The sequence below is a fragment of the Hemitrygon akajei genome, chromosome 4, assembly GCF_048418815.1.
Source record: "Hemitrygon akajei chromosome 4, sHemAka1.3, whole genome shotgun sequence".
In the NCBI taxonomy this organism is placed as follows: Eukaryota; Metazoa; Chordata; class Chondrichthyes; order Myliobatiformes; family Dasyatidae; genus Hemitrygon; species Hemitrygon akajei.
The window spans coordinates 202,705,626-202,849,804 of record NC_133127.1 but is presented as its reverse complement, the minus strand read 5'-3'; the positions used below and the strand labels follow the sequence as shown (position 1 = coordinate 202,849,804).

Here is a 144,179-nt window from a genome sequence, read left to right as displayed (position 1 = left end):
AAATGTGTTTTAGAGATATCATATTTATCCATTTAACTATGAAAAAGACATTACACAGTCTTGTAAAGACAAATCTAAAAAAGTTTTTATTCCCTTAATTTTCCATATTGAAAAAGCCTTATCTAAAGTTGATGGTTTAAAAAAGAAATCAGAATAAATATTACTCGAAAGTAGAAAACCATTTAATTCAAAAAATCTACAAAACTGAAACCAAATTTTTAAAGTATGTTTAACAATAGCGTTTAGAGCTTGTCTACCTATTCTGGAGAGCGAAAACAGAAGGGGAGCTCCTAATAAAGAAGCTAACGAATACCCCATTACTGAATTTTCCTCCAACTGTAACCATGAAGGGTGATCTTGGTCGTCTATATCATAAATCCAAAAAGTAATATAATGAATATTAATTGTCCATGAATAAAATCTAAAGTTTGGTAAAGCCAGTCCTCCATCCTTTTTTTGATTTTTGCAATAAAAGTTTATTCACTCTAGAGCTTTTATTATTCCAAACGTAAGACAAAGTCAGAGAATCTATTTTATCAAAAAATGTTTTTTAGAACAAAAGAGGGAACTGCTTGAAATATATATAAAAATTTGGGTAGAATAACTATTTTTATAGCATTTATTCGACCTATCAATGACATCGACATAGGTGACCATTTAGAAAGCACCTGTTGAGTATATACAACTAAAGGGGAGAAATTATACCGATATAGATCTTTAAAATTTTTAGTAATTTTGATACCAAGGTAAGTAAAATGGTTTTTGGCAATATTAAAATGTATTTGATCACAATAATCAGAATGGGAGAAAGGGAATGGTGAATAAACTGAATAAGAATTTTGCCAGCGAGGGTGAGAAGTGAGTGTAATCACTGTTGCCAATGAGAAGCTGAAATGTCGAAGGTAGATAAGTCATCTAGATCAGTTGGACTACACCCCAGTGATCCGAACGAGGTATCTGAACAGATTGAGGAGGCTTCAGTAATGATCTTTCAAGAATCAGATTCTGGAACGGCTCTGAAGGACTGGAATATTGTCACTTTACTCTTCAGAAGGGAAAGAGGTAAAGGAAAGGAAATTATCGGTCAGTTAGCGTTCTTCAGTGGTTGACGGAACGTTAGAGTCCATCATTAAGGATGAGCTTTCAGGGTAGCTGCTGGCACACAGTAAAATAGGCCGAAGTCAGCATGGTTTACTGAAGGGGAAATCTTACCCTGGCAAATCTGTTGGAAATTTTTCAGAAAGCGGCAGAATCAACAAAAGAGATGTTGTTCACTTGGATTTTAATGAGGCCTTTGACAAGATGCCACTCATGAGGATACTAAAGAATATAAGAGCTAGACTACTACAGGAAGATTCCAAGATTGAGTTATAGAAAAGTATAGCAGAATATCATATCGCCTCCAATCGACCTGCAGAGGGACCATTGCCCTTCATACCCCTGCAATGCATGTACCTGTGCAAGCATATCTTAAACATTGAAGTCAATCTCACAAGCAGCAGTTACATTGGCAGCCCAATTCACACTCTCCTGACCCTCAGAGGAAGATGTTTCCGCTCACATTCCCCTTCAACGTCTCACCTTTCACCCTTAACACATGACCTTTGTTTGTCCCAACCAACCACAGTGAAAACAGCCTGCTTGTATTTACCCTATTTTTTCCCCCAATAATTTTTATACTTCTATAAAATATCCCGTCAATCTTTAATGTTCCAGGGAATAAATTCTGAATGTATTCAATCTTTCCTTCAATCCTCCAGACCCAGCAAGATCCTTCTAAACTTTCTCCATACTCTCTCAATGTCATTTACATATTTCCTGTCAAAAGGTGACCAAAATTGCTCTCAATACTCCAAATTAGGCCTCACCAATGTCTTATACAACTTCAACATAACATCTCATTTCCAGTAGTCAATACTTCAATTTCTGAAGGACAATGTGCAAAAGCTCTCTTTACAGTCCTATCTACGTGTGAATTATGGAACTGTATTCCCAGAGCATTTTCTTCTACAGCTCTCCTCAGTGCTCTACCATTCACTGTGTAAGACGTAACCTGCTTGGTCCTACTGTCTTGCAACACCTTGTACTTGTCTGTCTTAAATTCCATCTGCCATTTTTCAGCCCATTTTTCCAGCTGGCCCAGATCCCACTGCAAGCCAGGATAGTCTTCCTCGCTGCCCATTACACCCCCAATCTTGGTGTCACCTGCAAATTATCATCCAGATCATTGATACAGATGACAGACAATCCTGATCCCTGTGACACTCCACTAGTCACAGAACCCCAGTCAGAGAAGCAACCATCTATGAACACGCTCTGGCTTATCCCACAAAGGCAATGTCTAATCCTGTTTACTAACTCATCTTGAATGCCGAGCAACTGAATCTTCTAGACCAATATCCCTTGCAAGTCCCTATCATGGGCCTTGCTAAGGTCCATGCAGATAACATCCACTGCCTTGCCTTCATCAACCTTCCTGATAACTTCCTCAAAAAACTCTAAAAATATTAGTCAGACAACCTACCACACACAAGGCTGTGTGGACTATCCCGAATCAGTTCCTGACTAGTCACATCCCTCCCTCTCTGTTGTGTCTAAAACAACAGAACCCCAAAACCACATCAATATTTGTTCTGGCGCTCTGGTTCCCACCACCCTGCAACTCCAGTTTAAATCACCTATGAAACATGAGCAGACCTTCCCACTAGGATATTAGTGCCCTTCCAGTTCACTTGCTAACCGGTTTCTCTCTACAGGTCGCACGTTCCCTGGAAGAGAGCTCAACGATTCAAAAAATCTAATGCCAGCCCTCCTACACCATCTCCTTGACCATGTGTTAAACTGTATGATCTTCCTGTGTCTGGCCGCACTAGCATGTGGAAAAGGTGTCAATCCTGAGATCATAAACCTGGGTATCCACGGATCTGATAGAAGTAGATGAGGAGCTTGTGGTGGCATTAGTCATGATCTTCAAGAATCATGAGATTCTGGAATATTTTTGTAGGAATGGAAAATTCAAAGGTCACTCCACTTTGATGAAAGCAGGGAGGCAAAAGGCAGGAAATTATAAGCCAGTTAACCTGACTTTAGTGGTTGGTAATATGCTGTAATCCATTATTAAGGATGAGGTTTCACAGTAGTTGAAGACACTTGGAGTACTGTCAGCTGTTTCAGGCCCCTTATTGAAGAAAATAAATGATCTGTTGATAGTGGAAATGGTCCAGAGCACATTGACAAGAATGATCGCAGGAATGACTCACTTTGAAGAACATTTTACAGATCATGTTCTCAGTATTATTGCTTGCACAGTTTGTATTTTGCACTTAGGTTTTTTGTCAGTCTTTATGGGAAGTTTTTCATAAATTCTGTTGCATTTCTGCATCTTCCTGTAAATGCCTGCAAGAAAATGAATCTTAATGTGAAATACAGTGCCTTGAAATAGTATACAGTGTCCACAAATACAGTATTTTCAAATGTGTGTAAACTGTGTCTGGTGTTCCCATTGTGGCCTTTTATATATTGGTGAGACCTGACGCAGACTGGGAGACCGTTTTGCTGAACACCTACGCTTGGTCCGCCAGAGAAAGTAGTATCTCCCAGTGGCCACACATTTTAATTCCACGTCCCATTCCCATTCTGATATGTCTATCCATGGCCTCATGTAATGTCAAAATGAATCCAAACTCAGGTTGGAGGAACAACACCTTATATACCTCATCAACACACCTAATTTGTCCAGATTGAATAGAGTGTTGGGAAATGTAAAAGAAACAATAGGGCAGTCTATAACAGACGGGGAGAAGATTCAAACAGCAGAGATGCAGAGGGACGTAGGATTCCTCATGCAAGACTCCCAGAATGTTAATTTACAGTTTGAGTCTGTGGTAAAGAAGGCTCATGCAATGTGGGCATTTCATTCAAGAGAATACAATAGACGATCAAGAAGATAATGCTGAGGCTTAATAAGCCCAGATGCGCTGAACAACTTCTATGCTCGATTTAAGACGGAAAATGATGTGGTGGTGAGGAAAACTAGCCCTTCTCTAAATGACCAGGTGCTGTGTCTTACCATGCTGATGTGAGGAAAACTCTATGCAGGGTCAACCCACAGAAGTCTGCTGGACCAGACAATATTACTGGCAGAGTGCTCAGAGGATGTGCAGACCAGCTAGCAGATGTTCTCACTGACCTCATCAACATCTCTCTGAGCAGCGGCATCATTCCAACGTGCTTCAAGGCCACCACCATCGTCCCTGTGCTAAAGAAGTCTTCAGTGTCATGCCTCAATGACTACCGTCCCATTGCACTCACATCCATCATCATGAAGTGTTTCGAGAAGGTCGTTTTGAGGCACATCAAGACCCTGTTAGAACAAATGTAAATAAAATTACTTATAAACCTTTAGAAATCAATGAAACTTCTAAAATTTTTTTATTCTGAACTGTATCAATCAGTATCACAAAATGATATTGTTGAGATAGAAATGTTTTTATCACAAATAACTCTCCCAAAATTGAATTTGGAAGAACAGAAGGGATTAGATGTGCCTTTTACATTAAAATAGGTTGAAGAAGCTCTAGGATAACTTCAGAGTAATAAATCTCCAGGAGAAGATGGTTTTCTGCCCGAATTTTACAAAAAGTTTAAAGATTTATTAATTCCTCCTTTTATGGAGCTAATATACAAAGCAGAAAGAACGCATAAACTTCCAGAATCTTTTTTGACAGCTATTTTAATAGTATTGCCAAAAAAAGATAGAGATCCTTTAAAGCCAACATCATATAGACCTATTTCTTTGTTGAACATGGACTATAAAATAATAGCAGGGATTTTATCTAATAGATTATCTAAATACTTACCAAAATTAATACATATGGACCAAACAGGATTTATTAAAAATAGACAATCGGCAGATAATGTAACTTGGTTACTTAGCATGAATCATCTGGCACAAAAGTGGGAAGAAATGAGTGTGGCAGTTGCTTTGGATGCAGAAAAAGCATTTGATAGATTGGAATGGGATTTTTTATTTAAGGTATTGGAAAAATATGGATTCGGAGTATCTTTTATAAAATGGATTAAAGCCTTAAATACTAATCCCAAAGCTAAAGTGGTGACAAATGGCCAAATTTCAGCATCATTTCAGTTAACAAGGTCAACTAGACAAGGTTGTCCATTATCACCTGCTTTATTTGTGTTGGCAATAGAATCATTAGCTGAATTAATTAGAACTGACTCAGATATTTTGGGTTTCAGAGTTAATCAGGAAGAATATAAGATTAACTTATTTGCTGATGATGTTCTGCTTTATCTAACTAACCCATTGCATTTGTTGTGTAAATTATCGTCTCGATTGGAAGAATATGGGAAAATATCAGGGTACAAAATAAATATGGATAAAAGTGAAATTCTACCCCTTACTAAAGGAGATTATAGTCAATGTCGATTAATAACTCGATTTAGATGGCCGATAAATGGTATAAAGTATTTAGGTATAAGATTTGACAATGATATAAAGAATTTATATAAATTAAATTATTTGCCATAATTGAAAAAAATTCAAGAGGATCTTGATAAATGAATGATGTTACCAATAAACATTAGTAGGAAGAGACAATGGTGTAAAAATGAATATATTCCCTAGATTACAATATTTATTCCAAACACTACCAATACAATTACCGCAGAAGTTTTTTCAAGAGTTAAGTAAATGTGTGAGGAAGTTTCTTTGGAAAGGTAAGATATCAAGAATATCGTTGGAAAAATTGACATGGACGTTTGACCTAGGAGGGTTACAATTACCAAATTTTAAGAATTATTACAAAGCAAATCAACTTAGATTTATTGCATCTCTTTTTAATGAAGATAAACTGGCATGGATTAGAATAGAATTAGATAAAATAGGAGAAAATATACCAGAAGATTTTTTATATAAATGGAAATGTAAATGGATACGGGAAAAGAAAGAATCTCCTATACTAAAACATTTGATTGATTTATGGAATAAGATAAATGTTGATGATGAGATAAAGAAATCTTTATTAGCAAAGAGACCTTTAATTCAAAATAAACTTATTCCTTTTACAATGGATAATCAACTTTTATATAACTGGTTTCAAAAAGGGATTCGATATATAGGAGACTGTTTTGAAGGAGATATATTAATGTCATTTGACCAATTAAAGAATAAATACAAAATATCAAATAACACTCTTTTTTGTTATTTCCAATTAAGGGCTTATTTAAGAGATAAACTGGGTCAAACAATGTTATTGCCGAAACCTAATGAAATAGAAACTTTAATTCATAAAGGAAAAATTTAAAAAATGTATAATTTGATTCAAAAACAGGCAATTAAACAAGGAATTCATAAGTCAAGACAAAAATGGGGAACTGATTTGTATATTAAAATTGATGAAACAAGTCGGTGAAGATTATGTCTTGACAGTATGACAAATACAACAAATGTTCGACTAAGATTAGTGCAATATAACTTTTTACATCAATTATGTATTACACCACAAAAATTAAACAGAGTAAACCCAAATTTATCTGATCAATGTTTTCGATGTAATCAAGAAATTGGTACTTTTTTTACACTCTACTTGGTCTTGTTTTAAAATTCAACCTTGTTGGACAAATTTAAGAGTTTTACTGGAACAAATTATTGGAACACAGCTTCCACATGACCCAATATTATTCTTACTTGGTGATATTGAAGGGATAAAACCGAAACCCAAATTGAACAAAGATCAGGAAGAATTCATAAAAATTGCATTGGCAGTAGCCAAAAAGGCTATTGCAGTTACTTGGAAATTGGATTTATACTTAAGTATAGATTGTTGGAAGAATGAAATTTTCAGCTGCATTCCACTTGAAAAAATTACTTCTAATTTAAGAAATAAATATATTTCTGAAAATTTGGCGCCCTTATTTACAAAAGATAGGATTAAATATATAGGTGTTCTGAAGATAAAATTGTTGGTCATCTGGGGAAAGAAACAAATATATATTTTCAAGCTATTTTGAACTCCATGGAGCATGTGGGGATCTTCCGATATCCAGGCACTCTTTCTTTCTTTCTATTTTCTTTTTTTCCTTTCTTTTTTTTTTCTCTTTTTCTTATATATAGGGATATGTTAGAGGGGGAGGGTTGATTTTTTTTTCTTTGTATTCTGTAACCTATTTGAAAATTCAATAAAAAAAATTTAAAAAGAAACCTGTGTGGATGAGTGTGTGCCTACGAAGACTTACCGTACATTCCCAAACCAAAAGCCATGGATTAACCAGGAGGTATGTCGTCTGCTGAAGGCTAGATCTATGGCATTGAAGTCTGGCAACCCAGGCCTGTACCAGAAAACCAGGTATGATTTGCGGAGGGCTATTTCAAGGGTGAAGAGACAATTTCGAACGTGGTTGGAGGCGATATCAGATGCACAGACTTATATCAGATATAACTCTGGTAGGTTTTCCAAGACATTACTGCTTACAAAGGAAAACCCAGTATTATGAATGGCAGCGACGTTTCACTCCCAGATCAACTCAACGCCTTCTATGCAAGTGTGACAAGTTTTAGGATAAGACACCAAAGATCTGTTGAGTTCAAAATTTGTTTAAAAACCGTGAAAACACATGTTAAAAAGGGCTAAAATACTACAAGGTATTTAATTCATTTCATTGTTTCTTTCATTCTTTATTGTGTAAATTAAGCCCTAATAGTGTTATCAGTGATCTGCAGAGTAGGCTTGATCTGCTAGCCTGAGGTCGATTGCTTGTGTCTCCACCCACATTCCCAGGGGACATCGCGGTACTTTCTGCACTGGAGTAAATTCTCGGTGAGGAAACTCGTCACGTCGTTGTCATGATTATTTCTCCCCGTTGTTCAGGTATGTTGTCGGTAATTTATGCTGTTAAAGGGGTCATGATGACTTTCTAATCTGTGTAAAGTGCCCAGAGAGTGTTTATGTGACGTTTGAGCAAGTAAGAGTAATGTTTTGCCGAGTATATTAAAGCGCGTGTGTGAGCGGAGCGGCCGCCATTCTGTGTGCGGATACCACGTGTTTTGCTGCTTTGTGAGTTTACATGTACACCTATGTAAATGCATTTTGCACAGTTGTTTGTGTATTATTTGTTTAGTAACTTCAAGTTGTGAGAGTTTACTGAGCTAGTGCTACATATTATTCACCAGTAACAGTAGAGAAAATGTGAATTATGTCTCAGGGAAATACTGTGTATTGCTGTAATTTACAGAGGGTATGTATTCAGTTGTGACCAATTTGTTGTGAAGGTATGTTTTTTTTTGTAATTTGTGTATATTTTTGATGACTTGAGTAAATTCTCAATGAGGAAACCACCTCACGTCTTTGTCGTGATTATTTCTCCCCGTTTTTGAGAGGCGTAACATAATGGAGGCACCGCCGAGATGGCGCTTCAGATGTCCGGTGTCCATAACCTGGTGGCCGAATGCTGCAGCAGCTAAATTCTCCCCACAATACAACTCAGACATGCTGTAACGAGGAAAGGCGCTGCTGTGTCAAGGAGAGCTGGAAGCTGGTGGTGGAGTACACGTCATCTGAGGTCAGTCAGAGAAGATCAGGGATGTTAAAGGCCTTCCAGTTCAGAGCCAACTCCTGCACAGTAAGTTTCTCCTGTCCTGTCAACATGTTGGCCTTAGAAGAGCTACAGGAAGCGGTAGTAGGAGGGTTACATACCCTGACTAGAGACAATTTACTCAAAGTTTGTGATTTTGTTGACATATCAGGTGAGTGAAGAACAGCTGGTGAAGGAAAGTCCCGCATATCACTAGTGACTCGTGTAATGAAATTTCTTGAAAGAGAAGAAGTGGCAGAGTTTGACGATGATGGCAGGTCGGAATTGTTGCGGCTGAGAGAGTAAATTGCAGACTTGACCGAGGGTACAGATAATGGAGCAGCACCAGCCGGGGAAAGTGTGGAAAAGGCAGGGCCACGGAGAGAAGTAGAGGGACAAAGAACTGTGAAGCGACATAAAGAAGGGGAAATTGAGCAGCTCACCCCTGTTAATGCTACTGTTCATGAGACTCAGTACCAGTCTCGAACTACCGTGACCCCACAAGTCAGCAGGCGGCCCTCAGTCAGTGCTCAGCCGCAGCAGCCAAGCCCATGCCGGCACAAAGAGGTCAAAATCTCTGGCCAAATAGGTGAACCAGGCCAAAAGGATAAACTGATATTCTCCAGCTTTGCTCAGCAGATTGAGAATGGACTGAACAGAGGTTATCCTGAAATAGAAATAGTAGATGCTGTAGTTAGAGCTCTTTCTCCAGGCTCACAGTTATGCAGCTATTTGGAAGGAAGACCCAACCTGACTCTCCCCACACTCCGACGCATCCTGCGCTCCCACTTCCAAAAAAAGAGCGCCACAGAGCTTTACAAGCAGCTAGCTTCTGAAGCACAGAACAGCAAATAAACCCCTCAGAGTTTTCTCATGCAGGTTCTAGATTTGAGGCAGAAAGTGCTGTTTGCTTCCCAAGAGTCAGAATCAGGGCTTAGGTATGATCCAGCTTTAGTCCAGTGCATGTGTTTACACACATTACTTACTGGTCTCCAGAATGACAGTATCAGGATAGACATGCAGCCTCTCCTCCTTGATACTGAGACCTCAGATGAGCTTTTGTTAGAGGGGTTAAACATTGCCTGTGCTAATGAGATGAAAGAAGAAACAAAAAGAAATCTAACCCCTCACAGTCAGCAACAAGTGTAAGCGTAGTGCAGTCAGAGGGTAGGCCACCTGCTACGTGCCGGGTGAAGGAAGACAAGACACAGGTTTCCCCTGAACTGTTAACAGAGATACAAGAGCTTAAGACAGCTGTAGCTTCTTTAAAAGGTCTCAGTGCAGAGATAGCTCAGATTAAAGAGACTCTACAACAGACGAGTTTTCAGCAACAGCCCTATGCCCCAGATGTAGTCAGGTCAGACAGAGACCCTCAGCCACCTGCTTCACCACAGCAGTTTTACAACAGCTACAGTCAGCCGCAAGCACATGTTCCAATACAGCCTCAGTATGGACCTAATCAGTACACTAGCCGCTCTGTCCACGCTCCACGGAGATGTTTTGTCTGCCAGCAGACAGGAGCAAATGGATGCTGCCCGCACTGCTACCGATATGGAAGTAGAGAACATTTTCAAGCCAGCTGCAAAATTAGAGGAATCAGACCGTCGAGCGAGGCTCCGTTAAACAGGGTATGGTTACCACCACGGGACGGGTGTTAACTGTGACTAGCAAAGAGTCCCAGAAGCGTGCAAATTGTGGCAGTATGGACTCACCTGGCAAACGGAAACAAGAGTCATCCTGTGAGGAGAGGAATGTTAACACCCACCCTCCCCCTTAGCTCAGGTCAGCCACCCCCACAAAGTCACCTCGCTAGTTGGCAGACAGTGTATTATCGAGTGTTACCTGGATGACCACCAACTGCAAGCTTTATGGGACACAGGCTCTCAGGTGTCGATAATCGATGAAAGATGGAAAGAGGAATACTTGCCAACCACAAGGCTGAGAGATGTCTCGGAGGTCCTTGACTCATGTGATGATTTGACATTGACTGCTGCAAACAGAACTGAAATGCCGTACTTGGGAGGGATTGAAACGACTTTCCGGCTGGCCTCTGAACCTGACCAAGCAGGAGAACTGATCATTCCAGTGCTTGTAATGAAAGGCTGGCACCTGTCTCATCCCATCATTGGCTTCAATATTATTGAGCACGTCCTGACTAAGAACGAAAAGACTAAACAGTACAGCACGATGAGGAAAGCTTTCCCAGTTCTCAAAGGAAACAAGGTGAGAGCTTTTATCCAGGCTGTTAGTGCAGAGCTAGAAAATGAGTATGCAGTGAAAATGAAGAAAGGAGGTTGCAGTTTCAAAAGACAGTAGTATTCAAGTTAACTGTCGTGTAGCTGCACAGGCTTTTAAAGAGGACGTGACCATGTTCTTTCAGCCAGACCTGAACCCGCAGTGGCCAGATGGTCTTGAGTTTTATGACACACCGGTCAGAGTCAGGAAGGGGTACTCCCAGTCATCACAATTGATGTTTCTAACCCAACTGGTCATGATGTTGTTCTGCCGGGGTGTACTTTAATTGGCACAGTACAAACAATTATGACAGTTCTGCCCGCCCCGATTTCTGAGGAAGTTGCAACACCAGCCACAGTGAGCCACACCAGCATGAAACCCACAGGCTGTGCCAGTGAACAGTGGGACCCACCTGTAGATCTGAGTCACCTCAGTGAGGATCAGAGAGCGGTAGTGAGACAGATGGTTAGAGAAGAACGTCATTCCTTCTCAAGGTCGGACAATGATATTGGCTGCATTGAAGACTTGCATATGACTATTTCGCTCAAAGACACCGAACCAGTCAAACGCACATATATATCAGTGCCAGGCCCCCTGTACCAGGAAATGAAGGGTTACCTCCATGATCTGATAGCACAGGGCTGGGTCAGGAAGTCAAACTCCTCATACTCCTCACCGGCTGTGTGCGTTAGAAAAAAATATGGCACCCTCCGGTTGTGCATAAATTACAGAGACCTGAACAGGAAGACCCATCCCGACCGTCAGCCTAACCCTCATGCCCAAGACATCATGGACAGACTAGGTGGTAACTCCTGGTTTTCCCTCCTCGATCAAAGAAAAGTTACCACCAGGGATTCATGTCAGAAGAGAGCCGACCGCTGACAGCTTTTGTTACCCCGTGGGGGATTTATGAGTGGATTCGCATCCCATTCGGCCTTCCAACATTGTATGGAGGAATGTTGGGAAGGGCTTCGGGATGACATCTGCATTCCTTATCTGGACAATACACTGGTTTTCAGTAAGACCTTCGACGACCATGAGAATAACGTACGAACGGTGCCACAACGCCTCAGAGAGTACGGCATCAAACTCAAGCGAAGTAAGTGTGACCTGTTCAAGCGTGAGGTCCGCTATTTGGGCAGAAGGGTTTCTGCAAAGGGCAGTAGAGTTGATTCAGCCGACTTCGAAGCTGTTGGAGCACTAAAAGACATCAGACCTCAGACTGTGGGCCAACTCAGAAAAATGCTTGGTTTGCTCACCTACTACCGGCAGTCCATCAAAGACTTTCCACGGAAAGCCAGCTGTCTGTATGAGCTCCTGAAAACAGATCCGGCTGAAGTTCCTGACAACAGAAAACCACAAACAAGGGTAAAGAAAGTGAGCCATGTTGTACCCTCAAACAAGCTGATCATGTGGACGGACCAGCACCAACAGGTACTTGAACAGCTGATTGACTGTCTGCTCCATCCACCAGTGTTAGGCTTCCCTGATTTCACTCAGCCGTTCATTGTACACACGGATGCATCACACCAAGGCTTGGGAGCGGTACTGTATCAGAAACAAGACGGCAAGCTTAGAGTTATTGCTTATGGCTCTGGCACATTGACGCAGCTGGAAGGAACTATCACCTCCATGCAGGCAAGCTAGAATTCCTGGCTTTAAAATGGGCGATCACTGACAAGTTCCGCGATTATCTGTACTATGCCCCAACCTTCACTGTATATAGTGATAACAACCCGCTCACCTACGTCCTGTCGACTGCAAAACTGAACGCGACCACTTCCAGGTGGGTTGCAGAGTTGGTTGATTTCCACTTTACCATCAAGTACAGACCGGGAAAAGAGAACAGCGATGCCGATGCTTTGTGGAGAATGCCGCTGGATGTAGAGTGACTGATGAGAGAATGTTCAGAGGACCTGCCGCCTAACACCATCGCAGCCGCCATACAAGCTGTTGAGGTACAGAAAGAGTCCCCTGCAACTTGGTCACTCAGCTGTATCCATGTCAACCTCAGCTGAAGATGAGCCAGCCACTGCTTCAATCAGCCCCATACCAAAAGAACAGTTAAGAGTAGCACAAACATCAGACCCCGTTATCTGTCCTGTGTTAGAGAGTAAACTGTCAGGTTCCAAGCCACCAGTCAGGGAGCTGAGAGCATTCAGTCCAAGGACAAAATGCTTGTTCAGAGACTGGGACAAATTGACAATAGACGATGATGGCATTCTACACACAACCACCACTGCCCGCAAGCAATTAGTCTTGCCAGAAAGCTACAAAGGGAAGGTGTTGGAAGAACTGCATAATCACATCGGACACCAAGGCGTTGATCGCACTGTATCTTTAGTGCGTGACTGCTTCTTCTGGCCATATATGCAATCAGACGTAGAGCACTATGTGACCAAAGCCTGCACTTGTCTAAAACAGAAATTAAAGCCAGGAATTCTAGCTGAGTGACCCAAGTCGACAGGACGTAGGTGAGCGGGTTGTTATCACTATATACAGTGAAGGTTGGGGCATAGTACAGATAATCGCGGAACTTGTCAGTGATCGCCCATTTTAAAGCCAGGAATTCTAGCTTGCCTGCATGGAGGTGATAGTTCCTTCCAGTTGCGTCAATGTGCCAGAGCCATAAGCAATAACTCTAAGCTTGCCATCTTGTTTCTGATACAGTACCGCTCCCAAGCCTTGGTGTGATGCATCCGTGTGTACAATGAACAGCTGAGTGAAATCAGGGAAGCATAACACTGGTGGATGGAGCAGACAGTCAATCAGCTGTTCAAGTACCTGTTGGTGCTGGTCCGTCCACATGATCGGCATGTTTGAGGGTACAACATGGCTCACTTTCTTTACCCTTGTTTGTGGTTTTCTGTTGTCAGGAACTTCAGCCGGATCTGTTTTCAGGAGCTCATACAGACAGCTGGCTTTCCGTGGAAAGTCTTTGATGGACTGCCGGTAGTAGGTGAGCAAACCAAGCATTTTTCTGAGTTGGCCCACAGTCTGAGGTCTGATGTCTTTTAGTGCTCTAACAGCTTCGAAGTCGGCTGAATCAACTCTACTGCCCTTTGCAGAAACCCTTCTGCCCAAATAGCGGACCTCACGCTTGAACAGGTCACACTTACTTCGCTTGAGTTTGATGCCGTACTCTCTGAGGCGTTGTGGCACCGTTCGTACGTTATTCTCATGGTCGTCGAAGGTCTTACTGAAAACCAGTGTATTGTCCAGATAAGGAATGCAGATGTCATCCCGAAGCCCTTCCCAACATTCCTCCATACAATGTTGGAAGGCCGAATGGGATGTGAATCCACTCATAAGTCCCCCACGGGGTAACAAAAGCTGTCACCGGTCGGCTCTCTTCTGACATGAATCCCTGGTGGTAACTTTTCTTTGATCGAGGAGGGAAAACCAGGAGTTACCACCTAGTCTGTCCATGATGTCTTGGGTATGAGGGATAGGCTGACGGTCGGGATGGGTCTTCCTGTTCAGGTCTCTGTAATTTATGCACAACCGGAGGGTGCCATCTTTTTTTCTAACGCACACAGCCGGTGAGGAGTATGAGGAGTTTGACTTCCTGACCCAGCCCTGTGCTATCAGATCGTGGCGGTAACCCTTCATTTCCTGGTACAGGGGGCCTGGCACTGATAAATATGTGCGTTTGACTGGTTCGGTGTCTTTGAGCGAAATAGTCATATGCAAGTCTTCAATGCAGCCAATATCATTGTCCGACTTTGAGAAGGAATGACGCTCTTCTCTAAGCATCTGTCTCACTACCGCTCTCTGATCCTCACTGAGGTGACTCAGATCTACAGGTGGGTCCCACTGTTCACTGGCACGGCCTGTGGGTTTCATGCTGGTGTGGCTCACTGTGGCTGGTGTTGCAACTTCCTCAGAAATTGGGGCGGGCAGAACTGTCATAATTGTTTGTACTGTGCCAATTAAAGTACACCCCGGCAGAACAACGTCATGGCCAGTTGGGTTAGAAACATCAATTGTGATGACTGGGAGTACCCCTTCCTGACTCTGACCGGTGTGTCATAAAACTCAAGACCATCTGGCCACTGCGGGTTCAGGTCTGGCTGAAAGAACATGGTCACGTCCTCTTTAAAAGCCTGTGCAGCTACACGACAGTTAACTTGAATACTACTGTCTTTTGAAACTGCAACCTCCTTTCTTCATTTTCACTGCATACTCATTTTCTAGCTCTGCACTAACAGCCTGGATAAAAGCTCTCACCTTGTTTCCTTTGAGAACTGGGAAAGCTTTCCTCACCGTGCTGTACTGTTTAGTCTTTTCGTTCTTAGTCAGGACGTGCTCAATAATATTGAAGCCAATGATGGGATGAGACAGGTGCCAGCCTTTCATTACAAGCACTGGAATGATCAGTTCTCCTGCTTGGTCAGGTTCAGAGGCCAGCCGGAAAGTCGTTTCAATCCCTCCCAAGTACGGCATTTCAGTTCCGTTTGCAGCAGTCAATGTCAAATCATCACATGAGTCAAGGACCTCCGAGACATCTCTCAGCCTTGTGGTTGGCAAGTATTCCTCTTTCCATCTTTCATCGATTATTGACACCTGAGAGCCTGTGTCCCATAAAGCTTGCAGTTGGTGGTCATCCAGGTAACACTCGACAATACACTGTCTGTCAACTAGCGAGGTGACTTTGTGGGGGTGGCCGACCTGAGCTAAGGGGGAGGGTGGGTGTTAACATTCCTCTCCTCACAGGATGACTCTTGTTTCCGTTTGCCAGGTGAGTCCATACTGCCACAATTTGCACGCTTCTGGGACTCTTTGCTAGTCACGGTTAACACCCGTCCCGTGGTGGTAACCATACCCTGTTTAACGGAGCCTCGCTCGACGGTCTGATTCCTCTAATTGTGCAGCTGGCTTGAAAATGTTCTCCACTTCCATATCGGTAGCAGTGCGGGCAGCGTCCATTTGCTCCTGTCTGCTGGCAGACAAAGCATCTCCGTGGAGCGTGGACAGAGCAGCTAGTGTACTGATTAGGTCCATACTGGACCGTATTGGAACATGTGCTTGTGGCTGACTGTAGCTGTTGTAATACTGCTGTGGTGAAGCAGGTGGCTGAGGGTCTCTATATCTGGCCTGACTACAGCTGGGGCACAGGGCTGTTGCTGAAAACTCGTCTGTTGTAGAGTCTCTTTAATCTGAGCTATCTCTGCACTGATGAAGGCGTGGGCCAGTTCAAAGAGGCAGGGTTGCGTGAAACTGAATCTCAAGTGACGAGATCAAAAAGCACAAGAGGGCTAATTCGCCCACTGCCCGAATAATTCCAACCTGACCCTAACCCTAACCCTCACCCTCTAACCCTAACGCTAACCCTCTAACCCTAACACTAACCCCCTAACCCTAACCCTCTAACCCTCTAACCCTAACCCTAACTCAAACCCTAACCCAAACACTAACCCTAACCCTAACCCTCTAACCCTAACCCTAACCCTCTAACCCTAACCCTAACCCTGACCCTGACCCTAATCCTAACCCGGACCCGGACCCTGACCCTGACCCTGACCCTGACCCTGACCCTGACCCTGACCCTAACCCTAACCCTAAACCCTAACATATACATTCACCAGTTCAAAATTTAAACTTAATCCGAAAGTCCAGAAGGGGTACACACCCCACAAAGGCTAGGTACTTCCCGATTAACCTTGGCTTCGGCCCTACAAACTCTAAGTATACCCTGATTAATACTTGTTAAATCCCCATAAACTGGATGTCCTATGTTAAGAGGGGTAAGTTTCAATAAAGGCAAGTGTTGGACCTGGTTAATGAAGGCTTGGGCCAGTTCAAAGTGGCAGGGTCGCGTGAAGTTGAATCTCAAGTGGCGAGATCAAAAAGCACGAGGGGGCTTTTTTGCCCACTGCCCGCATAATCTTAACCTAACCCTAACCCAAACCCTAAACCTAACCCTAACCCTAACCCTAACCCTAACCCTACACACAGGGAGCCACCATCCGAAACACACCTTCAGAGGCATTGTCAAGGGACAGCTGACCCGGTTTCACCGCATTTGCACTAGGCCGGAGGACTTCCACCAGGCCACAACCATCCTCTTCTCTGCACTTAGACACAGGGGCTACAGCAAAAGGAGACTTAGGCACATCAAATCTGACTTTCTGAAAAGTATCACAAATCCCCGACCACAGAACATCACAACACGGAAACTACCCTTGATAATGGGATACAGTGGGATGGCAGTGAATATTCACAGGATGTTCAAAACACGCTTTGAGGAACTGAAAACGGAAGTGGGGACACTGGGACAATACACCATTGTCTCAGCCTTCAAAAGGGGTAGGAATCTGAAAGACATACTAGTCAGTACCAAAGTACGAGCAGCGCCAAACTGTGAGGCGTGAAACTGCAGGGCATGCACATACCTGAGAATTTCAAGAAGCATACACAACAGAGCCACAGGAAAGTGGGCTGAGGTAGAGCAGAGGATAACTTGTGAACAAAAGAATGTAGTATATGCAATCCTGTGCACAGAATGCCATATTATATACATCGGGGAGACGGGCAACAGCTTGAGAACCAGACTCACGGGACACCTCAGTAACATCAGAAGGGGAAACCAAAACAGACCAGTTAGCAGGCACTTCCAGGAGCATGGGACGTACCCCTTAAAAATATTAGGCCTGGAAACTAACATAAACTGGTCAAACGCCCAAAGAAAACTAGCAGAGAGGAGATGGATTGAAACACTGCATACTTATTCTCCGTATGGCCTAAATGAGGCCTAAAAAGCTAGGCTGCCCTGAAACTAACATCTTCACAACCCGTAAACACGGATGCTCTTCCCGCCAGGGGGCTAAACTCACCCCACACCACCAGTTATATACCCTTAGAAATAGCATTACCCTCAGAATTACATGCCTTTCATTGTCTGGTCCATGGGAAATACACAAGCCAAGTCTGATCAGCTTTGGTGGGGCCACTTCGGGGAGGGTGTATTATGTTTAAAGGCCCGAAACACCTGATGATCCGAGGGTGCATTACTGACGATGTATCCCAGTGCACACCCGATTCGTTGAACCAAGTGGGGTCGGACCGCGATAATGAAAGGTATGGACCAGATTAACCTGACTTTCCTATATAAGCCTAGCCGCCATACCAGCTCATACTCAAAACTCTGCAGCCTAACCTCTCCCAGCCGAACATATACATCCACCAGCCCTACACTCAAACCTAACCCTAAAGTCCAAAAGGGGCACACACCCCCACATACCCTAAGCACTTCCTGATTAGCCCTGGCTTCAGCCCCACAAACCCTAAGCACACCCCGATTAACCCTTGCTAAACCCCCACAAACCGGATATCCTATGTCAAGAGGGGCAAGATTCAACAAAGGCAAGTGTTGGACCTAGTTAATGAAGGCGTGGGCCAGTTCAAAGAGGCAGGGTCACGTGAAACTGAATCTCAAGTGACGAGATCAAAAAGCACAAGAGGGCTGATTCGCCCACTGCCCGCATAATCTCAACCTAACCTTATGGTGACACGCTCTTCATTTTCCCCGTCCTCGAAGTGCCAATAAGAAAGCCCAGGTACACACAAGGCGACAGTGAGGCAGTAAATTAAACACAAGATGGGACGACAGACAAGAGAGTGCTAAACTCAGGTGCAGCTCTGCTGAATGCCCAGTAAACACTGTCAATTTAACCCATGCAATCCCAGGTATACAGATACCAACACTCCCACATGCTGGTGTCCTGCTGCAATGACAGATCAGATATGGACAATATCCCCACCTGGTGGTGCCCTGTTGTAATGACAGTTCAGTTGTGGACAACACTCCCACCTGGTGGTGCATGGTTGCAATGACAATTCGGCTTTCTACAGCACTCCGAGCTGTGCTCTGCCACAATTACTGGTCCACTCTGGATAACCTTCCCACCCAGTAGTGTCCTGCCACAATGACAGGTCAGATGTGGACAACACTCCCACCTGGTGGTGTCCTGTTGTAATGACAGTTTGGCCGTGGATAATACTCCCACTTGATGGTGTCCTGCCGTAACGACAGATCAGATGTGGACAACACTCCCACCTGGTGTTTTTCTGCCACAATGACAGGTCTGTCATGGGCAACCTTCCAACTGGTGGTGTCCTGCAGTAATGACAAATCTGTTATGGTCAACACTCCCACCTAGTGGTGTCCTGTCACAGGGACAGGTCCGCTGTGGAATACATTCCCACATGCTGGTGTCCTGCTGCAATGACAGATCAGATGTGGAGAATACCCCCACCTGGTGGTGCCCTGCAGTAACGACAGGTTAGATGTGGACAACACTACTCACGTCCTGCTGTAATGACAAACCTGCTATGGACATCACTCCCACCTAGTGGTGTCCTGCTATAACAACAGATCCCCTGTGGACAACACTTACAACGGTGGTGTCTTGCCTTAATGACAGGTCCAGTGTGGACATGACTCTCACCTGGTGGTGTCCGTAGCAATGACAGTTCCGCTGTCAACAACAGTCCGACCTGGTGGTGGATAACACTCCCACCCTGTAGTGTCCTGCCACAATGACAGGTCAGCTATGGACAACATTAAACATGGTGGTGCCCTGTCGCAATGACAGTTCGGTTGAGGACAACACTCCCACCTGGTGGAGCATGGTCGCAATGGCATTTCGGCTTTCTACAACACTCCGAGCTCGTGGTGTTCTGCCACAATTACCTGTCCTCTGTGGATTACCTTCCCACCAGGTGGTGTCCTGCTATAACAACAGATCCCCTGTGGACAACACTTACAACGGTGGTGTCTTGCCTTAATGACAGGTCCAGTGTGGACATGACTCTCACCTGGTGGTGTCCGTAGCAATGACAGTTCCGCTGTCAACAACAATCTGACATGGTGGTGGATAACACTCCCACCCTGTAGTGTCCTGCCACAATGACAGGTCAGCTATGGACAACATTAAACATGGTGGTGCCCTGTCTCAATGACAGTTTGGTTGTGGACAACACTCCCACCTGGTGGTGCATGGTCACAATGACAATTCGGCTTTCGAGCTGGTGGGCCACAGTGCCTGCATACTCTCAAGCTAACCCTAATGCAAGGAAGATCCCAATAAAGGCAAGTCATGGACTGAGAGGATGACAACGTGGGCCAAAAACAAAGTGGCAGGGTGAAGCTGCATCTCCAGCTTGAGATCCACAAACACTAGGGGGTTATTTTGCTCACTGCCCGCATACTCGCATCCTAACCCTAACCCTCAAACCTAATCCTGAAGTTCAAAAGGGGCATACACCCCCACAAACCCTAGGCACATCCCGATTAACCCTGACCAGTACCATGCCACTCCATAAACACTGCCTGAATACTCTCAACCTAACCTTCTAACCCTAACCATACCCAGCCCTACACCTAAGCCTAACACTTCAACCCTTCTGCAAACCCCCATAAACCCGGGCCCTCTCCCCACCAGGGAGCCAGATTCATCCCACATCACCAGTACCACGCCACCCCATAAAAATCCCCACCCCTACACTTCACCCTAATCTTAACTTTCAATGGACTGCGCACCCCAACTAAACCAGACAGCACCCCAAATAACTCAAGCCAGACCACACAAAGGATTTACATAACACCGACCACTACTGTCCCTTCTTGCACCTCACCCCACCACCAGCCCGGGGGCTCTTTTCCACATCACCAAAACCACACCACCCCATAAACATCCCCAACCCTACCCTTCACCTAACTTCCAACGGACCGCGCACCCCAAATAACCTGAACCACACCCCACAAAAGGACTTGCATAACAGTCCTTTGCCCTACCCCTAAACCTAACATAGCCAACCCTCCCATACACCCCCATAAACCTAAGCCTTCATCTCATCAAGGTGCCAAATTCACCCAATATCATCAGCAGTTCGGCTCCCATTTCAGCCCTCCTCACACTGCAAGTTCCCACATAAACTTCCCCACCCCGCAATGCCATTTGCCATCCCACCCCACCTCCCTTTGCCATGAATCCTCAATCCCCAGTACCTAACTCTACCCCAAGGCCAGTCCCTCCCCACAACACCCCTCAATTAACTACTAAACAAATCCCAGATCACAGCACCCAGTCCCTTTAAAAACCCTGAACCCCAAAACAATATCCATAAGCAATAACTCTACCATTTTAACTTAAACTTCAGAATAGAGGTTAACGAGGAGGAAGATCACAATAAAGACAAGTCGGGGATCGAGATGACGACAACGTGGGCCAAAAGCAAAGTGGTAGGGTGAAGTGATACTGCATCTGCAGTACGAGATTCACAGACACCAGAGGATTATTTTGCCCACTGCCCACATACTTACATCCTAACCAGAAGTGGCACGCCTCTCATCATCCTGGTCCTCAAAAGCCAAAGTAAATCCAAGAAGCTAGGAGACCTAGCACAGACTACTGCGGTTAGGCCCAACCCCAACATAAATTAACCACAAGCTTCTGCCACATTATACCCACAGAGTAGTGAACTAACAGGTTAACACTAATGTCACAATAAAACAATGTAGACCTAAAAGGAGAAGTAGGATGAAATCTAACCTTAACTCTAACTAGCTATTAAACAAAGAGAAATTAAAAATTAAGGGTTAGAAGAAATGAGAGGGCCAGGAAATGAAAAGGAGAAGCGAGATTACTGGACAATTTACCTTTAAGAGTTTTAACAAACAAGGCAGGCTGGTATCCTTAGCAACAGCCAGAGGCTGCAGCTGAAATGGACAAAACAGGTCTAATAAGACAATGCGGAGGTAGGTGGGGGGGGGGCAGAGGGAACATTTTAAGCAAAGACCACCTCAGTCCTCGCAGAATTCCCTTGATAAAGCCACAGTAAGGTGAAACTGGAGACTCTCCCAGTCGGGAAATATGCTTTATTAAAGGCAATTTGCCAGAGTCGAAATCACTGAACCCAAGACACAGAATAAGCGGTAAGAACATTAATTAAGTGGACTTCATTGGTAGTTTGCTGATCATTGTCTTACTTTAATGATGTGGAGGAGTAATTGGAGAGAGAGGAGGGGTCCACCACGAGGCTGACCAAACGACCCTGGTTACTCCCGGAACCCCGGTGTCTCCAGGGATTCCTTTTCCACCACGGTTAGGTTAATATATAAAATAATCCAGACTCTGCACCACCTGAGACACCGAAGGGGATCACCAGCCATGTGCACAGACTGACCAAATTTACTCACCCAAGAAACGCTTCGTAAAATTGCTGCGAATGCGGATGCTTGGGCTTGTTATGCCCGCAACCCCCTCCTTTGTGAGAATCGCAAGGGCACTAGTGGGTTGGGTCAGTGGACCCAGGAGATGGGAGAGAGACGTGCCGAATGCCTCGTTCCCCGGCGATGCAAAATAACGGCGACATTGGCCATTGTCTCTTGGAGACACATTTGTGGATTGGGGACTGTGCTACGTGCAAGCCCTCGGGCAAAGTGGGCTGGTTGAGAGAGAGATTGCATCACCCCCAACCTGATTGACATCTACTACCCTGCGAGTCAAGATAAAAGAGGGGCTGTAGAGACGGCCCCTCAGACGCACCAGAAGAAACGCTAGCGATCCCGTAATAGCGGGAAGCCATTTGAAGGAAGCCACGTGCGTTCGGTTCCCTTGCCTGGGAACCGGTGGCTGGTACCACGGACAACGATTTTTGAACTAATAACGGGGAACCAACTCCCCCGATGTCAGAAACGAGCCACGCTCCCGAATAATGGCTTCAAGACAAATTCAAGGAAACAAAGTTTATTAACAATTCTGCAGAGCTGGGCCCCCTCAGAGAAGGGAACCCTGAACCTTACAGGGCAGCAGGTTTTATCCTTCTTCCTTACCACCCCTCCTCCCTGACTCGGGAGGTACACAGTGTTTTCCCATTCCATATTTGGAGTTGTTTTTTTACACGTTTCTGTAAAACAATAGTCCATATCTCAGGACTTCAATGATTCCACAAACAGTTAATTTTGTCAAGGCTTCTGCATTCATAATTAGATCACACTTGTTTACAGACTTTAACCCAGACATAATTAAATCACATTTGTCCCTAAACATAATTAAATCACAGTTGTCCCTAGACATAATTAAATCACATTTGTCCTTTGACTTTAACCGGGACCTGTCAGAAACGCACATCTTAATTTTGAATCTTACAATACCACCCTTTTTCTTTTTAAGATGTGCGCTTCAGCTAGCATTTCTCTCACTCCCAGGGGGCCCACTTTCTTCTTTAATAGCATAAGTTTTAGCTCGTTTGTCCCATGATGGGGTATCGCTACTGCCTGGAGCTGGAATATACTGCGCCTGATCAGTGTTCGTATACAAGGAATCAAACACGGCAAAGGTAAGAGAATCATTAGACCCCCGCCTGCTACTAGGAGAGTGGTGCGCCACCAACTACCTCCCAGTAGCCCGTCTAGCCAACTCATGTTCCCCAGCGATCTCCAGGTTTGTACTGGCACGTGGGCCAGTTTCCGAATTTTGTCGGATATTTTTAACACGGCCTTTCCACTGTCGTCTATCTTAAGATAGATAGATAGATAGATAGATAGATAGATAGATAGATACTTTATTCATCCCCATGGGGAAATTCAACATTTTTTTCCAATGTCCCATACACTTGTAGCAAAAAAAAACTCATTACATACAATACTTAACTCAGTAATAATATGATATGCATCTAAATCACTAACTCAAAAAGTTAAAAAAAGTTCTTAAGTCCTGGCAGTTGAATTGTAAAGCCTAATGGCATTGGGGAGTATTGACCTCTTCATCCTGTCTGAGGAGCATTGCATCGACAGTAACCTGTCACTGAAACTGCTTCTCTGTCTCTGGATGGTGCTATGTAGAGGATGTTCAGGGTTTTCCATAATTGACCGTAGCCTACTCAGCGCCCTTCGCTCAGCTACCGATGTTAAACTCTCCAGTACTTTGCCCACGACAGAGCCCGCCCTCCTTACCAGCTTATTAAGACGTGAGGCGTCCTTCTTCTTAATGCTTCCTCCCCAACACGCCACCACAAAGAAGAGGGCGCTCTCAACAACTGACCTATAGAACATCTTCAGCATCTCACTGCAGACATTGAATGACGCCAACCTTCTAAGGAAGTACAGTCGACTCTGTGCCTTCCTGCACAAGGCATCTGTGTTGGCAACAGTTTGTAAGATTGAACTTCCCACATACCCCGCCTTCAGAGGCCAATAGGTAATCCACAGCCAGCCTGTTCTGGTATATTGCTGTTCGCATCTGACTCTGCTGTTTTGCCAACAGCTCCAATGCCAGTGCCGTTTGATTGGTTATCACTCCCACCACCGCCTGCAGTCTAATAATTCGGTTTAACATGTAGACAGGAGTGCGATACCCCCACGACCCATCCTGGGCCCAGGTCGCTGGCCCATAGTATTCAATGATGCGAGCCGGTGGCCACTCATCACCCCACTCGCCCACCTTTATCTCCCGTGTTTCTCTCCTTAATGAATCAAACAGCTTAATTCCCAGCTTCCGGTCACCCTCCTGATGCGGGAGGAAGAACTCCGGTCTTTCCTGGGACAGCTGAGACTTCTCATGGTCCCCCCCTGTCCCATGTATCCTTTATTATAGACTTGGTAATAAGGTTTACTATTCTCCCAACATGTTTCTCTCTTGCTTAGATCATAGCATCGATCATTCACATGCGAGTGGGACACAAATGATCCTGGGAACACCCTCTGCCCCACTCGTACCACGGTTCTGCACTTGTCACATTTCCCTTCAATTTCCCCGACATATAGAATCAAATATATTACAGTCAATAATGTTACAGTCCACATAGAGTTCATTTTTGCTGCCTTTTTAGCCTCACCACCATCGGTTCTTCACCGGGAACACAGGTCCACTCAGTGCGGCTTTCGGGCTTCACCGGTCCTTTTACCCTGGATGCGTGTGTCCACCCTTTTTCTTTTGTCCGTACAGCCACCTCTGTTGTTAGCAGGACCTGGAAAGGGCCTTCCCACTGTGGCTGTAACTTCTCCGGCTTCCAGGTCCTTACCAGAACCCAATCTCCAGGCACGATCTGATGTAAAGCAAAATCGAGCAGTGGAGTCTGGGCCAAGAGACCCTTTTTCCGCAGTTCTGCAAAGGAACGGGACAGTGCCAGTAAATAGTCCCTTACAAAGATATCACCCCCTTGTAGCGTGGGGTACCCTTCCACCTTATTCCAATACGGGAGTCCGAACAACATCTCATATGGGGATATTCCTATGTCCTTGCGGGGCGCTGTTCGTATTCTTAAAAGGGCAATAGGGAGACACTTAGTCCATGGTAGTTTGGTTTCTAACATCAACTTGGTCAGTTGTGCCTTTAGGGTGCTGTTCATTCGTTCTACTCTTCCCGAACTCTGGGGATGCCACGGGGTATGGTACTTCCATTCGATATCAAGTGCATCGCAAATTAACTGGTGCGTATCTCCTTCTTGGTACGTGGTAGTGACATTCCCGTTATTCCAGCTATCCTTTCTGGGGTAATGCATCGCTGTCCTTTACTGACCCAGTGTCCCAGATACCTTACTTCCTTTTCTACAAATTGTAACTTTTTCTTTGAGACCCGTAGCCCCTGCTTCCCCAGGAAGTTCAGTAGTCTGATGGTGTCTTCCTGCACCCCTTCCTGTGTTGGCCCAGATAGTAATAGATCGTCCACATACTGTAGCAGTTGGCTCTCTGGAGCACATTGGAATTCTGCTAGTACTTGCTCCAAGACCTGCCCAAATAGGTTAGGTGATTCGGTGAACCCCTGTGGCAGGACCGTCCACCGGAGTTGTCTTTTCCGCCCCGTCGTAGGATTTTCCCATTCGAACGTAAACATGTCACGACTGCTCTCTTCTAGCGGGCAACTCCAGAAGGCATCTTTTAGATCTATTACACTGAACCATTCATGGTCAGGGGAGATCTTACTCATCAGTGTGTAAGGGTTGGGCACTACCGGGTATCGGGTTTGGACTACTGCATTTAGGCCCCGCAGGTCTTGTACCATCAGATAAGTCCCATCTGGCTTTCGCACCGGGAGTATTGGGGTATTATACGGTGACATACATTCCTCCAGTAGTCCGTCAGCGATCAGTCCTTCAATCACCGGCTGCAGCCCTTTTCTTCCCTCCATCGCGATGGGATACTGCTTCCTCCTCACTGGGCGACCATCCGGTAGCAAGGTGATCTGTAAAGGGCTGATGTTCAATCCTCCCCTGTTTCCCTCTCTATACCATACCTCGGGCTCTATTTTCTGATCGTCCTCTTCTTTTAATGCGAATAATTTTACTATTATTTCTCCATTGCTTGGCACGGTTCCAATACCCAATTGAACTTGCAGATCCCTTCCTAATAGGTTAAACCCCGCCGAGGGTAGCAGGAGAAGGTCTTGCCTTGTTGCCCTATCTTCATATCCGACTTCCACGTTGTCCACAATGGGCACTTGTATTGTCTTTCCTCCGATACCGGATACCCCCATTACTTTTGTTCCTGTCCAGGCGCCGGGGGGTATCTGGATTACGCTAGATCTTTCGGCACCCGAATCTACCATAAAAGTTGTATCTGACCCTTGGGGACCTAATTTCAGATTTACCAGGGGTTCCTGTCGATAGTTTCTTTTCCCCAAGGGTAGGAACCCCCGACCCCCCTAGTCTTCGTCTTCCATCATGGCGTACGAGCGCACTTCCCGTCGGTATCTGGGGCACTCGCGCCTGAAGTGTCCTTCTTCGTTGCAGTGAAAACATCTTAAAGCCTTCCTTAGCCCTCCTCCTTGCTCCGGGCTACTACCTCGATCCAACCATGGTCCCCGTCTCTCTCTCTACTATCTGCGGTTACTTGTCGCACTGTCTGGACCATTATCCTTGCCGTCTTCTGCTTCTCTTCATCCCTTCTTACAAACACTTTCTGTGCCTCCCTAAGTAGTTCACTTAACCATATAAACCATATAACAATCACAGCACGGAAACAGGCCATTCCGGCCCTCCTAGTCCGTGCCGAACTCTTAATCTCACCTAGTCCCACCTACCCGCACTCAGCCCATAACCCTCCACTCCTTTCCTATCCATATACCTATCCAATTTTACCTTAAATGACACAACTGAACTGGCCTCTACTACTTCTACAGGAAGCTCATTCCACACAGCTATCACTCTCTGAGTAAAGAAATACCCCCTCGTGTTTCCCTTAAACTTTTGCCCCCTAACTCTCAAATCATGTCCTCTCGTTTGAATCTCCCCTACTCTCAATGGAAACAGCCTATTCACGTCAACTCTATCTATCCCTCTCAACATTTTAAATACCTCGATCAAATCCCCCCTCAACCTTCTACGCTCCAATGAATAGAGACCTAACTTGTTCAACCTTTCTCTGTAACTTAAGTGCTGAAACCCTGGTAACATCCTAGTAAATCGTCTCTGCACTCTCTCTAATTTATTGATATCTTTCCTATAATTCGGTGACCAGAACTGTACACAATATTCCAAATTTGGCCTTACCAATGCCTTGTACAATTTTAACATTACATCCCAACTTCTGTACTCAATGCTCTGATTTATAAAGGCCAGCGTTCCAAAAGCCTTCTTCACCACCCTATCTACATGAGACTCCACCTTCAGGGAACTATGCACTGTTATTCCTAGATCTCTCTGTTCCACTGCATTCCTCAATGCCCTACCATTTACCCTGTATGTTCTATTTGGATTATTCCTGCCAAAATGTAGAACCTCACACTTCTCAGCATTAAACTCCATCTGCCAACGTTCAGCCCATTGTTCTAACCGGCATAAATCTCCCTGCAAGCTTTGAAAACCCACCTCATTATCCACAACACCTCCTACCTTAGTATCATCAGCATACTTACTAATCCAATTTACCACCCCATCATCCAGATCATTTATGTATATTACAAACAACATTGGGCCCAAAACAGATCCCTGAGGCACCCCGCTAGTCACCGGCCTCCATCCCGATAAACAATTATCCACCACTACTCTCTGGCATCTCCCATCTAGCCACTGTTGAATCCATTTTATTACTCCAGCATTAATACCTAACGACTGAACCTTCTTAACTAACCTTCCATGTGGAACTTTGTCAAAGGCCTTGCTGAAGTCCATATAGACTACATCCACTGCCTTACCCTCGTCAACATTCCTCGTAACTACTTCAAAAAATTCAATAAGGTTTGTCAAACATGACCTTCCACGCACAAATCCATGCTGGCTACTCCTAATCAGATCCTGTCTATCCAGATAATTATAAATACTATCTCTAAGAATACTTTCCATTAATTTACCCACCACTGATGTCAAACTGACAGGTCTATAATTGCCAGGCTTACTTCTAGAACCCTTTTTAAACAATGGAACCACATGAGCAATACGCCAATCCTCCGGCACAATCCCTGTTTCTAATGACATCTGAAAGATCTCCGTCAGAGCTCCTGCTATCTCTACACAAACTTCCCTCAAGGTCCTGGGGAATATCCGGTCAGGACCCGGAGATTTATCCACTTTTAAATTTCTTAAAAGCGCCAGTACTTCCACCTCTTTAATTGTCATAGGTTCCATAACTTCCTTACTTGTTTCCCACACCTTACACCATTCGATATCCTTCTCCTTAGTGAATACCGAAGAGAAGAAATCGTTCAAAATCTCTCCCATCTCCCTCGGCTCCACACATAGCTGACCACCCTGATTCTCTAAGGGACCAATTTTATCCCTCACTATCCTCTTGCTTTTAATATAACTGTAGAAGCCTTTCGGATTTACTTCCACCTTATTTGCCAAACCAAACTCGTAACTTCTTTTAGCTTTTCTAATCTCTTTCTTAAGTTTCCTTTTACATTCTTTATATTCCTCGAGCAATTCCTTTACTCCATGCTGCCTATATCTATTGTAGACATCCCTCTTTTTTCGAACCAAGTTTCTAATATCCCTTGAAAACCATGGCGCTTTCAAACCTTTAACCTTTCCTTTCAACCGAACAGGAACATAAAGATTCTGTACCCTCATAATTTCACCCTTAAATGACCTCCATTTCTCTATTACATCCTTCCCATAAAACAACTTGACCCATTCCACTCTCTCTAAATCCCTGCGCATCTCCTCAAAGTTAGCCTTTCTCCAATCAAAAATCTCAACTCTAGGTCCAGTCCTGTCCTTCTCCATAATTATATTGAAGCTAATGCTATTGTGATCACTGGACCCGAAGTGCTCCCCAACACATACATCTGTCAGCTGACCTATCGCATTCCCTAACAGGAGATCCAACACTGCCCCATCTCTAGTCGGTACTTCTATGTATTGTTGCAAAAAGCTATCCTGCACACATTTCACAAACTCTAAACCATCCAGCCCTTTTACAGAATGAGCTTCCCAATCTATGTGTGGAAAATTAAAATCTCCCACAATCACCACCTTGTGTTTACTACAAATATCTGCTATCTCCTTACACATTTGCTCTTCCAACTCACGCTCCCCATTAGGTGGCCTATAATACACTCCTATCAGTGTTACTACACCTTTCCCATTCCTCAATTCCACCCAAATAGCCTCCCTAGAGGAGCTCTGTAATCTATCCTTCCAAAGCACCGCCATAAGATTTTCTCGGGTTAACTTAACTTAAGTTAACTTAAACTTAAGGGTTTAGTATTCCAATCTTCTAGTTTTTCCAGTTTTTTTTCTGGCCATGCTTTCGATACAAATTCAACACGAATCAGCTGTTGGCCAACCTCCGTCTCAGGGTCTTCGATTTGCGGAGCGGTAGGGGGCACATATGGGGCGGCAGGTGGTCGAGCACCTCCCATGTATTCTTTTTCTGTCCCCCTTCATTTATCGTGTTCAATTTATAACTATTTGTCATTGGTAACCAGCATTGGGCATAATCACTTTCTTCGGGTTTAACGTTAGGTTTTGAATTCACGTACAGATTAAGGGCTTGTTGTACCCAATCCTCGCTAGACCCGAACTTAGGCCATCACACAGCCGACCCTTGGATCGGCTGGCGGGACCAGAATTCACAGTACTGTATCATTTTTTTCTTTGACTTCCCTTTTCGCCTCCTATAATCCCAATTTTCTAACATCCGTCCCAACGGACTATCAGGGGGTACCCCGGGGTATTTTTCATCATTGGCGCCTGGATTTCCTTTACCCTTTTCTCTCTTAGACCCCTTATTCCCCATCTCGAGGACTTGCTCGGTTCCAATCCACCCGCAGGCACCCCGTAATTCCACAATTCTCGTGCACTACGTCTCTGCAGGAATTTAATTTGAATGTGACCCACCTAGCTCGGTAACTCCTGTCCAATTCTGGAACCTGTATTCCCGCGATCGCCCAGGAATTCACCTGCAGGCACCCCGCAGTTCCACAATTCTCGTGTACTACGTCTCTACAGGAAGAATCACCTGCAGGAACCCCGCAGTTCCACAATTCTCGTGTACTACGTCTCTACAGGAGAAATCACCTGCAGGAACCCCGCAGTTCCACAATTCTCGTGTACTACGTCTCTACAGGAGAAATCACCTGCAGGAATCCCGCAGTTCCACGATTCTTGTGTACTACGTCTCTACAGGAATTCAATTTCTTACCTGGGTCCTGTGCACAGAAATTACTCGATCGCTCACTGTCTCAACTGCCTCGACAACCCTTCTTTGTTTCCTTGAGTCCGCCGGATATCACTCGCTCAAGCCGCGCGGGGCGACGAGAAAGGAATCAAGGACTGCCGAACTCGGCAGGGTGCACCTTCTCCAATGTCCTTCCTTGCCCCCCTCACGGCTAGAGTGTGGATCCCGGACGAGCGCCCCAAGTTGTCAGAAATGAGCCACGCTCCCGAATAATGGCTTCAAGACAAATTCAAGGAAACAAAGTTTATTAACAATTCTGCAGAGCTGGGCCCCCTCAGAGAAGGGAACCCTGAACCTTACAGGGCAGCAGGTTTTATCCTTCTTCCTTACCACCCCTCCTCCCTGACTCGGGAGGTACATAGTGTTTTCCCATTCCATATTTGGAGTTGTTTTTTTACACGTTTCTGTAAAACAATAGTCCATATCTCAGGACTTCAATGATTCCACAAACAGTTAATTTTGTCAAGGCTTCTGCATTCATAATTAGATCACACTTGTTTACAGACTTTAACCCAGACATAATTAAATCACATTTGTCCCTAAACATAATTAAATCACAGTTGTCCCTAGACATAATTAAATCACATTTGTCCTTTGACTTTAACCGGGACCTGTCAGAAACGCACATCTTAATTTTGAATCTTACACCCGACTCAACGGATCGGCCTCATAAACGAAACGGGCAAGTTTAAGACTGTCTCTCTGTACAACCCAAAACAGCTGCATCTTTAATGACAATTGACTTTTATTTCTTCATCGGACAATACAGTAACCCCTAGACAAACGATAGTTATTTCTTATTGATGATTATGATTATATTCGCGCTTTTAGATTGAGTATTGACGACATATTATCTGAATGTTTGTATTAATCTTATTTTTGTGCCCCTTTATAAATAAAGACTTTTAAAAATAGTACCATCAGACTTCAACGGACCTCTCTATCTTTGCTGGTAAGTGACCCAGTTACGGGGTACTTAACAAGCTAAAGAAACAAGACAAATTTTAATTGGGCATTACCAAAGTAGCCTGCAAGAATTGGAACTAAAATTTATTGAATCGAATCTGACTGGATTGCTTACAAGCAGTCCCCAAAGTCATAATCTGGAACAAACGAATTTAAAGGACAAATTTCAAATCAAATTAGAGGTGGTCCAGAAACATATTTTCGATCAGGTCTTCGAACCTGTGCCAGAACGGCAGACCGCTGCGGACCGGACCGAACCCACGAGGGACCCCACGCTTCCCCACGGACCACAGAAACCACATCGCAGGGGGAAGAGGGGAACAGACTCTCGACCTCCAGAGACGGCTTCTGGGTCAGCTGTGACCGGACTGGTGTCATACCCGAGCCCCGGAGAAAGACCGCCCACGCTGCACCTCGTCCGTCGGCACTGAGTAAAACAAGTCTTTGTCCAGTGATCGCGCTGCGGGACATTTTGAAACCAATGAGCCCAGAGAACTACACGTGAGGTGGAAGTTCCGGCACTGTCCACCAGAGGGCGCTGGAGCTGGTTAACCCTCTCGACGCCGGTGTGGCCACAGAGACAGAGAAGACGCCAGGTGTACCCCTCCCCACCTACGAACCCTTCTGATAAGACACATTCCAACCTGGGAGCGCGGGAGCCCCAGCCCGCCACCCCCACGACTTCCCTGACCCAGGACTTCGGGGAACCAGCAGCTTCAGCACCCCACCTCACACCAGTGGGGATGGGCAGACAGACAGTGGGAGCCAGTACACAAGGACCGAACAAGCCTTCCACTCCCGGGAACCACACAGCCCGAGAGGCGCAGGACAGGGGACAGAAAAGAGGACAGGTAACCCCCATTTGCAATTGGCAGGAGGGTCAAATAACTAGGCATCCTAACTCTAAATAGAAAAATGTAACTTGGGAACTAAAGCCCCTTAAACCTATACTAATTATTGGGGACTCTAACATTTCTAGGATTAAAAGATGCCCTGATAAGGATTGTTTTCCTTTCAGTTAGTCCTGACGAAGGGTCTCGGCCCGAAACGTCGACAGTGCTTCTCCTTATAGATGCTGCCTGGCCTGCTGTGTTCCACCAGCATTTTGTATGTGTTGTTTGAATTTCCAGCATCTGCAGATTTCCTCATGTTTGCCCTGATAAGGATGTTCAATTGAACAGCTTTCTGGGAGCCATGCCACGGCTATCCTGGAAAAGTCAGAACCACAGCTAGAAACCAAGGTGGTTATGCTTTCCTTTGGAATAAACAACAGGTCACATAAACCAACAGCAGCAATTAAGCAGCTTCGGCAACTACTAAAAATAGCCAGTATTAAATTTCCCCATGTCAGTGTCTGGGTGCCAGAACTAAACTTTAGCCACAGGTTCACAGAGGCAGAACAAGCAACCCTAGGCCAACTAAACGAGGTTATTAGAAATAAGAAACATATCCCTGCAATCCCGGCGAGGCAGTTTAAGGTAGACACAGACCAGATCCATTGGACAGAGAACACAGCCCTGAGCACAGTCAAGAAGTGGGTGCCGTCTTTAAACTAGAGTGGAGGCAAAGCCGAGAGAGGCAGGGTCCACGACTGGGAGAGACCATCATGAACCTCTCCCGTACATTCATCCCTATGGAAACCCAGCAAATGGTTCTGAACAGGGGCCTCACTTTTGTACCGACTGCAAAACTCCATTAGGAGCAGATTGAGAGGGACATGGATAAGTTCTATAGGAGATTGGTACTCGTCGACTTTTTCGGTGAGTCAGAACATAGAAAGACCTCTTTCACCCGTCCCTTGGACTGGATGCCCACGAGGAGGTACAGGTCAAAAGTGGTTCTAGAATTTGAGAGGACACTGGATGAGATAATAGAGAGGGAGACAGAAGCTCAATCTAACTAGAAAGGAGAGAGCAGCCCTGAAAGAGCTGTGGGAAAACATGGATATTGTTTTCAAACCAGTGGATAAAGGGAGCAGCATAGTTATCATGGACAAACAGCAATACCTATTTGAGGCACACAGACAATTAAACAACACGGATCACTACACTAAAGGAACCCATATACTGGGAAACACACACAGAAATTAGGAACATTTTGTGAGAACTGGAAAGGACTAGATACCACGAGAAGCAGGTGGAGTACCTGACAGGGATACAACCATGAGGAAGAAAGTTCTATATCCCCCCCAAAATACACAAGAACCCAGACTCATGGACTGTTCCGGGAGAAATACCGCCCAGCAGGTCCATCGTGTCAGACTGCTGGTGAGTCATACAGGATAGCAGAATACACTGATACCTTCCTTAACCCACTATTGCCGAGACACTCCAGCTACATCAAGGACACATATCACTTTGCCCAGATAGTCAATTCCATATCAGTGTCCCCTGAGGCCATACTCTTCACCATGGACATTGAAAGCCTGTACACCAATATCGAAACGGACAGGGGTATAGAGGCAGTGAGGGATATCCTATGGAAGAACCCTCAGCTAGGGAGACCAGATGAGGCCTTGCTAGAACTCCTTCACCTCAGCCTGACTAAAAATGACTTTGAATTCAATGATGAATTCTACTTACAAGTCACAGGCACAGCAATGGGAAGGAAGTTTGCTTCAGCCTATGCTTATATATACATGGCAAAGTGGGAGGAAACAGTTTATCCGAAATGCCCCAAAAAACCCATGTGTCTCTACAGATACCTGGATGACATCTGGGGAGTGTGGACACACTCAGAGGTAGAATTAGAGGAATTTATTCAAATCCTACACACTCATCATCCATCCATTAAGGCTAAGGCCACAACAAATGGAAAGAAAATTGACGTCCTGGACACTATGGTATTTAAACTAGCACCAGAAAATGGCAATCAGAAACTAGCCACCAAAATATTCTTTAAAACCACAGACACACAGGGAGCCACCATCCCAAACACACCTTCAGAGGCATTGTCAAAGGACAGCAGACCCGGTTTCACCACATTTGCACCAGGGTGGAGGACTTCCACCAGGCCACTACTATCCTCTTCACTGCACTTAGACACTAACCCTAACCTTTTCTCTCCCAGCCCCTCATATACATCCCCCAGCCCTACACTCAAACCTAATCCTATTGTCGAAGGGGGCACACAGCCCCACTTAACCGCAAGTCAACCTTATTAACCCTGGCCACACCCCCACAAACCTGCTGAGTTGTGCAAGGAGGAGGAAGATCCAATAAAGGCAAGTTTTGGACCTGTTTAATGAAAGCATGGGCCAGATCAAAGTGATAGGGTTGCGTGACACTATGTCTTGAGTAACGAAATCAAGAAGCACAAGAGGGATGATTCTCCTACTGCCCACATACTCTCAAACTAACCTCACTGTGTTATGCCGTTGGCCCCCTCCTTTGTGAAAATCGCAAGAACTCTAGTTAAGGGGGGGTCAACTGACCCAAGAGAGAGACGTGCGAAAGACCACGTTCTTCCAAGACGCAGAATAAAAGTGACTTTGACTATTGTCTCATGGAGACCACCTGAAAAGCCCTCGGGCAAAGTGGGCTGGTTGAGAGAGAGATCGCATTACCTGCAACTTGATCGACACCTGCGATCTCGTGAAGAAGTATAAAGGCGGGTCTGAGGGGAGGACCCTCAGATGCACCAAGGAAACACACGAAGGAGAAACGCTAGAAATCCTGCGACAGCGTTTTAATAGCTACAGCCGGTGGTGGGGTTCGTGTGCGTCCTTCCCTTGCCTGGGATTGGCGACTTCACCACGGAAGACGGCCTAGCTACAGGGGAAGCCACAGATGAGAGTCCATTCCCCCAACGAGACTTCCGACTACCTCCTACAGGTTGGAAAACCTGTCGGGTAAATGCTTCATGTTCTCTGTCTTTCTAACTAAACGTGCACCAACGCGACACTTCCGCCGACAACTAAGTGAAACTGCCGTGATCTGAAAGACTTTTAGCTATCCAGTGAACGATATAAAATCTACATTACCCCTAGACGACGATCGAGCTTGTGTTTTGAATGATTATTATTACACCGGTGTTTTAGATTGAGTTTTGATGATCTGAATGTTTTGTATTAACCATACGTTTGTGCCCTTGTTGAATAAAACGGTTGAAAATAGTAGCATCCGACTCAGCTGATCCATCTATCTTTGCTGGTAAGTTACCTGGTTACGGGGTTTTCGTAACAACTGTGACACACGTTCTTCATTCTCCCAGTCCATGAAATGCCAATAAAAAAGCTGAGATGCCAACAAGGTTGTAGAAACCCAGTAAGTTAAATCCAAGCTGTGTCCAAAGAATACAAGTCACCACTAAACTCAGTAACAGGGTGGAGTAACACTGAATCTCCAGTAAACCCTGTTAATTTAACCCATGTATTCCCAATCCCAGGCATACAAACGCAAATAAAGATCATGGGCATTTAAAGTAGGGAAGTTGAAATTTCCTTTGAGACCCATGCAATCCTAGGCTTACAGGGGCAACATAAAGACCAGTGTAAAATTAATGTAGGGAGATTGATCCTTCCTTTGAAATAAAGTCTCATAACCAGGCCTCAGAACATTCTACTCTTGAAATGGTCAAATTAAAGCCAAGTAACGAGGTCTAAAATACCATAACACTCAGAATTACATGCCTTGATTATTTGGGTCTATGGGAGAAACACAAGCTGGGACTGATCAACCCTGGCTGAGTTGCCTAGGTGAGAGTGTCTAATGATATAAGGCCCAAAATACCTGATACCACTGGGTTGCATTACTGCTGGTGTGTCCCATTTCACAACCTGTGAATTAAGCAAAGTGGTGTTGGACCAATTTAATGAGAGGCATGGGCAGATTAGGTGGCTCCATTCCCTATTCACTCCAATACCCTATCTGCAACAGCCCCACATACAGATTAAAGAGACTCTATTTCCCAATCCGCCACAGCTCCACTTAGCTCATCACACTAAACTCCACAAACTTATCTCTCCTAGCCCCACATATACATTCCCCAGCCCTTAGCTCCTCTGGTTGGGAGATCCAGAACATGATCGCACAATTTCTTCTTGAGAAATGGCCCCATTTGGGAGGAAAATTTGAAATCAATTTTCTTCAGGAAGAGCACACTGTAAATTTGTCTCTCTGATCTCCCACACACCACATCACTCCCCTTTCTCTCAGTGCCCCTCCTTATAAGGATAGAGATTAAACAAAATATTCACAATTAACAATCTATAGATTTTTGTCATATACAGGCATTCTTAAACGAGATTTAGAATATGGGAACAGGTTGCAAGATTCTGAGATCTATGCATTAATGTGGGCAATTCTGGTGTAACAGGAGGAGGTCATTTAACTGAAATCTGAGTTTAAAGATGATTAAAGGTCTTGAAAGGGAAGATGTACTGGAACTACGCATTTCCTTTGGTGCAGGAATCCAGAACCAATGGGTGTAACAGAATTAGGGAGCAAGTAAGCTATTCTTCTTCCTAATTTCTGTGGTATTATCAACCTGTCAGATTGTGGAATGCTTGTCTTTTAATACTGGAAATGTTACATTTGGGAAATTCCTCTATAAAGACATTTCTTTCAAACCAAGAATAGGATGATGGTATTGCTTTGGAAATGGTCTTAAGGAGAGATAAGTAGAATGCTTATAGGGAATCTGAATAGGAAATTTTTCAAAGAGTTTTAAGCATTAAATTGGGACTTTCAACTAACCATATTCATTGGAAACATGTAAAAAACACAAAATGCTGGCAGAACTCAGCAGGCCAGACAGCATCTATGGGAGGAGGTAATAACGACGTTTCGGGCCGAAACCCACCAGGAGTGAAGTAACATGGGATGGTCGAGGGGGGATAAGAAGTCTCAGCTTTCCACAGGGATCGCTCCCTATGCGACTCCCTTGTCCATTCATCCCCCCCATCCCTCCCCACGGACCTCCCTCTGGGCACTCATCCCTGCAAACGGAAGAAGTGCTACACCTGCCCCCACACTTCTTCCCTCACCACCATCCCAGGCCCCAGACAGTCCTTTCAGGTGAGGCACCACTTCACCCGCGAGTCAACTGGGGTGATATACTGTATCCGGTGCTCCCGATGTGGCCATTTATACATTGGGGAGACCCGCCGCAGACTGGGAGACCATTTCGCCGAACACCGGCGCTCGGTCCTCCAGCAGTGGCGGGATCTCCCTGTGGCCACACACTTCAATTCCACAGACCACTCCCACTCCAACATGTCTGTCCGTGGCCTCCTCTACCGTCAAGATGAGGCCACACGCAGGTCGATGGAGCAATACCTTATCTCCCACCTAGGTAGCCTCCTTCCTGCCGGCATGAACATCCAACTCACTGACCTCCGTTGATACCCCTGCCCCCCACCCTTACCCCCCATCCCTATCTATTATTTTAGTCTGGTTCTCTTTCTCTCTCTTTTTCCCCCCTCACTATAATCTCTCCCCCCAGCCCTACCTTTCTTTCTCTTTTATTTCCCATAATTCTCCACCTTCCCCTAGCCCATTTCCCTCCAGCCTATCACTTCCCAGCTCTCTACTTTATCCCTCCCTCCACTTCTTATCCCCCCTCGACCATCCCATGTTACTTCACTCCTGATGAAGGGTTTCGGCCCGAAATGTCGTTATTACCTCCTCCCATAGATGCTGTTTGGCCTGCTGAGTTCTGCCAGCATTTTGTTTTTTATTTATTTCCAGCATCTGCAGATTCACTTGTGTTCATTGGAAACATGTCTTTTCTGGATGGGGGTCACTATTTTGCCATTACACTAACCCAATATCAACCACATTTGACCATAAAATCATCATCCTAATTATTGAGATACAATGTAAAATGAAATGGTCCCAACACTAGCCCCTGTGAAACACCATCAATCACTGGCTGTCAGTCAGAAAGGGCTCCCGTCATTCTCACTCTTTGCTTCCTGCCAATCAGCCAATACTCTACATTTGCAAGTAGTTTTCCTGTAATACCATGGGCTGTTATCTTGCTAAGCAGCCTCATGTGTGGCACCTTGTCAAAGGTTTTCTGAAAATCCAAGTACACAATATCTCCTTTGTCTACCCTGCTTGCTATTTTCTCAAAGAATGCCAATATTTTCCCTTAAAGAAACCATGCTGACTCCAGTCTATTTTACCTTGTGCTCCAAGTACCCTGAAACCTCATCTTTAACAATCGACTCCAACATCTTCCCTACTACTGAGGTCAGGCTAACTAACCTATAATTTCTTCTGCCTGCATTCGTCTAGAAGAATGTAGTGACAATTGCAATTTTCCAGTCCTCTTGAACCATGCCAAATTCTATTGATTCTTGAAAGATCATTACTAATGCCCACAATCTCTTCAGCTACCTCTTTTAGACTCTTGGGGTGTAGTCTGTCTGGTCTTGGTGACGTTTCTATGTTCAGACCTTTCCAAGGACTTTCTCCCTATTAATAGCAACAATACTCAATTCTGCTTCCTGACGCCCTTTGGCATACTGCTAGCGTCTTTCACAGTGAAGACTGCTGCAAGATACTTATTCAGTTCATCTGCTATTTCCTTGTTGTGGTAACTTCTACTTTACAAAAGGACCACTTGACAATTTTTTGGCCAAAAGAATATCTTTATCTGGGACGACAAATGATATTTACAATAGAGGTTTTCAGGGACCTCGTGCAGCATGGGTAGTGGAACAATATACAATGCACACCGGAAATAAAACCCCACTGACCCCGGAACCAGCCTCTTGTTATCAACAGCTTCCCGATTATTAACTTACTTTTAATAATACTCACATTACAACACTTCTCCCCCTTTAAAATCCAACATTCCCCAAATATAAAAGAACTGGGAAATAAAAACAGTGGTATCACTAGCAACAAGTTACCAATACAAAACACCTTAAAAACATGGCAAATTCAACATTCAATCTAACAACCGAAAAAAACTATCCAATCAAAGATTCAGTCTGTCAGGAGGTTTGCAAGAGTGCTGCGATCTACACACTACCCCCGGTAACCCAGCAGGCACCGATGGTGAGGATGTTTTGGGCGGATCTGGTGTTGGGGATATGAGAGGGGTCTGTGTGTCCGCGTGAGAATGTCCATCCACTTCAGGGGACTCTGCCCCCTCTGCCAGTGTGTGTGTGTGTCTCTCTCTCTCTCTCTCTCTAGCAAAGTCACTGGTGGACATGCTTCCACAGTAGTCTGTCTCACCATTGGAAACTCCATGGAACTGTCTACCTCTGAGCCTGTATCATGATGCAAATGCACATGGTCCTGATGTCTACTGAAAACATGCCCATCAGTCAATTTAACAATATAGGAAACTGGACCACTCTGCTTAAGAATAACCCCAGGTAGTCACTGCTGATTATTGCTACTGCTGAAGTTTCTCACATAGACATTGTCATCCGGTTTTAACTGTCTCTCTTGCGCATGTTGATCATGTCCCTCCTTCTGTTTTTCCTGCTTTCTCTCCACTTTTGCCTTCATGTCTGGGCGTAACAGGTCCAATCTTGACTTGGGCCTACGCCCCATCAGCATCTCTGCTGGAGTGCGTGCCGTCATAGTCTGTGGCATGAGGCGGTATTTAAACAGGAAACTTGAAAGCCGGGTTCTAAGAGAATCCCCTGTAAACCGCTTCAGGCCTTCCATATAACCATATAACAATTACAGCATGGAAACAGGACATCTTGGCCCTTCTAGTTCGTGCTGAATGCTTACTCTGACCTAGTCCCACTGGGCCGCACTCAGCCCATAACCCTCCATCCCTTTCCTGTCCATATACCTATCCAATTTTACTTTAAATGACAACACCAAATCTGCCTCTACCACTTCTACTGTAAGCTCGTTCTACACAGCTACCATTCTCTGAGTAAAGAAATTTCCCCTCGTGTTACCCTTAAACTTTTGCCCCCAACTCTAAACTCATGTCCTCTTGTTTGAATCTCTCCTACTCTCAATGGAAAAAGCCTATCCACATCAACTCTATCTATCCCCCTCATAATTTTAAATACCTTTATCAAGTTCCCTCTCAACCTTCTACGCTCCAAAGAATAAAGACCTAACTTGTTCAACTTTTCCCTGTGACTTAGGTGCTGAAACCTAGGTAACATTCTAGTAAATCTTCTCTGTACTCTCTCTATTTTGTTGATAGCTTTCCTATAATTCGGTGACCAGAACTGTACGCAATACTCCAAATTCAGCCTTACCAATGCCTTGTACAATTTTAACATTACATCCCAACTCCTATACTCAATGCTCTGATTTATAAAGGCCAGCATACCAAAAGCTTTCTTCACCACCCTATCCACATGAGATTTCACCTTCAGGGAACTATGCACCATTATTCCTAGATCACTCTGTTCTACTGCATTCTTCAATGCTCTACCATTTACCATGTATGTCCTATTTGGATTATTCCTACCAAAATGTAGCACCTCACACTTATCAGCATTAAACTCCATCTGCCATCGTTCAGCCCACTCTTCTAACTGGCTTAAATCTCTCTGCAAGCTTTGAAAACCTACTTCATTATCCACAATACCACCCTAGTATCATCTGCATACTTACTAATCCAATTTACCACCCCATCATCCAGATCATTAATGTAAATGACAAACAACAATGGACCCAGTACAGATCCCTGAAGCACACCACTAGTCACTGGCCTCCAACCTGACAAACAGTTATCCACCACGACTCTCTGGCACCTCCCATCCTGTCACTGTTGAATCCATTTTACTACTTCAATATTAATACCTAATGATACCTTCTTTCACTGTCTGAACAGCCCACTCAGCCAAACCATTTGAGGCTGGGTAGAAAGGGGCCATCCGAATGTGATGAATGCCATTCTGCTGCATGAACTCACTGAACAGCTCACTGGTGAACGTTGGGCCATTATCAGTGACCAGAGTGTCAGGCAACCCGTGGACTGCAAACACTTGCCTGAGTTTGTCTATGGTTGAGGGGGCTGAGATGTTGCTCATGATGTGAGCTTCTATCCATTTGGAGTGCGCATCTACTATTACAAGAAACATCTGCCCCATAAAGGGGCCAGCAAAATCCAAATGTAGCCTAGACTAGAGGTAGTCTGGCCACTCCCATGGGTGCAAAGGAGCTGTGGTGGCATGTTCTGATTGGTCTGACATTGCGTGCATGATTTTACCTTGTTCTTCAGATCCTGATCCATTCTTGGCCACCAGACGTAGGATCTTGCAAGGCTTTTCATTCGAGACACCCCTGGATGAGTCTCATGAATTTCCTCTACAACTTGTGAATGGCCAGGGGGAGGCACAATGACTCTTGCCTCCCTAGAAAATGCAGCCATCCTGCAGACTGAGTTCTGTCTTGCGTTTGGTATAAGGCTTCAGTTCCCTTCCTTTCAAGACTCTGGGCCAACCTTGTAAAAGAAAAGTCTTGACTTGAGACAGGACTGGGTCCCTCTCTGTCCATTGCCTGATCTGGATCACCTTTACAGGTGTCTCTGACAGCCTCTCCAATGAAAACACAGTCTCTGGAGGCACATACGTAGTAACAGGCATCTCAGGTAAAGGTAGTCGACAGCGCATCGGCATTTGTATTATCCCCACCTGCTCTGTGCGCTACAGTCGGCCCTCCTTATCAGCGAGGGATTGGTTCCTGGACCCCTCGCGGATACCAAAAAATGCGATGTTCAAGTCCCTTATTTAACCTGGCTCAGTGTGGTGGATATTAGGACCCGGTGGTTGAGCTCTGAATCCTCAGTGTTTCTGTTCACAAAAATAATCACGATCACGATTGAAAATAAAGTGGAAATAATAAAGCGATTGGAAAGAGGTGAAGCACCATCGGTCATTGGAAAAGCATTAGGCTACAGTTGGTCAACGATCGGAACAATTTTAAAGGATAAAGTGAGCAAGGCCCTTCCCCGAGGAAAGCCTCAATTATTACTAAGCAATGCAGTGGTTTAATTATTGGGTTTTGGGTTTTTAATCCTCCACATCAACCAGGCACGGAAGGAGAGCGTGCTCGGAAGTGGTCTGTCACTGGATCGAACTCAGCAACTTCCTGAGCCCGGTGCTGAAACATACGTTCTTAAGTGTTTTATATGCATAGAAAGGTAAAATATATACTATATACTAAGACAAATGTTTGACTGATGACAAATAATACTGGATGTACCTGTTCTGACTTACATAGTAAGAGGACTTATGATTTTTTTGATCCCGATCCATGGTAACCTGCGCACATCCTTCTGTATACTTTAAATCATCTCTAGATTACTTATGATACCTAATAAAATGTAAATGCTATGTAAACTAGTTGTTATGCTGCATTGTTTAGGGAATAATGACAAGAAAAAAGTCTGTACATGCTAGAACAACAAGTGCTGGAAGAGCACTTCTGGGTTTTCTCGATTCGCGGTTGGTTGAATTCGCGCATGCGGAACTTGTGGATAAGGAGGGCCGACTGTATAGTATACTGATAGGCTAACAATGTGAGAGCCCAACGCTGTATCCTGGCTGAGGCTAGCGGTGGGATGCATCTGGTCTCACTAACAAGGCTCATCAGTGGTTTATGGTCTGTATAATTGTGAATGCACGTCCATAGAGGTACTGATGAAAATGTTTGACCACAAAAACAATGGCCAGACCTTCTTTGTCTAACTGTGAATATCCCTTCTCAGCAGCCGTCAGGGTACGTGAAGAAAAACCAATAGGCTTCTCTGACCAGTACTCCATTACGTGTGAGAGAACTGCCCCGAATCCATAGGGCGAAGCGTCACATAAAAGGGTGATCTCCTTGTTTAGGTCATAGTGCACAATCAGCTTTGCTGAGTATAGGAGTTCTTTCACTTCCTTGAAAGCTTCCTTCTGCTCTTCACCCCACTGCCACTTAGTGTCATTGTGAAGCAGCTTATACAGTGGGGCCAAAACCTTTGAGAGGTCAGGAAGAAATTTGCCATAATAATTCACCATGCCCAAAAATGATCCAAGTTCAGTGACGCTCTTGGGGCTTAGGGTTTCCTTGATAGCTCTCACTTGGTCCTTCACTGGGCAAAGCCCCTCAGCTTGTGGTGAACTAGATATACCTGTCTGGACTGCTCCTGTGGCTCCTCCCACAGACCCCTGTATAAAGGCGACTGTGGCCTGTTGCTCTGCCTCATTCCCCAGGATGTAGTGTTGTTCATTCTTCCAGTCAATAAAAGCCGATACCTCGTTTCCTACGTCTCAGCGTGAGTTATTGATGGTGCTTCACAGCTGTAATCTTGTGTCCTAGGTAGGTAACACTCGGAGCCAGGAACACACATTTTCCACATTTCAATCGCAGCCCTGCATCTGAAAGCCTCTTCAGCACCTGTTCTGTTAACCCTAAGTTATCCGCGGCTCCTGTGATCAAAATATCATCAAGATACACTGCTACGTGCCAAAACCCCCTGCAGCAAAGAGTCCATTGTCCTTTGGAAAATGGTGGGGCTAGATGCCACTGCAAACACCAGGCGATGGTATTTGAATAATCCCTTGATACTCCTTTGAATCCTCGTCGAGCAGCTGCTGTTGGTAGGCGTGGCTTGTGTCCAGCTTTGTGAACAGCTTACCCCCTGATAGGGTTGCAAACAGGTCATTCACCTGTGGCAATGGGTACTCCTCCAGCTTAGAAACCCGATTCACCGTAAGCATGCAGTCCCCACATATCCTCACCGTTTTATCTGCCTTCAAAACTGGAACAATAGGAGCCGCCCACCTTGAAAACTGGATGGGCTCAATAATGCCCAGCCCCTGTAAATGTTCCAGCTCCTCCTCAATTTTGCCTTTCATGGCATAGGGCACTGACCTGGGCTTAAAAAAAAGTAGTGTAGCCTCGGGGTCGACATAGAGTTTCACGGTCACGCCCTTCAGTGTGCCCAGCTTGTTCCTGAAAACATCACTATACCACTGCAGAATGTCCTCCGTCATGTGTGCATACTTAATTTCATGCTAGTTGAGCCAGATTTTGCGAAGCCAATTGCGGCCCAAAAGACTGGGCCCACTGCCCTTAGCTATTACCAGCCTGGCTTCAGCCTTCTGACCCCTAGCTGAAATATCCACATATAACACCCCTAAATGAGGTACGGGCTGCCCTGTATAGGTCCGAGTTTGAGCTTTGATGGTCTGATGGGAGGCAGGTTGGATCCCCAACTCCTCCTGTAGGTCTCCTCACTAATGACCGATGCAGTAGCCCCTGAATCAATCTCAAACTTAATGTCCTTTCTCCTGTCAGTAACTGTGGCATAATATTGTTTCAGGTGGTTCCTCATCCGTTTCCACCCCAAACATGTTGTAGGCACACACTGCCTCCTCGTCTGCTTTTTCTAGGTGGTGTGTGGCTGCCCGAGTCTGTTGAGCTTTCTCCTGCCCAGGCTTAACCTTACCCTTTAAACTCCTGCACTTTTTAGTTCAGGAGGGTTCAGAGAAGATTCACTAGAATGATTCCAGGAATGAGAGGGTTAACATATGAGGAACGTTTGACCACTCTTGGACTGTACTCCTTGGAGTTTAGAAGAATGAGGGGGGGGACCTCATAGAAACATTTCAAATGTTGAAAGGCATGGACAGAGTGGATGTGGCAAAGTTGTTTCCCCATGGTGGGGGAGTCTAGTATGAGGGGGCATGACTTAAGGATTGAAGGGTGCCCATTCAGAACAAAGATGAGAAGAATTTTTTTTAGCCAGAGGGTGGTGAATCTGTGGAATTTGTTGCCACGGGCGGCAGTGGAGGTCAAGTCATTGGGTGTATTTAAGGCAGAGATTGATAGGTATCTGAGTAGCCAGGGCATCAAAGGTTATGGTGAGAAGGTGGGGGAGGGGGACTAAATGGGAGAATGGATCAGCTCATGATAAAATGGCGGAGCAGACTCGATGGGCTGAATGGCCGACTTCTGCTCCTTTGTCTTATGGTCTTTTTAGCCAAATGTCCCTTTTTGCTACAAGTATGGCAGACAGTATCTTTGAATTTGTAAACATTTGCATAGTGCGTCCCTCCACACCGAAAACATTCCATCAGCTTTGCCTGTTTACCAGTCTTCCCCCCCCCTGACTTAGTGCACTGCCGCCGACTGCGACCTGCCCCATGTCCTTTTTGGCTATCCTTAACATTATTAGCAGCCATCTCCATGCCTTGGGCAATCTCTAAGGCTTTCTTGAAAGTCAACGGTGGGGTTTTCCCCAACAAGTGGAGTTGTACGGCGTTATTATTAATGCCGCATATTAATCTATCACGCAGCAAATCATCCAACACGGCTCCGAAATCACAATGCTCCGACAGCTACCAAAGCTCGGCCACAAAATTAGCCACAGACTGACCTGACTGTTAAACTTGAACCATTGGACTATCACCGAAGGTTTCGGATTGTGGTGGTTCCCCACGAGCTTAACCAGTTCGTTATATGTAATTTCTCCTGGTTTCCACGGCGTGACTAAGTTCCTTATCAGCTTGTAAGTCTTTGCCCCCCACACACTCAGGAGATTAGAGCGCTTCTTAACCTCCTCAGTAATTACATTAGCATAGAAAAAGTGTCCCAACCTTTCTTCATACTCCAGCCAGTCCTTGGTTCACTCCAGAAATTCATCGAAAGTCTTGAACGCAAGGCTCCTCGTTCGTGCACAGCTCATGTTCGAAACATGCCAACACCGTCCACAAAACCATTTCACCTGGTCGCCAAAAATATATGGTATCTTCTAATTACAAAAGGGTCACTTGACAATATTATGGCCAAAAGAACATCTTTATCTGGGACGACAAATGATATTTACAATACAGAAGCTTTCAGATACCTTGAGCAGTATGGGTGGTGGAACTATATACAATGCACACCGGAAATAAAACCCTGCTGACCCCAGAACCAGCCTTTTGTTACCAACAGCTTCCCCATTAGTATTAACTTACTTTTAATAATACTCACATTACAACACTTATCCCCCATTACTACCTCTCCAGTATGAAGTACCACTTAAGCGCCTTTTAAATGTAGGGCTCTCAGTACCAGTAATTGTGATGTTAACTGTTCAGGCTAACAAAATGGCTTCTCTGTATTGTTATAATGAAATGGCTTCTCTGTAATGTTATTTAATGTTGTAATGGGTTTCTGTGTCCGGAATGTTTGGGTTATGACTGCAGATAAGGGGGAAACTAACCAATGGAGAATTGTTATGCTATCTTGTATGTGTAAGCTGAGTGGGAATTCATGGTCTTTTTTGGGAGGCGAGCGAGGAGGACGGATGTGTGAGAAGTGGACAGTGGTTTCAGGGTGGCAGGTACTGAACGTCGGCGGTTCAGACGGTGGCTGAAGGCTCGGAAGATCGTTGTGGATGGAACCGGAGGCGTGAGCTCCAACGTATTAAAATATTATGTGCACAAACTGATAAACTTACTGGTTTGGTGCATAGTGAAGGCGACCTAGCAAATTGTCAGGATGGAGCTCCCAGAACTGGACACCATCTATTCCAGCAGACTAAGGAGGAAAGCAATCAGCATAACCAGAGACACCACACACCCCGGCCACCCCCTGTTTAACCCGCTGCCATCCAGCAAAAGGTTCAGCACACTAAAACAGAACAAATAGAATGAGGAACAGCTTCTACCCCAGAACTGTGGCCTCCATCACACCACTCCCACAGAGCAATGACTGAAACTGTGAACACATGCACACACAAGGACTCAAATACTTGCACAAATGGCACTTTGTGCATTACTATGATATTCTGGTGCTGCTGCTACTTATCTATTTAATACTGTTTTTTTAACTGTCTTGTTTTTAATCTACCACTTTATTTAATTGCCTGAGAGGAAGCTAAACCGAGTTTCATTATTCCTATGTATGATGACAATAAAGATCATCCAATTCAATTCAGGTTATCTGTTTCTATTAACCCATCACTAAGAAATAACTATAAAGTTGCAATTATTTACTCGCCTTTGGTGTATTGTCTGATATTTGTATTGCAAGCGTGTACTGGGGGGGGGGCGTAACACCGTATTTACACTGAAGTATTACACTATTAGCAGGGCGATGGTGGTTCACCCTAGGCGAACGGGGGTAAATTGGGGGCACGGATGCTACATAAAATTAATAATTGCTTTCGATTCCATTACCTCTTCAGCCAATTATGTTTGTGTAAATCAGAATTCCTCAGATCCCAGTTAAGACTCCCCCTAACCTTAAACCTCTGCTGTTTGATTTTTATGACTTTTTTCTATCCGTACCACGAAGAAGAAATATTCTATCTATCCTATCCATGCCTCTATCAGCCACTCTTCTTCGCTCAAGGGAAAACACAGGCTCCCTATCCGATCTCTCCCCATAAATGGCAATCCAGACCTCACTCTTTATAAATGAGAGAATATTTGCAGATGCTGGAAATCTAAGCAACACACATAAAATGCTGAAGAAACTCAGCAGGCCAGGCAGCATGTATGGAACGGAGTACAGTCGACGTTTTGGGCCGAAACCCTTCGATACGTCTACTGTACTTTTGTCCATAGATACTGCCTGGGCTGCTGAGCTCCTCCAGCATTTTGTGTTTGATCCTTTTTATAAATCCAGATTAGAGAGTAGATGGAGTCCGGAACGTGCTGCTGAGGCGGTGGTGGAAGCAGAGACTCACAACATTTAAGAAGTATCTGTACAGGTATTTGAATAACCAAGGAACAGTGTGCTTCGAACCTAATGCAGATGAATCGATGGGTGCAGGTAGGTTGAACTGTCCAGTCCACTTGTTGATATACAGTTGTTGGCTGGCTATCCATCCCATAGGATGATGATGGTTCCTTTCAGTCAGTTAGTGGGGTTTGATATGTGTGTCTTGGAGTGGCTGTACAGGCCGATCTTTGACAGGCACTGCTTGCCACATACTTGGCAGGTGAGACCTGGAGGGGCAGCAGGAGCAGAAGCTCTGTTGTAGCGCTTCCTGTGTCTTTCCTCTGTTGCCTCTGTGAGCTTGTTCTCAGCAGCGTCTACACAGTTGTTAACTATTAATGCAACCAATAGGAAGGAGGTATACATGTAGTTCTGAGTTGCAGGAAGTATGGGATATAGAGAGAGATGATGAGAGTTAATCTAAGGGAATTGGGGGTGCAGGAATTCACATTAAAAGGGATGCTGGGCATGGGTGAGAGAGCACAGGTTAGGGTATTTTTAGCTTTCTTAAGTGGTACAGGGGTTTTTTATAGGGTATGATGGATAAACAGGAATAGGGTACTAGGATGGCCAAAGATGGGAGGATAAAGTGTAGGTTAGGGTATGTGTGTGTGCGATTGGATTTAGAATGTGAGTCTATCGCACACTCCGGAACAGGTGGTGGCGGTAATGCACCATTAAGCTGGGTGCCAACCGCCGTAAGACAAGACGGACAGAGAGAGAGCGAGGAAGGAGGTATTGTGCGCAGCGTAAGCCCGTGATCAGGCCGAACTGTAAGAGAGCCGGAGCTGATTGGACGGGGCACCAGCGAGGCGGGATTTCCGCGCATCTCGGGTTACCGTGGAGATGCGGCAAAATAGCGGGCCTATCGGTGTTCGACGATACTCCAACGCTGGCGGTGATGAAATACAAGGCGCTAAACAACGTGTTCAACAGGGACCCGAGTCCGCGAAAACTCTTCCTAGGGAACCGAGGTGGGGGTGGGGAAGGTGGAAGAAGAATGGGGGAGGATAGGAGTGATGGGGCAGGGTAAAGTGAAGGTGGAGGAAGTTGGGGTATGGAATTGATAGGATTGTGTAACTTGGAGTCGTAGAGTTTTACAGTGGGAAACAAGCCCTGAGGCCCAACAGGTTCATGTCAACTTGTGTCAATATTGTCAACTAAAGAATCGGTTTTGACTTCCTGTGACCTTGAAGACATTGGAGACCCAGAGAAAACAAACTATTGGTTTTTTTTGAAGTGTGGCTACTTGATCAATTGATCTATATTTTCCCATCGTTGCCCATTTATGCCGATTGGACAACACACACACACACAAAATGCTGGCAGAGCTCAGTGTTATGTATTTAATATTTAAGTAATATTTGAGTAATCTTGTAAATATATTGTTTGATTAAGCATTCTTGTTCCTTTAACTAATTCACTCTGGGTTATATGTATAAGTATATGAATTGCATATATCATCGCGCTACCAGGCGATACTAACGGGTCTTGCTTAAAGTAAACTCGAAGTTGGAACAGCATTTCGGACTCCCGTGCCTTCCTTTGAATTAGTTTATTCTTTTGAAGTTATTGTTTGAAGGTTTAATGTTTGATGGTGATTGTAGTGATGACTTGCAGCAGACTGAAAAGCTTGAGCATGTAGATATTAAGAAAGAGGATGTGCTGGAGTTTTTGGAAAGCATCAAGGTCACCGGGACCGGATGAGATGTACTCCAGGCTGCTGTGGGAGGCGAGGGAGGAGATTGCTGAGCCTCTGGCAATGATCGTTGCATCATCAATGGGGATGGGGGAGGTTCCAGAGGATTGGAGGGTTATGGATGTTGTTCCCTTATTCAAAAAAGGGAGTAGAGATAGCCCAGGAAATTATAGACCAATGAGTCTTACTTCAGTGGTTGGTAAGTTGACGGAGAAGATACAGAGAGGCAGGATTTATGAACATTTGGAGAGGTATAATATGATAAGGAATAGTCAGCATGGCTTTGTCAAAGGCAGGTCGTACCTTAGAGTCTGATTGAATTTTTTGAGGATGTGACTAAACACATTGATGAAGGAAGAGCAGTAGATGTAGTGTATGTGGATTTCAGCAAGGCATTTGATAAAGTACCCCATGCAAGGCATATTGAGAAAGTAAGGTGGCATGGGATCCATTGCTTTGTAGATCCAGAACTGGCTTCCCATAGAAGGCAAAGAGTGGTTGTAGATGGGTCATATTCTGCATGGAGGTCGGTGACCAGTGGTGTGCCTCAGGGATCTGTTCTGGGACCCTTACTCTTCGTGATTTTTATAAATGATCTGGACGAAGAAGTGGAGGGATGTGTTAGTAAAATTGCTGTTGACACAAAGGTTAGGGGTATTGTGGATAGTGTGGAGGGCTGTCATAGATTACAGTGGCACATCGATAGGATGCAAAACTGGGCTGAGAAGTGGCAGATGGAGTTCAACCCAGATAAGTGTGCGGTGGCTCATCTTGGTAGGTCAAATATGATGGCAGAATATCGTATTAATGGCAAGACTCTCGGCAGTGTGGAGGATCAGAGGGATCTTGGGATCTGAGTCCTTTAGACACTTAAAGCTGCTGCGCAGGTTGACCCTGTGGTTAAGAAGGGATATGGTGCAATGGCCTTCATCAACTGTGGGATTGAGTTTAAGAGCTGAGAGGTAATGTGGCAGCTACGTAGGACCCTGGTCAGAGCTCGCCTGGAGTACTGTGCTCAGTTCTGGTCGCCTCACTACAGGAAGGATGTGGGAACCATAGAAAGGGTGCAGAGGAGATTTACAAGGATGTTGCTTGGATTGGGAGCATACCTTATGAGAATAGGTTGAGTGAACTCGGCCTTTTCTTCTTGGAGCGAAGGAGGATGAGAGGTGACCTGATAGAGGTGTACAAGATGATGAGAAGCATTGATCGTGTGGATAGTCAGAGGCTTTTTCCTAGGGCAGAAATGGCTAGCACGAGAGGGCACAGTTTTAAGGTGCTTGGAAGTAGGTACAGCGGAGATGTCAGAGGTAAGTTTTTTACACAGTGGTGAGTGTGTACAATAGGCTGCCGGCAATGGTGGTGGAGGCAGATACGATAGGGTCTTTTACGAGACTCCTAAATAGGTACATGGAGCTTAGAAAAATAGGGGGCTATGGGTCACCCTAGGTAATTTCTAAGGTAAGGACATGTTTGGCACAGCTTTGTGGGCCGAAGGGCCTGTATTGTGCTATGTTTCTATATTTCTAAAAGGTCATAGGTTAAGTGAAAGAAGAAATATTTAAAGGGAACTTGCAGTCGATCTTCTGGTGGATATAGGCTTGATTGCAATATTTATAAGAAGTTTGGATAAGTACATAGACAGGAGGGGTATGGAGGCTGTAGTGGAGGTGTGGGTCGATGGGACTAGACAGGATAACTGTTCAGCACAGACAAGATGGGCCAAAGGGCTCGTTTCTGCACGGTTGTGCTAAACAGAGACTGGCAGCTGAGCACTCAGATCATGGTCTTAAATCTTAGAATTATTCATGGAGAGGGTATTACTTTGGAAAGAAATTGGCAAAATGGTTTGAACTGCTTGAAAGCATGTCCACCAAATGGTGGGGCTGTAAACACCAAGAGATACAAGAGATTGGAACAAGTAGAAAAGAGAGCCTGGAAAGTAAAGCTAGAATTTTCAGAAGGCTGTTAGATGCTTCTAGAACTGGAGAGGTGAGAAGGTGAGGGTACAATGGGATAAGTACAAGGGAACATTTTAAGTGTCTGTACGGGGTTACTGGACGATAGCTTGCATCCAATGTAAGTCAACAAGTATGGTAAAGAGATTTAGAACATAGAACAGTATGGCACTGGAATAGGCTCTTCAGCCCACAATGTTGTGCCAAACCAGCTAAAAAGAAAATCAAAAACACCCAAACACTAATCTCTCATAATTACACAATGTCAGTATCTCTCACATTCATGTACCCATCTAAATGTATTTTAAAAGTTTCTAATGTATCTGCCTCTTCCACCATACTAGGCAGCTCATTCTGGGCATCCACCGCTCTCTGAGTAAAAACCTTAGCCCTCACATCCCCTTTGAATCTGCCTCTTCTCACCTTCAGTGTACGCCCTCTGGTATTAGATATTTCAACCATGGGAAACAGATACTCCCAGTCTACTCTATCTATGCCTCTCATAATGTTATGAACCTCTGTCTGATCTCCCCTTAGCCTCTGCTGCTTCAGAGAAAACAATTCAAGTTTATTCACCCTCTTGTGACAGCACATGCTGTCTAAACCAGGCAGAATCCTGGTAAAAGCAAGGATGTTATGTTGAGATTTTATAAAGCACTGGTGAGGCTTCACGGAATATTGAGAGCAGTTTTGGGCCCCTTAGCTGAAACGGGAGAGGGTTCAAAGTAGGTTAATGAAAATGATTCCAGAATTGAATGGCTAGTTATATGAAGAGCTTTAGATGGCTCTGGGCCTGTATTCACTAGAATTCAGAAGAATGAGGGTTGACGTAATTGAAACCTATCAAATGGTGAAAAGCCTTGATAGAATAGATGTGGAGAGGATGTTTGCTATGTTGGGAGAGTCTAAGACCAGAGGACACAGCTTCGGAATACAGGGTTGTCCTTTTTGAATGGAGATGAGGAGGAACTTCTTTAGTCAGAGAGTGGTGAATTTGTGGAATTCTTTGCCACAGGCAGCTGTGGAGGCCAGGTGTTTATGTATATTTAAAGCAGGTTGATAGATTCTTGACTGGCTGGTGCATGAAAGCATATGGGGAGAAGGCAGGAGATTGGGTCTAAGAGGAGAATTGGATCAGCCATGATGAAATGTGAGAGCAGACACGATGGGCTAAATGGCCTAGTTCTGCTCCTAAATCTTATGGTCTTATTGTTTAAACCTCTTCTGCACCCTCTGCAAAGCCGCAAAATCCTTCCGATAGTGGGGCGACCAGAAATGTATGCAATACTCCGGAAGTGACTTAACCAGAGTTTTATAAAATTGCAACATAACCTCTTGACTTTTGAACTCAGTGCCTTAAGAAGGTATTCCATAAGCCTTCTTAGCTACCCTACTGACCTGTGTAGCCACTTTCAAGGAGCTATGAACTTGGATTTCAAGAGCTCTCTGTTCAGCAACACTGTTAAGGACCTTGCCCTAACAGTATACTGTCTCCTTGCATTTGGCCTACCAGGGTGCAAAACATTACACTTATCTGAGTTAATTTCCATCTGCCATTTCTCTGCCCATATCTGCAAATGATTTGTATTGCGCTGTATTCTTTGCCAGACTTCTACCTTATTCACAACTGCAACAATCTTCCTGTCATCTGCATAACATGTCTTACAGACACTGTTGAAGTCTGAAAATAAGAAGCTAATTATTTAGGAAGAACAAGACATTTTTTAAAGATTGATTTTCAGAAAATGGAACCAATGTGGCCAAAAGTAAGGTGAAGTTTAGGATGAATACACCAAGGTCTTTTACAAAATGAAGTTATTGGTGTTTTCAGAATACTATGAGGATGATGGACAGCGTACAGTACTGCACGTGGTGAAAAAGGTTCAACGCTGCATCATCAATGATATAACATTAAATCATGAATATCTACCTAATCTAGGACTCTCAGAATTCAACAGGGCAGTTACTGCTTTATTACTAGGCAAAGACTGCACTGCTATTGTGGAAAGGAGGGTGAGTTATTCATTTCAGTTACTGTTTTAACAGTTTTTTCAATAATTGATATGACTTAAATTGCCAACTCAAAGTTCAAAGTAAATTTATTATCTAAGTATGTATGCGTCACCAAATACTACCTTGAAGTTCATTTTCGTGCAGGCATTCACAATAGAACAAGGGAATATGATCAAATCAATGAAAAACTACACACAAAGACTAACAAGCAATCAGTGTGAAAAAAGGTGACAAATTATGCAAATATAAAAAAATACTAATACTAAAAAATAAATAAGTAAACAAATAATACTGAGAATATTAAGTTCTGGAATCCTTGAGAGTCTATAGGTTGTGTACAGTGGTACTTTCAGTGTTGTGGTGAGTGAAGTTATCCCCTCTGGTTCAACAGCCTGATGGTTGAAAGGTAATAACTGTAACTGTACTTAGTGGTTCAGGACCTAAATCTTCAGTAACACCTACCTGATTGTAGTAGTGAGAAGAGAGCAGGGCCTGGATGATGGGGATCCTTGATAATGGATGCTGCTTTCTTGTAGCAGCGCTCTTTGTAGATGTGTTTCTGGTTGGGGAAAATCAGATAATTTTGTGGGTCCACACTCGTCTAAGAGTGTCTTTATGAAGTCTTTGACAATGTGATGTATTCATTCTGGTCCTTTGAAGAGTCCTCTAACAATAACACTAATTCTTTGGATGTATTGTCTGATTTATAAAACAAAGTTGCCAAATGTAATTTTTAAAAAGAAGATTATTATTTTGAACAAGAGTGCTGATGAAGGGTCTTGGTGGCCTGCTGGGTTCCCCCCAGCATTTTGTATGATTATCATTTTGAATGAAGGTTTTTTAATCTGGAACTCAGAATCAGGTTTAATATCACTGACATATGTTATGAAATTTCTTGTTCTGTGGCAGCAGTACAATGCAATATATAATAAAAGCTATAAATTAGAAAAAGAAATATACATAAAAGATTAAGTAGTAGTGCAAAAACATTTAAAACCGTGCACAGGAGTGTAATTTCTCACACTGGTATACTGCAACTTATCTCAAGACAACTACATACACAGTATGGATATTCCTCTGTGTTCCATTGAATCAATCAAAATGAATTTTGGAAGTGTAACATCAAGCACAAATGTTATCATATTGCATTATCTAGGAGAAATCTCTATCCTTACAATTCCCTCATGGAAGCAACGTTAATCAAAGTTGATTATAAAAAGCTGTGTGTGGTGAGCTGTAAGTTTACATACTGATTTTTGTGCTTTCAGCACTCAAGCACCATTTTCCAGAATTCTCTTTCTAACACCTAACTACCGGTAATTCCCACTGGCTCTTTGAACCCTATTACCTTGCCATGCTTTTGATAACCTCTAGTCTTTAGCCTCAATGTCTCATTATATGCCATTAATAAAACAACTTTTGATTGCTTCAGTGTGTTAATGTGACTAATTAAAGCAAAGATATTTTGACTTTGTTCATTGATCCAATCATAGGAAAACTAGTGGTTGCTTTAAATGTGGTACTTTAAACTATCAGAGGCTTGGGAAGTGTATTGTCTTAATGGTGGATGAAGACTACATAGGAAGGTCTCCATAAAATGGGGATAAAGGCTAAGAAAGTCATTCAGATTTCTTATTGTGTCTTCAATATCTCTCAGGCTGATAGTATACAGGTACCTGGAGGCAAAAGTGCTTTGTTCATCGGTGCCCAGTTTCTCCGTAAGTGGTACAACATGATCTCTCCTAAGACAGCTAGAGTGAATGTCTCCATCCCTTACTGGGGTGAGTCTGTCCTGTCCTTACAAGTGGTATTTGTGTTTTATTTTGTACTTTTTTGCCTAGTTGGTTATTCAGAATGCATCTTCATTAATTGGTTTTATTTTTATTTGTCCATTATTATAAAGATCATATGTTCATATAAAATTAACTTGCCTTTTGTCAATCCATTTTAAGTATTGTCTGTGACAACAAACAAAGCAATGGAGAGTGCGCTTTCTTCCAAACTATGAAGTTGCATTTCAGTCCCTGAGCATATATTTGGACAGGATAACCAGCTGATGGCCCAGAAAAAGACAGGAGAGCTGCTGCAACAGAGTTCAGACACTAAGTCAAGGACCTGGTCGCCTTCTCAAGCAGACACATAAGACCACATGGCAGAGTTTGACAGCCAAATGAGTTATCTTCAGAGTCTTGGGACATTCTTTATTCTTTATTCAACATCAGTAAGCAATAGATTGTCATACTTCTCTTCCTGTTGCTGTTTGTTGGTTCCTACTGTGCACATTGTTTGCAATATTTCATCTCAGAGGTCCTGTGCTTCTCTGATGGAATTTCTGTCAGTCTCTTCTGTTTTACTCACCTCAGTATTTTCCATTTCCTTTCTTGACATTGGTAAGTTACTGACTAAAACTCATATCTACATTATTTCCTTTGTCCATCCATTCCTCTGCCACCCACTACATTATAAAATCAAACTGCTTTCTCACCCCACCTTCCTGCTGCCTTAACAGGGATATAGTTCCTCTTGTCATTACTTACTACCCCATGAGCCTCCGCATTCTCTGCAACTTCCTCCATCTTCAGTGGGATCCTATCATCTTTACCTCTCAACCCACTCTACGCTTTCTGCAGGGATTGCTCCCTCCATGATTCCCTTGTCCATTCGTCCCTCTCCACTAATCTCCCTCTTGGCACATACCCCTGGAAGCAGCTGAAATGCTACACCTGCTCATTTACATCCTTCTTTACTTCCACTCAGGGGCCCAAACAGTCCTTCCAGGTGAGGCAAGACTTCATCTGTGAATCTGTTGGGGTTGTCTATTGTATCCGGTGCTTCCAATGAGGCCTCTTCTACATTGGTGAAACCCAACCTAAATTGGGGAACCGCATTGTGGAGTACCTCCACGCCATCCGCCAAAAGCAGAATTTCTTTGTGGCCAACTATTTTAATTCCTATCCCCATTCCTATTCTGATATGTCGATCCATGGCTTTCTCTTTTGACAGACAGACAGACATACTTTATTGATCCCGAGGGAAATTGGGTTTCGTTACAGCCGCACCAACCAAGAATAGTGAAGAAATATAGCAATATAAAACCATAAATAATTAAATAATAAGTTAATCATGCCAAGTGGAAATAAGTCCAGGACCAGCCTATTGGCACAGGGTGTCTGACACTCCGAGGGAGGAGTTGTAAAGTTTGATGGCCACAGGTAGGAATGACTTCCTCTGACGCTCAGTGTTACATCTTGGTGGAATGAGTCTCTGGCTGAATGTACTCCTGTGCCTAACCAGTACATTATGGAGTGGATGGGAGTCATTGTCCAAGATGGCATGCAACTTGGACAACATCCTCTTTTCAGACACCACCGTCAGAGAGTCCAGTTCCACCCCCACAACATCACTAGCCTTACGAATAAGTTTGTTGATTCTGTTGGTGTCTGCTACCCTCAGCCTGCTGCCCCAGCACACAACAGCAAACATGATAGCACTGGTCACCACAGCCTCGTAGAACATCCTCAGCATCGTCCGACAGATGTTAAAGGACCTCAGTCTCCTCAGGAAACAGAGACGGTTCTGACCCTTCTTGTAGACAGCCTCAGTGTCCTTTGACCAGTCCAGTTTATTGTCCATTCGTATCCCCAGGTATTTGTAATCCTCCACCATGTCCACACTGACCCCTTGGATGGAAACAGGGGTCACCGGTGCCTTAGCCCTCCTTAGGTCCACCACCAGCTCCTTAGTCTTTTTCACATTAAGCTGTCACGTCACGAGTTCACATGTCACGATGAGGCTACTCTCAAGGAGGACGAGCAGCACCTCATATTCCATCTGTGTAGCCACAACCTAATAGCATGAACATAGATTTCTCCTGGTAATTCTTTCCTCCCTCCTTCCCTCTTCTTCCATTCCCCAGTCTGGTCTCTTACTAGCCTATTGCCTCCCCTAGTGCCTCTCCTCCTTCACTTCCTCCCATGGTCCATTCTCGACTGTTCTCAGATTCTTTCTACAACATCCCTTTACCTTTCCCAATCTCATGGCTTCATCTATCGGCCTCTAGCTTATTCTGGCATCTTCTCCCTTTCTTTCTAGTCCCAATGAAGGGTCTCAGCCCAAAATGTCAACTGTTTGTTCATTCCCATGGATGGTGCCTGACCTGCTGAGTTCCTCCAGCATTTTGTATGTGTTGCTCTGTTCTCTCTGCTTCCTGATTCTGATGAAGGTTTGTTGCCTGTTTCTTTCCTGCACATGCTGTTGATAGCATTAATATTTTCTCTCACATGTCCAGCATCTGCTGCCATTTGATGTTAATTTATCAAAGAAATGTGAAGTACATTTTAACAGAAAAAAATATTTCACTAACTCCTTTCTCAAAGCAAACATATTTCTGTATTGATGTGAAGATCTTCAATTGGATATTCACATACATTTCCTATTGTGGAAAGTGACATTGAGGCCTGAACCAATGATCTGAAATAAGCATTCCAATTCCACTATGACAGTTATGCAAAATGATTTACACTACAAATCTGGTATAAGAAGCTTGTATCATTAATGGCAAGCATGCTATAAAAATATAGGTTCACTTATTTAAGGTAAGTAAATCTGTTGATTTTACTGCTTTTACCTAGTTACTGAATTAACCACTATGATAGCTTCCACCTTGAGCACTTATTCAAGAATTAGGGTTACTTGTCAAGCTAAATAATGAGCTTCCATTAACATCCATATCAATAAGAACATTTTGGAAAAAATACGCATAAACACAAATCATTAGTGCAGTCATTCCAACAGAGCACGCATCAGACACCTTCAAATTGCTCTTCAGATCACATACCATTCAGACTCTGAAATATAATCACCTTTCTGAAATTGTTGTCAAAGTCTTACAGCTTTTGACTCAACAGCATCCTCATGACAAAAGCTACAATTGGTTAGGAAGAGAGCTTGCCAGATTCTTCTCAAAGGCAATCAATGCCTGTCCTTCCCAAATCTTGCTAATCAACAAAAGCAGAAGTTTTGTAACGAATACAGTGCAGGGATAGGCCCTTCAACCCAGCATCTCTGTGCCACTCATGATGCTAATCTACACTAATCCCATCTGCCTGAGTGTGATCCATATCATTTATTCCCTTCCTATTCATCAATCAATCTAAATGCCTCTTTAACATGACTATTGTATCTCATCCTAGCATTTCTTTTTGTATGGCACTGTAAGCACCTACACTCTGTTTAAAAAAAACTTGCCTTGCACATCTTTACATTTTCTCCTTCCAATTTTAAACTATATCTTCTAATATTTCATCTTTCCAGTCTAGGGTAAAGACTTTATCTACGCTGTTTATGCCTCTTATAATTTTATATTCCCTCTACCAGCTTGGTCCTCAGCTTCCAAGGCACCAGTGAAAAAAATCTAAATTTGTAATATCTCTCTTTATAACTAATACCCTCTAATCCAGGCAGCACCCCGGTAAACTTTTCCTGTATGCTCTGCAAAGCCCCCTCATCCTTCCTATAATGTGGTGACCAGAACTGCACACCATGCTCTGGGTACAGCTGTAACATGATTTCCTGACTATCTTACTCTGCACCCTGATGCTGTAGGCCTTCTTTACCACCCTATCTACTTGTGCTGCTACTTTCATGGAGTGATTACACCCCGAGATTCCTCTGTAAATCATGCTATTTACTGCGTTATGGATATTTATGTAGCACATTGTTAGTTTTGTTTGTCCCTGTTGATTTCCAAAAGGGAATAAATTTTGTTTGCTTTGTTTATGTAGAGCATCATGCATCTGCCTTCTTTAAAGTTGGATTTGAAGTTTATAGCTACCGTTACTGGAATAATGATAAGCTTTGCTTGGCTTTGCCCCAGTTACTGGAGGACCTTGAGGTATGTGAAACCATTATCAGGATCCTGCAGATGGAGATCATATTGTGAACCTTATTAGTTACAGCATTCCCACATCTTTCGGCTTAAAAAAGATTTGGATTGAATATATGAAACTGGTATATTCAGAGAGTGATATAGTTATGCAGCACAGAAATAGGTTTGCTGATGACACAAAGGTTGGGGGTGTTGTGGATAGTATGGAGGGCAGTCAGAGGTTACAGCAGGATATCGATAGGATGCAAAACTGGGCTGAGAAAGGCATATGGAGTTCAACCCAAATAAATGTGAGGTGGTTCATTTTGGTAGGTCAAATATGATGGCAGAATATAGTATTAATGGTAAGACTCTTGGCAGTGTGGAGGATCAGAGGGATCTTGGGGTCCGAGTCCATAGAATACTCAAAGCTGCTGCGCAGATTGGCTGTGTGATTAAGAAGGCATACAATGTATTGGTCTTCATCAATCATGGGATTGAGTTCAAGAGCCGAGAGGTAATGTTACAGCTATATAGGACCCTGGTCAGACCCTACTTGAAGTACTGTGCTCATTTCTGGTCACCTCACTACAGGAAGAATGTGGAAATTATAGAAAGGGTGTAGAGGAAATTTTCAAGGATGTTACCTGGATTGGGGAGCATGCCTTATGAGAATAGGTTGAGTGAACTTGGCCTTTTCTTGGAGCGACGGAGGATGAGAGGTGACCTGATAGAGGTGTATAAAATGATGAGAGGCATTGACCATGTGGATGGTCAGAGACTTTTTCCCAGGGCTGAAATGGCTTGCATGAGAGGACACAGTTTTAAAGTGCTTGGAAGTAGGTACAGAAGAGATGTCAGGGGTAAGTTTTTTACGCAGAGAGTGGTGAGTGCGTGGAATGGGCTGCTAGCAATGGTGGTGAAGGCGGATACAATAAGGCTTTTAAGAAACTCTTGGATAGGTACATGGATCTTAGAAAAACAGAGGGCTATGAGTAACCTGAGGTAATTTCTAAAGTAAGTACATGTTCGGCACAGCATTGTGGGTCAAAGGGCCTGTATTGTGCAGCAGGTTTTCTATGTTCTATGATCTTTGGCCCAGCCCATACATGATGACCAAGATGCCCTTTAAACTATCCCATTTACCTGTATTTTGGCCCTCTAAAGTTTCCTACCCATGTGCCTGACCAAATATTTTAAAAAATGTACTGTAATTGTATAAACCAGGGAAGAATAAAAGAATAAACCAGGGAAGGTAGTGCACCCGTGGCTGACAAGGGAAATTAGGGATAGTATCATGTCCAAAGAAGAAACATACAAATTAGCCAGAAAAAGCGGCACACCTGAGGACTGGGAGAAGTTCAGAGTGCAGCAGAGGAGGACAAAGGGCTTAATTAGGAAAGGGAAAAAAGATTATGAGAGAAAGCTGGCAGGGAACATAAAAACTGACTGTAAAAGCTTTTATAGATATGTGAAAAGAAAAAGATTGGTCAAGACAAATGTAGGTCCCTTACAGTCAGAAACAGGTGAATTGGTCATAGGGAACAAAGACATGGCAGACCAATTGAATAACTACTTTGGTTCTGTCTTCACTAAGAAGGACATAAATAATCTTCCGGAAATAGTAAGGGACCGAGGGTCCAGTCAGATGGAGGAACTGAAGGAAATACATGTTAGTAGGGAAGTGGTGTTAGGTAAATTGAAGGGATTAAAGACAGATAAATCCCCAGGGCCAGATGGTCTGCATCCCAGAGTGCTTAAGGAAATAGCCCAAGAAATAGTGGATGCATTAGTGATAATTTTTCAAAACTCCTTAGATTCTGGATTAGTTCCGACAGGTAGGTAACCAAAACTACATATGATACTTCAATTGTGATCTAATTATTCATTTAAGGTGATGGAGGAAAGTCTAGGGGAGATTTCAGAGATAGGGCTTCTTATAATAGAGTGGTGGGTGCCTTGAATGCACTGCCAGGGAAGGTGTAAGATTCTGTGCGGTGTACTGTTCTATGTAACCACTGCTTGTACAGCTGTAATATTATTCCCAAACCCTTGGGTTCAGTTCCACAGCTGATGAAGGTGAGCAATGCCATACATTTTCTTCATCACCCTGTCTAACTGTTTTGCAACTTGCAGGGAACAATGTACTTATATACCCCTAGGTCCCTGTGTCCTTCAGTGGTCCCATAACTATGTCATTTATTGTGTTTGCTCTGGTTTGGTTTAACTTCCCAAATTACATTATTTCACATGGGTTTGAGTCAAATTTTATCTTAAAATTCTTTGCCCACTTTACCAGGTTCAAGCAGAATCAGAGGCATTGATGCTATCCAAGGCATCAGGCCTCATTGAGCTAAATAACTTATTGCTGCACTTCATCTCCATTCTAAAAAATGCTAAGAACGTTAAGAAAAAAACTGTTAAAATCCTTAATGGTTTACTCAAAGCAATGAAACTCCACAGTTTCAGATGTTTTCTTTCTGGGCTAAGAGTTGAGGAATGCAAACTAAATTGCTAAAAAAGTCTTCATGCTGCCAAGCCAGTAAGGGGTTGGGCAGATGACCAAAGGCTTAACTTAATGAATGCCTTTAAGGGAGAAAGAAAGATGGAGAGGTAGAATGCTCTTCCAGGCATTTTCTCAAGTTGGAATTGGGAATGTAGAAGAAGCTGGAATAGGATGAGCACCCCATTTAAGGGTTGCAGTCTGGAGCAAATTACAGGATTTTTTTAAAGTACATATTCAATCCTGGAATCTAAGCATCACTCTCAAGGCCACTGTTAATTGATCATCTCTCAATGCCTTTGAATTGAGTAACTTGCAAGGCCATTTCAGAGGTATTTAAGGGTCTACCACACTGGTGGGTCAGACTTGATGAGGTATTGGAGCAGCTTTTCTCGCCTCTAAGACATTTTTTTACAATAATTCACTATTTTACTCAACATTATTATTTGTTATTATTTTCTTTTTAATTGGTAGAATATTTACAGAAATTAAATTATTAGATAGATAGATTATTATACATAAGAACATAAGAAATAAGAGCAGGAGTAGGCCATCTGGCCCATTGAACCTGTACCACCATTCAATAAGATCATGGCTGATCTGTCCGTAAACTCAACTCCATCTACGTGCCTTTTCCCCATAACCCTTAATTCCCCTACTATGTAAAAATCTATCTAACTGTATCTTAAATATATTTAGTGAAGAAGCCTCAACTGTTCCCCTGAGCAGAGAATTCCACAGATTCACCACTCTCTGGAAAAAGCAGTTTCTCCTCATCTCTGTCCAAAATCTTCTACCCTGAATCTTGAGGCAATGTCCCCTAGTTCTAGTCTCACCTACCAATGGAAACAACTTTCCTACTTCTATCTTATCTATCCCTTTCAAAATTTTGTATGTTTCTATAAGATCCCTGCTTATTCTTCTGAATTCCAGAGAGTATAGTCCCAGGTGACTCAATCGCGCCTCATAGGTTAACCCTTTCATCTCTGGAATCAACCTGGTGAACCTCCTCTGCACTGCCTCCAAATCCAGTATATCCTTCCTAAAGTATGGAGACCAGAACTGTACACAGTACTCCAGGTGCGGCCTCGCCAGTACCCTGCATAATTGCAGCATGACCTCCCTGCTCTTGAATTCAATCCCTCTAGCAATGAAGGCCAACATTCCCTTTGATGATGGGATCAATTCTCTTACCAGTAATTTAATTACTGTGCCAACACCTAATGCTAAAAGATGCTGGACCAGAAGAATTTGAAAGCAAGTGATGATTTTAAAAATGAAGGAATAGCTACCGGTAACCAATGTAGGTGAGCAAACACAGACATGGAGAATGCAATTACAAACAAGAGAAAATATGCAGATGCTGGAAATCCATGCAACACACACTAAATGCTGGAGGAACTCAGCAAGCCAGGCAGCATCTATGGAAAAGAGTACAATGAAACATTGTACTCTTTTCGATAGATGCTGCTTAGACTGCTGAGTTCCTCCACTATGTTGTGTGTGTTGCATAGACATGGGGAAACCTGATGTGCAAGTCAGACAAGCATAGCAGAGTTCTTGTGGCCTCAGAGTTACAAAGTGTAGGACAAAATGTTGTGTCATGTCCATTAGGAAGGCATCATGGGTCCTTTCTATTCTTTCATCAGAAAGCTCCTGATTACTCCATAGTGTTGTTAAACGTTGTAGCTCATCAGCCAACAGCAATTGATCCAACTCCAGCTGAATGGATGCAGATCGCAGAGGTCATGAAGGTGAGGAGTATAATGTTAAACAATGGTGGTGTAGTGTATCCTACAGCATTGCTAAATTGAATTCCTTTCTTATATTGGTTTTAGTGCTTAATTCATTTATTCCGATGATGTATATAGTATATAGGAAGAGTCTGATGGAGTTACTTTGCAGGAACTGATTGATGCTTCCAGAAAATGTGCATAGCTGCAGTGCTCTAAAGTAATACCAATAATCACCCATAACCTTCTCTAAGGTATTACCAATAATTATTCATAGCCTTTTCTAAAGTGTCAGTGCTCTAAAGTATTGCCAATAATCATCCATAACCTTCTCTACAGTTAGTTGATGAATATAAATTGTTTATATCCAAAATGATGAGACTACTTATGAATAGTTTTAAGAAATTCAGTTTTTATAACATAATCTAAAAATGGTTAAGCTACAAATAATAGTTTACATAAAGATTTCCTCCATTCTTGTTCATCAGTAGTCACTAAATTCATTTGTAAGCATATGTCATCATTGGCAAAACAATGAGCTAGGGAGGGATATAGAACAGTAGGGCACAGGCTAGGCTCTTTGGTCCATGATTTCTCTAATGCCTTTTGCTTGCACATGACACATATCCTCTAGTTCCTGTATATTCATTCTTATGCAAAGCTTCTTGAATGCCACAATCGTATCTACTTCCACTACTACTTTGGCAGCACATTCTAGGCACTCACCACTGTGTAAAACAAAACAAAAGCTTGCCCTGGACATTTCCTTAAACTTTTCACCCTCATCTTAAAGCTATGCCCTCTAATATTTGACATTTCTACCCAGGGAAGTAGGTTTGGTTTATCTACCTTATCTCTGCCTTTCTTTATTTTATAAACTATCAGATCTCCCCTTAGCCTCTGATGCTCCAGAGAATTCAATTCAAGTTAGTCCCTCCTCACTTTCTAGTTAATACCTTTTAATCCAGAAGAATCCTGGTGCCTGAACTAAACCCTCTACAAAGCCTCCACATCCTCTTTGTAATGGAGCACTAGAACTGCAGTGTAATCAGAGTTCTATACAACTGTATCATGAATTCCTGGTTCTTATACACTATGTCCCTAGTGCAAAGAGAAGTATGTCATTTCCCATCTTTACTACACTATTCATTTGCATTGCCAGTTCCCTAAGGTCCCCCTATACGTCAGTACTGCTAAGGAACCTGATATTTACTGTATACTTCATCCTTATATTTGACCTTCTAAAGTGCAGCACCTCACACATTCTTGGATTAAACTGCAGCTGCCAATTTCCTGCCGATATATGTAACTGCTCTGGATCTTGCTGTATTCTTTTATAGCCCTCTACACCAATCTTGTTGTCATCTGCAAACTTACTAACCCTCGTATCTACATTTTCAACCAAGTAACTTAGATACATCACAAATAGCAGAAGTCTCAGCACTGATCCCTAGTCTGAGTGATATGGATGATCCTCTTCCCTTTGTTTTCCTGCCAACTGTGCAACTCTTGCATTCAAATATTTATTTCTTGATCTCAGTCTTGAATAAACTCATTTGACCATTCACAGATGACAGATCCAAAGATATCTTCTGGTATAGAAATTTCTCCTCTCAGTCCTAATTGATCAACTGCTTAGATTATTTACCAAAGAGACAGTTGCTCTACAAGTTCTGACTAATATTTTCCCTTTTATTTTCAGAGAAAGAACCAATTTCCTTTCTTCTACTCAACTGCACAAGGCTTAGCTACGGGGGATGTGCAGAGGGATGCCTGGCCAGTGCGATATTTTGTCAATGAACGCTTCGAGCTATTTTGTGCCCAGTCATTTTCCAAGAATTTCACCTTGTACAGTATGTCCCTTACAGCCCCTTACAGCTCAGTGTCTAGAGTTAAGATTGTGGTTAGCTGTCTTTTCCTGGAAGAAATGCTTTCAGATTGAAGTGAATGTTCTCCCACCCTCCCATTGAAAGTTTACCTTAGCAACCAAAGGCATGATTGCATTTCTGTTTTTGAAGCAGGCATTAAGGGAAGTGGCAGAATGCAAATTAGTGGAAAGCCAAGAGAAAGATAAGGAGACTGATATAAACTTTGTCATAATGAGGAGTTGGTGAAGTCAAGAAGAGCTTGTTTAGGGGCAGAAATTTGTGGTTGAGGGAGATACAGTGGAGTAGAAAAGGGAAACTGGCAATAATTTGAGAAATGTTTGTAGTATGGAAATCAAGGTTGAGGCAGATGTAAAGAGGAAATGATAATTGAGTATTGCAGATGGTTATAAATATAGAAATAAAGCCATTACTTCTGAATAGATTCACTTAAATGCTCAAACCATACATTAAAGATGATGAGAAGTGGATAGGTTTAGGAAGAAATTATAGAACTTAACTCACAGCTGAAGATTGCCAGTGTGGAACAAAAGCAGTAGAGAAAAGCAAAGAGTTGTCATAGTAGGAATAAAAGTGGATAATTCTACATGGCTTAAATAGATGTATCCCAGGCTAGCATAGAAATCAAGGAGGAGATTGTACATAGGGCAGAGAACAATGTGGTACAGAAACAAGCCCTTTGGCCCACGATGCCATGCTGTTTTAAATTCACCTTGGTTCAATGTTGTATGATCAATTCACTCCCCAACATTGTTTCCCGTTTGGTAAAGAAACATGCCCGTCTTTTGTGAGGTTTGTTGAGGCCAGTAAGAAAGTAATAGTACAGAATGGCTATTGGTATACAAGATTCTGAGTTGATTATTGGACCCATAGGGAGGAGATGTAGGGGAACGAAGTGATTCATTATAAAGTGGCCTGTCTATTAATCAAATAATTTCCATCCTTTTGTCCAGGTGAAAGAGTTGGAAGCCTAACAATAGTTACAAGGAATAATCACACTCTGATCACTATCCGATCACAAATAGAAGAACTGGCACGACATACGTGGTCAAATCCTCCATGGATTGGAGCCCATATCATAGCAACAGTTCTGAATAACCCAGCCTTCTTCACTGAGTGGTGAGGATCAGATTGTTCTAAGAGATGAGAAAGAAAATCTATGATAAAGACGCTTGTGAAGCTCACTGGTGGAATGGCTAGTTCCTGTGCTATACTGTTCTATTTTGTCTGATATGTTTAAGGGTACAACAATTGTGAGGTTAGAGGATTGTGTATGCAATCATCTCTGTAATTCACAATAGTTTCTACTATTCTATAGGATAACCTATGCCCAGTAAATTTGCACAGTATGATATTGAGCTGTAATTGATGAATAAATATTAGCTGACAACAGAAAAACTCCCCTGCTTATTTTACAAATAATGGGTGTTAATCTCTCACTGTAATATTTTCACAATGACGAGAGTGCTGGCCAATGATTTTAAACATATAACAATAACAGCACGGAAACAGGCCATCTCGGCCCTTCTAGTCTGTGCCGAACGCTCACTCTCACCTAGTCCAACCGACCTGCACTCAGCCCATAAGCCTCCATTCCTTTCCTGTCCATATACCTATCCAATTTTACTTTAAATGACAGTATCGTACCTGCCTCTACCACTTCTACTGGAAGTTTTTCCACACAGCTACCATTCTCTGAGTAAAGAAATTCCCCCTCGTGTTACCCTTAAACTTTTGCCCCCTAACTCTCAACTCATGTCCTCTTGTTTGAATCTCCCCTACTCTCAATGGAAAAAGCCTATCCATGTCAACTCTATCTATTCCCCTCATAATTTTAAATACCTCCACCAAGTTCCCCCTCAACCTTCTATGCTCCAAAGAATAAAGACCTAACTTGTTCAACCTTTCTCTGTAACTTAGGTGCTGAAACCGAGGTACATTCTAGTAAATCTTCTCTGTACTCTCTCTATTTTGTTGACATCTTTCCTATAATTCGGTGACCAGAACTGTACACAATACTCCAAATTTATAATTTATTTTTTTATTGAAGTTCATCAAACAAACATTTCCATAAGATGTATTTCAGACATTGTACATATATATCATATAATCATATATATCACAAAATCTCCACAAAGTATTTATCTGGGGTATACACTTATAGAAAAGAGTGGAAAGAAAAAACAAGCAAAAGGAAAGAACTATGTACAAATACGGAGTGATCTTTTTTTTTACAACAGTTTCATTGATTTGTGAGAATAAAATCAGGCCTATGAGGCATTATGTAGTTAAACCATTTTTCCCACTATGAATCAAATTGTTCCAGCTTATGATTAACAGATGCTGTTATCTTCTCCATTTTGTAAACGTCCATTGTAATTTCCATCCATGTATTTAAAGTTGGGCTCTCCTGTGATAACCATTTCCTAGTAAGAGTCTTTTTACCAGCCACCAACAGTATATTCATTAAATATTTATCTCTTTTCAACCATTCTTGAGGTATATATCCAAAATATATGGTCTTACTCTCCAAGGGTATTTCACATTTAAAGATGTCTTGTAGGGCATTGTGTTTGATAGTTTTTGATAACAGGGCAGTCCCAAAAAATATGATGATGATTTGCATTTTGATTTCCACAATTTCTCCAGCAAACAGGGAGGTTACCATCATAATGGGATTTCTGAGAGGGTGTAATAAAATATCTTATCAAGTTTTTCCATCCAAACTCCCTCCTTTTCTGTGAACTGGTACACTTCCATTGATACCTCCATATTATTGTCCATTCTTCCTCAGATATAATTATCCCTCCTTCCTTCTCCCATTTTGTTTTAATGTATGAAGTAGAATGTGTCTTAAGATTTGACAACCCCTTATACATGCTTGAAATGATTCTGCTACCATTATCTGAATTATATGCTTTTCTAAAGAGCTCTATCAAGCATGTATTTGCCTTGGTTACATTTTTAAGCATCTACTGCATTCTTCAATGCCCTACCATTTACCATGTATGTCCTATTTTGATTAGTCCTACCAAAATGTACCACCTCACACTTATCAGCATTAAACTCCATCTGCCATCTTTCAGCCCCCTCTTCTAACTGGCCTAAATCTCTCTGCAAGTTTTGAAAACCTACCACAATGCCACCTATCTTAGTATCATCTGCATACTTACTAATCATTAATGTATATGACAAACAGCATTGGACCCAGTACAGATCCCTGAGGTACACCGCTAGATACCGGCCTCCAATCTGACAAACAGTTATCCACCACTACTCTCTGGCATCTCCTATCCAGCCACTGTTGAATCCATTTTACTACTTCAGTATTAATACCTAACGATTAAACCTTCCTAACTAACCTTCCATGTGGATACTTGTCAAAGGCCTTACTGAAGTCCATATAGACAACATCTACTGCTTTACCCTTGTCAACTTTCCCAGTAACCTCTTCAAAAAATTCAATAAGGTTTGTCAAACATGACCTTCCATGCACAAATCCATGTTGACTGTTCCTAATCAGACCCTGTCTATCCAGATAATTATATATACCATCTTTAAGAATATTTTCCATTAATTTACCCACCACTGACGTCAAACTTACAGGCCGATAATTGCCACGTTTACTCTTAGAACCCTTTTTAAACAATGGAACAACATGAGCAATATGCCAGTCCTCTGGCGCCATTCCCGTTTCTAATGACATTTGAAATATTTCTGTCAGTGCCCCTGCTATTTCTAGATTAACTTCCCTCAAGGTGCTAAGGAATATCCTGTCAGGACGTGGAGATTTATCCACTTTTATATTCCTTAAAAGCACCAGTACTTCCTCCCCTTTAATCATCATTGTTTCCATAACTTCCCTACTTAATTGCCTTAACTTACACAATTCAATATCCTTCTTCTTAGTGAATATCGAAGAAAATTAATTGTTCAAAATCTCCCCCATCTCTTTTGGCGGTCCACTCTGATTCTGCGAGGGACCAATTTTATCCCTCACTATCCTTTTGCTATTAGTATAACTGTAGAAACCCTTTGGATTTATTTTCACCTTACTTGCCAAAGCAACCTCATATCTTCTTTTAGCTTTTTTAATTTCTTTCTTAAGATTCTTTTTACATTCTTTATATTCCTTGAGCACCTCATTTACTCCATGCTGCCTATATTTATTGTAGAAATCTCTCTTCTTCTGAACCAAGTTTCCAATATCCCTTGAAAACCATGGCTCTCTCAAACTTTTAACCTTTCCTTTCAACCTAACAGGAACATAAAGAATCAGTACCCTCAAAATTTCACCTTTAAATGACCTCCATTTCTCTATTACATCCTTTCCATAAAACAAATTGTCCCAATCCACTCCTAAATCCTTTCACATCTCCTCAAAGTTAGCCTTTCTCCAATCAAAAATCTCAACCCTGGGTCCAGTCCTATCCTTCTCCATAATTATATTGAAACTAATGGCATTGTGATCACTGGACCCGAAGTGCTCCCCAACACATACCTCCATCACCTGACCTATCTCATTCCCTAACAGGAGATCCACCACTGCCCCTTCTCTAGTTGGTACCTCTATGTATTGCTGCAAAAAATTATCCTGCACACATTTTACAAACTCCAAACCATCCAGCCCTTTTACAGAATGGGCTTCCCAGTCTATGTGTGGAAAATTAAAATCTCCCACAATCACAACCCTGTGCTTACTACAAATATCTGCTATCTCCTTACAAATTTGCTCCTCCAATTCTCGCTCCCCATTAGGTGGCCTATAATACACCCCTATAAGTTTTACTACACCTTTCCCATTCCTCAATTCCACCCAAAAATAGTCTCCCTAGATGAGCCCTCGGATCTATCCTGCCAAAGCACAGCTGTTATATTTTCTCTGAGAAGCAATGCAACACCTCCCCCTTTTGTTCCTCCGACTCTATCACACCTGAAGCAATGAAATCCAGGAATATTTAGTTGCCAATCACACCCCTCCTGCAATCATGTTTCACTAATAGCTACAACATCATATTTCCAGGTATCAATCCATGCTCTAAGCTCATCCACCTTTCTTACAATGCTCTTAGCATTCAAATAAATGCATTTAAGAAATTTTCCACCTCTTACTCTCTGTTTATCACTAACGGTGCAAACAACTTTACTATCTTCTTTTTCTTCCTTCTCCCATATATCTGTTCCTACACACTGGTTCCCCTCCCCCCTTGTATCTAGTTTAAATCCACTGGAGCCTCTCTAGCAAACCTACCTGCAATAATATTTGTGCCCCTCCAGTTCAGGTGTAAACCGTCCCGCCGGAACAGGTCCCACCTTCCCGGGAAAATTGCCCAATTATCTATAAATCTGAAGACCTCCCTCCTGCACCACGTCTTCAGCCATGTGTTGATCTGCGCTATCTTACTATTTCTAAACTCACCTGCACGTGGTACTGCTAACAATCCTGAGATTGCTATCCTAGAGGTCCTGTCCTTTAACTTGGCGCCTAACTCTCTAAACTCACCTTTCAGGACCTCCTCACTCTTCCTACCCACGTCATTGGTCCCTACATGGACCACGACATCCGGCTACTTACCCTCCCTCTTGAGAATACTGAGAACTCGATCCGAGGTATTGCGGACCCTGGCACCAGGGAGGCAACAGACCATCCGGGATTTCAGATCTCTTCCACAGAACCTCTTATCTGTCCACCTAACTATCGAATCCCCTATCACTGCTGCTCTCCTCTTTTCCCTCCTTCCCTTCTGAGCTGAGAGTCCAGCCTTGGTGCCAGAGACGCGACCACTGCAACTCTTCCCTGGTAGGTCGTCCCCACCAACAGTATCCAAAACAGTGTACTTATTATTGATGGGAAAGGCCACAGGAGTGCTCAGCTCATTTGTCTAATCCCCTTCCCTCTCCTGACAATCACCCAGCTACCTGTCTCCGGACTCTTAAGGGTGACTATCTCCTTGTAACTCCTGTTTATTTCTGCCTCTGCCTCTGCCTCCCGAATGATCTGAAGTTCATCCAGCTTCAGCTCCACTTACAGTTCCTTAACATGGTTTGTCAGGAGCTGCAGCTGGATGCATCTTTTGCAGGTGTAGTCATCGGGGACAATCGTGCTTGCCCTGACTTCCCACGTACTGCAAATGGAGCACTCAACTGCCCTAACTGCTGCCTCAATTACCTACTCCTAAGGTAATTAAATTAATTAAAGGAACTTACCCGGCCTTACCTCACTTGGAGTGAAGCTCGTCCTCAGCCTCTGCTCACCAAAGCCTCTCGAGCCAAGGCCTTCCTACTCTATCTCCTGCTACACCATCGCCCGCTACTCTGTTAGAATATAATACTGAGAGAAAAACAAAGTTTTCCTGAAAGTGTGGTGGGGGCATCCAGAACTAGATGAAACAGTCTCAAAATTGAGGAGCGACCTTTTAGAACAGATGTAAGGAGAATTTTTTTTTAGCCAAAGAGTGATGAATCTGTGGAATGCTTTGCCACAGACTGCAATGGAGGTCAAGTCCGTGGGTATATTCAAAGCGGAAATTGATAGTTTCCTGATTGGTTGGGCATCTCGGGATATGTTGAGAGGGCAGGTATATGGGGTTGAATGGGATCTGGGATCAGCCATAATGAAATGGTGGAGAGGACTTGATGGGTTGATAGGCCTAATTCTGCTCCTATGTCTGGTGGTCTTACGATCTTTTGAAGGAGAGTTATCTCAAGAATTTGGAACAACACAAAAAAGCTAGTGGAGCTCTGTTGTTGGGCAGAATCAGTGGAAGGAAATGAACAGTTAAGTGTTGACCCGAAACATGAACTATGTAAGTTCTGCCAGACCCCCTGAGTCCCTCCATCTTTTTGTGTGTTGTTCCAGATTCCAGCACCTACAGCCTCTCAGGAATTTCCTTTCTCTTGTTCCATAGGCAGGAAAATCTGAAGAAAATGGCTGAGCGCCTGATGCTGACTAAAGAGAAATTGAAGGAAGAGTTGCGGATACTGGGAACACCAGGATCTTGGGAACACATTACCAAGCAGGTTGGCTTGTATATCTTTCCTGGATTCACAGGCAAGTACTTAACCAGGTTTAGAGCATTTTATAGTGGAAAACAGTAAGTGATACATCAGGTGTAGAGTGCTTTACAGCAGAAAACAGAGTCATAGAAACATACTGCAGTACAGAAACAAGCCCTTGGGCCCATCTAGTCCATGCCAAAATTATTTAAACTGCCTACTCCCAATGATCTGCACCGAGACCATAGCTCTCCATATCCCTACCATCCTCATACCTATCCAGACTTCTCTGAAGTGTTGAAATTGAGTGGCTTAGACCACTTATGCTGGCAGCTCATTCCACACTCGTATAACCCTCTGAGTGGTTTCCCCTCATGTTATCCTTAAACATCTCACCTTTCACCCTTAACCCATGACCTCTGGTTGTAGTACCACCCAACCTGAGTGAAAAAAGTCTGCTTGCATTTACCCTATCTATACCCCTCATACTTTGTATACCTCTATCTCATTTCCTCTCAATCTGCTATGTTCTAACCTATACAGTCTAACATATACAGTCTAAAATACAGTTCTAATCTATTCAGTCTTCTCTTATAACTCAGGTCCTCCAAACTCAGCAACATCCTGTACACTTTCTCTGTACTCTTTCAACTTTATTTACATCTTTCCTGTGGGTAGGTAACCAAAACCGTACACAATACTCCAAATTAAGCCTCACCAATGCATTATACAACCTCAATACCTTCTGTACTCAGTACATTGAGCTTTCTTTACAACACCATCTACCTGTGATGTCACTTTCAATGAATTATGTACCTGTATTCCCAGATCCCTTTGTTCTACCACACTCCTCAGTGCCCTACCGTTCACTGTGTAAAACCTACCCTGGCTGGTCCTACCAAAGTGGAATACCTCGCACTTGTCTGCATTAAATTCCATCTACCATTTTTAAGCCCATTTTTCCAGCTGATGCAGATCCACTCTGCAAGCTATGATAGCTTCCTTTGCTGTCCACTACACCCCAAATTTTGGTGTTATCTGCAAATTTGCTGATCCAGTTAATCATGTTATCATCCAGATCTTTGATATAGAAGACAAACAACAAAGGACCCAGCACTGATCACTGTGGCACAGCAATAGTCATAGATCTCCAGTCAGAGAAGCAATCCACTACTATCACTCCCTGGCTTCTCCCACAAAGCCAATGTCTAATCCAGTTTACTACCTCATCCTGAGTGCTGAGCGACAGAATTTTCTTGAACAGCCTCCCATGCGAGATCTTGTCCAATGCCTTACAAAAGTCCATGTAGACAACATCCATTACCTTGCCTTCATCCACTTTCCAGGTAACTTCCTTGAAGAACTCCATTAAGATAGGTTAGACGTGACCTACCATGCCCGAAGCAATGCTGACAATCCTTAATCAGTCCATGTCTATCTAAATACTTACATATCAGGTCCCTTAGAAGAGCTTCCAATAACTTTAACACAACTGATATCAGATTCATAACTTATTGGTAAGTATAACACCTGTTTCTGTTACCCTTTTTTAAACAGTGGACCAATATTAGCTATCCTCCAATCCTCTGGTACCTCTCCTGTCACTAAGGATGTTTAAAATAGAAACATAGAAAACCTACAGCACAATACAGGCCCTTTGGCCCACAATGCTGTGCTGAACATGTACCTACTTTAGAAATTACCTCGGGTTACCCATAGCACTCTATTTTTCTAAGCTCCATGTACCTATTTAGAAGTCTCTTAAAAGACCCTATTGTATCCGCCTCCACTACCGCCGCCGACAGCCTATTCCACGCACTCTCTGTTTAAAAGAACTTACCCCTGACATTTCCTGTGTACCTCATTCCATGCACCTTAAAACTGTGCCATCTCATGTTAGCCATTTCAGCCCTGGTAAAAAACCTCTGACTATCCACATGATCAATGCCTCTCATCATCTTATACATCTCTATCAGGTCACCTCTCATCCTACGTCACTCCAAGGAGAAAAGGCCAAGTTCACTCAACCTATTCTCATAAGGCGTGCTCCCCAATCCAGGAAACATCTTTGTAAATCTCCTCTGTACCCTTTCTATAGTTTCCACATCATTCTTGTAGTGAGGTGACCAGAAATGAGTGCAGTACTCCAAGTGGGGTCTGACCAGGTCCTATATAGCTGTAACATTACCTCTCAGCTCTTAAACCCAATCCCACAATTGATGAAGGCCAATACACCGTATGCTTTCTTAACCACACAGTCAACCTGTGCAGCAGCTTTGAGTGTCCTATGGACTTGGAACCCAAGATATCTCTGCTAGGGTTCAGGCAGTGTAGGATCCAAGGGAATACCTTGTCAGGCCTTGGGGATTTATCAACTGTGATTTCCAAACACCTCCTCCTCCTCTGTTATATGTATAGGGCCCATGAAGTTGATGCCACTTTGCTTCACTTCTATAGACTATATTTACTCCATTTCCTGAGTAAATACATGCAAAGAATGAATTTAAGGTCCATCATATGTTTTGACTCCACAAGTGGATCACCAGAGGATCAATTTTGCCCCTAGCAGTCCTTTTGCTCTTCACATACCTGTAGCAAATGTCACTCCACTCTTTAAGAAGGGAGGAGGACAAAAGAGAGGAAATTATAGGCCAGTTAGCATAACCCCAGTGGCTGGGAAAGTGTTGAAGTCTATTGTTAAGAATGAGGTTTTGGGGTACTTGGAGACTAATGATAAAATAAGTCAAAGTCAGCATGATTTCCGTGAAGGGAAATCTTTCCTAACAAATCTGTTAGAGTTGTTCAAGGAAGTAACTAGCTGGGTGAACAAAGGAGAGGCAGTTGATGTTATTTACTTGGATTTTCAGAAGGCATTTGTTAAGGTGCCTCACATGGGGCTACTTAACAAGATAAAATCCTATGGTGTTACAGGAAAGATACTAGCATGGATAGAGGAATGGCTGACAGGCAGGAGGCAATGAATAAGAATAAAGGGGAACTTTTCTGGTTGGCTGCCAGTGACTAGTCGTGTTCCTCAGGTGTCAATATTGGGACCGTTACATTTCATGTTGTTTGTCAATGATTTAGATAATGAAATTGTTGGTTTTATGGCAAAGTTTGCAGATGATGTGAAGATAGGTGGAGGGGAAGGTAGTGCTGAGGAAGCAACATGATTGCAGCAGGACTTTGACAAATTGGAAGAATAAGAAAAAAGTGACAGATGGAATACAGTGTTGAGAAATGTGTGATAATGCATTTTGGTAAAAGGAACAATAGAAATAGAAATAGAAAACCTACAGCATAATACAGGTCCTTCAGCCCACAAAGTTGTGCCGAACATGTCCCTACCTTAGAAATTACTAGGCTTACTCATTGCCCTCTATTTTTCCAAGCTCCATGTACTTATCAAGAAGTCTCTTAAAAGGCCCTATCCTATCCGCCTCCACCACCATTGCTGGCAGCCCATTTCATGCACCTACCACTCACTGCGTAAAAAACTTAACCCTGACATCTCCTCAGCACCTTAAACCTGTGTCCTCTTGTGGCAACTATTTCAGCCCTGGGAAAAAGCCTCTGACTATCCACACGATCAATGCCTCTCATCATCTTATACAGCTCTATCAGGTCACCTCTCATCCTCCGTCGCTTCAAGGAGAAAAGGCCGAGTTCACTCAGCGTGTTTTCATAAGGCATGCTCCCCAATCCAGGCAACATCCTTGTAAATCTCCTCTGCCCACTTTCTATGGCTTCCACATCCTTCCTGTAGTGAGGCGACCAGAACTGTTATGTGCTGGGGCAGCAGGCTGAGGGTAGCAGACACCAACAGAATCAACAAATTCATTCATAAGGCCAGTGATGTTGTGGGTGTGGAACTGTGCCAACGTTGCATTTGCTTTCTTTACCAAACTCATCCTTTGAATTTACATTCTAAAAGTGTTGCATGAGGACACCCTTTGCAGCTCAGATTTTTTTTATTTTCTCCCTATTTAGATAATAGACTGCGCTAATAGTCCGAGAGGTAATGTTGCAGCTATATAGGACCCTGGGTAGACCCCACATGGAGTACTGTGCTCAGACAGACAGACAGACAGACAGACATACTTTATTGATCCCGAGGGAAATTGGGTTTTGTTACAGCCGCGCCAACCAAGAATAGTGAAGAAATATAGCAATATAAAACCATAAATAATTTAATAATAATAAGTTAATCATGCCAAGTGGAAATAAGTCCAGGACCAGCCTATTGGCACAGGGTGTCTAACACTCCGAGGGAGGAGTTGTAAAGTTTGATGGCCACAGGTAGGAATGACTTCCTCTGACGCTCAGTGTTACATCTCGGTGGAATGAGTCTCTGGCTAAATGTACTCCTGTGCCTAACCAGTACATTATGGAGTGGATGGGAGTCATTGTCCAAGATGGCATGCAACAAATTCATTCATAAGGCCAGTGATGTTGTGGGTGTGGAACTGTGCCAACGTTGCATTTGCTTTCTTTACCAAACTCATCCTTTGAATTTACATTCTAAAAGTGTTGCACGAGGACACCCTTTGCAGCTCTGATTTTTTTAATTTTCTGCCTATTTAGATAATAGTCTGCACTAATAGTCCGAGAGGTAATGTTGCAGCTATATAGGACCCTGGGTAGACCCCACATAGTCTAGGGTGCAACTTACAGACTGCGCGTCATTGTTTCTAGCTCTGTGTGTAGCACATCGCTACATTGGTGATCCCAACGGTCCAAACGGGATTTGGACCAAAGATGATCGACTCTTCATCTGTTCACGCAGTTTCGCTAAAACTGCCAACTTTCTGGATGCTGCGACCACGCATGTGGTTTGACCAAGCAGAAGCCCAGTTCCAGATTCGGCAGATATCCTCTGATTCCACGTGTTACTACCACGTGGTGAGCTCCCTTGACCAAGAGGCTGCTGCCCAGGTTGCAGATTTCATACAGTCGCCCCCGGAAGAAGGCAAATATGAAGCATTCAAAGCGCTGCTCATTGGGACCTTTGACCTCTCACGGCGTGAGCGAGGTGCCCGCTTGCTGCACCTGGATGGTTTGGGAGACAGGCTGCCATCAGCATTGATGAACGAGATGCTGGCCCTGGCTGAAGGACACAAGCCCTGCTTCATGTTCGAGCAGGCGTTCCTAGAGCAACTGCCCAAGGACATACATCTGCTACTGGCCGACGCAGGTTTCAGTTATCCTCGTAAGGTGGCGGCCTGGGCAGACGTGCTGTGGAAAGCCAAGAGGGAGAGCGGGGCATCCATCGGACAGATTACCAAGCCACGCGTCCAACAGCAGGCTAGACCAGGTCCTGCAACGGAGCGCACGCAACCCAGAGGCAGGGGTGAGGAGCCCAACGAACAATGGTGCTTCTACCGCACATCGCTACAGGGTGAAGTTTCAGGTGTGGCGTTTGATGACTGGAGATTGATGTGGGGTAGTGTTTGAGCGGTGGTGTTTGAGGCGTATAATTTGAGGCATGCAGTTTGAGGAGTGGAATTAAAGTTGTCTTGATTGATGGGTGGTGCTTTGAGGTGTGGTGTTTGAGGTTTGGAGTTTTAGGGGTGGAGTCTGAGGGTTGGAGTTTGAGGCGAGTAATTAGACAGGTGGAATTGATGCCTGGAATTTCAGGAGTGGAGTTTGAGGGGGGAGATTGAGGGACAGAGTTGGAGCGGTGAAGTTTGAGGCATAAATTTGAGGCGTGGAGGGTTGGTGGTTGAGGGGCGGAGTATGAGGCATGGATTTTGTGGCATTGAGTTTCAATGGTGGAGTTTGAGGCGTGTTGCTTGAGAGGTGGAGTTTGAGGCCTTGACTTGGAGGTGTGGAGTTTGACTGGTTGGGTTAAAAGGGTGGAATTTGAGGTATGGGGTGTGATGGATGGAGTTCAAGGTGTAAAATTTGAGGCGTGGAGTTTGAGGGGTGGAGTTAAAGGTGTCTAGTTTGATGGGTGGTGTATTGAGACGTGGAGCTTGAGGGGTGGATATTAAGCTGTGGAGTTTGAGGGGTGGAGTTTGTGGCCTTGACTTTGAGGGGTAGTGTGTGATGGGTGGAGTTTGAGGGTTGGGGTTTGAGGGGTGGAGTTTGAGGCGTCGAGTATGAGGGGTGGAGTTTGAGGCATTGAGCCTGAGGGGTGGAGATTGAGGTGTCGAGTTTGTGGATAGGAGTTTGAGGCCTTGACTATGAGGCCTGACTTGAGGGGTGGAGTTTGAGGAGTGGAGTTAAAAGTGTCTCGTTCGATGGGTGGTGTTTTGAGGTGTGGTGTTTGAGTGGTGGATATTGAGGCATGGAGTTTTATGGGTAGAATTTGATGGGTGGAATTTGAGGGGTGGATTTTGTGGGGTCGAGGTTGGGGGGGGAGTTCCAGTTGTGGAGTTACAGGCGTGGAGTTTGATGGATAAAAATTGAGGTGTGGAGTTTGATGGGTGGTTTGAGGGCTTGAGTTTGAAGGGTGGAGTTAGAGGTGTCTCGTTAGGGTTTGGGTGATGTTTTGAGGTGTGGTGTTTGAGTGGTGGATATTGAGGTGCGGAGTTTAAGGTGTGGAGTTTTAGGGGTGGAGTTTGAGGGTGGAATTTGAGGTTTGGTGTTTGAGGCGAGTAATTAGACAGGTAGAATTGATGCCTGGAGTTTCAGGAGTGGAGTTTAAGGGGGAAGATTGAGGGACAGAGATGAATGGTGAAGTTTGAGGCATTAAATTTGAGGCATGGAGCTTGAGGGTTGGTGGTTGAGGGTGGAGTATGAGGTGTGGAGCTTGAGGGGTGAAGTTTGAGGCCCTGTCATTGAGGGGTCTAGGTTGGGGTGTGGAGTTTCAGTGGTGGAGTTTGAGGCATGTCGTTTAAGAGGTAGAGATTGAGGCCTTGACATTGAGGACTTGACTTGGTGTGGTGGAGTTTGAGGCCATGTCATTGAAGGGTGGAGTTTGAGGCATGGATTTTCAGTGGTGGAATCTGAGGCATGAAGTTTGATGGGTGGAGTTTGAGCCCTTAACTATGAGGCCTTGACTTCGAGGTGTGGATTTGATGGGTGGAGTTTGAGTGGTGGAGATTGAGGGGTGGAATTTGAGGGCTGCAGTTTGTGTTATGGTCCCTTCTGGCACCTGGCTATCTTCCTCAGGAATTGGGCCTTAACCACCTCGTTTAGTTCCCAATCATTCCCCGGTTCCAACAACTACAAACACCTGCATCCCATCAACCAAGGCAGTATAAGAATCCTGTGACCACAACTAGAAGGTGCCAGTTCGTTGGTTGACTCATGTACAAGTAACCTCATTCCATGGGACTTAGGACTATCAGTTCTAAGTCTAACCTTGCTCCTGAATTATCTACTAGAACCAAGACTCCAGGCAAAGACTCCCTTGGAACCCTTCCCACACTCACTACGACGGCAACGCCTCCCGACTCGACCTCCGCGCCTGTGTTCAGAATTTGAGTTCGTTCCACTGCCACGTCCTTGCAACAGTTTGAGGTGTGGAGTTTGAGGTTGAGAGGTGAAGTTTCAGGTGTGGTATTTGATTACTGGAGATTGATACGGGGTAGTGTTTGAGCAGTGGAGTTTGAGGTGTATAATTTGAGGCATGCAGTTTGAGGAGTGGAATTAAAATTGTCTTGATTGATGGGTGGTGCTTTGAGGTGTGGTGTTTGAATGGTGGATATTGAGGCGTGGAGTTTGAGGTTTGGAGTTTTAGGGGTGGAGTCTGAGGGTTGGAGTTTGAGGTGAGTAATTAGACAGGTGGAATTGATGCCTGAAGTTTCAGGAGTGGAGTTTGAGGGGGGAGATTGAGGGACAGAGTTGGAGCGGTGAAATTTGAGGCGTGGAGCTTGAGGGTTGGTGGTTGAGGGGTGGAGTATGAGGCATGGATTTTGTGGCATTGAGTTTCAGTGATGGAGTTTGAGGCGTGTCGTTTGAGAGATGGAGTTTGAGGCCTTGACTTGGAGGTGTGGATTTTGACTGGTTGAATTAAAGGGGTGGAATTTGAGGTATGGAGGTTGATGGGTGGTGTTTTGAGGTGTGGAGTTTGAGGGTTGGAGATTGGGAAGTTGTGTTTGAGGGGTGGAGTTTGAGGCCTTGACTGATGGGTGGAGTTTGAGTGGTGGAAGTTGAGGCGTGCAGTTTGAGGGATGTTCAAGACGTGGATTTAGAGCAATGGAGTTTCAGGCTTAAGGTTTGAGGCATTAAGGGGTGGGGTTTGAGGCGTGGGATTGTGGTGGAGTTTGCTGGGTGGAGTTTGAGGGGTGGAGTTTGACTGGTGGAAGTTGAGGCGTGCAGTTTGAAGGATGTTCAAGACGTGGATTTAGAGCAATGGAGTTTCAGGCTTAAGGTTTGAGGCATTAAGGGGTGGGGTTTGAGGCGTGGGATTGTAGTGGTGGAGTTTGAGGGGTGGAGTTTGAGGGGTGGAGTTTGAGGGGTGGAGTTTGAGGGGTGGAGTTTGAGGGGTGGAGTTTGAGGGGTGGAGTTTGAGGGGTGGAGTTTGAGGGGTGGAGTTTGAGGGGTGGAGTTTGAGATGGAACCTTTGAAGTGTGGAGTTTGAGGGGTGGAGTTTGAGATGGAACCTTTGAAGTGTGGAGTTTGAGGGGTGGAGTTTGAGATGGAACCTTTGAAGTGTGGAGTTTGAGGGGTGGAGTTTGAGATGGAACCTTTGAAGTGTGGAGTTTGAGGGGTGGAGTTTGAGATGGAACCTTTGAAGTGTGGAGTTTGAGGGGTGGAGTTTGAGATGGAACCTTTGAAGTGTGGAGTTTGAGGGGTGGAGTTTGAGATGGAACCTTTGAAGTGTGGAGTTTGAGGGGTGGAGTTTGAGATGGAACCTTTGAAGTGTGGAGTTTGAGGGGTGGAGTTTGAGATGGAACCTTTGAAGTGTGGAGTTTGAGGGGTGGAGTTTGAGATGGAACCTTTGAAGTGTGGAGTTTGAGGGGTGGAGTTTGAGATGGAACCTTTGAAGTGTGGAGTTTGAGGGGTGGAGTTTGAGATGGAACCTTTGAAGTGTGGAGTTTGAGGGGTGGAGTTTGAGATGGAACCTTTGAAGTGTGGAGTTTGAGGGGTGGAGTTTGAGATGGAACCTTTGAAGTGTGGAGTTTGAGGGGTGGAGTTTGAGATGGAACCTTTGAAGTGTGGAGTTTGAGGGGTGGAGTTTGAGATGGAACCTTTGAAGTGTGGAGTTTGAGGGGTGGAGTTTGAGATGGAACCTTTGAAGTGTGGAGTTTGAGGGGTGGAGTTTGAGATGGAACCTTTGAAGTGTGGAGTTTGAGGGGTGGAGTTTGAGATGGAACCTTTGAAGTGTGGAGTTTGAGATGGAACCTTTGAAGTGTGGAGTTTGAGATGGAACCTTTGAAGTGTGGAGTTTGAGGGGTGGAGTTTGAGATGGAACCTTTGAAGTGTGGAGTTTGAGGGGTGGAGTTTGAGATGGAACCTTTGAAGTGTGGAGTTTGAGGGGTGGAGTTTGAGATGGAACCTTTGAAGTGTGGAGTTTGAGGGGTGGAGTTTAGCAGTGGAGTTTGAGATGGAACCTTTGAAGTGTGGAGTTTGAGGGGTGGAGTTTAGCAGTGGAGTTTGAGATGGAACCTTTGAAGTGTGGAGTTTGAGGGGTGGAGTTTAGCAGTGGAGTTTGAGATGGAACCTTTGAAGTGTGGAGTTTGAGGGGTGGAGTTTAGCAGTGGAGTTTGAGATGGAACCTTTGAAGTGTGGAGTTTGAGGGGTGGAGTTTAGCAGTGGAGTTTGAGATGGAACCTTTGAAGTGTGGAGTTTGAGGGGTGGAGTTTAGCAGTGGAGTTTGAGATGGAACCTTTGAAGTGTGGAGTTTGAGGGGTGGAGTTTGAGATGGAACCTTTGAAGTGTGGAGTTTGAGGGGTGGAGTTTGAGATGGAACCTTTGAAGTGTGGAGTTTGAGGGGTGGAGTTTAGCAGTGGAGTTTGAGATGGAACCTTTGAAGTGTGGAGTTTGAGGGGTGGAGTTTAGCAGTGGAGTTTGAGATGGAACCTTTGAAGTGTGGAGTTTGAGGGGTGGAGTTTAGCAGTGGAGTTTGAGATGGAACCTTTGAAGTGTGGAGTTTGAGGGGTGGAGTTTAGCAGTGGAGTTTGAGATGGAACCTTTGAAGTGTGGAGTTTGAGGGGTGGAGTTTGAGATGGAACCTTTGAAGTGTGGAGTTTGAGGGGTGGAGTTTGAGATGGAACCTTTGAAGTGTGGAGTTTGAGGGGTGGAGTTTAGCAGTGGAGTTTGAGATGGAACCTTTGAAGTGTGGAGTTTGAGGGGTGGAGTTTAGCAGTGGAGTTTGAGATGGAACCTTTGAAGTGTGGAGTTTGAGGGGTGGAGTTTAGCAGTGGAGTTTGAGATGGAACCTTTGAAGTGTGGAGTTTGAGATGGAACCTTTGAAGTGTGGAGTTTGAGATGGAACCTTTGAAGTGTGGAGTTTGAGGGGTGGAGTTTGAGATGGAACCTTTGAAGTGTGGAGTTTGAGGGGTGGAGTTTGAGATGGAACCTTTGAAGTGTGGAGTTTGAGGGGTGGAGTTTGAGATGGAACCTTTGAAGTGTGGAGTTTGAGGGGTGGAGTTTGAGATGGAACCTTTGAAGTGTGGAGTTTGAGATGGAACCTTTGAAGTGTGGAGTTTGAGGGGTGGAGTTTGAGATGGAACCTTTGAAGTGTGGAGTTTGAGGGGTGGAGTTTGAGATGGAACCTTTGAAGTGTGGAGTTTGAGGGGTGGAGTTTGAGATGGAACCTTTGAAGTGTGGAGTTTGAGGGGTGGAGTTTGAGATGGAACCTTTGAAGTGTGGAGTTTGAGGGGTGGAGTTTGAGATGGAACCTTTGAAGTGTGGAGTTTGAGGGGTGGAGTTTGAGATGGAACCTTTGAAGTGTGGAGTTTGAGGGGTGGAGTTTGAGATGGAACCTTTGAAGTGTGGAGTTTGAGGGGTGGAGTTTGAGATGGAACCTTTGAAGTGTGGAGTTTGAGGGGTGGAGTTTGAGATGGAACCTTTGAAGTGTGGAGTTTGAGGGGTGGAGTTTGAGATGGAACCTTTGAAGTGTGGAGTTTGAGGGGTGGAGTTTGAGATGGAACCTTTGAAGTGTGGAGTTTGAGGGGTGGAGTTTGAGATGGAACCTTTGAAGTGTGGAGTTTGAGGGGTGGAGTTTGAGATGGAACCTTTGAAGTGTGGAGTTTGAGGGGTGGAGTTTGAGATGGAACCTTTGAAGTGTGGAGTTTGAGATGGAACCTTTGAAGTGTGGAGTTTGAGATGGAACCTTTGAAGTGTGGAGTTTGAGGGGTGGAGTTTGAGATGGAACCTTTGAAGTGTGGAGTTTGAGGGGTGGAGTTTGAGATGGAACCTTTGAAGTGTGGAGTTTGAGGGGTGGAGTTTGAGATGGAACCTTTGAAGTGCGGAGTTTGAGGGGTGGAGTTTGAGATGGAACCTTTGAAGTGTGGAGTTTGAGATGGAACCTTTGAAGTGTGGAGTTTGAGGGGTGGAGTTTGAGATGGAACCTTTGAAGTGTGGAGTTTGAGGGGTGGAGTTTGAGATGGAACCTTTGAAGTGTGGAGTTTGAGGGGTGGAGTTTGAGATGGAACCTTTGAAGTGTGGAGTTTGAGGGGTGGAGTTTGAGATGGAACCTTTGAAGTGTGGAGTTTGAGGGGTGGAGTTTGAGATGGAACCTTTGAAGTGTGGAGTTTGAGGGGTGGAGTTTGAGATGGAACCTTTGAAGTGTGGAGTTTGAGGGGTGGAGTTTGAGATGGAACCTTTGAAGTGTGGAGTTTGAGGGGTGGAGTTTGAGATGGAACCTTTGAAGTGTGGAGTTTGAGGGGTGGAGTTTGAGATGGAACCTTTGAAGTGTGGAGTTTGAGGGGTGGAGTTTGAGATGGAACCTTTGAAGTGTGGAGTTTGAGGGGTGGAGTTTGAGATGGAACCTTTGAAGTGTGGAGTTTGAGGGGTGGAGTTTGAGATGGAACCTTTGAAGTGTGGAGTTTGAGGGGTGGAGTTTGAGATGGAACCTTTGAAGTGTGGAGTTTGAGGGGTGGAGTTTGAGATGGAACCTTTGAAGTGTGGAGTTTGAGGGGTGGAGTTTGAGATGGAACCTTTGAAGTGTGGAGTTTGAGGGGTGGAGTTTGAGATGGAACCTTTGAAGTGTGGAGTTTGAGGGGTGGAGTTTGAGATGGAACCTTTGAAGTGTGGAGTTTGAGGGGTGGAGTTTGAGATGGAACCTTTGAAGTGTGGAGTTTGAGGGGTGGAGTTTGAGATGGAACCTTTGAAGTGTGGAGTTTGAGGGGTGGAGTTTGAGATGGAACCTTTGAAGTGTGGAGTTTGAGGGGTGGAGTTTGAGATGGAACCTTTGAAGTGTGGAGTTTGAGGGGTGGAGTTTGAGATGGAACCTTTGAAGTGTGGAGTTTGAGGGGTGGAGTTTGAGATGGAACCTTTGAAGTGTGGAGTTTGAGGGGTGGAGTTTGAGATGGAACCTTTGAAGTGTGGAGTTTGAGGGGTGGAGTTTGAGATGGAACCTTTGAAGTGTGGAGTTTGAGGGGTGGAGTTTGAGATGGAACCTTTGAAGTGTGGAGTTTGAGGGGTGGAGTTTGAGATGGAACCTTTGAAGTGTGGAGTTTGAGGGGTGGAGTTTGAGATGGAACCTTTGAAGTGTGGAGTTTGAGGGGTGGAGTTTGAGATGGAACCTTTGAAGTGTGGAGTTTGAGGGGTGGAGTTTGAGATGGAACCTTTGAAGTGTGGAGTTTGAGGGGTGGAGTTTGAGATGGAACCTTTGAAGTGTGGAGTTTGAGGGGTGGAGTTTGAGATGGAACCTTTGAAGTGTGGAGTTTGAGGGGTGGAGTTTGAGATGGAACCTTTGAAGTGTGGAGTTTGAGGGGTGGAGTTTGAGATGGAACCTTTGAAGTGTGGAGTTTGAGGGGTGGAGTTTGAGATGGAACCTTTGAAGTGTGGAGTTTGAGGGGTGGAGTTTGAGATGGAACCTTTGAAGTGTGGAGTTTGAGGGGTGGAGTTTGAGATGGAACCTTTGAAGTGTGGAGTTTGAGGGGTGGAGTTTGAGATGGAACCTTTGAAGTGTGGAGTTTGAGATGGAACCTTTGAAGTGTGGAGTTTGAGATGGAACCTTTGAAGTGTGGAGTTTGAGATGGAACCTTTGAAGTGTGGAGTTTGAGGGGTGGAGTTTGAGATGGAACCTTTGAAGTGTGGAGTTTGAGGGGTGGAGTTTGAGATGGAACCTTTGAAGTGTGGAGTTTGAGGGGTGGAGTTTGAGATGGAACCTTTGAAGTGTGGAGTTTGAGGGGTGGAGTTTGAGATGGAACCTTTGAAGTGCGGAGTTTGAGGGGTGGAGTTTGAGATGGAACCTTTGAAGTGCGGAGTTTGAGGGGTGGAGTTTGAGATGGAACCTTTGAAGTGTGGAGTTTGAGGGGTGGAGTTTGAGATGGAACCTTTGAAGTGTGGAGTTTGAGGGGTGGAGTTTGAGATGGAACCTTTGAAGTGTGGAGTTTGAGATGGAACCTTTGAAGTGTGGAGTTTGAGGGGTGGAGTTTGAGATGGAACCTTTGAAGTGTGGAGTTTGAGGGGTGGAGTTTGAGATGGAACCTTTGAAGTGTGGAGTTTGAGGGGTGGAGTTTGAGATGGAACCTTTGAAGTGTGGAGTTTGAGGGGTGGAGTTTGAGATGGAACCTTTGAAGTGTGGAGTTTGAGGGGTGGAGTTTGAGATGGAACCTTTGAAGTGTGGAGTTTGAGGGGTGGAGTTTGAGATGGAACCTTTGAAGTGTGGAGTTTGAGGGGTGGAGTTTGAGATGGAACCTTTGAAGTGTGGAGTTTGAGGGGTGGAGTTTGAGATGGAACCTTTGAAGTGTGGAGTTTGAGGGGTGGAGTTTGAGATGGAACCTTTGAAGTGTGGAGTTTGAGGGGTGGAGTTTGAGATGGAACCTTTGAAGTGTGGAGTTTGAGGGGTGGAGTTTGAGATGGAACCTTTGAAGTGTGGAGTTTGAGATGGAACCTTTGAAGTGTGGAGTTTGAGATGGAACCTTTGAAGTGTGGAGTTTGAGGGGTGGAGTTTGAGATGGAACCTTTGAAGTGTGGAGTTTGAGGGGTGGAGTTTGAGATGGAACCTTTGAAGTGTGGAGTTTGAGGGGTGGAGTTTGAGATGGAACCTTTGAAGTGTGGAGTTTGAGGGGTGGAGTTTAGCAGTGGAGTTTGAGATGGAACCTTTGAAGTGTGGAGTTTGAGGGGTGGAGTTTAGCAGTGGAGTTTGAGATGGAACCTTTGAAGTGTGGAGTTTGAGGGGTGGAGTTTAGCAGTGGAGTTTGAGATGGAACCTTTGAAGTGTGGAGTTTGAGGGGTGGAGTTTAGCAGTGGAGTTTGAGATGGAACCTTTGAAGTGTGGAGTTTGAGGGGTGGAGTTTAGCAGTGGAGTTTGAGATGGAACCTTTGAAGTGTGGAGTTTGAGGGGTGGAGTTTAGCAGTGGAGTTTGAGATGGAACCTTTGAAGTGTGGAGTTTGAGGGGTGGAGTTTGAGATGGAACCTTTGAAGTGTGGAGTTTGAGGGGTGGAGTTTGAGATGGAACCTTTGAAGTGTGGAGTTTGAGGGGTGGAGTTTAGCAGTGGAGTTTGAGATGGAACCTTTGAAGTGTGGAGTTTGAGGGGTGGAGTTTAGCAGTGGAGTTTGAGATGGAACCTTTGAAGTGTGGAGTTTGAGGGGTGGAGTTTAGCAGTGGAGTTTGAGATGGAACCTTTGAAGTGTGGAGTTTGAGGGGTGGAGTTTAGCAGTGGAGTTTGAGATGGAACCTTTGAAGTGTGGAGTTTGAGGGGTGGAGTTTGAGATGGAACCTTTGAAGTGTGGAGTTTGAGGGGTGGAGTTTGAGATGGAACCTTTGAAGTGTGGAGTTTGAGGGGTGGAGTTTAGCAGTGGAGTTTGAGATGGAACCTTTGAAGTGTGGAGTTTGAGGGGTGGAGTTTAGCAGTGGAGTTTGAGATGGAACCTTTGAAGTGTGGAGTTTGAGGGGTGGAGTTTAGCAGTGGAGTTTGAGATGGAACCTTTGAAGTGTGGAGTTTGAGATGGAACCTTTGAAGTGTGGAGTTTGAGATGGAACCTTTGAAGTGTGGAGTTTGAGGGGTGGAGTTTGAGATGGAACCTTTGAAGTGTGGAGTTTGAGGGGTGGAGTTTGAGATGGAACCTTTGAAGTGTGGAGTTTGAGGGGTGGAGTTTGAGATGGAACCTTTGAAGTGTGGAGTTTGAGGGGTGGAGTTTGAGATGGAACCTTTGAAGTGTGGAGTTTGAGATGGAACCTTTGAAGTGTGGAGTTTGAGGGGTGGAGTTTGAGATGGAACCTTTGAAGTGTGGAGTTTGAGGGGTGGAGTTTGAGATGGAACCTTTGAAGTGTGGAGTTTGAGGGGTGGAGTTTGAGATGGAACCTTTGAAGTGTGGAGTTTGAGGGGTGGAGTTTGAGATGGAACCTTTGAAGTGTGGAGTTTGAGGGGTGGAGTTTGAGATGGAACCTTTGAAGTGTGGAGTTTGAGGGGTGGAGTTTGAGATGGAACCTTTGAAGTGTGGAGTTTGAGGGGTGGAGTTTGAGATGGAACCTTTGAAGTGTGGAGTTTGAGGGGTGGAGTTTGAGATGGAACCTTTGAAGTGTGGAGTTTGAGGGGTGGAGTTTGAGATGGAACCTTTGAAGTGTGGAGTTTGAGGGGTGGAGTTTGAGATGGAACCTTTGAAGTGTGGAGTTTGAGGGGTGGAGTTTGAGATGGAACCTTTGAAGTGTGGAGTTTGAGGGGTGGAGTTTGAGATGGAACCTTTGAAGTGTGGAGTTTGAGGGGTGGAGTTTGAGATGGAACCTTTGAAGTGTGGAGTTTGAGGGGTGGAGTTTGAGATGGAACCTTTGAAGTGTGGAGTTTGAGATGGAACCTTTGAAGTGTGGAGTTTGAGATGGAACCTTTGAAGTGTGGAGTTTGAGGGGTGGAGTTTGAGATGGAACCTTTGAAGTGTGGAGTTTGAGGGGTGGAGTTTGAGATGGAACCTTTGAAGTGTGGAGTTTGAGGGGTGGAGTTTGAGATGGAACCTTTGAAGTGCGGAGTTTGAGGGGTGGAGTTTGAGATGGAACCTTTGAAGTGCGGAGTTTGAGGGGTGGAGTTTGAGATGGAACCTTTGAAGTGTGGAGTTTGAGGGGTGGAGTTTGAGATGGAACCTTTGAAGTGTGGAGTTTGAGGGGTGGAGTTTGAGATGGAACCTTTGAAGTGTGGAGTTTGAGGGGTGGAGTTTGAGATGGAACCTTTGAAGTGTGGAGTTTGAGGGGTGGAGTTTGAGATGGAACCTTTGAAGTGTGGAGTTTGAGGGGTGGAGTTTGAGATGGAACCTTTGAAGTGTGGAGTTTGAGGGGTGGAGTTTGAGATGGAACCTTTGAAGTGTGGAGTTTGAGGGGTGGAGTTTGAGATGGAACCTTTGAAGTGTGGAGTTTGAGGGGTGGAGTTTGAGATGGAACCTTTGAAGTGTGGAGTTTGAGGGGTGGAGTTTGAGATGGAACCTTTGAAGTGTGGAGTTTGAGGGGTGGAGTTTGAGATGGAACCTTTGAAGTGTGGAGTTTGAGGGGTGGAGTTTGAGATGGAACCTTTGAAGTGTGGAGTTTGAGGGGTGGAGTTTGAGATGGAACCTTTGAAGTGTGGAGTTTGAGGGGTGGAGTTTGAGATGGAACCTTTGAAGTGTGGAGTTTGAGGGGTGGAGTTTGAGATGGAACCTTTGAAGTGTGGAGTTTGAGATGGAACCTTTGAAGTGTGGAGTTTGAGATGGAACCTTTGAAGTGTGGAGTTTGAGATGGAACCTTTGAAGTGTGGAGTTTGAGATGGAACCTTTGAAGTGTGGAGTTTGAGGGGTGGAGTTTGAGATGGAACCTTTGAAGTGTGGAGTTTGAGGGGTGGAGTTTGAGATGGAACCTTTGAAGTGTGGAGTTTGAGGGGTGGAGTTTGAGATGGAACCTTTGAAGTGTGGAGTTTGAGGGGTGGAGTTTAGCAGTGGAGTTTGAGATGGAACCTTTGAAGTGTGGAGTTTGAGGGGTGGAGTTTAGCAGTGGAGTTTGAGATGGAACCTTTGAAGTGTGGAGTTTGAGGGGTGGAGTTTAGCAGTGGAGTTTGAGATGGAACCTTTGAAGTGTGGAGTTTGAGGGGTGGAGTTTAGCAGTGGAGTTTGAGATGGAACCTTTGAAGTGTGGAGTTTGAGGGGTGGAGTTTAGCAGTGGAGTTTGAGATGGAACCTTTGAAGTGTGGAGTTTGAGGGGTGGAGTTTAGCAGTGGAGTTTGAGATGGAACCTTTGAAGTGTGGAGTTTGAGGGGTGGAGTTTAGCAGTGGAGTTTGAGATGGAACCTTTGAAGTGTGGAGTTTGAGGGGTGGAGTTTAGCAGTGGAGTTTGAGATGGAACCTTTGAAGTGTGGAGTTTGAGGGGTGGAGTTTAGCAGTGGAGTTTGAGATGGAACCTTTGAAGTGTGGAGTTTGAGGGGTGGAGTTTGAGTGGTCGAGTTGTGGGGGTGGAGTTTGGGGGGTGGAATTAGAGGGCTGGAGTTTGAGGTGTGGAGTTTGTGTGGTGGAGATTGAGGGGTGGTTTGAGGGGTGGAGTTTGAGTGGTGTAGTTTGAACAGTAGAGTTAAAGGTGTCTAGTTTGATGAGAGATATTTTGAGGTGTGGTGTTTGGTGGATGTTGAGGCGTGCAGTTTGAGGGGTGGAGATTGAGATGGAACCTTTGAAATGTGGAGTTTGAGGGGTGGAGTTTGAGATGGAACCTTTGAAGTGTGGAGTTTGAGGGGTGGAGTTTGAGATGGAACCTTTGAAGTGTGGAGTTTGAGGGGTGGAGTTTGAGATGGAACCTTTGAAGTGTGGAGTTTGAGATGGAACCTTTGAAGTGTGGAGTTTGAGATGGAACCTTTGAAGTGTGGAGTTTGAGATGGAACCTTTGAAGTGTGGAGTTTGAGATGGAACCTTTGAAGTGTGGAGTTTGAGATGGAACCTTTGAAGTGTGGAGTTTGAGGGGTGGAGTTTGAGATGGAACCTTTGAAGTGTGGAGTTTGAGGGGTGGAGTTTGAGATGGAACCTTTGAAGTGTGGAGTTTGAGGGGTGGAGTTTGAGATGGAACCTTTGAAGTGTGGAGTTTGAGGGGTGGAGTTTGAGATGGAACCTTTGAAGTGTGGAGTTTGAGGGGTGGAGTTTAGCAGTGGAGTTTGAGATGGAACCTTTGAAGTGTGGAGTTTGAGGGGTGGAGTTTAGCAGTGGAGTTTGAGATGGAACCTTTGAAGTGTGGAGTTTGAGGGGTGGAGTTTAGCAGTGGAGTTTGAGATGGAACCTTTGAAGTGTGGAGTTTGAGGGGTGGAGTTTAGCAGTGGAGTTTGAGATGGAACCTTTGAAGTGTGGAGTTTGAGGGGTGGAGTTTAGCAGTGGAGTTTGAGATGGAACCTTTGAAGTGTGGAGTTTGAGGGGTGGAGTTTAGCAGTGGAGTTTGAGATGGAACCTTTGAAGTGTGGAGTTTGAGGGGTGGAGTTTGAGTGGTCGAGTTGTGGGGGTGGAGTTTGGGGGGTGGAATTAGAGGGCTGGAGTTTGAGGTGTGGAGTTTGTGTGGTGGAGATTGAGGGGTGGTTTGAGGGGTGGAGTTTGAGTGGTGTAGTTTGAACAGTAGAGTTAAAGGTGTCTAGTTTGATGAGAGATATTTTGAGGTGTGGTGTTTGGTGGATGTTGAGGCGTGCAGTTTGAGGGGTGGAGATTGAGACGTGGATTTAGAGCAGTAGAGTTTGAGGCTTTAAGGGGTGGGGGCTTGAGTCTTAGGATTGGAGTGGTGGAGTTTCAGGGGTGTAGTTTGTGGGTTGAGTTTGAGGGGTGGAGTTTCACTGATGGAGGTTAAGGGGTGGAATTTGAGGGGTGGAGTTTGATTTGTGGAATTTAAGGGGTGCAGTTTAGCGGTGGAGTTTGAGACAGATCATTTGAAGCATGGAGTTTGACAGGTGGAGTTTGAGTGGTGGTGTTAAATGTGTCTAGTTTGATGGGTGGTGTTTTGAGGTGGAGATTTAGAGGGTGACTTTTAGCGGTGGACTTTGAAGCCTTGACTTTGATGAGTGGAATTTGAAGGGTGGAGTTTGAGTGTCAAAGTTGAGTGGTGGCGTTTGAGTGGTGGAGTCTGATTGATGGACGTTGAGGCATAAAATTTGAGGCATGGAGTTAGAGGTGTGGAGTTAAAGGTGTCTAGTTTGATGGATTGTGTTTTGAGGTGTGGAGTTTGAGGGGTCAAGGTTGAAGGGTGGAGTTTGAGGCGTAAATGTTGAGGCATTGAGATTTGAGGGGTGGAGTTTGATGGGTGGACCTTGAGGGGTGGTTTTTGATTGGTGGAGTATGAGGTGTGGAGTTTGTGGCTTGGAGTTTGAGTGGTAGAGTTTGATGCCTTGACCTTGAAGGGCGGAGCTGGAGATGTGGAGTTTGAGCTGTGGATATTGAGGCTTGGCGTTTGAGGCCTTGACTTTGAGGTGTGGTGTTTGACGGGTGGAGATTGAGGGTTGGAGTTTGAGTGGTGGAGTTTAAGTGTGGGGCTTGAGCAGTGGAGTTTGATGCTTAAAATTTGAGGTGCTGAGTTTTTGGGATGGAGTTTGATGTGTGGAGCTTGTGGCGGAAAATTTGACGTGTGGAGTTTGAGGGGTGGAGTTTGAGGCCTTGACTTTGAGGGGTGGATATTCAGGGGTGGAGTTTAAGTGGTGGATATTCAGCCGTGAAGTTTGAGGGGTGGAGTTTGAGGGGTGTAGATTGAGAAGTTAAGTTTGAGGGGTAGAGTTAAAGATGTCTAGTTTGAATGGTGGTGTCTTGAAGCGCGGAGTCTGATTGGTGGATATTGAGCCGTGTAGTTTGAAGCCTTGACTATGAGGGGTAGAGTGTATGGGTGGAGTTTGAGGCGTGGAGTTTGATCATGGCGTTTGAGGCGTTGAGTTTGAGGGGTGGAGTTAAGGGTGTCTAGTTTGATGCGTAGTGTTTTGAGGGGTGGAGTTTGAGGGGTGGGATTTGAGGGGTGAAGTTTTTTTGAGGTGCTGAGGTTTTGGAATAGAGTTTGAGGCGTAAAATTTGATGTGTGGAGTTTTAGGGGTGGAGTTTGATGGTGATGTTTGTGACATGGAGTTTGAGAAGCAGAGATTGATGTGTGGAGTATGAAGGATGGAGTTTGTGGGATGGGTGGAGTTTAAGGAGTGGAGATTGATGGGTGGAATTTGAGGCCTTGACTTTGATAGGTGCAGTATGAAGAGTGGAATTGGAGAGGTGGAGTTTGAAGGATGGAGTTTGAGGCATGGAGTTTGATGTGTATATTTTGTGGGTTGGAGTTTGAGGCGCGGTGTTTGATCATGGAGTTTGAGGTGTGGAGCTTGAGGCATAGAGTTTGAGGGATGGAGTTAAAGGTGTCTAGTTTGATGCATGGTGTTTTGAGGTGTGAAGTTTAAGCAGTGGATAATGAGGGTAGAGTTTGAGAAATGGAGACTGAGGAGTGGAGTTTGAGGTGTGGTGATTGAGTGGTGGATATTGAGGCTTGGAGTTTGATAGGTGGATTTGGAGGCCTTGACTTTGAGGGCTGGCGTTTGATGGGTGGAGTTTGAGGGTTGGAGTCTGAGTGGTGGACTTTAAGTGTGGGGTGTGAGCAGTGGAGTTTGATGCTTAAAATTTGAGGTGCTGACTTTTTGGAATGGAGTTTGAGGTCTTGACTTTGAGAGGTGCAGTATGAAAGGTGGAATCAGAGGGGTTTAGTTTGAGGGGCGGAGTTTGAGGCATGGAATTTGAGGAGTGATTTTTGAGGGGTGGAGTTCAAAGGATGGAGTTTGACTTGTATATTTTGTGGGTTGGAGTTTGTGTTGAAGTTTGAGTTTGAGGGGTGGAGATTGAGGTTCAGAGTTTGAGGCGATGTGTCTGAAGCATGGAGTTTGAGGCCTTGACATTAAGGGGTGGAGTTTGAAGTGTGGGTTTGAGGTGTGGATTTTGAGGCCATGACATTGAGTGGTTGAGTTTGCAACCTGGAGTTTCAGTGGTGGAATTTGAGGGGTGGACTTTGAAGCCTTGACATTGAGGCGTGGAGTTAAAGGTGTCTAGTTTGATGGATTGTGTTTTGAGGCGTGGAGTTTGAGGGTTGGAGTTTAAGTGTGGGGCTTGAGCAGTGGAGTTTGATGCTTAAAATTTGAGGTGCTGAGTTTTTGTGATGGAATTTGAGGCGTGGAGCTTGAGGTGGAAAATTTGATGTGTGGAGTTTGAGGGGTGGAGTTTGTCAGATGGAGTTTCTGGCCTTGGCTTTGGGAGGTGCAGTGTGAAGGGTGGAATCGGAGGGGTGGAGATTGAAGGGTGGAGTTTGCGGCATGGATTTTGATGCATATATTTTGAGGATTGGAGTTTGAAGGGTAGAATTTGAGACATGGTATTTAAGGTGTGGACTTTGAGGGATGGAGTTTGAAGCATGGAGTTTGAGGGGTGGAGATTGAGGTGCAGAGTTTGAGGTGGTGTGTCTGACACATGGTGTTTGAGGCCTTGACATTCAGGGGTGGAGTTTGAAGCATGGGTTTGAGGTGCAAAGTTTGTGGCTCTGAGTTTTAAGGTGTGGAGTTTGAGGTGTGGAATTTGCGATGTGGAGTTTCAATGGTGGAATTTAAGGGGTGGAATTTGAATCCTTGACTTTGAGTAGTGGAGTTTGAAGGGTGGAATTTAAAGAGTGGAGCTTGAGGTATGGAGGTTGAAGGGTGGAGATTCAGGTGTGGAATTTGAGGGGTGGAATTTAAGGGCCGAAGTTTCAGGGGTTGAAGTTGAGTGGTGGTGTTTTAGGGTTGGAGTTTGAGCGATGGAGGTTGAGGTGTAAAATTTGAGGTGTGGAGTTTGATCTCCCTCTTCTCCCCTGCACTCTCCACTGTCACACTTCTCCCCTTCATTCTCTCCCCACATCATTCTCTCTCTCTCTCCTCACCCCTTGCTGTCACCCTGCAATATTTTAACCCTCTCCTTCTTCCACACCTTCTCCAATCCATTCTTTCTCTCTCCTTCCAACCTCACTCTCCAACCGTATCATTTTCCCTCTAATTCCCCCTTGCTCTCACACACAACATTCCCCCCTCACTCTCTTCTGCAACATTCTCTCATTTTCCTCCCCCTCACTTCTTCCACTCCATTCAATCCATCTCATTCCCCTTTCCCTCCCCTCCAAAATTCTCCCCTTTTCCTTGCCCCTCACTCCTCCCTCCCCATTCCCTTGGTCTTACCCCAAACCATTCACTCCCTCTCCTCACCCCTTACTCTCCCCTGCACCATTCTCTCTCACTCCTCCCTTCCACATTCCAATCACACCATTCTCCCCGCTACTTCCCCTTTGCTCTCTCTCCACACCATTGTCTCCCTCTCCTCCTTCTCACTTATTCCCAGCACTATTCTCTCCCTCTTCTCTCCTCTTGCATTCTCTCCACACCATTCTCTCCCTCTCCTCTCCACTCCTTCTCCCTCACATCATTCTCTCCCACTCCTCCCTCTTGGTCTCCACCTACACCATACCTCTCTCTCCATCCCCTACACTCTAGCTCCCACCATTCTCTCCTCATCCTCCCCCTTTCTCTCCCTCTGTACCACTCTTTCCCTCTCCTCTCTCTCACTTTCCAACTGCACTATTCTCCCCTCTACTTCCCCTTTGATCTCCCACACACTCTATTGTCTCCTTCTCTTGCCCCTTGCACTCACCATGTACTAATCTATCCCTCTCTGCCTCCCTCACTCTTTCTCCACACCATTCTCTCCTCCTCTCCCTCTCTCTGTCCTCTCTATTTTCTCCCTGTCCTCCTCCTTGCTCTTCAGCATCTTTCTTTCCCTCTCCTCCGCCTTGCTCTCCTCCCACAATTCTTTCCCTTTCCTTGCCCCTCACTCTCTCCCACAGCATTTTTCCCTCTTCTCCCCTTTGCACTCCACCCGCACAAATCCCGACCACTCCTCACCCATAAGACCATAAGACATAAGATATAGGAGCATAAGTCTGTTCTGCCATTCAATCGTCGACTGATCCAATTCTTCCAGTCAGCTCACTCCTCTGCCTTCTCCCCATACCCTTTGATGCCCTGGCTAATTAAGAACCTATCTATCTCTGCCTTAAATACACCCAATGACTTGGACTCCATGGCCGCTCATGGCAACAAATTCCACAGATTTACCACCCTCTCATTAAAGTAATTTCTCTGCATCTTTGTTCTAAATGGATGTTCTTCAGTCCTGAAGTCATGCCCTCTTGTCCTAGCTTCTTCCACCATGGGAAATAACTTTGCCATATCTAATCTATTCAGGCCTTTTAATATTTGTAATGTTTCTATGAGATCCCCATCATTCTCCTGAACTCCAGGGAATACAGCCTAAGAGCTGCCGGACGTTCCTCGTAGATCTTCTCTGAACCCTCTCATATGTCAGTATATCCTTTCTAAAATAGGGAGCCCAAAACTGCACACAATACTCCAAATGTGGTCTCACAAGTGCCTTATAGAGCTTCAACATCACATCCCTGCTATTATATTCTATACCTCTAAAAATGAATGCCAACATTGCATTTGCCTTCTGCACCACCGACACAATCTGGAGGTTAACCTTTAGGGTATCCTGCTCAAGGACACCCAAGTCCCTTCACATCTCTACATTTTGAATTCTCTCCCTATCTAAATAATAGTCTGCCCATTTATTTCTTCCACCAAAGTGCATGACTATACACTTTCCAACATTGTATTTCATTTGCCATTTCTTTGCCCATTCCCCTAAACTATCTAAGTCTCTCTGCAGGCTCTCTGTTTCCTCAACACTACCTCTCCTCCATCTATCTTTGTATCATTGGCAAATTTTGCCACAAATCCATTAACCCCATAGTCCAAACCATTGATATACATCATAAAAAGCAGCAGTCCTAACACCGACCCCTGTGGAACTCCACTGATAACTGGCAGTCAGCCAGAATAGGATCCCTTTATTCCCACTCTCTGTTTTCTGCTGATCAGCCAATGCTCCACCCATACTAGTAACTCCCCTGTAACTCCATGGGATATTATCTCGCTAGGCAGCCTCATGTGCGGCACCTTGTCAAAGGCCTTCTGAAAATCCAAGTACACCATATCTCCTTTGCATCTCCTTTGTCTACCCTGCTTGTAATTTTCTCAAAAAATTGCAGTAGGTTAGACAGGCAGGATTTTTCTTTCAGGAAACTATGCTGGCTTTGGCCTATCTTCTCATATGCTTCCAGGTATTCCGTTATCTCATCCTTAACAAACGATTTCTACAAATTCCCAATCACTGATATCTGGCTACAGGTCTATCATTTCCTTTCTGCTGCCTCCCACCCTTCTTAAGTAACGGAGTTACATTTGTAATTTTCCAGTCATCCGGTACACTGCCAGAATCTATCGATTCTTGAAATATGATTGTCAGTGCCTTTGCAATCTCTCCAGCTACTTCCTTCAGAACCCAAGGGTGCATTCCATCAGGTCCAGGAGATTTATCCACCCTCAGACCATTAAACTTCCTGAACATCTTCTCAGTCATAATTTTCACTGTACATACTTCACTTTCCTGACACTCTTGAATGTCTGGTATACTGTAGATGCCTTCCACTGTGAAGACTGATGCAAAATATGTATTCAGTTCCTCTGCCATCTCTGCATCTCTCATTACAATATCTCCAACGTCATTTTCTGTTGGTCCTATATCTACCCTCAACTCTCTTTTACCCTTTATATACTTTAAAAAAAAAAGCTTTTAGTATCTTCTTTGACATTAGTCACCAGCTTCCCTTCATAATTCATCTTTTCCTTCCTAATAACCTTCTTAGCTCCTGCAAGTTTTTAAATGCTTCCCAATCCTCTATCTTCCCACTTCCTTTGGCTTTCTTGTATACCCTTTCTTTTGCTTTTACTTTGGCTCTGACTTCACTTGTCAGCCATGGTAGTGTCCTTCTTCCATATGAAAATTTCTTCTTTTTTGGAATATATTGTCTTGCGCTTCCCTCATTTTTTCTCTGTTGTCCTTCCTGCTGGTGTCCCTTTCCAGTCAACCTTGGCCAGTTCTGCTCTCATGCCATCGTAATTTCCTTTATTCATACCAACAAATACCAACAACCAACATATTGGAATTTAGTTTCTCCTTTTCAAAGTGAACTCGATCATATTGTGATCACTGTTCCCTAAGGGTTCCTTAACCTTAAGCTCTCTTATCACCTCCGGATCATTGCCCAACACCCAATCCAGCACAGCTGATCCCCTAGTGGGCTCAACAACTAGCTGTTCTAAAAAGCCATCCCTTTGACATTCTACAAATCGTCTCTCTTGAGGTTCATTACTGGCCTGGTTTTCCCAATCCACTTTCATGTTAAAATCCCCAACGATTATCATGACATTGCCCTTCTCCCTTCTATTTCCTGCTGTAATTTGTAATCCACATCCCGGCAGCCATTTGGAGGCCTGTATACAACTGTCATTAAGGTCTTTTTATCCTTGCCAATTCTTAACTCAACCCATAGAGACTCTACACCTTCTGATACTATGTCATCCCTTTCTAATGATTTAATATAATTTCTTATACACAGGGTCACACAACCCCCTCTGCCTTCTAGCCTACCTTTCCAATACATTGTAATCTCTTGGACATTCAGCTCTCAATAACAGCCATCCTTCAGCGAAGTTTCAGAGGTGGTCACAACGTCATACTTGCCAATCTGTAGCTGATCTCTTGCTCTCACCTGCAACATTCTTTCCCTCTCCTTGCCCCAATCTTTCCCATTGCATCATTCTCTCCCTCTCCTCCCCTTTGTTCTCCCTCCACCATTCCCCCTCCCTCCTCCCCCTTACTCACCCCCTGCAACAATCACGCCCTCTTTCCCCCGTTCTCCCCACACAATTCTCTCTCTCCTGCCCCCTCAATTTCCAACCACACCATTCTTTTTACTTGCCCCTTCTTCTCCCACACCATTTAATCCCTCCCCTCCAAAACTCTCCTTCTCCTTGCCCCTCACTCCTCCCCTGTAACGTTCTCTCCTTCCACACCCCTCACTCTCTCATGTATCATTCTCTCTCACTCTTTCAAGAAGGAGCTAGATAGGTATCTTTTGGATAGGGGAATCAAGGGATATGGGGACAAGGCAGGAACCGGATATTAGATAGATAGATAGATACTTTATTCATCCCCATGGGGAAATTCAACTTTTTTTCCAATGTCCCATACACTTGTTGTAGCAAAACTAATTACATACAATACTTAACTCAGTAAAAAATATGATATGCATCTAAATCACTATCTCAAAAAGCATTAATAATAGCTTTTAAAAAGTTCTTAAGTCCTGGCGGTAGAATTGTAAAGCCTAATGGCATTGGGGAGTATTGACCTCTTCATCCTGTCTGAGGAGCATTGCATCGATAGTAACCTGTCGCTGAAACTGCTTCTCTGTCTCTGGATGGTGCTATGTAGAGGATGTTCAGAGTTATCCATAATTGACCGTAGCCTACTCAGCGCCCTTCGCTCAGCTACCGATGTTAAACTCTCCAGTACTTTGCCCACGACAGAGCCCGCCTTCCTTACCAGCTTATTAAGACGTGAGGCGTCCTTCTTCTTAATGCTTCCTCCCCAACACGCCACCACAAAGAAGAGGGCGCTCTCCACAACTGACCTATAGAACATCTTCAGCATCTCACTACAGACATTGAATGACGCCAACCTTCTTAGGAAGTACAGTCGACTCTGTGCCTTCCTGCACAAGGCATAGTAGATGATAGTAGATGATCAGCCATGATCTCAGAATGGCGGTGCAGGCTCGAAGGGCTGAATGGTCTACTTCTGCACCTATTGTCTATTGTCACTCCTCCCCCTCATTTTCCAACTGCACCATTCTCCTCCTCTACTTACCGCTTCTCATTTTCCCTCTCCTTCACCTCATCTATTCCCCACATCATTCTCTCCTCCTGCAACATTCACTCCCTCTCCTCTCCACTCACACCACTCTCTCTCACCTCCCCTTGCACTCCCCTCCAAAATTCTCTCTCTCTTGCTCCTTGTACTTCCCCTGTAGCATTTTGCTCCTTGCCCCTCTCCTCACCCCTTGTTCTCCCTCTGCAACATTTCCTCCATCTCCTCCCCCTCACATCATTCTCTCTCTCTCCTACCCATCACTTTCCACCCACACTATTCTCTCCCTCCCCTCCCCTGCTCTCCCTATACCATTCTCTCACTCTCTCCCACACTACTCTCTCCCTCTTCCTCTCACTCTCTATCTGCACCATACTCTCCATCTCCTCCCTCCCTCCTTTTACCCCACACCATTTCTCTCTCCTCCCCTCTCACTTTTCAACCTCACCCATCTCCGTCACACACTCCCTCTGTGCCACTCTCACCCTGCACCATTCTGTCCTTCTCCTCACCCCTCACTCTCCAACTGCACCATTTCCCCCCCAATTCCCCCTTGCTCTCACACACAACATTCTCTCCCTCCATTACCCCCTCACTCTCTTCTGCAACATTTGCTCATTTTCCTCCTCCTCACTTCTTCTCCCACTCCATTCAATCTGTCTCATCCCCCTTTCCCTCCCCTCCAGAATTCTCTCCCTCTCCACTCACTCAGTCTCACCCTAAACCATCCTCTCCCTCTCCTCACCACCCACTCTCCCCCACATATTCTCCCTCTCCTCCCCCTTGCTCTTCACCCTCACCATTCTTTCTGTCTACACGCCCTTGGTCTCACCCCAAACCATTCCCTCCCTCTCTCCCTCACATTCCCCTGCAACATTCTTTCCCTCTTGTTGCCCCTCACTTTCCCACTGCAACATTTTCTCTGCTTGTTCCCTCTTGTTCTCCCCACATAATTCTCTCTCTCATCTCCCCTCACTTTCCAACTGCACTACTCTCCCTCTCTACTTCCCCTTTAACCTCCTACACAATCCATTTTCTCCCCTCCTGCCCCTCGCATCCCCATGTACCATTCTATCCCTCTCTGCCTCCCTTGCTCTTTTTTTTTGTAATTTATTTTTTATTGAAGATCATCAAATAAACATTTCCATAAGATGTATTTCAGACATTGTACATATATATCATATAATCATATATATAACAAAATCTCTACGAAGTATTTATCTGGGGTATACACTTATAGAAAAGAGTGGAAAGAAAAAAACAAGCAAAAGGAAAGAACTATGTACAAGTAGGGAGTAATCTTTTTTTTAACAACAGATTCATTGATTTGTGAGAATAAAATCAGGCCTATGAGGCATTATGTAGTTAAACCATTTTCCCCAGTATGAATCAAATTGTTTCAGCTTATGATTAACAGATTCTGTTATCTTCTCCATTTTGTAACTGTCCATTGTAATTTCCATCCATGTATTTAAAGTTGGGCTCTCCTGTGATAACCATGTCCTAGTAAGAGTCTTTTTACCAGCCACCAACAGGATATTCATTAAATATTTATCTCTTTTCAACCATTCTTGAGGTATATATCCAAAATATATGGTCTTACTCTCCAAGGGTATTTCACATTTAAAGATGTCTTGTAGGGCAATGTGTATCCTCCTCCAATAGTTTTTGATAACAGGGCAGTCCCAAAAAATATGATAATGATTTGCATTTTGATTTCCACAATTTCTCCAGCAAAGAGGGAGGTTACTATCATAATGGGATTTCTGAGAGGGTGTAATAAAATATCTTATCAAGTTTTTCCATTCGAACTCCCTCCATTTCTGTGAACTGGTACACTTCCATTGATATCTCCATATTGTTGTCCATTCTTCCTCAGATATAATTATCCCTCCTTCCTTCTCCCATTTTGTTTTAATGTATGAAGTCAAATGTGTTTTAAGATTTGGCAACCCCTTATACATGCTTGAAATGATTCTACTACCATTATCTGAATTATATGCTTTTCTAAAGAGCTCTATCAAGCATGTATTTGCCTTGGTTACATTTTTAAGCGTCTTATTAACATATTGTCACATCTGTAAATATCGATAAAAATCTTGTTTTTCTAGTAAGTATTGCTCTTTAAGCATTTCAAAACTGAACAGTTTTCCTTCTTTCATTATGTTGCAAAGAACTGTTATTCCTTTAGCTGTCCAGTCCTTAAATCTAGCATCCAATTTATTTGGTGTAAAATCCAAGTCATATGCACACCATTTAAGAATTGCAATATCTCCCTCTAGATTATATTCTTTTATAGTAGTTTTCCAAATTTTAAGAGTCAATTTCACCCATGGGTTATCAATAGTATTTATGTACCTTTGCAGGTTGTCAATACTCCCCAATGCCATTAGGCTTTACAATTCAACCGCCAGGACTTAAGAACTTTTTAAAAGCTATTATTAATGCTTTTTGAGATAGTGATCAAGATGCATATCATATTTTTTACTGAGTTAAGTATTGTATGTAATTAGTTTTGCTACAACAAGTGTATGGGACATTGGAAAAAAGTTGAATTTCCCCATGGGGATGAATAAAGTATCTATCTATCTATCTATCTATCAGCCAAAATTGCTTGTATGGGGATGGGAAGTACCCGCTCCTCAATGTTTTTCCATTGAGCGTCATATGATGGGTTGCACCAACATATCACAGCTCTCAACTGTGCTGCAAAATAATAATCTCTAAGAGAAGGTAAGCCCCATCCCCCCTTTCCTTTGCTAATTGCAAAGTTTTGAGATGAACTCTAGGCCTTTTACCCTGCCAAATATACCTTGATAGCATCTTGTTCCATTCATTGAATTGATTTTGATTAATCTCTATTGGTAGGGTCTGAAAGAGATATAACAGTCTGGGCAGTATATTCATTTTAATAGACTCAATCCTTGAACTGAGACTGAAAAAAGGAATCAGGTTCCATCTTGCCACATCTTCCTTAATTTTTTAATATAAAGACTGATAATTACATTCTGATAATTTTGCCAAATCTTTTGGCATAATGATGCCCAAATATTTGAAAGACTGTGTGCCATGCCCAGGGGTATCGACTTTCAATTTCTCTTGGTGGGCTATAGTAATATGAAAGTAATTGGGTTTTATCTATGTTGATCTTGTATCCTGATAATTGACCATATTGTTCAAGGGATTGCATCATGTTGGGGTTAATTCGGGACTGCCATTACAGGTCAGGAGTGGCTCACGTAACACACATAATGTTAGGAGGCTGGAATGCGAGGGAGGGGGAGCGAAACTGGGGACCCCGCTACACCGATACTATTAGTGTCACGCGATTCAGTAAACAAAAGAAACAGGTAACTCGTGAGCATATGGCTGCGGGCCAATAAGATGGACACAAGTGCCCGATATTACCTAATATGTAGCGGGGTTGTGCTGGGGGGAAAAGGGGTATAAATAAGAGCAGATTGTAAGGGGAAAACAGAACGCCTTCTCCAGCGACTCCGTGGATTCGCTGTGCCAGTTACGAATTCTGCAATAAAGCCACGTTTTGTAATATTCCGGTGTAAGTTGTCTCTCTTCCTAAACGAACACAGGGCAGAATTTCAAGCCCAACATTTGGTGACCCCGACGTGGGGAGGGAGAGACAACACAGGCTGGCGGGTCCGACGGCAGACAACTTGCGGCCGCAAGCTCGACTAAGGTCAGGAAGTGCCTGTTATATCAAAGACTTCCACTAGATAGTTAAATCACTGAGTTAGATCTTGTCTGCTGACGGACCCTCACCAACCCCAAATTACCCTGGGAGAGATCATTCCCGGTGCAGAATCGTGACTGGTAAGTACTAACTCTTATCTGTTTTTAGGAAGATTCTCCGCCCGTGGAAAAGTCTTCTGAGTGAGGGTACCCGCCGCCCACGATGGGCATAAAAGTCTCAGGAGTGAGGAGAAAAGTGTTGCGGACACCGTAGTACACAGGGATAATGACGGCGCCTACCTTAGACTGGTTGTTAAGAGGAGAAATCTCCCACGCGAAGGTCAGGTTTTGAAAGGCGACCGTCCCACATTTGATCCTCTCTGTGTACTAGGGAGCCATGGAGCACTTCAATTTCGAGTTACCAAAACTCAGACATTGGTGTGTTGAGTAACAGAGTATATGAGAGTTTTTAGAAATATGGTAAAATTGATAACTGTGCGAGTTCAATAACAGTGAGCAGCCGCAGGGGTCGGACACCATCAAGGTAGGAGTGGAAGTGTTCCTCCGAGGCCCAGGGAAGCTCACCTGGAACGGAAAACGGTGGCATGGTCCATACCCTGTCGCCGAGGTCTCCAACAGGGCATTAAAAGGTAAGAAGGGAGGGGGACAATAACTGGCATCATTTTCTACTGGCTAAATAAGACCTCTGGCAAGTGGGGAGCGTTTCTGGGACAGTCGGCTCTAGGACTGTCTATTTAAATTGCTATCTTTATCACGTGTGGTTGTTGTTGCATACCCTGTATTAGGACCCTAGTCATCCGGACTATAGATCGAGCCTTGACTGGAAAGAATGGACCTCCACCGGCGTACCAGGCACCCTTGTTCCCGGTGGAAGGGGAGGACACGGCCCTCCCGGAAAGCGGACGCGCTATGTGAGGACACGGACTGAAATGGACCATGGCAAGGGGGGGATTGTGAATTTGTTATTGATTAAGTTTTCTGAAATGTTGCATGCTACTTGTAAAAATTGCAGATGTTTAGGGAACCCCTACCCATATTTTGTGACCCTAGGTCGGACAAATCAGGATAAGCAAATAGGGAGGACACGCCAAAGAGTGCCGGGGGACGCTCACCTCTCTGCCTGATCCCGGCAGCCGCGGAAAAGATTGTAAGGGATGTGGGGATGTGGCCTCTGGGAGGCCAAGGGAGGGAGTGTTGGGGTTAATTCGGGACTGCCATTACAGGTCAGGAGTGGCTCACGTAACACACATAATGTTAGGAGGCTGGAATGCGAGGGAGGGGGAGCGAAACTGGGGACCCCGCTACACCGATACTATTAGTGTCACGCGATTCAGTAAACAAAAGAAACAGGTAACTCGTGAGCATATGGCTGCGGGCCAATAAGATGGACACAAGTGCCCGATATTACCTAATATGTAGCGGGGTTGTGCTGGGGGGAAAAGGGGTATAAATAAGAGCAGATTGTAAGGGGAAAACAGAACGCCTTCTCCAGCGACTCCGTGGATTCGCTGTGCCAGTTACGAATTCTGCAATAAAGCCACGTTTTGTAATATTCCGGTGTAAGTTGTCTCTCTTCCTAAACGAACACAGGGCAGAATTTCAAGCCCAACAATCAGTTTAGGCAAAAAGTATGTTGATTGCCCTAGATAGATCAAAATGTCATCCGCATAACAAGCCAATTTATGCTCTGTCCCTTTAATAGTAATTTCCCTGATATCTTCATTTTGTCTGATGTATTGAGCTAATGGTCCCAGATATAACACGAAGAGTAGTGGTGACCATGCACAACCCTGTCTCGTGCCCCTTTCTAGGGTAAGACTATTTGATAAATATCCATTGATTTTAATCCTAGCAGTAGGATTGTCATATAGTGTCTGTATAGTTTTAATAATTGTGTCTTGGAAACCAAATCTATGTAAAACTCTGGTAAAGAAAATTCCAATTAACCAAATCAAATGCTTTTTCAGCGTCCACGCTTATCACTATTGCTTCGATTTTATTTTTTTGTATATGATCCATAATGTGAAGTGTCCTTCGTATATTGTCTTGTGTCTGGCGTTGTCGTATAAAACCTGTCTGATCATTATGTATCAGTATAGGTAGGAACTCCTCTAATGTTTGGCCATGATGGAGGTAAATAACCTATAATCTACATTAAGAATGGATATTGGTCTAAATAACCCGCATTCCATTTTATCCTTGCCTTCTTTCAGTATAGCTGAGATTATTGCTTCCTTCCAACTGGGTGGCATTTGTGCCTTTTTTAGAGCCCAGTTCAGTGTGGGGAGTAAAACAGGAATTAACTATATATATACATGCACACACACATTACATACATACACATATATGCACACATATATATATTCTCATTTTGGTGGGGAAAAAGGAGTAAGTGATAGAAATGAGTCACAGTCAGGAGAGGGAAGGGGAAGAGTCAGGTACTAGAGAGTACCCCGGGGCTGTACCCTTTGACAATAAGTATTCCTGTTTGAGTACTGTTGGGGGGGAGGAGCGTACCTAGGGGGAGCGACAGTGGCTGTGCCTCTGGCCCTGTGGCTCAGAAGGGTAGGGAAAGGAAGAGGAAGGCAGTAGTGATAGGGGACTCATTAATCAGGGGTTCAGACAGGTGATTCTGTGGACGCAGGAAGGAAACTCGGATGGTAGTTTGCCTCCCAGGTGCCAGGGTCCGGGATGTTTCTGATCGTGTCCAAGATATCCTGCAGTGGGAGGGAGAACAGGCAGAGGTCGTGGTACATGTTGGTATCAATGACATAGGCAGGAAAAGGGAAGAGGTCCTGAAAGAAGACTATAGGGAGTTAGGAAGGAAGTTGAAAAGCAGGACCTCAAAGGTAGTAATCTCGGGATTACTGCCTGTGCCACGCAACAGTGAGAATAGGAATAGAATGAGGTGGAGGATAAATGTATGGCTGAAGGATTGGAGCAGGGGGCAGGGATTCAGACTTCTGGATCATTGGGACCTCTTTTGGGGTGGGTGTGACCTGTACAAAAAGGACGGGTTGCACTTGAATCCCAGTGGGACCAATATCCTGGTGGGCAGGTTTGATAGAGCTGTTAGGGAGGGTTTAAGCTAGTTTGGCAGTGGGGTGGGAATCAGAATGTGAGTGCAGGGATTAAGGTAGAAAGACAAGGGCATGATGCTAAGAGTTCTGAGTTGATGAGGAAGGACAGGCAGGGGACAGAATATAATTGTCGCTAGTTAAAGGGGTTGAAATGTGTCTATTTCAATGCTAGGAGTATTAGGAACAAGGAGGATGAACTTAGAACATGGATTAGTACGTGGAACTACGATGTTGTGGCCGTTACTGAAACTTGGTTGGAGGACGGGCAGGATTGGATGATGCGGGTCCCCAGGTTCAGGTGTTTTAAAAGGGACAGGATGGGAGGTAGAAAAGGGGGGGTGAGTGGCATTGCTGGTCAGGGATAGTATCACCGCTATAGAAAGGGAGGACACTACAGAGAGAGTGTCCACTGAGTCAGTCTGGGTGGAAGTCTGAAATAGGAAGGGATCAATCACTGTCCTGGGAGTAGTCTATAGGCCCCCAAATAGCCCTTGGGATACCGAGGAGCAGATAAGCAAGCAAATTATAGAATGGTGCAGGAAATACAGGGTTGTAGTTATGGGTGATTTCAACTTCCCTCATATTGATTGGCACCTCCTGAGTGCAAGGGGGATAGATGGGGCTGAATTTGTCAGGTGTGTTCAAGAAGGATTCTTGACACAGTATGTGGACCGGCCGACGAGAGGAGAGGCTATACTGGATCTAGTTCTGTGTAATGAACTTGGCCAGGTGACAGACCTCTTGGTGGGGGAGCATATTGGTGAGAGTGACCACAACTCCCTTAGCTTCAGCATAGCTATGGAAAGGGATAAAATCAAATGAAATGGTAAAGTGCTTAACTGGGGAAAGGCTAACTTTGAAGGGATGAGGCAGGAACTAGCGAGAGTAAATTGGAAACAGATGCTCAAAGGGGAAAGCACAGAAGTAATGTGGGAGAAGTTTAGGGACCACTTGAGATGGGTTCAGGATAGGTTTGTCCCACTGAGGCAAGGAAAAAATGGTATGAAAAGGGAACTGTGGCTGATGAAACATGTGAGGCAACTCATCAAGAGGAAGAAGGAAGCATATGTTGGATAGAAGAGCAGGAAGTGGGAGGGGCTTATGAGAAATATAGGGTAGCCAGGAAGGAGCTAAAGAAAGGACTTAGGAGAGCTCAAAGGGGGCATGAGAAGGCCTTGGCATGTAGGATTAAGGAGAACCCCAAGGCGTTCTATGCGTATGTGAAGAATAGGAGGATGACGAGAACGGTGGGACCGCTAAAGGATAAAGGGCAACGTGCCTGGAGGCACATATGCAGAGGAGGTTGGGGAGGTCCTACATGAATACTTTGCTTCAGTATTCACAAGTGAAAAGGATCTTGATCAGGATGAGGTCGAAGTAGAGTGGGCCTGTGTGCTGGACAGTGTGGAGATTAAGGAAGAAGTGCTGGATCTACTTAAAAACATTAAGATTGATAAATCCCCAGGGCTGGATATGATACACCCCAGGTTGTTGTGGGAATAGAGAGAAGAGATCACAGGAGCATTAGCTATGATCTTTGAATCCTCTTTGACTGCAGAGGAAGTGCCAGAGGACTGGAGAATGGCAAATGTAGTTCCCTTGCTTAAAAAAGGTAATAGGGAGACACCTGGGAACTATAGACCGGTGAGTCTTACGTTGGTGGTATGCAAACTACTGGAAAGGATTCTTAACATAGAATATAGAATAGTACAGCACATTACAGGCCCTTTGGCCCACAACGTTGTGCTGACCCTCAAACTCCACCTCACATACAACCCCCCACCTTAAATTCCTCCATATACCTGTCTAGTAGTCTCTTAAACTTCACTAGTGTATCTGCCTCCACCACTGACTCAGGCAGTGCATTCCACACACCAACCACTCTCTGTGAAAAACCTTCCTTTAACATCCCCCTTGAACTTCCCTCCCCTTACCTTAAAGCCATGTCCTCTTGATAGAGATAGATAGATAGATACTTTATTCATCCCCATGGGGAAATTCAACTTTTTTTCCAATGTCCCATACACTTGTTGTAGCAAAACTAATTACATACAATACTTAACTCAGTAAAAAAAATATATGATATGCATCTAAATCACTATCTCAAAAAGCATTAATATTAGCTTTTAAAAAGTTCTTAAGTCCTGGCGGTTGAATTGTAAAGCCTAATGGCATTGGGGAGTATTGACCTCTTCATCCTGTCTGAGGAGCATTGCATCGATAGTAACCTGTCGCTGAAACTGCTTCTCTGTCTCTGGATGGTGCTATGTAGAGGATGTTCAGAGTTATCCATAATTGACCGTAGCCTACTCAGCGCCCTTCGCTCAGCTACCGATGTTAAACTCTCCAGTACTTTGCCCACGACAGAGCCCGCCTTCCTTACCAGCTTATTAAGACGTGAGGCGTCCCTCTTCTTAATGCTTCCTCCCCAACACGCCACCACGAAGAAGAGGGCGCTCTCCACAACTGACCTATAGAACATCTTCAGCATCTCACTACAGACATTGAATGACGCCAACCTTCTAAGGAAGTACAGTCGACTCTGTGCCTTCCTGCACAAGGCATCTGTGTTGGCAGTCCAGTCTAGCTTCTCGTCTAACTGTACTCCCAGATACTTGTAGGTCTTAACCTGCTCCACACATTCTCCATTAATGATCACTGGCTCCATATGAGGCCTAGATCTCCTAAAGTCCACCACCATCTCCTTGGTCTTGGTGATATTGAGACGCAGGTAGTTTGAGTTGCACCATATCACAAAGTCCTGTATCAGTTTCCTATACTCCTCCTCCTGTCCATTCCTGACACACCCCACTATGGCCGTGTCATCAGCGAACTTCTGCACATGGCAGGACTCCGAGTTATATTGGAAGTCTGATGTGTACAGGGTGAACAGGACCGGAGAGAGTACGGTTCCCTGCGGCGCTCCTGTGCTCTTGTACTGAGCAGTGGTGCCCTGGGGAAGAGGTGCTGGCTGTCCACTCTGTCTATTCCTCTTAATATCTTGTACACCTCTATCATGTCTCCTCTCATCTTCCTTCTCTCCAAAGAGTAAAGCCCTAGCTCCCTTAATCTCTGATCATAATCCATACTCTCTAAACCAGGCAGCATCCTGGTAAATCTCCTCTGTACCCTTTCCAATGCTTCCACATCCTTCCTATAGTGAGGCGACCAGAACTGGACACAGTACTCCAAGTGTGGCCTAACTAGAGTTTTATAGAGCTGCATCATTACATCGCGTCTCTTAAACTCTATCCCTCGACTTATGAAAGCTAACACCCCATAAGCTTTCTTAACTACCCTATCTACCTCTGTGAGGCAACTTTCAGGGATCTGTGGACATACCCCCAGATCCCTTTGCTCCTCCACACTACCAAGTATCCTGCCATTTACTTTGTACTCTGCCTTGGAGTTTGTCCTTCCAAAGTGTACCACCTCACACTTCTCTGGGTTGAACTCCATCTGCCACTTCTCAGCCCACTTCTGCATGCTATCAATGCCTTTCTGCAATCTTCAACAATCCTCGACACTATCTACAACACCACCAACCTTTGTGTCATCTGCAAACTTGCCAACCCACCCTTCTACCCCCACATCCAGGTCGTTAATAAAAATCACAAAAAGTAGAGGTCCCAGAACAGATCCTTGTTGGACACCACTAGTCACAACCCTCCAATCTGAATGTACTCCCTCCACCACAACCCTCTGCTTTCTGCAGGCAAGCCAATTCTGAATCCACTTGGCCAAACTTCCCTGGATTCCATGCCTTCTGACTTTCTGAATAAGCCTACTGTGTGGAACCTTGTCAAATGCCTTACTAAAATCCATGTAGATCACATCCACTGCACTACCCTCATCTGTATGCCTGGTCACCTCCTCAAAGAACTCTATCAGACTTGTTAGGCATGATCTGCCCTTCACAGGGGGAATAGGGACTGGGGGAATGCCATACTAGATCTAGTATTAGGTAATGAACCAGGTCAGGTCACAGATCTGTCAGTGGGTGAGCATCTGGGGGACAGTGATCACCGCTCCCTGACCTTTAGCATTATCATGGAAAAGGATAGAATCAGAGAGGACAGGAAAATTTTTAATTGGGGAAGGGCAAATTATGAGGCTATAAGGCTAGAACTTGCGTGTGTGAACTGGGATTATGTTTTTTCAGGGAAATGTACTATGGACATGTGGTCGATGTTTAAGGATCTCTTGCAGGATGTTAGGGATAAATTTGTCCCGATGAGGAAGATAAAGAATGGTAGGGTGAAGGAACCATGGGTGACAAGTGAGGTGGAAAATCTAGTCAGGTGGAAGAAGGCACATGAGGTTTAGGAAGCAAGGATCAGATATGTCTATTGAGGAATATAAGGTAGCAAGAAAGGAGCTTAAGAAGGGGCTGAGAAGAGCAAGAAGGGGGCATGAGAAGGCCTTGGCAAGTAGGGTAAAGGAAAACCCCAAGGCATTCTTCAATTATGTGAAGAACAAAAGGATGACAGGAGTGAAGGTAGGACCGATTAGAGATAAAAGTGGGAAGATGTGCCTGGAGGCTGTGGAAGTGAGTGAGGTCAGTTTATTGTCATTTAGAAACCACAAATGCAATGCAGTTAAAAAATGAGACAACGTTCCTCCGGAATGATATCACAAAAGCATATGACAAAACAGACTACACCAGAAAATCCACATAATGTTTGGCAATCCCCAATCCAGAGTCCAGAGAGGCTGCTGCGTATTAATATCATGCTACCATCTTAGCGCGTTTCCCGGAAAGGAGCTCCAATTCCACCAGACAAAACAAGATCAAAAACTAAAGCTACAAGACCTGCACAAAACCACATAGTTACAACATATAGTTACAACAGTGCAAACAATAGCATAATTGATAAAAAAAAAACAGACCATGGGCACAGTAAAAATAGTTCAAAGATGTTAAAAGACTATAAGTTCGAAAGAAACCACCACACAGATTCCACGTCCCCAGGGTCCCGATTTGACTTGTCATCCCATGCTGGCGTCAGAAGGGAATACCCCCGCAATGGACTTCCATGGCGCTGCCCGACTCAGCCTCGCAGACGCAGCACACAGTGAAAGTGACCTGACCGCAGCGGACTCTGAGTCCGTCGAACCTCCGAGCCAATGACCATCCCCTCCAACACAGCTTCTCCGAGCACCATCCTCTGCCGAGCGTATTAAGATGCCCCCGCCAATGGCCATCGGCAACGCGACCCTGAGGACTGGGGGCCTGTTCTTCCCAGCAGAGACCCGGACCTCACAGCAGCAGCAGCAACGAAGGTCTTCCTGAAGATTTCCAGATGTTCCTCCGTGCTCCCACGTCCATTTTCAACTGATTATGATTGCGCACGGCGCTCCGCTTCACAAATAACAGATAATCAGCTCCGTAGTGGCCGCTGCAAGCTGCGTCGCGCTGCCATCTTGAATCCTAATGAATACTTCTCTTTGGTATTCACCACTGAGAGGGAACTTGATGATGGTGAGGACAATATGAGTGAGGTTGATGTTCTGGAGCATGTTGATATTAAGAGAGAGGAGGTGTTGGAGTTGTTAAAATACATTAGGACGGATAAGTCCCCGAGGCCTGACGGAATATTCCCCAGGCTGCTCCAAGAGGTGAGGGAAGAGATTGCTGAGCCTCTGGCTAGGATCTTTATGTTGTCCACAGGAATGGTACCGGAGGATTGGAGGGAGGCGAATGTTGGCCCCTTGTTCAAAAAAGGTAGTAGGGATAGTCCAGGTAATTATAGACCAGTGAGCCTTACATCTGTGGTGGGAAAGCTGTTGGAAAACATTCTTAGAGATAGGATCTATGGGCATTTAGAGAATCATGGTCTGATCAGGGACAGTCAGCATGGCTTTGTGAAGGGCAGATCATGCCTAACAAGCCTGATAGAGTTCTTTGAGGAGGTGACCAGGCATATAGATGAGGGTAGTGCAGTGGATGTGATCTACATGGATTTTAGTAAGGCATTTGACAAGGTTCCACACGGTAGGCTTATTCAGAAAGTCAGAAGGCATGGGATCCAGGGAAGTTTGGCCAAGTGGATTCAGAATTGGCTTGCCTGCAGAAAGCAGAGGGTTGTGGTGGAGGGAGTACATTCAGATTGGAGGGTTGTGACTAGTGGTGTCCAACAAGGATCTGTTCTGGGACCTCTACTTTTTGTGATTTTTATTAACGACCTGGATGTGGGGGTAGAAGGGTGGGTTGGCAAGTTTGCAGATGACACAAAGGTTGGTGATGTTGTAGATAGTATAGGGGGTTGTCAAAGATTGCAGAGAGACATTGATAGGATGCAGAAGTGGGCTGAGAAGTGGCGGATGGAGTTCAACCCAGAGAAGTGTGAGGTGGTACACTTTGGAAGGACAAACTCCAAGGCAGAGTACAAAGTACTCTTTTGGAAGAGGACAGTGAGGCTTTGAGAAGAAGTGCGGCGGCAGCCATTTTCAAATTGCTTCACAGATCGGAGTTCTGAGAGGCGGGACTGCGCAGGCGCGTGAAGGAGGCCTGGGAAGGAGGGAAGATATAAAAAGGAGAGAAGGAGTGAGGTAGTTCTCTTTTGGAAGAGGACAGCGAGGCTTTGAGAAGAAGTGCAGCGGCGGCCATTTTCAAATTGCTTCTCAGATCGGAGTTCTGAGAGGCGGGACTGCGCAGGCGCGTGAAGGAGGCCTGGGAAGGAGGGAAGATATAAAAAGAACGCAGCCTTAAGCAGCGGGCAGCTTCGTTTGCGGGCAGTGGAGTGAGCCGGGAGCAGAGTGTAGGGCTTGGGCTCAGAGGGCTTAGGCGGAAGAGGGCACAGTAGGCTTATCTTTTAGTTCTTGTTATTTTCAGTTATTCAGGAAGTATGAGTGTGAGGGCAGCTTGTTGTTCTCGGTGTCGGATGTGGGAGGTCCTGGAGTCTCCGAGCCTCCCGGACGTCCACATCTGCGCCAGGTGTGTCGAACTGCAGCTCCTGAGGGACCGAGTTAGGGAACTGGAGCTGCAGCTCGATGACCTTTGCCTGGTCAGGGAGAGTGAGGAGGTGATAGAGAGGAGTTACAGGCAGGTGGTCACTCCGGGGCCACGGGAGGCAGATAGGTGGGTCACGGTCAGGAAGGGGAAGGGGCAGGTACTAGAGAGTACCCCAGTGGCTGTACCCCTTGACAATAAGTACTCATGTTTGAGTACTGTTGGGGGGGACAGCCTACCTGGAGGAAGTGACAGTGGCCGGGCCTCCGGCACAGAGGACGTCCCTGTAGCTCAGAAGGGTAGGGATAGAAGAAAGAGGACCATAGTAATAGGGGACTCGATAGTCAGGGGTTCAGACAGGCGGTTCTGTGGAGGTGATCGGGAGTCCCGGATGGTAGTTTGTCTCCCTGGTGCCAGGGTCCGGGACATTTCTGATCGCGTCCAAGATATCCTGAAGTGGGAGGGTGAGGAGCCAGAGGTTGTGGTACATGTAGGTACCAATGACATAGGTAGGAAAGGGGAAGAGGTCCTGAAACGAGAGTATAGGGAGTTAGGAAGGCAGTTAAGAAGAAGGACTGCAAAGGTAGTAATCTCGGGATTACTGCCTGTGCCACGCGACAGTGAGAGTAGGAATGGAATTAGGTGGAGGATGAATGCGTGGTTGAGGGATTGGAGCAGGGGGCAGGGATTCAAGTTTCTGGATCATTGGGACCTCTTCTGGGGCAGGCGTGACCTGTTCAAGAAGGACGGGTTACACTTGAATCCTGGGGGGACCAATATCCTAGCGGGGAGGTTTGCTAGGGCTACAGGGCAGACTTTAAACTAGTAAGATGGGGGGGCGGAAATCAATTTGAGGAAACTATGAGAGAGGAGGTTAGTTCACCAGTAGAGCAAGTAAGTAGACAGTGTGTGAGGGAGGAAAGGCAGGTGATGGAGAAGGGATGCGCTCAGCCCGAAGTTGTAGGGGAGAAGAAAGAAAAGGATAATAAATTTGAATGCATTGCTAGGGATGAAAAGAGAGGAGGAGGTGGAGAGTATCTTAAATGTATCTATTTTAATGCTAGGAGCATTGTAAGAAAGGTGGATGAGCTTAAAGTGTGGATTGATACCTGGAATTATGATGTTGTAGCTATTAGTGAAACATGGTTGCAGGAAGGGTGTGATTGGCAACTAAATATTCCTGGATTTAGTTGCTTCAGGTGTGATAGAGTAGGAGGGGCCAGAGGAGGAGGTGTTGCATTGCTTGTCCGAGAAAATCTTATGGCGGTGCTTTGGAAGGATAGATTACAGAGCTCCTCTAGGGAGGCTATTTGGGTGGAATTGAGGAATGGGAAAGGTGTAGTAACACTGATAGGAGTGTATTATAGGCCACCTAATGGGGAGCGTGAGTTGGAAGAGCAAATGTGTAAGGAGATAGCAGATATTTGTAGTAAACACAAGGTGGTGATTGTGGGAGATTTTAATTTTCCACACATAGATTGGGAAGCTCATTCTGTAAAAGGGCTGGATGGTTTAGAGTTTGTGAAATGTGTGCAGGATAGTTTTTTGCAACAATACATAGAAGTACCGACTAGAGATGGGGCAGTGTTAGATCTCCTGTTATGGAATGCGATAGGTCAGCTGACAGATGTATGTGTTGGGGAGCACTTCGGGTCCAGTGATCACAATAGCATTAGCTTCAATATAATTATGGAGAAGGACAGGACTGGACCTAGAGTTGAGATTTTTGATTGGAGAAAGGCTAACTTTGAGGAGATGCGCAGGGATTTAGAGAGAGTGGATTGGGTCAAGTTGTTTTATGGGAAGGATGTAATAGAGAAATGGAGGTCATTTAAGGGTGAAATTATGAGGGTACAGAATCTTTATGTTCCTGTTCGGTTGAAAGGAAAGGTTAAAGGTTTGAAAGCGCCATGGTTTTCAAGGGATATTAGAAACTTGGTTCGAAAAAAGAGGGATGTCTACAATAGATATAGGCAGCATGGAGTAAAGGAATTGCTCGAGGAATATAAAGAATGTAAAAGGAAACTTAAGAAAGAGATTAGAAAAGCTAAAAGAAGATACAAGTTTGGTTTGGCAAATAAGGTGGGAGTAAATCCGAAAGGCTTCTACAGTTATATTAAAAGCAAGAGGATAGTGAGGGATAAAATTGGTCCCTTAGAGAATCAGGGTGGTCAGCTATGTGGGGAGCCGAGGGAGATGGGAGAGATTTTGAACGATTTCTTCTCTTCGGTATTCACTAAGGAGAAGGATATTGAATGGTGTAAGGTGTGGGAAACAAGTAAGGAAGTTATGGAACCTATGACAATTAAAGAGGTGGAAGTACTGGCACTTTTAAGAAATTTAAAAGTGGATAAATCTCTGGGTCCTGACCGGATATTCCCCAGGACCTTGAGGGAAGTTTGTGTAGAGATAGCAGGAGCTCTGACGGAGATCTTTCAGATGTCATTAGAAATGGGGATTGTGCCGGAGGATTGGCGTATTGCTCATGTGGTTCCATTGTTTAAAAAGGGTTCTAGAAGTAAGCCTGGCAATTATAGACCTGTCAGTTTGACATCAGTGGTGGGTAAATTAATGGAAAGTATTCTTAGAGATAGTATTTATAATTATCTGGATAGACAGGATCTGATTAGGAGTAGTCAACATGGATTTGTGCATGGAAGGTCATGTTTGACAAACCTTATTGAATTTTTTGAAGAAGTTACAAGGAATGTTGACGAGGGTAAGGCAGTGGATGTAGTCTATATGGACTTCAGCAAGGCCTTTGACAAAGTTCCACATGGAAGGTTAGTTAAGAAGGTTCAGTCGTTAGGTATTAATGCTGGAGTAATAAAATGGATTCAACAGTGGCTAGATGGGAGATGCCAGAGAGTAGTGGTGGATAATTGTTTAACGGGATGGAGGCCGGTGACTAGCGGGGTGCCTCAGGGATCTGTTTTGGGCCCAATGTTGTTTGTAATATACATAAATGATCTGGATGATGGGGTGGTAAATTGGATTAGTAAGTATGCTGATGATACTAAGGTAGGAGGTGTTATGGATAATGAGGTGGGTTTTCAAAGCTTGCAGGGAGATTTATGCCGGTTAGAAGAATGGGCTGAACGTTGGCAGATGGAGTTTAATGCTGAGAAGTGTGAGGTTCTACATTTTGGCAGGAATAATCCAAATAGAACATACAGGGTAAATGGTAGGGCATTGAGGAATGCAGTGGAACAGAGAGATCTAGGAATAACAGTGCATAGTTCCCTGAAGGTGGAGTCTCATGTAGATAGGGTGGTGAAGAAGGCTTTTGGAACGCTGGCCTTTATAAATCAGAGCATTGAGTACAGAAGTTGGGATGTAATGTTAAAATTGTACAAGGCATTGGTAAGGCCAAATTTGGAATATTGTGTACAGTTCTGGTCACCGAATTATAGGAAAGATATCAATAAATTAGAGAGAGTGCAGAGACGATTTACTAGGATGTTACCAGGGTTTCAGCACTTAAGTTACAGAGAAAGTTTGAACAAGTTAGGTCTCTATTCATTGGAGCGTAGAAGGTTGAGGGGGGATTTGATCGAGGTATTTAAAATGTTGAGAGGGACAGATAGAGTTGACGTGAATAGGCTGTTTCCATTGAGAGTAGGGGAGATTCAAACGAGAGGACATGATTTGAGAGTTAGGGGGCAAAAGTTTAAGGGAAACACGAGGGGGTATTTCTTTACTCAGAGAGTGATAGCTGTGTGGAATGAGCTTCCTGTAGAAGTAGTAGAGGCCAGTTCAGTTGTGTCATTTAAGGTAAAATTGGATAGGTATATGGACAGGAAAGGAGTGGAGGGTTATGGGCTGAGTGCGGGTAGGTGGGACTAGGTGAGATTAAGAGTTCGGCACGGACTAGGCGGGCCGGAATGGCCTGTTTCCGTGCTGTGATTGTTATATGGTTATATGGTTATAATGGTAGGATACTTGGTAGTGTGGAAGAGCAGAGGGATCTGGGGGTACATGTCCACAGATCCCTGAAAGTTGCCTCACAGGTAGATAGGGTAGTTAAGAAAGCTTATGGAATGTTAGCTTTCATAAGTCGAGGGATAGGGTTTAAGAGACGCGATGTAATGATGCAGCTCTATAAAACTCTAGTTAGGCCACACTTGGACTACTGTGTCCAGTTCTGGTCGCCTCATTATAGGAAGGATGTGGAAGCATTGGAAAGGGTACAGAGGAGATTTACCAGGATGCTGCCTGGTTTAGAGAGTATGGATTATGATCAGAGATTAAGGGAGCTAGGGCTTTACTCTTTGGAGAGAAGGAAGATGAGAGGAGACATGATAGAGGTGTACAAGATATTAAGAGGAATAGACAGAGTGGACAGCCAGTGCCTCTTCCCCAGGGCACCACTGCTCAGTACAAGAGGACATGACTTTAAGGTAAGGGGAGGGAAGTTCAAGGGGGATGTTAGAGGAAGGTTTTTCACTCAGAGTGGTTGGTGCGTGGAATGCAATGCCTGAGTCAGTGGTGGAGGCAGATACACTAGTGAAGTTTAAGAGACTACTAGACAAGTATATGGAGGAATTTAAGGTGGGGGGTTATATGGGAGGCAGGGTATAAGGGTTGGCACAACATTGTGGGTCGAAGGGCCTGTAATGTGCTGTACTAATCTATGTTCTATGGATAGTCAACATGGCTTTGTGAAGGGAAGATCGTGCCTCACAAGCCTGATTGAGTTTTTTGAAGAGGTAACAATAGAAATTGATGATGGTAGGGCAGTGGATGTGGTCTACATGGACATTAGCAAAGCATTTGACAAGGTCCCTCATGAGGGACTCATCCAGAAAGTCATGAGGCATGGGATCAGTGAAACCTTGGCTATTTGGATAAAAAATTGGCTTAAAGGAAGAAAGCATAGTTGCGGAAGGAAAGTATTCTGCCTGGAGGTCGGTGACTAGTGGAGTGCTGCAGGGATCTGTCCTGGGACCCCTGCTATTTGTTATTTTTATAAATGACCTGGATGTGGAGGCGGAAGGATGGGTGGGTAAGTTTATGGATGACACTAAGATTGGAGGAGTTGTGGATGGAGCTGTAGGTAGTCGAAGGTTACAAGAGGATACAGACAGGCTGCAGAGTTGGGCAGAAAAATGGCAGATGGAGTTCAATCTGGACGAGTGTGAGTGATGCATTTTGGAAGGACAAACCAGAAGACTGAGTACAGGATTAATGGTCAGTTACTTAAGAGTGTGGATGAACAAAGGGACCTTGGGGGTTCAAATCCATACATCTCTCAAGGTCGCTGCACAGGTTGATAGGGTAGTTAAGAAGGCCTATGGGATGCTAGGCTTCATTAAAAGAGGGATTGAGTTCAAGAGTAGAGAAGTCATGTTGCAACTCTACAAATCTCTGGTGGGACTGCACTTAGAGTATTGTGTTCAATTCTGGTCACCTCATTATAGGAAGGATGTGGAAGCTATGGAGAGGGTGCAGAGGAGATTTACCAGGATGTTGCCTGGTTTGGAGAACAAGTCAAATGAAGCAAGGTTAGCAGAGCTGGGGCTTTTCTCTTTGAAGTGTAGAAGAATGAGAGGTGACTTAATAGAGGTCTACAAGATTATGAGAGGCATAGATAGGGTGGATAGTCAGTACCTGTTTTCCAGGGCACCGATAGCAAACACTAGAGGGCATATGTACAAAATTAAGGGAGGGAAGTTTAGGGGAGACATCAGGGGTAAGTTTATTTTACACAGAGGGTTGTGAGTGCCTGGAATGACTTGCCAGGGATGGTGATGGAGGCTAAAACATTAGGGGTATTTAAAAGCCTCTTGGACAGGCACATAAATGAAAGAAAAATGGAGGGTTATGGGGTAGTGTGGGTTTAGTACTTTTTTAAAGGATTATATGGGTCAGCACAACATGGAGGGCTGAAGGGCCTGTACTGTGCTGTTGTGTTCTATGGTTCTATGGTTTCATCCGGTCCCGGCGACTTATCCAACTTGATGCTTTCCAAAAGCTCCCGCATATTGTCTTTCTTAATATCTACATGCTCAAGCTTTTGAGTCTGCTACAAGTCATCACTACAATCACCAAGATCCTTTTCCATAGTGAATACTGAAGTAAAGTATTCATTAAGTACCTCTGCTATTTCCTCTATTTCCATACACACTTTCCTACTGTCACACTTGATAGGTCCTATTCTTTCACATCTTATCCTCTTGCTCTTCACATATTTGTAGAATGCCTTGGAGGTTTCCTTAATTCTGCCTGCCAAGGCCTTCTCATGGACCCTTCTGGCTCTCCTAATTTCCTTTTTAAGCTCCTTCCTTAATTAAGGCCTTAATGAACTTCACCCATTAGCATTCACATGAAATGCTTTGAGAGGTTGGTCATGACTAGAGTAAACTCCTGCCTCAGCAAGGATTTGGACCCACTGCAATTTTCCTATCGCCACAATAGATCAATGGCAGATGCAATCTGAATGGCTCTTCACATGGCCACCTGGACAATGGGAACATCTAGGTCAGGATGCTGTTCATCAACTAGAAGTTGTTCTTCTAGTAGAGGAGAAGTGTGAGGTGGTACACTTTGGAAGGACAAACTCCAAGGCAGAGTACAAAGTAAATGGCAGGATACCTGGTAGTGTGGAGGAGCAGAGGGATCTGGGGGTACATGTCCACAGATCCCTGAAAGTTGCCTCACAGGTAGATAGGGTAGTTAAGAAAGATTATGGAGTGTTAGCTTTCATAAGTCAAGGGATAGAGTTTAAGAGTCGTGATGTAATGATGCAGCTCTATAAAACTCTGGTTAGGCCACACTTGGACTACTGTGTCCAGTTCTGGTCGCCTCACTATAGGAAGGATGTGGAAGCATTGGAAAGGGTACAGAGGAGATTTACCAGGATGCTGCCTTGTTTAGAGAGTATGAATTATGATCAGAGATTAAGGGAGCTAGGGCTTTACTCTTTGGAGAGAAGGAAGATGAGAGGAGACATGATAGAGGTGTACAAGATATTAAGAGGAATAGACAGAGTGGACAGCCAGTGCCTCTTCCCCAGGGCACCACTGCTCAGTACAAGAGGACATGGCTTTAAGATAAGGGGAGGGAAGTTCAAGGGGGATATTAGAGGAAGGTTTTTCACTCAGAGAGTGGTTGGTGCATGGAATGCACTGCCTGAGTCAGTGGTGGAGGCAGCTACACTAGTGAAGTTTAAGAGACTACTAGACAGGTATATGGAGGAATTTAAGGTGGGGGGTTATATGGGAGGCAGGGTTTAAGGGTCGGCACAACATTGTGGGCCAAAGAGCCTGTAATGTGCTGTACTATTCTATGTTCTATGTTAACTAGAGCTCAGCATTTAACATCATCATTCCCACAATCCTGATTGAAAAGTTACAGAACCTGGGCTTCCCTCTGCAATTGGATCCTCGACTTCCTAACCAGAAGACAACAATCTGTAGATTGGTGATAATATCTCCTCTTTGCTGACAATCAACACTGGTGCACTTCATGGATGTGTATTTAGCCCACTACTCTTCTCTCTCTATACCCCTGACTGTGTATAGCTCAAAAATTTCTATAGATGTACCTTGGAGAGCACACTGACAGGCTGCATCACTGTCTGAAAGAAGCTGGAGAGGGTTGTAAATCTAGTCAGCTCCATCTTGGGTACTAGCCTACAAAGTAACCAGGACATCTTCAGGGAGCGGTGTCTCAGAAAGACAGTGTCCAAAATTAAGGACTTCCAGTACACTGAACATGGCCTCTCCTCACTGTTACCATCAGGTAGGAGGTACAGAAGCTTGAAGACACAAACTCAATGATTCAGAAACAGCTTCTTCCCCTCTACCATCCAATTCCTAAATGGACATTGAACCCTTGAACACTAACTCGCTTTTTTTAATATATATTATTTCCGGTCTTTTGGCACAATTTTTAATCTCTTCAATATATGTATATTGTAATTGATTTACAGTTATTTGTTATTTTTTTCTTCTATATTATGTATTGCATTGAACTGCTGTTGCTAAGTTAACAAATTTCACTCACATGCCGGTGATAATAAACCTGATTCTGATTCTCTCTCTCTTCTCCCCCCCCCCTCAATTTCCAATCACATCGTTCTCCTCCTCTGCTTCTCCCTTGCACTCACACAAACACCATTCTCTCACTCTCCTTCGCCTCCTCTCCCCCTCTTCTCCTTTGTTCCTCCCACACAATTCTCTCTACTCCACCCTCACTTTACAATCACGCCATTCTCTCCCTCTCCTCCCCCTCACTCTCTCTTGCAAAATTACCCTTTTCCTCCCCCTCGCTTCTTCTCCCCCACAAAATTATCCTTTTCCTTCCCTTCCAAAATTCTCTCCTTCTCCTTGACCCTCACTCCTGCCCTGCACCATTCTCTCTCTCCACTCCATTGGTCTCACCCCATTTACCCCAAACCATTCACTCCCTCTCCTCACCCCTCGTTCTCCTCTGCAACATTCTTCTCCTTCCCCTTGCTCTCCCCATACCATTCTCTCTCCTCCACTCCTCACTTTCCAACACACACCATTCACTCCCTCTCTTCCCCCTCGCACTCCCCCTGCAACATTCACTCCCCTTCTCTCCACTCACACTCCCTCTCCTCACCCGTGCTCTCCACCTACACCACCCTCTCCCTCTCTTCCCCTCACTCCCACCTGCATCATTCTCTTCTTCTCCTCTCACTCTCCCCATACCATTCTCTCTCTCCTCCCCCTCACTTTCCAACTGCACCATTCTCCCCCTCTACTTAACCCTTGCTCTCCAACTCATTATTCCCTCACTCTCCTACCCCTCGTGCTCTCCCTGTAACATTCACTCCCTCTCATTTCCACTCACTCTCCCTCAAACCATTCTCTCCCTCTCCTCACCTGTGCTCTCCACCTACACCACACTCTCCCTTGCCTCTAACCTCATTTTCCAACCACACCATTCTCTCCATTCCCAGCTATGCCTGCCTCTTTGTTGGTTATGTGGAATAGTCTATGCTCCAAATCTATACTGGTACTGCTCCCCAACTTTTCCTTCGCTACATTGACGACTACATTGGTGCTGCTTCCTGCACCCATGTTGAGAGCTCTTCAATTTCATTGACTTTGCCTCTAACTTCCACCCAGCCGTCAAATTCACTTGGTCCATCTTGGACACTTCTCTCCACCTTTCTTGATCTCTCAGTTTCCATCTCTGGAGACAAACTGTCCACTGACATCTTCTATAAACCCACTGACTCTCATAATTACCTTGACTGTACCTCTTCCCACCCTGCCAAATGCAAAGATGCTATTCCCTATTCCCAGTTCCTCTGTCTCTGCCGCATCTGCTCCCAAGATGAGGCTTTCAGTTCCAGGACATCTCAAATGTCCTCTTTCTTTAAGGATTGTGGTTTCCCTTCTGCCATCATCAATGATGCCCTCATCCGCATCTCCTCCATTTCCCACACTTTGGCCCTCACCCCATCCTCCCGTCACCACAATAGGGACCGAGTTCCCCTTGTCTTCACCCACCACCCCACCAGCCTCCGGATCCAGCATATTATCCTCCACAACTTCTGCCACCTTCAACAGGACCCCACCGCTAAGCACATCTTCCACTCTCCACTTTTTGCAGGGATCATTCCCTCAGCGACTGCCTTGTCCACACATTCCTCCCCACAGATCTCCCACTTGGAACTTATCCCTGCAAGCGTAAGTGCTACACCTGTCCCTACACCTCCTCTCTTAACACCATTCAGGGCCCCAAACATTCCTTCCAGGTGAGGCAACACTTCACTTGTGAGTCTGTTGGGGTCATCTATTGCATCCGGTGCTCCCGGTGCGGCCTCTACATCAGTGAGACCCGACGCAGATTGGGGGACCGCTTCATCTAGCACCTCCGCCTCGTCTGCCACAACAAACAGGATCTCCCTGTTGCCACCTACTTCAACTCTGCTTCACATTCCCATTTGGATATATCCATACATGGCCTCCTCTACTGCCACAATGAGGCCAAACTCAGGTTGGAGGAGCAACACCTCATATGCCGTCTGGGTAGTCTCCAGCCCCCTTGGCATAAACATTGAATTCTCCAACTTCCGGTAATTCCCTCCCCCTCCCTTCCTCCATCCCAGTTTCACTCTGCCTCCTCCTCTAGCTGCCTATCACCTCTCATGATTCTGCCTTCTTCGATGACGCATAGTGCTTCCCCCTTATATTCCTTCTTCACCTTTCCTGCCTATCCCCTCCCTGCTTCCCCCCCCCCCCACCCCTTGATCTTTCATACTGGTTTTTCACCTGGCACCTTCCACCCTCCCCCCACCTTCTTTATAGGACCCTGCCCCCTCCCTCTGACGAAGGGTCCTGATGAAGTGTCTCGGCCCAAAACGTTGACTGCTGGTTTCCATGGATGCTGCTCGACCTGCTGAGTTCCTCCAGCATGTTGTACGTGTTGCTTTGACCCCAGCATCTGCAGAGTATTTTGTGTTTACCATTCTCTCCCTCTCCTCACCCACCCCGCACCCTTCTCTCCTTCTCCATACCCCTCACTCTCTCATGCACCATTCTCTCTCACTCCTCCCCCTCACTTTCCAACCACACCATTCTCCCCCTCTACTTCCCACTTGCTCTCCCACACTCTACATTTTTCCTCTCCTCCACATCGCTTATTACCCACTTTATTCTCTCACTCTCCTCCCCTTCACTCTCCCCTGCAACAGTCACTCCCTCTCCACTCTTTCCCTCACCTCCCCCTTGCACTCCCCTCCAAAATTTTCTCTCTCATCTGGCCCCTTGCTCTTCACCTGTAACATTCTGCCCCTCTCCTCATCCCTCGCTCTCCCCCCCACATCATTCTCTCTCTCCTCCCCATCACTCACCCTCCGCACCATTCTGTCCCTCTCCACCATTGCACTCTCCCTGGACCATTCTCTCCTCCTCACTCCTCATTATCCCCTGCAACATTCTTTCTCTCTTTTTGCCCCTCTGTTTGCTACTGAAACATTCTAACCCTCTCCTCCCCTTGCTCTGCCTGCATCATTTTCTTTCTCTCCCTCCTGTCCCCTCACTCTCTCCTTTTCTTCCCCTTTGCTTCCACCCCACAATATTCTCTCCATCTCCACCCCGTGTTCTGCCCATACCATTCTTTCTCTCCTCCCCCTCACTTTCCAATCATACTATTCTCTGTCACTACTCTCCCCTCGCTCTCTCACACACCATTCTCTCTTCCCCTTCGCTGATTCCCCACACCGTTCTCTCACTCTCTCCCACACTATTCTCTCCCTCTTCTCCATCTCACTCTACCTGCACCATTCATTCCCTCTCCTTACCCGCACCCTCCCTCACACCATTCTCTCCTCGTCCTCACCCCTCGCTCTCCAACTGTACCATTCTCTCCCTCCAATTCCCCTTGGTCTCACACACTCCATTCCCCAAAACCATTCTTCACCTTTCCTCCTCCTCGCTCTCCCCTGCAAAATTCTACTCACTCTCACTCCCCCCGGCACCATTCTCCCCCTCTCCTCTCTCCTTGCTCTTGACCTGCAAAATTCTCTCCCTCTCCTACCCCCCACTCTCCCCCACCCTATTCTCACCTTCTCCACCCCCCTTGCACTCCCCAAACCATTCTCTATATCTCCTCCCCCTCACTTTTTTCCCACATCATTCTGTCCCTCCCCTCTCCCTCACTTGCCCTGCCCGGCTGAGGGTCGTGTCTGAAAAGAGGATGCTGTCCAAGTTGCATGCCATCTTGGACAACGTCTCCCATCCACTCCATAATGTACTGGTTAGGCACAGGAGTACATTCAGCCAGAGACTCATTCCTCCGAGATGTAACACTGAGCGTCATAGGAAGTCATTCCTGCCTGTGGCCATCAAACTTTACAACTCCTCCCTCGGAGTGTCAGACACCCTGAGCCAATAGGCTGGTCCAGCACATTTCCACTTGGAATAAATTACCTATAAGGGAATGGTGGGGAGAGGGAGGGGAGGAGTGGGAGGGAGGGAATGGTGTGGGAGAGGGAGGGGAGGGAATGGTGTGGGGAGAGGGAGGGAGGGAATGGTGTGGGGAGAGGTGGGGAGGGAATGTTGTGGGGAGAGGGGGAGAAGAAAGAGGGAGGGAATGGGTGTGGGGGAGAGGGAGGGAGGGGATGGTGTGTGGAGAGGGGGTACGGATTGTTGTGTGTAGAGGAGGGGAGGGAATGTTGTGGGGAGGGGGAGGAGAGGGACTGACGGAATGGAGTGGGGAGAAGTAGTGGAGGGGAGTCGAGGGAGTGAGGGAATCGTGTGGGGAGTGGGAGGGAGGGAATTGTGTGGGAGAGGGAGGGGAGGTAATGGAGTGGGGAGAGGGAGGGAGGGAATGGAGTGGGGAGAAGGAGGGAGGGAATGGGTGTGGGGAGAAGGAGGAAGGGAATGGTGTGGAGGGAGGGAGGGGAGGAAGGGAATGGTGGGGAGGGAGGGGAGGAAGGGAATGGTGGGGAGAGGGAGGGAGGGAATGATCCCTCGCTTTCCTTTCCTCCCCTCAGTCCCACCACACCACACCATTCCCTCCCTCCCTCTCCCCACTCCATTCCCTCCCTCCCTCTCCCCACACCATCCCTCCCTCCCTCTCCCCACTCCATTCCCTCCCTCCCTCTCCCCACTCCATTACCTCCCCTCCCTCTCCGCACACCATTCCCTCCCTCTCCTCTCCTCCCCTCCCTCTCCCCACAACATTCCTTTCTTCCCTCTCCTCCCCTCCCTCCCCACACCATTACCTCCCTCTCCTCTCCTCCCCTCCCCTCTCCCCACAACATTCCTTTCTTCCCTCTCCTCCCCTCCCTCCCCACAACATTCCCTCCCTCCCTCTCCTCCCCTCCCTCCCCACACCATTACCTCCCTCTCCCCACAACATTCCCTCCCTCCATCTCCTCCACTCCCTCTCCCCATACCATTCCCTCCTCTCCCGCTCCCCACACCATTCCCTCCTCTCCCGCCCTCCCCACACCATTCCCTCCCTCCCTCTCCCCACACTATTCCCTTCCTCCTCCTCACACCATTACCTCCCTCTCTGTCCCCACACCATTCCCTCCCCTCCCTCTCCCCATACCGTTCCCTCCCATCCTTCTCCTCCCGTCCATCTCCCCACCATTCCCTTCCTCCCTCTCCTCCCCTCCCCTTCTCCTCACACCATTCCCTCCCTTTCCTCTCCTCCCCTCACTCCCACCACTCCATTCCCTCCCCTCCCTCTCCTCACACCATTACCTCCCCTCCCGCTGCCCACACCATTCCCACCCTCGCTCTCCCCACCATTCCCTCCCTACTTCACCCCACACCATTCCCTCCCTCCCTCTCCCCACTCCATTTCCTCCCCTCCCACTCACCACTCCATTACCTCTCCTCCCTCTCCTCACACCATTACCCCTCCCTCTCCTCACCTTTCCCTTCCTCCCATCCCTCTCCGCACCATTCTCTCCCTCCCTCTCCCCATACTAATCCCTCCCTCTCCTCTCCCCACCATTCCCTTCCTGAATCTCCTACCCTCATTCTCCCCACACCATTCCCTTCCTCCCTCTACTCCACTCCCTCTCCCCACACCATTCCCTCCCTCCTTCACCCCCACACCATTCCCTTCCTCCCCTCCCTCTCTCCACACCATTTCCTCCTTCCCTCTCCTCCCCTCCTCCTTCTCCTCACACCCATTCCCTCCCTTTCCTCTCCTCCCCCTCACTCCCACACCACTCCATTCCCTCCCCTCCCTCTCCTCACACCATTACCTCCCCTCCCGCTGCCCACACCATTCCCACCCTCCCTCTCCCCACATTCCCTCCCTCCTTCTCCCCACACCATTCCCTCCCTCCCTCTCCCCACACTATTCCCTTCCTCCTCCTCACACCATTACCTCCCTCTCTGTCCCCACACCATTCCCTCCCCTCCCTCTCCCCATACCGTTCCCCTCCCATCCTTCTCCTCCCGTCCATCTCCCCACCATTCCCTTCCTCCCTCTCCTCCCCTCCCCTTCTCCTCACACCATTCCCTCCCTTTCCTCTCCTCCCCTCACTCCCACCACTCCATTCCCTCCCCTCCCTCTCCTCACACCATTACCTCCCCTCCCACTGCCCACACCATTCCCACTCTCCCTCTCCCCACTATTTCCCTTCCTCCCTCTCCCCACATTCCCTCCCTCCTTCTCCCCACACCATTCCCTCCCTCCCTCTCCCCACTCCATTACCTCCCCTCCCTCTCCTCACACCATTACACCTCCCTTCCCCACCATTCCCTTCCTCCCCTCCCTCTCCACACACCATTCTTTCCCTCCCTCTCCCCACCATTCCCTTCCTGAATCTCCTACCCTCCCTCTCCCCACACCATTCCCTTCCTCCCTCTACTCACACCAGTCCTTTCCTCCCTCTCTTTAACTCCCTCTCCCCACACATTCCCTCCCTCCCTCTCCTCTCCTCCCCCTCCTTCGCCCCACCATTCCCTTCCTGCACTCCCTCTCCCCACCATTCCCTTCCTCCACTCCCTTTCCCCACCATTCCCCTACCCTCTCTCTTGCCCTCCTCTCCCTCTCCCCACACCATTCCCACCCTCTCCTCCACTGAACTCCCTCTCCCCACCATTCCCTTACCTCCTCTCCTCCCCTCCCTCTCCCCACACCATTCCCTTCCTCCCTCCCCTCCCTCTCCCCACACCATTCTCTCTCCACACCATTCACTATCTTCCCTCTCCCCCACACCATTCCCTCCCTCTCCTCCACTCCTCGCCCTCTCTCCCCACCATTTGCTTCCATCCTCTACTCCCCTCCCTCTCCCCACACATTCCCTTCCTCCCTCTCCAAACCATTCACTTCCTCCCTCTCCCCACTATTACGTCCCTCTCCTCCCCTCCCCCCCCTCTCCACACACATTCCCTTCCTCCCTCTCCCCACCCCCATTCCCTCCCTCCCTCTCCCCACTCCATTCCCTCCCGTCCCTCTCCCCACACCATTCCCTCCCCTCCCTCTCCCCACAAGATTCCCTCCCTCACCACACCATTCCCTCCCTCCCTCTCCCCACCATTCCTTTCTCCCCTCCCTCTCCGCACACCATTCTCTCCCTCCCTCGCCCCACACTATTCCATCCCTCTCCCCACCATTCCCTTCCTCAATCTCCTCACCTCCTTCTCCCCACAATTCCCTTCCTCCCATCCCTCTCCCCTCCATTCCTTCCCTCCTTCTCCCCCACACCATTCCCCTCCCTCCTTCTCCCCAAACCATTCCCTCCCTCCCTCTCCCAACTTCATTCCCTCCCTCCCTCTCCCCACCATTCCCTTCCTCAAGCTCCTCCCCTCTCTCTCCCCACACCATTCCCTTCCTCCCCACCTCTCCCCACACCATTCCCTTCCTCCCCACCCTCTCCCCACAACATTCCCTCACTCCCTCTCCTCTCCTCCCCTCCTTCTCCACACCGTTCCATTCCTACCCTCCCTCTCAACACCATTCCCTTCCTCCCCTCCCTCTCCCCCACCATTCCCTCCCTCCGTCTCCCCACATCATTACCTCTTTCCCTCTCCCCACTCCATTACCTCTCCTCCATCTCCCCACCATTCCCTTCCTCCCCTCCCTCTCTGCACACCATTCTCTCCTCGCTCTCCCCACCATTCCCTTCCTGAATCTTCTACTCCCTCTCTCCACACCATTGCCTTCCTTCCTCTCCCCACATTCCCTCCCTCCATCCTCCTCTCTCCCACACCATTCTCCCTCCCTCTCCTCACACCATTACCTCCCTTACCTCCCCTCCCTCTCCTCACACCATACACCTCCCTTCCCCCACCATTCCCTTCCTCCCCTCCTCTCCACACACCATTCTTTCCCTCCCTCTCCCCATACTATTCCCTCCCTCTCCCCACCATTCCCTTCCTGAATCTCCTACCCTCCCTCTCCCCACACCATTCCCTTCCTCCCTCTACTCACATCAGTCCTTTCCTCCCTCTCTTTAACTCCCTCTCCCCACACATTCCCTCCCTCCCTCTCCTCTCCTCCCCTCCTTCGCCCCACCATTCCCTTCCTGCACTCCCTCTCCCCACCATTCCCTTCCTCCACTCCCTTTCCCCGCCATTCCCCTACCCTCTCTCTTGCCCTCCTCTCCCTCTCCCCACACCTACTCTCACTCTCCCCACACCATTCCCTTCCTCCCTCCCCTCCCTCTCCCCACACCATTCCCTCCCTCTCCTCCACTCCTCGCCCTCTCTCCACCATTCGCTTCCATCCTCTACTCCCCTCCCTCTCCCAACACATTCCCTTCCTTCCTCTCCCCACACCATTCACTTCCTCCTCCCCTCCTCTCCCTCTCCCCACCATTCCCTTCCTCCCTCTCCAAACCATTCACTTCCTCTCTCTCCCCACTATTACGTCCCTCTCCTCCCCTCCCCCCTCACCACACACATTCCCTTTCTCCCTCTCCCCACCCCATTCCCTCCCGCCCTCTCCCCACTCCATTCCTTCCCGTCCCTCTCCCCACACCATTCCCTCCCCTCCCTCTCCCCACACCATTCCCTCCCCTCCCTCTCCCCACAACATTCCCTCACTCCCTCTCCTCTCCTCCCCTCCTTCTCCCCACCGTTCCATTCCTACCCTCCCTCTCAACACCATTCCCTTCCTCCCCTCCCTCCCTCTCCTCACACCATTCCCTCTTTCCCTCTCCCCACTCCATTCCCTCCCTCCCTCCCCACACCATTCCCACCCTCCCTCTCCCCACACCATTCCCTCCATCCCTCTCCCCACACCATTCCCTCCCTCCTTCACCCCACACCATTCCCTTCCTCCCCTCCCTCTCCCCACCGTTCTCTTCCCTCCCTCTCCCCACTCCATTCCCACCCTCCCTCTCCCCACTATTCCCTCCATCCTTCTCCCCACACCATTCACTCCCTCCCTCTCCCCACTCCATTCCCTCCCTCCCTCTCCCCACTCCATTACCTCCCCTCCCTCGCCTTACACCATTACCCCTCCCTCTCCCCACCATTCCATTCCTCCCTCTCCACTCCATTCCCTTCCTCCCTCTACTCCCCTCCCCTCTCCCCACACATTCCCTTCCTCCCTCTCCCCACCATTCCCTCCCTCTCCTCCCCTCCTCTCCCTCTCGCCACCATTTCCTTCCTCCCTCCCTCTCCTCCCCTCCCTCTCCTGCCCTCACTCGCCACACCATTCCCTTCCTCACTCCGCCCACACCATCCCCTCCCCTCCCTATCCCCAGAGCATTCCCTCCCTCCCTCTCCTCACACCATTCCCTCCCTCCCTCTCCTCACACCATTCCCTCCCTCCCTCTCCTCACCATTCCCTCCCTCCCTCTCCCCACTCGATTCCCTCCCTCCCTCTCCCCACTCCATTACCTTCCCCTACCTCTCCTCACACCATTACACCTCCCTCTCCCCATCATTCCCTTCCTCCCCCTCCCTCTCTCTACACCATTTCCTCCTTCCCTCTCCTAACCCTCCCTCTCTCTACACCATTTCCTCCTTCCCCTCTCCTCCCCTCCCCTCCTCACACCATTCCCTCCCTCTCCTCTACTCCCCCTCATTCCCCCCACACCACTCCCTCCCTCCCTCTCCTCACACCATTACCTCCCCCTCCCGCTGCCCACACCATTCCCACCCTCCCTCTCCCCACATTCCCTCCCTCCTTCTCCCCACACCATTTCCCTCCCTCACTGTCCCCACTCCATTCCCTCCCTCCCTCTCCCCACTCCATTCCCTCCCTCTCTCTCCCCACTCCATTACCTCCCCTCCCCTCTCCTCACACCATTACACCTCCCTCTCCTCACCATTCCCTTCCTCCCCTCCCTCTCTCCACACCATTTCCTCCTTCCCTCTCCTCCCCTCTCCTTCTCCTCACACCATTCCCTCCCTTTCCTCTCCTCCCCTCACTCCCACCACTCCATTCCCTCCCCCTCCCTCTCCTCACACCATTACCTCCCCTCCCGCTGCCCACACCATTCCCACCCTCCCTCTCCCCACATTCCCTCCCTCCCTCTCCCCCACTCCATTACCTCCCCTCCCTCTCCTCACACCATTCTCTCCCTCCCTCTCCCCATACTATTCCCTCCCTCTCCCCACCATTCCCTTCCTGAAAACTCCTACCCTCCCTCTCCCCACACCATTCCCTTCCTCCCTCTACTCACACCAGTCCTTTCCTCCCTCTCTTTCACTCCCTCTCCCCACACATTCCCTCCCTCCCTCTCCTCTCCTCCCCCCTTCGCCCCACCATTCCCTTCCTCCACTCCCTCTCCCCACCATTCCCTTCCTCCACTCCCTCTCCCCACCATTCCCTTCCTCCACTCCCTTTCCACACCATTCCCCTACCCTCTCCCCACACCTCCTCTCCCTCTCCCCACACCTCCTCTCACTCTCCCCACACCATTCCCTTCCTCCCCTCCCTCTCTGCACACCATTCTCTCCCTCCCTCTCCCCATACTATTCCCTCCCTCTCCCCACCATTCCCTTCCTGAATCTCCTACTCCCTCTCTCCACACCATTCCCTTCCTTCCTCTCCTCCCTGTCCCCACACCATCCCCTCCCATCCCTCTCCCCCACCATTCTCTTCCTCCCTCTCCTCCCATCCCACTCCCCACCATTCTCTTCCTCCCTCTCCACACCATTCCCTTCCTCCCTCTCCCCACACCATCCACTCCCTCCTTCTCCCCACATCATTCCCCTCCCTCCCTCTCCACACACAATTCCCTCCCTCTCTCTCCTCCCCTCCCCTCCCTCTCCCCACACCATTCCCTACCCTCCTACTCCCCACACATTTCCTTCCTTCCTCACCCCACACCATTCCCTTCCTTCCTCTCCTCCCTCTCCCCATACCATCCCTTCCCCTCCCTCTCCCCACAGCATTCCCTCCCTCCTTCTCCCCACACCATCCCCTCCCTCCTTCTCCCCACATCATTCCCTCCCTCCCTCTCCTCACACCATTCTCTCCCTCCCCTCCTATCCCTCTCAACACCATTCTCTTACTCCCTCTCCTCCCCTCCCTCTCCACACACGATTCCCTTCCTCTCTCTCCTCCTCTCCCTCTCCACACACCATTCCCCTCCCTCCCTCTCCCCACATATTCCCACCCCCTCTCCCCACACCATTCCCTCCCTCTCCCCACCATTCCCTTCCTCCCTCTCCTCCCCTCCCTCTCCACAAACGATTCCCTTCCTCTCTCCTCCTCTCCCTCTCCACACACCATTTCCTTCCTCCCTCGCCTCCCCCTCCCTCTCCGCACACCATTCCCTTCCTCCCTCTCCTCCCCTCCCTCTCCCCACACCATTCCCCTCCCTCCTTCACCCCACACCATTCCCTTCCTCCCCTCCCTCTCTCCACACCATTTCCTCCTTCCCTCTCCTCCCCTCTCCTTCTCCTCACACCATTCCCTCCCTTTCCTCTCCTCCCCTCACTCCCACCACTCCATTCCCTCCCCTCCCTCTCCTCACACCATTACCTCCCCTCCCGCTGCCCACACCATTCCCACCCTCCCTCTCCCCACATTCCCTCCCTCCTTCTCCCCACACCATTCCCTCCCTCCCTCTCCCCACTCCATTACCTCCCCTCCCTCTCCTCACACCATTACACCTCCCTCTCCCCACCATTCCCTTCCTCCCCTCCCTCTCCGCACACCATTCCCTACCTCTCCTCCCTCTCCCCATACCATCCCTTCCCCTCCCTCTCCCCACAGCATTCCCTCCCTCCTTCTCCCCACACCATCCCCTCCCTCCTTCTCCCCACATCATTCCCTCCCTCCCTCTCCTCACACCATTCCCTCCCTCCCCTCCTATCCCTCTCAACACCATTCTCTTACTCCCTCTCCTCCCCTCCCTCTCCACACACGATTCCCTTCCTCTCTCTCCTCCTCTCCCTCTCCACACACCATTCCCTCCCTCCCTCTCCCCACATATTCCCACCCCTCTCCCCACACCATTCCCTCCCTCTCCCCACCATTCCCTTCCTCCCTCTCCTCCCCTCCCTCTCCACAAACGATTCCCTTCCTCTCTCCTCCTCTCCCTCTCCACACACCATTTCCTTCCTCCCTCGCCTCCCCTCCCTCTCCGCACACCATTCCCTTCCTCCCTCTCCTCCCCTCCCTCTCCCCACACCATTCCCTCCCTCCTTCACCCCCACACCATTCCCTTCCTCCCCTCCCTCTCTCCACACCATTTCCTCCTTCCCTCTCCTCCCCTCTCCTTCTCCTCACACCATTCCCTCCCTTTCCTCTCCTCCCCTCACTCCCACCACTCCATTCCCTCCCCTCCCTCTCCTCACACCATTACCTCCCCTCCCGCTGCCCACACCATTCCCACCCTCCCTCTCCCCACATTCCCTCCCTCCTTCTCCCCACACCATTCCCTCCCTCCCTCTCCCCACTCCATTACCTCCCCTCCCTCTCCTCACACCATTACACCTCCCTCTCCCCACCATTCCCTTCCTCCCCTCCCTCTCCGCACACCATTCTCTCCCTCCCTCTCCCCATACTATTCCCTCCCTCTCCCCACCATTCCCTTCCTGAAACTCCTACCCTCCCTCTCCCCACACCATTCCCTTCCTCCCTCTACTCACCACCAGTCCTTTCCTCCCTCTCTTTCACTCCCTCTCCCCACACATTCCCTCCCTCCCTCTCCTCTCCTCCCCCCTTCGCCCCACCATTCCCTTCCTCAACTCCCTCTCCCCACCATTCCCTTCCTCCACTCCCTCTCCCCACCATTCCCATCCTCCACTCCCTCTCCCCACCATTCCCTTCCTCCACTCCCTTTCCACACCATTCCCCTAACCCTCTCCCCCACACCTCCTCTCCCTCTCCCCACACCTCCTCTCACTCTCCCCCACACCTCCTCTCACTCTCCCCACACCATTCCCTTCCTCCCCTCCCTCTCTGCACACCATTCTCTCCCTCCCTCTCCCCATACTATTCCCTCCCCTCTCCCCACCATTCCCTTCCTGAATCTCCTACTCCCTCTCTCCACACCATTCCCTTCCTTCCTCTCCTCCCTCTCCCCACACCATCCCTTCCCCTCCCTGTCCCCCACAACCATCCCCTCCCATCCCTCTCCCCACCATTCTCTTCCTCCCTCTCCTCCCATCCCACTCCCCACCATTCTCTTCCTCCCTCTCCACACCATTCCCTTCCTCCCTCTCCCCACACCATCCACTCCCTCCTTCTCCCCCACATCATTCCCTCCCTCCCTCTCCACACACAATTCCCTCCCTCTCTCTCCTCCCCTCCCCTCCTCTCCCCACACCATTCCTACCCTCCTACTCCCCACACATTTCCTTCCTTCCTCACCCCACACCATTCCCTTCCTTCCTCTCCTCCCTCTCCCCATACCATCCCTTCCCCTCCCTCTCCCCACAAGCATTCCCTCCCTCCTTCTCCCCACACACCATCCCCTCCCTCCTTCTCCCCACATCATTCCCTCCCTCCCTCTCCTCACACCATTCCCTCCCTCCCCTCCTATCCCTCTCAACACCATTCTCTTACTCCCTCTCCTCCCCTCCCTCTCCACACACGATTCCCTTCCTCTCTCTCCTCCTCTCCCTCTCCACACACCATTCCCTCCCTCCCTCTCCCCACATATTCCCACCCCTCTCCCCACACCATTCCCTACCCTCCTACTCCCCACACATTTCCTTCCTTCCTCACCCCCCACACCATTCCCTTCCTTCCTCTCCTCCCTCTCCCCATACCATCCCTTCCCCTCCCTCTCCCCACAGCATTCCCTCCCTCTTTCTCCCCACACCATCCCCTCCCTCCTTCTCCCCACATCATTCCCTCCCTCCCTCTCCTCACACCATTCCCTCCCTCCCCTCCTATCCCTCTCAACACCATTCTCTTACTCCCTCTCCTCCCCTCCCTCTCCACACACGATTCCCTTCCTCTCTCTCCTCCTCTCCCTCTCCACACACCATTCCCTCCCCTCCCTCTCCCCACATATTCCCACCCCTCTCCCCACACCCATTCCCTCCCTCTCCCCACCATTCCCTTCCTCCCTCTCCTCCCCTCCCTCTCACAAACGATTCCCTTCCTCTCTCCTCCTCTCCCTCTCCACACACCATTTCCTTCCTCCCTCGCCTCCCCTCCCTCTCCGCACACCATTCCCTTCCTCCCTCTCCTCCCCCCCTCTCCCCACACCATTCCCTCCCTCCTTCACCCCACACCATTCCCTTCCTCCCCTCCCTCTCTCCACACCATTTCCTCCTTCCCTCTCCTCCCCTCTCCTTCTCCTCACACCATTCCCTCCCTTTCCTCTCCTCCCCTCACTCCCACCACTCCATTCCCTCCCCTCCCTCTCCTCACACCATTACCTCCCCTCCCGCTGCCCACACCATTCCACCCTCCCTCTCCCCACATTCCCTCCCTCCTTCTCCCCACACCATTCCCTCCCTCCCTCTCCCCACTCCATTACCTCCCCTCCCTCTCCTCACACCATTACACCTCCCTCTCCCCACCATTCCCTTCCTCCCCTCCCTCTCCGCACACCATTCTCTCCCTCCCTCTCCCCATACTATTCCCTCCCTCTCCCCACCATTCCCTTCCTGAAACTCCTACCCTCCCTCTCCCCACACCATTCCCTTCCTCCCTCTACTCACACCAGTCCTTTCCTCCCTCTCTTTCACTCCCTCTCCCCACACATTCCCTCCCTCCCTCTCCTCTCCTCCCCCCTTCGCCCACCATTCCCTTCCTCCACTCCCCTCTCCCCACCATTCCCTCCTCCCACTCCCTCTCCCCACCATTCCCATCCTCCACTCCCTCTCCCCACCATTCCCTTCCTCCACTCCCTTTCCACACCATTCCCCTACCCTCTCCCCACACCTCCTCTCCCCTCTCCCCACACCTCCTCTCACTCTCCCCACACCTCCTCTCACTCTCCCCACACCATTCCCTTCCTCCCCTCCCTCTCTGCACACCATTCTCTCCCTCCCTCTCCCCATACTATTCCCTCCCTCTCCCCACCATTCCCTTCCTGAATCACCTACTCCCTCTCTCCACACCATTCCCTTCCCTTCCTCTCCTCCCTCTCCCCACACCATCCCTTCCCCTCCCTGTCCCCACACCATTCCCTCCCATCCCTCTCCCCACCATTCTCTTCCTCCCTCTCCTCCCATCCCACTCCCCACCATTCTCTTCCTCCCTCTCCACACCATTCCCTTCCTCCCTCTCCCCACACCATCCACTCCCTCCTTCTCCCCACAACATTCCCTCCCTCCTCTCCACACACAATCCTCCCCTCTCTCTCCTCCCCTCCCCTCCCTCTCCCCACACCATTCCCTACCCTCCTACTCCCCACACATTTCCTTCCTTCCTCACCCCACACCATTCCCTTCCTTCCTCTCCTCCCTCTCCCCATACCATCCCTTCCCCTCCCTCTCCCCACAGCATTCCCTCCCTCCTTCTCCCCACACCATCCCCTCCCTCCTTCTCCTCACATCATTCCCTCCCTCCCTCACCTCACACCATTCCCTCCCTCCCCTCCAATCCCTCTCAACACCATTCTCTTACTCCCTCTCCTCCCCTCCCTCTCCACACACGATTCCCTTCCTCTCTCTCCTCCTCTCCCTCTCCACACACCATTCCCTCCCTCCCTCTCCCCACATATTCCCACCCCTCTCCCCACACCATTCCCTCCCTCTCCCACCATTCCCTTCCTCCCTCTCCTCCCCTCCCTCTCCACAAACGATTCCCTTCCTCTCTCCTCCTCTCCCGCTCCACACCACCATTTCCTTCCTCCCTCGCCTCCCCTCCCTCTCCGCACACCATTCCCTTCCTCCCTCTCCTCCCCTCCCTCTCCCCACACCATTCCCTCCCTCCTTCACCCCACACCATTCCCTTCCTCCCCTCCCTCTCCTCACACCATTACACCTCCCTCTCCCCACCATTCCCTTCCTACCCTCCCTCTCCGCACCACCATTCCTACCCTCCTACTCCCCACACATTTCCTTCCTTCCTCACCCCACACCATTCCCTTCCTTCCTCTCCTCCCTCTCCCCATACCATCCCTTCCCCTCCCTCTCCCCACAGCATTCCCTCCCTCCTTCTCCCCCACACCATCCCCTCCCTCCTTCTCCCCACATCATTCCCTCCCTCCCTCTCCTCACCACCATTCCCTCCCTCCCCTCCTATCCCTCTCAACACAATTCTCTTACTCCCTCTCCTCCCCTCCCTCTCCACACACGATTCCCTTCCTCTCTCTCCTCCTCTCCCTCTCCACACACCATTCCCTCCCTCCCTCTCCCCACATATTCCCACCCCTCTCCCCACACCATTCCCTACCCTCCTACTCCCCACACATTTCCTTCCTTCCTCACCCCACACCATTCCCTTCTTCCTCCTCCTCCCTCTCCCCATACCATCCCTTCCCCTCCCTCTCCCCACAGCATTCCCTCCTCCTTCCCCACACCATCCCCTCCCTCCTTCTCCCCACATCATTCCCTCCCTCCCTCTCCTCACACACATCCATTCCCTCCCACCCCTCCTATCCCTCTCAACACCATTCTCTTACTCCCTCTCCTCCCCTCCCTCTCCACACACGATTCCCTTCCTCTCTCTCCTCCTCTCCCTCTCCACACACCATTCCCTCCCTCCCTCTCCCCACATATTCCCACCCCTCTCCCCACACCATTCCCTCCCTCTCCCCACCATTCCCTTCCTCCCTCTCCTCCCCTCCCTCTCCACAAACGATTCCCTTCCTCTCTCCTCCTCTCCTCTCCACACACCATTTCCTTCCTCCCTCGCCTCCCCTCCCTCTCCGCACACCATTCCCTTCCTCCCTCTCCTCCCCTCCCTCTCCCCACACCATTCCCTCCCTCCTTCACCCCACACCATTCCCTTCCTCCCCTCCCTCTCTCCACACCATTTCCTCCTTCCCTCTCCTCCCCTCTCCTTCTCCTCACACCATTCCCCTCCCTTTCCTCTCCTCCCCTCACTCCCACCACTCCATTCCCTCCCCTCCCTCTCCTCCACACCATTACCTCCCCTCCCGCTGCCCACAACCATTCCCACCCTCCCTCTCCCCACATTCCCTCCCCTCCTTCTCCCCACACATTCCCTCCCCTCCCTCTCCCCACTCCATTACCTCCCCTCCCTCTCCTCACACCATTACACCTCCCTCTCCCCACCATTCCCTTCCTCCCCTCCCTCTCCGCACACCCATTCTCTCCCTCCCTCTCCCATACTATTCCCTCCCTCTCCCCACCATTCCCTTCCTGAAACTCCTACCCTCCCTCTCCCCACACCATTCCCTTCCTCCCTCTACTCACACCAGTCCTTTCCTCCCTCTCTTTCACTCCCTCTCCCCACACATTCCCTCCCTCCCTCTCCTCTCCTCCCCCCTTCGCCCCACCATTCCCTTCCTCAACTCCCTCTCCCCACCATTCCCTTCCTCCACTCCCTCTCCCCACCATTCCCATCCTCCACTCCCTCTCCCCACCATTCCCTTCCTCCACTCCCTTTCCACACCATTCCCCTACCACTCTCCCCACACCTCCTCTCCCCTCTCCCCACACCTCCTCTCACTCTCCCCACACCTCCTCTCACTCTCCCCACACCATTCCCTTCCTCCCCTCCCTCTCTGCACACCATTCTCTCCCTCCCCTCCCCATCCCCCTATTCCCTCCCTCTCCCCACCATTCCCTTCCTGAATCTCCTACTCCCTCTCTCCACACCATTCCCTTCCTTCCTCTCCTCCCTCTCCCCACACCATCCCTTCCCCTCCCTGTCCCCACACCATCCCCTCCCATCCCTCTCCCCACCATTCTCTTCCTCCCTCTCCTCCATCCCACTCCCCACCATTCTCTTCTCCCTCTCCACACCATTCCCTTCCTCCCTCTCCCCACACCATCCACTCCCTCCTTCTCCCCACATCATTCCCTCCCTCCCTCTCCACACACAATTCCCTCCCTCTCTCTCCTCCCCTCCCCTCCCTCTCCCCACACCATTCCCTACCCTCCTACTCCCCACACATTTCCTTCCTTCCTCACCCCACACCATTCCCTTCCTTCCTCTCCTCCCTCTCCCCATACCATCCCTTCCCCTCCCTCTCCCCACAGCATTCCCTCCCTCCTTCTCCCCACACCATCCCCTCCCTCCTTCTCCCCACATCATTCCCTCCCTCCCTCACCTCACACCATTCCCTCCCCTCCCCTCCTATCCCTCTCAACACCATTCTCTTACTCCCTCTCCTCCCCTCCCTCTCCACACACGATTCCCTTCCTCTCTCTCCTCCTCTCCCTCTCCACACACCATTCCCTCCCTCCCTCTCCCCACATATTCCCACCCCTCTCCCCACACCATTCCCTCCCTCTCCCCACCATTCCCTTCCTCCCTCTCCTCCCCTCCCTCTCCACAAACGATTCCCTTCCTCTCTCCTCCTCTCCCGCTCCACACACCATTTCCTTCCTCCCTCGCCTCCCCTCCCCTCTCCGCACACCATTCCCTTCCTCCCTCTCCTCCCCTCCCTCTCCCCACACCATTCCCTCCCTCCTTCACCCCACACCATTCCCTTCCTCCCCTCCCTCTCTCCACACCATTTCCTCCTTCCCTCTCCTCCCCTCTCCTTCTCCTCACACCATTCCCTCCCTTTCCTCTCCTCCCCTCACTCCCACCACTCCATTCCCTCCCCTCCCTCTCCTCACACCATTACCTCCCCTCCCGCTGCCCACACCATTCCCACCCTCCCTCTCCCCACATTCCCTCCCTCCTTCTCCCCACACCATTCCCTCCCTCCCTCTCCCCACTCCATTACCTCCCCTCCCTCTCCTCACACCATTACACCTCCCTCTCCCCACCATTCCCTTCCTCCCCTCCCTCTCCGCACACCATTCTCTCCCTCCCTCTCCCCATACTATTCCCTCCTCTCCCCACCATTCCCTTCCTGAAACTCCTACCCTCCCTCTCCCCACACCATTCCCTTCCTCCCTCTACTCACACCAGTCCTTTCCTCCCTCTCTTTCACTCCCTCTCCCCACACATTCCCTCCCTCCCTCTCCTCTCCTCCCCCCTTCGCCCCACCATTCCCTTCCTCCACTCCCTCTCCCCACCATTCCCTTCCTCCACTCCCTTTCCACACCATTCCCCTCCCTCCCCCACACCTCCTCTCCCTCTCCCCACACCTCCTCTCCCCTCTCCCCACACTTCCTCTCACTCTCCCCACACCATTCCCTTCCTCCCCTCCCTCTCTGCACACCATTCTCTCCCTCCCTCTCCCCATACTATTCCCTCCCTCTCCCCACCATTCCCTTCCTGAATCTCCTACACCTCCCTCTCCACACCATTCCCTTCCTTCCTCTCCTCCCACTCCCCACACCATCCCTTCCCCTCCCTGTCCCCACACCATCCCCTCCCATCCCTCTCCCCACCATTCTCTTCCTCCCTCTCCTCCCATCCCACTCCCCACCATTCTCTTCCTCCCTCTCCACACCATTCCCTTCCCTCCCTCTCCCCACACCATCCACTCCCTCCTTCTCCCCACATCATTCCCTCCCTCCCTCTCCACACACAATCCCTCCCTCTCTCTCTCCTCCCCTCCCCTCCCTCTCCCCACACCATTCCCTACCCTCCTACTCCCCACACATTTCCTTCCTTCCTCACCCCACACCATTCCCTTCCTTCCTCTCCTCCCTCTCCCCACAGCATTCCCTCCCTCCTTCTCCCCACACCATCCCCTCCCTCCTTCTCCCCACATCATTCCCTCCCTCCCTCTCCTCACACCATTCCCTCCCTCCCCTCCTATCCCTCTCAACACCATTCTCTTACTCCCTCTCCTCCCCTCCCTCTCCACACACGATTCCCTTCCTCTCTCTCCTCCTCTCCCTCTCCACACACCATTCCCTCCCTCCCTCTCCCCACATATTCCCACCCCTCTCCCCACAACATTCCCTCCCTCTCCCACCATTCCCTTCCTCCCTCTCCTCCCCTCCCTCTCCTCACACCATTACACCTCCCTCTCCCCACCATTCCCTTCCTCCCCTCCCTCTCCGCACACCATTCTCTCCCTCCCTCTCCCCATACTATTCCCTCCCTCTCCCCACCATTCCCTTCCTGAAACTCCTACCCTCCCTCTCCCCACACCATTCCCTTCCTCCCTCTACTCACACCAGTCCTTTCCTCCCTCTCTTTCACTCCCTCTCCCCACACATTCCCTCCCTCCCTCTCCTCTCCTCCCCCCTTCGCCCCACCATTCCCTTCCTCCACTCCCTCTCCCACCATTCCCTTCCTCCACTCCCTCTCCCCACCATTCCCTTCCTCCACTCCCTTTCCACACCATTCCCCTACCCTCTCTCTTGCCCTCCTCTCCCTCTCCCCACACCTCCTCTCACTCTCCCCACACCATTCCCACCCTCTCCTCCACTGCACTCCCTCTCCCCACCATTCCCTTCCTTCCTCTCCTCCTCTCCCTCTCCCCACATCATTCCCTTCCTCCCTCCCCTCCCTCTCCCCACAAGCATTCCCTCCCTCCCTCACATCACATCATTCCATCCCTCCCTCTCCTCACACCATTCCCTCCCTCCCTCTTCACACCATTCCCTCCTCCCCTCCCTCTCCTCACACCATTCCCTCCCTCTTCTCGTCCTCCCCTCCTTCTCCTCACAACATTCCCTCCCTTTCCTCTCCTCCCCTCACTCCCCCCACACCAATCCCTCCCTCCCTCTCCCCCACATCATTCCCTCCCTCCCTCTCCACACACAATTCCCTCCCTCTCTCCTCCCCTCCCCTCCCTCTCCCCACACCATTCCCTACCCTCCTACTCCCCACACATTTCCTTCCTTCCTCACCCCACACCATTCCCTTCCTTCCTCTCCTCCCTTCCTCTCCTCCCTCTCCCCACAGCATTCCCTCCCTCTCCTCCCCTCCTTCTCCCCACACAATTCCCCCTCTCTCTTCCCTTTCCCTCCCTCTCCCCACAGCATTCCCTCCCTCCCTCGCTCTCCCCACACCATTCCCTCCCTCCCTCCCTCTCCTCACCATTTCCTCCCCTCTCTCTCCCCACACCATTCCCTTCCTCCCTCTCCTTCCCACCCTCTCCCCACAACATTCCCTCACTCCCTCTCCTCTCCTCCCCTCCTTCTCCCCACTGTTCCATTCCTACCCTCCCTCTCCCCACCATTCCCTCCCTCCCTCTCCCCACACCCATTTCCTCTCTCCCTCTCCCCACTCCATTCCCTCCCTCCCTCCCCCACACCATTCCCACCCTCCCTCTGCTCACACCATTCCCTCCCTCTCCTCTCCTCCCCTCCTTCTCCTCACAACATTCCCTCCCTTTCCTCTCCTCCCCTCACTCCCCCCCACACCAATCCCTCCCTCCCTCTCCCCACAGCATTCTCTCCCTCCCTCTCCCCACACCCCTCCCTCCCCTCATTCTCCCCACACCATTCCCTCCCTCTCCTCCCCTCCTTCTCCCCACAGCATTCTCTTCCTCCCTTCCCCTCCCTATCCCCACACCATTCCCTTCCTCCTCCCTCCCTCTCCCCACACCATTCCCTCCCTTTCTCTCCTCCCCTCCCCCTCTCCCCCCACACCATTCCCTCCCTATCCTCCCCTCCTTCTCCCCACACAATTCCCCCTCTCTTCCCTTTCCCTCCCTCTCCCCACAGCATTCCCTCCCACCCTCGCTCTCCCCCACACCATTCCCTCCCTCCCTCCCCTCTCCTCACCATTTCCTCCCCTCTCTCTCCCCACACCATTCCCTTCCTCCCTCTCCTTCCCACCCTCTCCCCACAACATTCCCTCACTCCCTCTCCTCTCCTCCCCTCCTTCTCCCCACTGTTCCATTCCTACCCTCCCTCTCCCCACCATTCCCTCCCTCCCTCTCCCCCACACCATTTCCTCTCTCCCTCTCCCCACTCCATTCCCTCCCTCCCTCCCCACACCATTCCCTCCATCCCTCTCCCCACTCCATTACCTCTCCTCCATCTCCCTACCATTCCCTTCCTCCCCTCCCTCTCTGCACACCATTCTCTCCCTCCCTCTCCCCATACTATTCCCTCCCTCTCCCCACCATTCCCTCCCTCCCTCTCCCCACACCATTTCCTCTCTCCCTCTCCCCCACTCCATTCCCTCCCTCCCTCCCCACACCATTCCCACCCTCCCTCTCCCCACACCATTCCCTCCATCCCTCTCCCCACTCCATTACCTCTCCTCCATCTCCCTACCATTCCCTTCCTCCCCTCCCTCTCTGCACACCATTCTCTCCCTCCCTCTCCCCCATACTATTCCCTCCCTCTCCCCACCATTCCCTTCCTGAATCTCCTACTCCCTCTCTCCCACACCATTCAATTCCTTCCTCTCCTCCCTCTCCCCACACCCATCCCTTCCCCTCCCTGTCCCCACACCATCCCCTCCCATCCTCTCCCCACCATTCTCTTCCTCCCTCTCCTCCCATCCCACTCCCCACCATTCTCTTCCTCCCTCTCCACACCATTCCCTTCCTCCCTCTCCCCACACCATCCACTCCCTCCTTCTCCCCCACATCATTCCCTCCCTCCCTCTCTCTCCTCCCCTCCCCTCCCTCTCCCCACACCATCCCCTCCCTCCCTCGCTCTCCCCCACACCATTCCCTCCCTCCCTCCCTCTCCTCACCATTTCCTCCCCTCTCTCTCCCCACACCATTCCCTTCCTCCCTCTCCTTCCCACCCTCTCCCCACAACATTCCCTCACTCCCTCTCCTCTCCTCCCCTCCTTCTCCCCACTGTTCCATTCCTACCCTCCCTCTCCCCACCATTCCTCCCTCCCTCTCCCCACACCATTTCCTCTCTCCCTCTCCCCACTCCATTCCCTCCCTCCCTCCCCACACCATTCCCACCCTCCCACTCCCCACACCATTCCCTCCATCCCTCTCCCCACTCCATTACCTCTCCTCCATCTCCCTACCATTCCCTTCCTCCCCTCCCTCTCTGCACACCATTCTCTCCCTCCCTCTCCCCATACTATTCCCTCCCTCTCCCCACCA

General features: G+C 46.8%; 1 protein-coding gene and 1 long non-coding RNA gene across 2 annotated transcripts; both read left to right on the top strand.

The window, feature by feature from the left end:
• Positions 1-48,893: 48,893 nt before the first annotated feature.
• LOC140726053 (aspartate aminotransferase, cytoplasmic-like) lies at positions 48,894-120,739 on the top strand. The gene is made up of 9 exons (XM_073041949.1): positions 48,894-49,022; positions 53,537-53,718; positions 55,376-55,499; positions 59,502-59,611; positions 63,737-63,841; positions 65,523-65,673; positions 66,660-66,825; positions 72,615-72,726; positions 120,599-120,739. The coding sequence occupies exons 1-9, from the start codon at positions 48,950-48,952 to the stop codon at positions 120,737-120,739; spliced, it is 1,164 nt and encodes a 387-aa protein (XP_072898050.1). The 5' UTR covers positions 48,894-48,949.
• LOC140727144 (uncharacterized) lies at positions 102,746-104,813 on the top strand. Its single transcript, XR_012098791.1, has 2 exons — positions 102,746-103,381; positions 103,754-104,813. It is a non-coding gene; the product is annotated as an uncharacterized lncRNA (long non-coding RNA).
• Positions 120,740-144,179: the final 23,440 nt, after the last annotated feature.

What these genes read in the sequence shown, in the direction of transcription:
- LOC140726053 (XM_073041949.1), top strand. Translation starts at nt 48,950, where the DNA reads ATGAAATACAAGGCGCTAAACAACGTGTTCAACAGGGACCCGAGTCCG. An exon ending in CTGCTATTGTGGAAAGGAGG is followed by an intron (nt 53,719 to 55,375) that starts GTGAGTTATTCA and finishes AATATCTCTCAG; the next exon opens with GCTGATAGTATACAGGTACC. An exon ending in AGATCGCAGAGGTCATGAAG is followed by an intron (nt 63,842 to 65,522) that starts GTGAGGAGTATA and finishes TTTTATTTTCAG; the next exon opens with AGAAAGAACCAATTTCCTTT.